Raw genomic sequence first — 138,120 nt, forward strand, 5'->3', positions numbered from 1 at the left:
ACAGTTTCTATAGCTGTCCAAAAATTGTAAAACTAGTCAACGTAACCCGGTCTAACACCATGAGTATAACGATTATGATGGAGTTTCTTACGTGCGTGGGTGCGTCGGATTGAAGACATCTCTCTCCATCGGCGCTTCTCTCTCATCTTCGGACACGTCGGGAATGTCATCCCCAGTATATTCATCAGTCTCATGAAATTTGCCCGCTCCAGGATGCCTTGTTCTTCTTTCACCCCTGTTCAAATCACATACATCCATATGGTCACGTCATATCCCATGCGAGACAGAGACAACAGTCTTGAAAAGACTGAAAGGCCACGCTCTTCTGTTTGGCTTTATGATGGAATTGAGATTAAAGGTTGTTAGCTATAAGAGGAATCATAAGTTTATAAGCCTACTCCCTAGTCGCCTTTAACGACATCCATGGTAAAGAGATGGAGTGGTCTTATTCCTTCTTCTATTGGTGAATATGTATATTTAAATCCTATTAAATAAAAAAAAGAAAACAAAAAAGAAATACCATCTACGGCCAGATTTGATCTTCAAAATACTTTTTGTTACACCAAAACGCATTCGTCTGAATTTTTTCCGTCTGTTTCTCCTTGGGTCCCACCGATTCGCTCTAGTTCTTGTTGGTTGAAATCTAAACTTCACAAGAAATCTTGTCTTTGCTTCTTTTTTTTGTGGCGTTATTGAATCTTGGAATATTTCTTTGGTAGTATTATCAACATTCCTGTTACTTCTTATAAAGGTAATTCTTGAATAATTTTTTTCAGTGTTTAAGTTAGAATTGCGTCGGTTTGCTAATAAACAGTTTGAGGGAACCCCTGTCACGTGGATGCTTAATGTCACTGTAACAACCACTCTGCATTATTTCTTATCACTCTTATGAAGATTCTCCGTTTAACATCATGCCAGACTGCTTAATAATGCTATTAGCATTAAGCCCGCTAAGTGTACTATGGAGTAATCTGCATGCAGATATGCTATGCAGTATTCTACCACTGACGCGCTAATGTGCGTCAGTGGTAGAATCGGTAAGGTGTCCGATTAAAATGCGTATGGCGTAAAAAGGTACTCGCTCGAATACCACCTCGGGCATGTAGCAATAAATATTTTCAAAGTTATGTACATTAGTGCCGTGTGGTTCCCGGTACCAATAAAAAAAAGAATAGGACCACTCCATCACGTTCTCATGGATGTCGTAAGGCGACTAAGGGATAGGTTTATATAATTACTTGGGATACTTCTTTTAGGCGATGAGCTAGCAACCTGTCACTATTTGAATCTCAATTCCACCATAAAGCCAAACAGCTGAACGTAGCCAATTAGTCTTTTCAAGACTGTTGGCTCGGTCTACCCCGCAAGGGATATAGACGTGATTATATGTATTTATGTACATTAGTTTGTACCTACACATAGTGCATGTGTGCGCACAAATATAGACTTGACTATATGTATATATGTGTGTAACTTATAAGTACAATACTTACCAATAAAAATAACCACTATTTGCATTGTATGATATATTGTTTTTTAAAGAATATAATGTTAGCTCGACTACAACATAGGTATTTCAATGCACAAAGGTATTATTGAGCTTGAGTAGGTGTACTTTATGACATCTTGGTAACTAAAAAATCAAATTATTCATTTGTAAAAACATAAGTGTTTTATTTAATAGAATACAGATTTGAGGTTAAACGTCAAATTTCCAAGAGATAAAAATACAAGGTGCAAGTGAGTAAGAGATGAAGATTGTATCCTATATAGCACTAGAAATCTCATGTCGACTGTACACAACAAAATGAGTAAAAATAAAAAGGATAGAGGGATAATGGTAAGAGCAAAAGGGAATTATCTTTTACGCACAAATGGCTGATAATTTCTTTAGAATGAACATTAATTAAACAGTATGTCGTATAAAAGTTTTGTAAAGAAACATTATGTCACAATAGAGATGACGACTGAATGAAAATAAAGTCTAGTACAGACAATTAGCAAATGCAATTTTTCAGTTAAGGCGATGGGCTAGCAACCGGTCCCTATTATAGAATCTAAAGAGCGTCAATGGTAGAATTGTTATGGTGACTGGTTAAAATGCGTGATGCGCAGAAAGGCACAGGTACAAATCCCACTTCGGCCATGTACCACACAGATGTGGCCTTTCAGTCTTTACGAGACAGTTGATTCTGTCTACCCCGTAAGGAATAAAGACGTGATTATATGTATATATGACAAACACTAACTGTTATATATGTAAGGCCCGTTTGGTTCCCGGCACCAATAGAAAAAAGAGTAGGATTTCTTAGTCTCTTTCCCATGGATGTCGTAAGAGGCGACTAAGTGATTGGCTTATTCAAATTCAAAATTCAAAAAATTCAAAATTTTTATTCATTATTATAGGATATTATTATATCGCTTAATAATTGTCGTATGGTTTAACAACTTGGTTGACGTCAAATAAATTACTTAAAAACTAAGTTTACTGCCGCTTCCAAGGCGTCAGTGCAGAAGAAGCGGTAACAATTATATACTTTATAAACTATAAATTATAAACTTGGTACTCTTCTTTTAGGCGATAGGCCAGCCACCTGTCACTATTTGAATGTCAATTACATAGTAAGCCATACAGCTGTGGCCTTACAGTCTTTACGAGACAGTTGGCTCTGTCTACCCCGTAAGGGATAAAGACGTAATTTATATGTATGTATGTTCAAAAATTGCGGTTTACTGTGAACATCGCCTTTATATTTAGTTAAATCAATTTCAGTGATGCACGAAATTAAATGTTTAACTACTAAGACACTTACTCTCGTATACTCAAGAAACAGGAAAATAATAATTTCATTATTCAATTTCCATTTAAATAACAAAACTGAAAAGATAAACTAGGCAAAAGGAATAATCTCAAGTTCAATAATTTGTCTCATTATTGACCTTTGCCAAGTTGCATACATACATATAATCACGTCTATATCCCTTGCGGGGTGGACAGAGCCAACAGTCTTGAAAAGGCAGAAAGGCCACTTTCAGCTGTTCGGCTCAATGATCGAATTGAGATTTACCAAGTTGTGAAGCAAAAGAACTCTTCAACCTCGTCACACCTAAATTGAAACACATTGTTCTTGTTTCATGTATTACAAATTCAAATGGTTGACTGGTAGAGAATGCTTCTAGAATTAAGTCCGCCAATTGTGCTATATATTTGTATTTTGAGATATGATAGATAGATAAAAAGTTTTGTTCGTTATCACGTGCCTCATCACACACGGACAAGTGCCGTGTGGTTCCCGGCACAATAGGACCACTCTATTTCGTTCCCATGGATGTCGGAAAAGGCGACTAATGGATATGCTTATCAACTGGGGATTCTTTTAGGCGACGGGATAGCAACTACTCTTTTTGAATCTCAATTCTATCATTAAGCCAAACAGCTGATCGTGGTCTATCAGTCCTTTCAAGGCTATTGGCTCTGTCTACCCCGCAAGGGATAAAGACGTGATTATATATATGTATGTTTATTCCGATTTATGTGATGGAAACTATGAATATTTTTTAATATAGATAATGTGTATTCGTCCATGATTTAGATTTAAGAGATCTATATTTGTAAATTGACGTCAGATGAAAATGCTGCAGTGTAGTTTGTTCCGCCGCTTCTTCTAAACATGCGCTTTGTATTATAATAAAACAGTGAACGATGTTATTATTTCTTTATTTTTTAAAGTTCTTAAGCTAATATCGTGCGTTTCATTTAGAACTATTAACTAACAGAATTAGACGATCTTTTGTTGCGTAGAAATTTACGTGGAAGAAGTCGCTGGTAAGTAGTCACACAATAGCCGGCTCAGCCAAATCCTGATATAAGAAGTGAGCTGGTGCATAAGAATACCCTGAAAAAAAAATTGAATATCAATTCATGAAGCGAAGGAAATATGCAGAGATCGTGGCAAGTGGAAAGAGGTAGTCTCTGCCTACCCCTCCGGGAAAGAGGCGTGATTTTATGTTCATGTATCAATTCCCTGGTGCCGTGTGGTTCTCGCCACTTAAAAATAGGATCATTCTTAACAAATAAATAAATATATACGGGACAGATTACACAGATTGAGTTAGCCTCGAAGTAAGTTCGAAACTTGCGTTACGAGATACTAACTCAACAAGACTATATGTATTTTACAATAAATACTTATACAGATAAACATACAAGACCCAGGCCAATCAGAGAAAGTTCGTTTCTCATCATGCCCTGGCCGGGATTCGAACCCGGGACCTCTGGTGTCACAGATAAGCGCACTACCGCTGCGCCATGGAGCCGTAATTCTTCCCACAGATGTTTTATAAGGTGACTAAGGGATGCACGTATTTGTTTAGCGCTGGAAGTCATAGTATGTGCCATCAGTTGCTTCTCTCCTTGCAAATTGTAAAAGTCAATCACGGGAAAGGCCAATAAACTTGGAATTCGGTTTAAGGCGATAAGCTAGCTAGCTGTTACTATTTTAATCTTAATTCCACCTTTAAGGCATTCATGTCGTAAAGGCGACTAAGGGATAGGCTTACAAACTTGGGATTCCTTTTTTAGGCGATGTGTTAGCAACCTGTCACTATTTGAATCTCAATTCTATCATTAAGCTAAATAGCTGAACGTGGCAATTCAGTCTGTTCAAGACTGTTGGCTCTGTCTACCCCACAAGCGATATAGACGTGACCATATGTATGCATGTCCATCTTTAAGCCACACAGCTGAACGTGGCCTTTGTGAGAGTGATACCATATAGCTGAACTTTTTTAAGTCTGTGAGACTGTCGGCTCTGTCTACCCCGTAAGTATGTATTGCTATACTTACAATTGTAGTCGGAATATTTATCATGCTTGAAACATGGACCCATATGAATTATGTGCCAAACTGAAACACGAAATTGTGTTATATTAATGACATTAGGACCACTCCATATCATTCCGTGGATGTCGTCAAAGGCAACTGAGGGAGCAGACATTCTGGTATGATAGCGAAGAAAAAACTTAGTGTGTACCAACTGCTTCTCTTTCTTAGCAGATTTCAAAAGTCTATTAAAGGAAATAGAATAGAATAGAATAGATTTATTTTCAAAATTGGATACAAGGTATCACTTATTGACGTCACATAACTTTAATTGTTACTACTACCGCTTCCAAAGCGCATGTGTAGAAGAAGAAGAAGAAATGTTTATACACTTGTGATTCTTCTTTTAGGAGATGGTTTTAGTTAACTATTTCTTACTTTAGTCCCGGTTGCATCCTCACCTCTCTGGAGAGGAGCCTGGGGCATGCCTTTGACTATAGATCCTGGATTGGATGAGTCGGGTTTTAACATGAAGCGACTCCCATCTGACCTCCGCAACTTTTGCAGGTAAACCTAATTATTGGATACATGGTTACACATCCAGTTGCCTGAATGTGCAGGTTTCCTCACGATGTTTTCCCTCACCGTAAGAGCATCGGTTAGTATTCAAACTAATGTACATAACTTTGAAAATAGTCATTGGTACATGGCTGAGATGGGATTTGAACCTGTGCCTTTCTGCGCATCACACATTTTAACCGGGCACCTTACCGTATCGACCACCGGCGCTCTGATGGGCTTAGCAACCTGTCACTACTTTAATCTCAATTCTATCATGCTGAGCCTTTCAGTCTTTTTAAGATTCTTGGCTTTGTCTACCCCGTAAGCGATAAAGATGTGATTATATGTACGTAGTCGTGCCCGTAACTCCGCTCACGTAATACTAAAAATCACCCGATAATTCCCGTTCGCTAATAATTTCTTTAAAAAATTCCCCTATAACTTTTGTTAGTTGGAATCCTAATAAAAAGCTATAAATGAGTAATTATTTCTTCTTAATTACCAGTCGTGCCGTGTGGTTCCCGGCAACAATACAAAAAAGAATAGGACCACTCCATCTCTTTCCCATGGATGTCGTAAAAGGCGACTAAGGGATAGGCTTACAAACTAGGGATTCTTATTTAGGCGATGGGCCAGCAACCTGTCACTATTTGAATCTCAATTCTATCATTAAGCCAAATAGCTGAACATGGCCATTCAGTCTTTTCAAAGACTGTTGGCTCTGTCTACCCCGCAAGGGATATAGACGTGACCATACGTATGTATGTAGGTATTTAATTACCAGTCCATCTTTCCATGCAGTTAATATAGTCCATTTCACAGTAATTATTGAAACTCATGTAATTCCAGTATGGAGTTCTGGCGCATACTCGGCCAGTGCTGAAAACAATCATATGTAATTATGTGTAAATTTTAGTTTTTATCCTATCACTAAATTCGTACTTCACATAATCACGTCCACATCCCTTGCCGGGTAGACAGAGCAAACAGTCTTGAAAAGACTTATAATAATACATATCAGTCTTGAAAAGACTTATAATAAGACTTATAATAGTTTGTAAGCCTATCCCTTAGTCGCCTTTTACGACATCCATGGGAAAGAGATGAAATGGTCCTATTCTTTTTTGGTATTGGTTCCGGGAACCACACGGCACCAATACCAACATTTTCATTCCTCTTTTGATTATTTGAAACTCAATTAGGTCATACAGCTGAACGTGACCTTTGGGTCTTAGAAACTGTTGGCCCTGTCTACATCGCAAGGGATATAGACGTGATAATATGAAGAAGAAGAAGAATACATACACATATGCTTTCATACAATAATATATATTGTAGTCACAAGTGTCGTGCATAGAAATCCTTATTGGAGTAGTTCGCACCCATTTCGTGTGTGGTTTAGTCCTGAATCTGTTGAAATATATATTCTATATATCTTATACTAACACTAGCTGTGCCCGCGACTTCATCCGCGTAGAATAGTTATGTAGGATGAATAATTTCCCCCATTTTTTTCTCATTTTCCATTATTTCTTCGCTCCTTATAGTTGCAGCGTGATGTTATATAGCCTAAAGCCTTCCTCGATAAATGGTATATTCAACACAAAAATAATTTTTCATTTCGAACCAGTAGTTCCTGAGATAAGCCCGTTCAAACAAGCAAACAAAAAAACTCTTTAGATTTATAATATTAGTATAGACTAGCTGTGCCTGCGACTTCGTCCGCGTGGAATAGTTATTTTGGGCATCATTGAAGCCCTCAAGGATGCTCCTTCCACGATTTTTTTCACATTTTCCATTATTTCTTCGCTCCTAATAGTTTAATAGTTGCATCTAGACGTTATATAGCCTAAAGCCTTCCTCGATAAATGGTCTATTCAATACAAAAATAATCTTTCAAATCGAACCAGTAGTTCTTGAGCACTTTATTAGCACATTAAAAAAAACAAACAAACTCTTCAGTTTTATAATATTAGTATAGATAAATCTAAGTGCCTATTTAAACTAAAAAAAATATTCTAATAGAATTATAACCAAAAATATGTACCTACAACTTACAAAAGAAAAAGAAATGAAAATAAAGTTGAAACGCCTGTGCAATACTGTCTTGCCGTCGTCGGGTCTTCCCATACTCCCTTAGTAGAGTCTGAGTAGATTGGTGAAGGCTTTTGGCCCTCTTCAATGGCATCATCGCTGCCTACGACTGTAGGCAGGTCGATGGGGCGGCTGTGACGGCCTGGGTCTTCACGTCTTCATACACTGGGACTTCCCATCAGCGGCGGCGTCGTCACTGGTCGACGACGTCAGCCGCAAGGCAGCGAGGGGAGGGTTTCACCCGACGGCCCGGAGGGAGCGGAGTGGAGCGGCGCGATGCCGCGTAGGTGGCTGTGTGATGACGCGTCCGCCTTCTCGAATATCTAGGTTCTCCCACTTCAAGTCCCTGAGCATCGTCGAGTTCCTCACGTAGCGCGGGGCTCCGACGACTGCTCTGAGACTTTGGTTCTCTTGGGCTCTGAGTCTTCTCCTGTTGGTCTCAGAGCAGAATGCGTACCACGCCGAGGCCGCGAACGTGAGGCGGGATCTGACGTACGTTTGGTAGATCCCGAGCTTCGTCCTCAGGGGGAGGCTGGAAGAGAGAACTGCGTGAAGTCTCCCCCTGGCTGCCTTGGTCATGCCGCGTCGAGCGCGGCAACCGTTACGCAAAAATAATCCTTATAGCATGATTCAGTATTTCTTTTTTTATTGAATAAGTACTTATATATTTTTTTTAAGAATTATGAATGAGTGTGAGTGTTATTGGTATTATAAACATCAGAGTAAAGAAATATAATCAGAAATCTCCGAACTACTAAGCTATTAGGAATTACACGTGTTATTGTGAGTCAACCATAAAAGATAGACTTATGCTGTCTTGGGATATTTTTTTAATAATTTTATGTAGAATATTTCCGTTATACATGGTTTTGCTGTATCTTTAACCATTAAGGCTGCACACGCGACGGAAGCCTAAAAAATCAAGTAACTTCTCCCGTTTTCCCAACATTTCCTTTCACTGCTCTTCTCCTAGTGATTGTAGCGTAATGAAAAGTATACTATAACCTGCTCAGGAGTATGAAGAATAACTGTACCAAGTTTCATTAAAATCCGTCAAGTAGTTTTTGTTTCTATAAAGAACATACAGACAGACAGACAGACAGACAGACAGACAGACAGACAAAAATTTTACTGATTGCATTTTTGGCATCAGTATCGATCACTAATCACCCCCTGATAGTTATTTTGAAAATATATTCCATGTACAGAATTGACCTCTCTACAGATTTATTATAAGTATAGATTAACTACCTCCTGGCTTTAGTCCTGGTTGCATCCTCACCTCTCTGGAGATGAGTTCGGGATATGCCTTTGACCATGGATCCCGGATTGGGTGAATCAGGTTTTTACACGAAGCGTGTTCCATCTGACCTCCGCAACCTTTGTAAGTAAACCTAACCCGTATTGGGTACATGGTTACGCATCCAGTTACCTGAATGTGCAGATTCCCTCACGATGTTTTCTCTCACCGTAAGAGCATCGGTTGGTATTCAAACTAATGTACAAAACTTTGAAATTGGTCATTGGTAGGAACCACACGGCTATATGGCACATCCATGAGAAAGATACAGAGTGGCAAGATACACATGGCAATTAATTCCTATGACTGTTGGCTCTGTCTACCCCGCAGGGGATATAGACGTGATTATATGTATGGATGGATGTGTGTATGGATGTATGTATGTAAGGATGTATTTATGTACGGATGTATGTATGTACGGATGTATGTATGGATGTATGTACGGATGTGTGTACGGATGTATGTATGTATGGAAGTAAGGATGTATTTATGTACGGATGTATGTATGTACGGATGTATGTATGGATGTATGTTTGGATATATGTACGGATGTATGTACGGATGTATGTATGAATGTATGTATGTATGGATGTATGTATGGATGGTGGGAGAGAGAAGTATGATTGACTGACTAACCTGTGACGCTTGTTGCCGGTCTCGTTATTTGCGGTCGTAAACGCTCTTGGTTCTGTTTCCGGTCTGAACGCTCTACGCAGGACAAGAGGTTTCCTTGAGGGCCTGTGAAAAATATATCCGTACGGGGTGAACAGAGCTTTTTAGGCAAAGGAAGTGCCGTGTGGTACATACATACATACATAAAATCCCGGAGGGTTAGGCAGAGACTACATCTTTCCATTGTGGTCCTCGGAACTTATAGAAAAAGAGTACGACTACTCCATTTCTTTTCCATGGATGTCATAAAAGTCGATTAAGGGATAGGCTTATAGTGAGGTTCTTCTTTTAGGCGATGCGTTAACAACCTGTTACTATTTGAATCTCAATTATGTTATCATTAAGCCAAACCAAGTTCAAAGTTCCAAGTTTGTTAGCCTATCCCTAAGTCGCCTTTTACGACATCCATAGGAAAGAGATGGAGCGGTCCTATTTCTTTTTGTATTGGTGGCGGGAACCACACGGCACTTAAAAGCTGCAGTTAAAAGCTGACAAATAACATAAAATTCTTACTTGACACGCCTAAATCGCTTATAAAAGCCGGCTTTCGTATGTTTAACTCTTATCACGTTTGTTTTAACATCAAAATACATACTTTTTGTTGTATTTCTGTCATCATCGTGTCTTTTCTTCGCGTGATTTTTTAACGTACTCTTAATTCTGTTACGTTGATGGAATTTAACATCTTTGCCGTGGAATTTCATGTCAATTTCTCTCATTGACATTGTAACATGAAGTTTGAGCTTATTCTTAAAGCTTTCGATATTTCCTTTGAAATCATTTTCAGGGTGATTATTTCCAGTAATTTTAATTCTCCTACCATTATTGATTATGTAATAAACTGATTCTGCCTTAACTTGTATGATAGCTGAAATATAAGTAGATAAAAAATTATACATACAAATACACATACCATCACGCCTGTTTCTCATTGGGGTAGGCAGAGACTATGGATTTCCACTTGCTACGATCCTTACAGACCTCTCCCGCTTTCTACACACTCATTACTCTTTTCATGCATATTCGACGATTACGAGTACTCCTAAAAAATTATATAGATGAACTAATTAAAAACCATATTAGACCGATTTTGGTGAAATTGAACGCTAAATAGACCAGCCACCCGAGTATGGCACGAGCGAATTTATAATAATTATTTGCCTAATTTATTAGCCTTATACCAAACAGTTACAGAATATTGAATGGTGTAATAAAGTGCATAAGAAAAACATATTTAAAATGTATATTTTAAGTTTTTGTTACCTGGTCAAGAGTACCCGAAACAGAGGGAGTTATGAGAAAGATGTAGTCTCAGCCTACACGCGCCAGGCCGTTTTTATCGCGCGAAAAATCCCTGCTTCGCTTTTTATTGTAACGTGTAATTCTCAATTCTATCTTAAAGCCAAATAGATGAACGTGGCCTTTCAGTCTTTACAAGACTGTTAGCTCTGTCTACCCCGCAAGGGATATAGACGTGATTATAGGTATGTATGTATGTGTAACAGGACAGCGATAGTTATAGCGCGATTTAAACGGCGTGGCGAGTGCTACATGGGCTGGAATATATACATGCATAAAATTACTCCTCTTTTTGGAGGGGTAAGCAGAGACTACATCTTTCCACATTCATAACTCTGTAGCGGGAGCGATGATTCGGCTCGACCGCCACCAAAGGGAAGATCTTCCGCCAGGCTGGTGTGATGCCTGGGGAACCGCGCGACAGACGATATTGTGTCGGAGGTTGTATATAGCTAAAATCCGTGAAATCTTTGCTTGCGCGATTTAGGTTTTTCGCTGTTTTTGACTGATAGCGTCGCGTGATTCTATTTCTTTTTGTGCCTTGTGTCGTATAGATTTCCACTCATTATTCTGTAACTGTTTGGTATAATGCTAATAAATTAAGGCTAGTGGAAATAAGTAGGTACCTATGAGTCTCTGCCTACCCCACTGGGAAAAAAGCGTGATCATTTTATGTTTGTGAGGTGCAGTCACAGGCAATGGTTTTGGTAAAATAAATTAGGAGCCGAGTTTCAAACTATTACTTACGTACTAAAGTAATGATAAGGGAATACATTATTTAGTTATCTCGATATGTGTCTGAATATCATGTTTGTTAAAAAACTTTTCATTTAAGCCACAGCTAAGTATTCATAAATTAAATTAAAAAAAAAAACGATTATACAAGGTAACAATTCATTGGAAAATTTTATGCAAAATGGATGGAACGGCATAACATAAGGGCATGTTTGCACCAGCTTCAAAATAAATAATTTTTTTTGGATATTCAAGTTTACATATAGACACGTCTATATCCCTTGCGGTATAGACAGAGCCAACAGTCTTAAAAAGACTGATAGGCTAAGTTCAGCTTTTTGGCTTAATCATAGAATTGAGATTCAAATAGTGACAGGTTGCCTAAAAGAAGAATCAGGTTCAGAAAGAAAACCTCTGATTCTTGATTCAGAATCTGAATCAAGAATCAGAGGTTGCTAACCTGTCACTATTTGAATCTCAATTCTATCACTAAGCCAAACAGCTATCGTGGCCTATCAGTCTTATCAAGACTGGTGGCTCTGTCTACCCTAGGGATATAGACGTGATCATATGTATTTATGTATGTATATCCATATCTTACTCTATAGGATAGATTTCTTTACCATACACAATAAATATATGTAAGTGGGCATCTAGTATATTTGTGAGGCAGTCGAACAAACTAGATTTAACGCATCGGTTGTGTTATAATAACACCAAACAACAGCTGAACGTGGCCTATCAGTCTTTTCGGCTGTTGGCTCTGTCTACCCCGCAAGGGGTATATACGTGACTATATGTATGTATGTATGTACGTCCAATTATATATATTTACAGATTATTGGACGTATGTATGTAACTTACTGCACATATGTACCTAATTCAAATGCATTTCACGAGTATATAAGTAAATGAATGAGAAAATAATTTCATTACTTTTTTTACATGAGTTTATAAATAACTCTAAAACAACTCTGCAATAATAATTTATATTGTAGACCGCTTGTAAATTGAGTTACGCTTGTTTTGGTCCCCGGGGCTCCATAAATTGGCAGTGTGTCCATAAAATATGGCATGCGTGTCTCTGTCCTATCTAGAATTCTGCTCACACATGTCACGTCTTTCTTCTTTACGGGAAGACAATGCCAAAAGTTACATAGCTAAAAAGCCACCTTCAAATGGAAATGGTCGTATTTCATTTAATCGATATCAATGAGCCTCTGTGGCGCAGCGGTAGTGCATCTGTCTCAGTAGATCCCGCGTTCGAATCCCGGCCAGGGCATGAGAAATGAACTACGGGGAATGACGGGGTGGTTAGAGTACAGCAGAAAGCATTCTACAACAAATTTGCCAAACGTTCGTTGTAAGTGTGAACACTTCTTTACGTTTTCTTTCAATGAAGTCAAATAAGCAGAAAAATTAAAACGATCATAATGCGATGTGAGTAAATTTTATTACAATACTAGCTGTGCCCGCGACTTCGTCCGCGTAAAATAGTTATTTTGGGCATCATTGAAGACCTCAAGGATGAGTAGTTTTAACATTATTTAAACATTTTCCATTATTTCTTCGCTCCTAATAGCTGCAGCGTGATATTATATAGCCTTCCTCGATAAAATCTATTCAACACAAAAAGAATTTTTCAATTAGAACCAATTTTTCAATTATAATTAGTTCCTGAGATTAGCGCGTTCAAACAAACAAAAAAACTGTTCAGCTTTATAATACTCGTATTAGTATAGATGTGGACAACCTTTAAATTAAACATAAAAAAAATCTTCTAAAAACAATAAGTGACTAAGTAATCTATCAAGTCTTGTGACTATTACTTCTGTCTTCAAGGTAAGAGAAAAACCTTATACTTATTGTATGTGTGTGTGGTTCCACGTTACCCTGATCCTGGCTTCAAGTTAATTTATTATTTTTCTTCAACTACCTCTTCTTCTTCAACTACCTCCTCTTCTTCAAAATTTTCATAGCAGACATTGTTAACTCCGGCTAAAGAATCAGATCGTTTTGTGAACTCACGCGCAAGTGACGACAAAGCGTTCTGATTCTAAAGACGGAGAGAACTTCTTAGTATCTTCTTACTTCATCATCATCTGTGGCGTCATCATCATTAGTCCCGGTTTCGTTCTCCGCCTGTCTGGAGAAGAGCTTGGAATCTGTCTATGATCCTGGAATTGGGTAAGTCAGGTTTTTACATAAATGGACTCTCGTCTGTCCTTTAAAGACTTATAGCCGAATTGAAGTAATATTGGATCTTGTATTCAGGTTTCCTTGCGATATTTTTTTCCTTCGTCTTCTGCTTAGATTTAAGAGATCCATATTTGTCAATTGACGTCCGGTGAAAATGCTGCAGTGTTGTTTGTTCCGCCGCTTCTTCTACACATCCGCTTTGGAAGCGGTAGTAGTTACAATTAAAGTGATGCGACGTCAATAAGTGATACCTTGTATCAAATTTTGAAAATAAATCTATTTTATTTTATTTTTCAGTATCAATTTTTGTGACTTCTTCATGTCACTAAATGTGTTCCTTTTTTATTTTATTTTTATGTGCTTTCGCGCTGGTATAATGGCGAAAAAACAAAGTATGTGCCATTTGTCAAGTTAATCACTGGAAAGGCCTTTTTTACTTGACATTTTACAGCTGTTTGGCTTAATGATAAAATTGAGATTCAAATAGTGACGGGTTGCTAGCCTTTCGCCTAAAAGAAGAATCCCAAGTTTAAAAGCCTTTCCCTGAGTCGCCTTTTACGATATCCACGGGATATTGATTCCGGGGACCACACGGCACTTTGATAAATTATTAAAATTAAAATAATTTCCTTTTGAAGGAAGAGGAAAAAACAAATGAACTTGTATTAATTCGCAATTTTTTTTTACCGTTTTGTCATCAGAAATATTAGTTGGCACATTCTTAGATCGAAACTTGGTGAAATAATAGCTAGTAAACCAACAAACGAACCGTTGTCAAAACAAAATCGTTACCGAACTAATAGAAAATGCAAAACGATCGAAGTTCAGTTTCGTTACGACTCAACTTTTAGAAACAACTTTTTGAAAGTTGCTAGATTCAAATAAATGAAAATAAAACTTCTTTTTCCTTCTGGTTTTAGTCCCGGTTGCATCCTCACCACTCTGGAAAGGAGCCCGGGGTGTGCTTTTAACCATGGATCCTGGATTGGGTGAGTCAGGTTTGTAAAAAAGCGATTCCAGTCTGATCTCCGTAACCTTTTCAGGTAAACCTAACCCGTATTGTATCATATGGTAACAAATCCAGTTGTCTAAATACGCAGGTTACCTCTTGATGGTTTTCCTCACTGTAAGAGCATTGGTTGGTAATCAAACTAATGTACTTACATAACTTCGAAAATAGTCATTGGTAGATGGCCGAAGGAACAATGTATTCTGTCGTCCACATTTCTATTCTAAGTTTGGATTGTTGTGAAGTTGACGTGGTTGAAGAAAATGCTGCAGTGCAGTTTGTTACCGCTTCTTCTGCACTGACGCCATGGAAGCGGCAGTAACTTTCAAGTAATTTATTTGACGTCAACCAATGTTGTGAAACCAAAAGATTTGACAATGATTAAGCGATATGAAGTATCCCATAATAATGAATAGTAAATTTGAATTCGAACTTGTGCCCTTTTTGCGCACACGCATTACAACCTTACCGATTCGACCACCGACGCCCTTCAAAATAAAACAAAACAAGTAATTATGATAAATTGGTCTTTATTTAACTAGGAACAGATCGGTTTTTTTTATACAGCATAAAATGGGTATAATTTCTGAAGATATTTATTAAGACAATGCATGGAACAATACTCTAAAGTATTCAAGCACATTACAGTCGGATAATAATTATTTAAAACTTAATCTTTAAAAACGATTTACTCAAATTATGACCAGAGTGTGAATGAAATCAAGTTACATGAATGAATCAAGTTACATTGATTAAATATTTATATAAAATAAACAAGAGAAACTATTAAAACTCTATTATCATTTTTTACTAGGAAAAAATCTATTAATAAAATAATAATATATGTATGTATTATCTAATTATTATTTTGAAAAGATTATAATATTAAATAAAATTGTGTTAAAATTATTTAAAAAGGAAAAATAAATAAAACATATTCATTATTAAAATTTCAAAATGTTGCACTCATTGCCTTAATCAATTATTATTGAACTTAAACTATTTTCCACGTAACAATGCATTCGTATATTTTTAGATAAAGGAAACGTGATATTTTAAAACTACAGTTAAACGGTTGATTTGTGGAAATGCAAGTACAAATATTCGTAGGAATTTCATTAAAACTAGATCATATTATTGACACCACATCTTCAGTGTAATATTTTCGTGATGATGACGTAATATTAGCAACACAAACGTTCATTCGATATTTAATTATTATTGAATTAAAAAAATAAAAGCACAGAAATGTAATTTAATTAATATTTTTATCCCAAAAGTTGCCTTTATTGAAATCATTCCTCCGTAGGATATATTATTTTTGTAATACATATCTACTATATCAAGAAAAAAAGTGTTTTTAATATTGAATATTATGTATTATGTTGATTTTCGGGTTTTTCTTCTGTTATTATTACTTTGATTTCTATACTAATATTATAATCTAATTATTATAGTATAATTATTTTATAAATTTATTGTAATTTAGAATATTTCAGCATTTAATGTTCGTACGTGATAAATTATTATAAAGCGTTATTTTGAGTAGTGACGTGCTTAATTATGTTTCAGAAAAATATGTTACTTGTAAGATTTATATATATGTGCTCACTCAGAAAGATTTATAGCAAACACATATTTTTTTCGGTTTTTTTAATAGGCATTTTCATCTTACAAACATCAATATCTTCTTGACACTTCTTGACATTTTACATCCTCTTTTTTCTAAAATAAAAGTTGCCAGTGCTAACAATAACTAAAAATAACAAAAACGACAGAAATAAAAAACATTCACAACCGACATATACATATAATTTAATATCGTTATAACACACAGCTATAATGAAATATCGTTAAGTTAAAAATCTTCCTCGTCTTTGTCCCAAAATTATGTCATCTCCGCAAGCGTCTTTAACTTTTGTTTATTAATTTATCGTATGTTCCTAACTTTTTGACGAGCTTTCTGACTTACCTTTTACCAACAAACAACTTTTAAAGCTCAAAGTTTCAACATAAATAATACAACTACCATTCTTGAATTTCTACTTAACATTGTAAAAGTAATAATTAATATTAATAATTAAACTTTTTATAATTATTATAACTATAAATTTTTTTTATAATAATTATTAAAAGTCAAATCATGAATTTAATAAATAAATCCCGCTAAATGTGATCCTCGAATCTTGTAACACTGTATATCCAAACTAGCGCACTCTTTTTGACATTTTACAAAAAAAAATGTTATTTTAATATAACATGGAGATACATAAACATGTCCGCCAAGGAGAACGAGCAACAAATCTTAGTGAACGCGTACGAGACGAAGAAATAATTCAGACGAATCGCAGGCTTAGAAAATAAGCGCTTAATATATTCCCCATCGCTTACAAGGCTCTTTTTCTCAAGGGGATTTCGTACGGGACTTGTTTAAGTAGTACACTCGTGTGCATAATTTGTACACACTTTTTTTAACCACTGCAATATATTTTATTTATTCATCGTGATTTTTTTTATTAAGTTGATCGAAATGTGAGTACTAGTGAATATTGGATTTTTTTATGTAACACATTTTTCTGAAACTGCCTGGATCTATATATCTATAACTTATTAATTATTTGGTGACAATGTAATGAACAATCGAGGAGTTTTTTTTTTAATAAATAACATTTTCTGAGATAACATTTTTATCATACAAATTAACTAAACAATTTTATATAATGATAAAAAAAAATATTTTAAAGTTCTCCAAACTGTAAATACATTCTACTTAAAAATAAACTATATAAAACAAAATTTAATTAGGTACTATGTTTTTGTGTCGATGAGATGAATCGATAAAGTCTATCTAAAATTCTTACACTAGACTATTTCATAGAATCAACAGTGACTTTTAATAAAGCGTAAATTGTGAATGATATCATTAATTCTATTTACATAATAAGTATATTAGCTAGACAAATTGTAGTTTTAGACCAAATTTTTGAGTCAAATATTTTGACTATCAAAAAATTTACTGTCAACTATCATTACTCCTGTGGTTTAGTATATTTTCTTTGGTATAATTATGCATTTTATTATTAGTGATTTTGAAACTGTCAAAAAGTCCACTGAATTTTATATATTGTTACATATGGCTCAAGCTGTATTATTTAACAAGCAGGGCACAATGGCGAACTGGCATTTCGATCTTAAGAACAAAAAATCATTTTACGCCAATGCAATTATAGGAAGATTGGGAATATATACTGTAGAAGACAGAAGAAGAACAGAGAGAAGAAAAATAATCTAATGAAAAACACTATATTTCTGGAAATCAAATACAAAAATATTTCACAATGAAAATCTGATGTTTTTTGCTCACCAGAACAAGTCATGCAACCGTTGTTTTAGCATACGTATGCATATGTATGCCAGCCGGTTCTGCCTGTTAACATGTATTTACAATAAATAATCAAAAATGTTGCATACACTATAAAAGAAACTATAATATGTTCATGTTGACCAAAGCCTTACATTGACATACATATGGCGACCCAAATGACTAACTAGAACTAAAAGCTGCAATGGAACTTGGTCTTCGATTAGGAGTTAGCCATTAAGCTCAGCTTAAGCTCTGCAGCAACCAAGTTGTGTTTTCAGATTCATAATAATGTCTAGAGCTAAGCTGCTAAAGTTCTGACTTAATCTCCTTAGTCAAACAAAATGCGGTAACATTATATTTTTCAAAGCCCGTACTCTAATTTTAAAAATAAAAAGCAAATAGACAAAAGAAATAACATATTGGAAGTGTCTAGTCCGCCACCAGCGGCCATTTAACAAATCGAATTACTAAGCCGCTAGTGGTAAAATAAGAAATTAAATAATTCTGCCACAAGTATTGTGGTATTCAAATTTGTTCCTTTAGTCAAACTAATAAAGTCTAATTTTAAAATACACTAGGGCAGCGTAGTGAAGTTGTTCCTATTGCGGCAGACTAATATAAAATGCTATTCCGCCACAAGTTATTAGTTATTGGAATATGTTCTTTATAACTTGTATATTAAGCATATATTTCATTATGTTAAAGTATCGTACCGAAGTTAGCAATGTGACAAAAACAAAAACATAACCCTTTCGTGTTTTGTTTTTGTAGTTTATGAGGAAGTTTTAAACTTTTTTCATTGTTTGTATTACTGTAAATTATAATTAACGATAAAACCCAGAAAAAGCACTTAGAGTGCTTTTTCTGTGTACCGCAAAAATACAAAACAGCTATGTTAAAATAATAAAGGCCATAAAACAATAACAGTACTTAATCAAAAGGAAGAGACCAAAAAAATACAACATTTAGAAATAAACGACGAAGAAATAGAAAATGATGACAGAAATAAAGATGAAAATACGTTTAAAAGAACAAGTAACATAGAAATTAACAATAACACTACAGAGGTTTTAGAAACAGAGCAAATTGGATTTGCTAAAAATATAGTAATAATACATAATGAACAAAAAGAAAGCAATAAAATAAACTTATACATATTGAACCAGAAACAGAAAAGGAAGACACAAAATACTATGAAAATGTAACGATAAAAACAAATAAGGCACATACATATAATCGACCATACTGCAGAAGATTTAGAGATAGTAAATAAAGAATATGCAGAGAGACAACTTATAATACATAATAAACAGGATGAGAATGAAATAAATCTACATATAGAGAAACCTGTTGAACAGAAACAAAATCTAGAAAAGGCTGAGAAACATGTAAAAACTGAAGATAGAAATGACAAAAATATGCCTGACAAAAGTATGCACAGACCTGTAATGCTCTTGTTAATCAAACAATAAGATTACCAGCTGTCCGAAAACGCAGAGGTCGACCCAAAGGACATGATCTAACAGTAGTAGGAGTTAAGAAAAAAAAAGAACAATATCTAAATAAACGTTGTTATGTACTCGTACATGAAAAATAAATATATTTCTTAGAAATTGTGTATCATTTACTACTTTTTGATAAGTATATCAATTGCCGCAAAAAGCTTGCCTCGGCTTTGGTGGCTGTTTATTTTTGGTAGGTATGCTGCCTCTAACTAGCGGTAGAATATTTTGTTGGTTTGACTTGCCACTTGTGGCAGAATAGCCTTATTTGTTATTGTGCCTATAGCGGCAGAATAATATAATTTTTTATCTAACCACGAGTGGCAGTATATTTATTTTTATTAAATGACCACTGGTGGCAGACTAGACACTTCCTAACATATTTTCCTTTTAAATTTTAATGCGGCGAAAACTTCATCAGATTTTAAGACAGTTTTTTTTAATTTTCGTTAAATAATATAAAGCATTTTTGAACCACAATTTGTTTATGGAAGCAAATTCAGTGCACTAAGTGGTAAAGATAATCACATTATATAGAAAAAATTAAATAAATTTTCAGTAGAACGGCACTGCGGTATTTATTTTAGTGTTATTAATTATTTTCATCAACTTAAAAATATGTTACCAAATAGCCGAACGTGGCCATTCAGTCTTTTCAAGACTGTTGGCTCTGTCTACCTCGCAAGGGATATAGACGTAACCATATGTATGTATGTATGTAAAAATATGTTTAGTATAAACACCTAATAACGCAGTGCGATTTTACCGCACATGATTAATTTAAAAAATAAAAATAAAGACAATGGAATTAATTTAAAATATAGTAAGTACAATGTAGTATAGAAATCTGATCCCTATGTATATCGACTATCGATTTAAGGAGGTCACATTTAAATATTGCTCACTGTACACAAAATTATGAAAAAGATTTTTATTTGCTTTAAAATTGCATGTTTTTAAATAAAAATAGTTGTATAGGATCGGCACGCATAAATATTAAGCATAAAAGTAAAAATGCAATGAAATTATAATAAATTTGAAAACAATAGATACACTTTGTTTTCATTTTAGACTAGATATGTGCGCCAACCTTAGAAAGTTAAATTTATAAAGATTTTAAACACCAGACTAAAAATTCAAGAAATTAACAATTGTCTACAGAATAAAAGATGGATCATACATCTTTTAGATAATAAATAAAAAAAAAATTAAGATTAAAAACTAATGATGCTGAACTGAACCTCCAGATGCCTTAACCGAAATCCACTTGCATAAGGCATTATCTGTGAAAATTAAACTTGCATAAAATCTGAAATTGAAATAAGTATGTAATGTATCTAATAGTAATTTTATTTTTATCCTTGTTTAATAGCAAGCCGAGCCGTGTGGTTCCCGGCACCAATACAAAAAAGAATGGTACCACTCCATCTCTTTCCCATGGATGTCGTAAAAAGCGACTAAGGGATAGGCTTACAAACTTGGGATTCTTTTTAAGGCGATGGGCTAGCAACCTGTCACTATTTGAATAACAATTCTATCATTAAGCCAAATAGCTGAGCGTGGCCATTCGGTCTTTTAGAGACTGTTGGCTCTGTCTACCCCGCAAGAAATATAGAGTGACCATATGTATGTTAATAGCAAATACGTGCTTATTTTTAGGTTTGTGTTCTGCTTTAGAAAAGGTCTAATTTTAATTTCTATATTCAAAGTAATTAATTTAATTTTCGACATTTTTACCTGCATAAACAAAGGTGTGTTCACACGAGCGGTCAGCGCGCGAGCAGCGCTAACGTCGCAATGAGCACCGCCGCCGGAGTCCGTGTGAACGCGGCGTTACATTCGTCCGTATTACAACAGAATGTGCGCGCGCCCCACCATTCTAGAATAATAATTAAAATAATTATTTTATTTTATGTTGACAATTATTAAGTGGAGAGTGTGGAGGGAAAGGTCGGAGTGGGAAGACCTAGACGAACGTATCTTGATAAAATTAAGGACGTCCTGGTAAAGGGTCAGGTCAAAAGTACCCGAAACCGCCGAGCTTGCATGAAGAGAGGTATGAATGTGGATGAAGCGAAGGAAGTATGCAGAGATCGTGGCAAGTGGAAAGAGGTAGTCTCTGCCTACCCCTCCGGGAAAGAGGCGTGATTTTATGTATGTAATTATTAAATATTTTATATAATGTTGAGAGATTAAAGAAGTATTCAGAAGTGGACAAAGCATTAAATTATATCAAAAATTATTGTAGTAGTAATAAAACTATTTTTAGTACGTACATACATTGAATCACGTCCATATCTGTTGCGGGGTTGACAGAGCCAACAGTCTTGAAAAGACGGAAAGGCCAACAGCTTAAACTTAAGCCAAACAGCTGAACGTGACCGTTCCGCTGTTTGACTTTATGATAGAATTGAGATTCAAATAGTGACAGGTTGCTAGCCCATCGCCTAAAAGAGGAATCCCAAGTTTATAAGTCTATCCCTAAGTTGTCTTTTTCGACATCCATAGGAACGAGATGGAGTGGCCCTATTCTTTTTAAAATCTTTTATTTAGTTTGATTCTTATAGGTGTCGGGAACCATACGGCACATTTTATCTAATGTCTTTGCAAAGGGCCAGGTCAGGATTACTTTAAATCCATGGGCAATGAATGTGGATGCAGCGAAAGAATATTTAGGTAAGTGGAAATTAATCTGCCTTCCGAAAAGAGGTGTGTTTTATTTAAGTAAGAATTTGTTGAAAGTTGAATCGAGCGCATCAACTACATTCTGAAAAGGCGTCATTTGTTTCAAGTTGAAAAATACGTTCAATTTTATAAACAGACAGCCACTTTGTACGTCTAGAATCTGATGGATCTGTGGAGCAGCATCTGTGTCGAGGTACGTACCGTAAGGGCACTCACATAAATCGGAATTATTCAGATATTCAGATCTGAATTCAGACATTCAGGTGTCTGAATTCAGATCTGAACGTAGCATTTGTTACATACCTACATACATATACACACATAAAATTTACACACAGTGCCGTGTGGTTCCCGGCACCAATACAGAAAAGAATAGGACCACTCCATCTCTTTCCCATGGATGTCGTAAAAGGCGACTAAGGGATAGGCTTACAAACTTGGGATCCCTTTTTAGGCGACTGGCTAGCAACCTGTCACTATTTGAATCTTAATTCTATCATTAAGCCAAATAGCTGAACGTGGCCTTTCAGTCTTTTCAAGACTGTTGGCTCTGTCTACCCCGTAAGGGATATAGACGTGATGATATGTATGTATGTAAAATTTACACAGACTACATCTTTCCACTTGTCACGATCCCTGCATACTTCTTTCGCTTTATATTATACAAATTTGTTACCATCTCTATATGTTCAAGTCAATTTCTTCTATATTTTAAAAGACGACATTGTGAATGTCTGATTGTATCATCTATACTAATATTATAAAGCTGAAGAGTTTGTTTGTTTGAATACGCTAATCTTAGGAACTACTTGTTCGAATTGAAAAATTCTTTTTGTGTTGAATAGACCATTTATCGAGGACGGCTTTAGGCTATATAACATCACGCTGCAACTATAAGCAACAAAAAAATAATGGAAAATGTGAAAAAAAACACGGGGATATTTATTCATCCTTGAGGGCTTCAATGTTGCTCAAAATATCTATTCCACGCGGATGAAGTCGCGGGCACAGCTAGTAATTTTTATATATAGCCCAAATTGCTGGATCTAGAAATGTGTTATTTGCCATAATTCCATTTAACTTCCCAATGTAACGGAAAAACAAAATGGAGTCCAGTTTACTAGCCGTAAAATGCTGAGCACTACATTAATCGTGTCTACAAGGACATCATCCATTGAATAAAAAATGCGTGAAGCGCATAAAAAGGCACAGGTTTAAAATCCACCTCAGCTAATTTTATGTACCAACGAATTTAATTTAAGTGATGCACATAGAAAAGTGGAAAGAGGTAGTCTCTGCCTACCCCTCCGGGAAAGAGGCGTGATTTTATGTATGTATGTATGTAATTGTGTAACCATGATCCAATATGAGTTACGTTTACCTGCAAAGCTTGCGGAGTTCAGATGGGAGTCGCTTCGTGTAGAAACCTGACTCACCCAATCCTGGATCCATGGTCGGGGGCAAACTCCGGGCTCCTCTCTCCGGAGTCGTGAGGAATCGGGACTAACGTGAGGAGGAAAAAGAAGAGAGTTACCTTAATGTGCAGGTTTCCTCACGATGTTTTCCCTCACCGTAAGAGCATCGGTTAGTTATCAAACTAATGTACATAGCTTCAAAAATATGTAGTTTAATACAAGGCGTTTTGACCAGGCACCTTACAGATTTGACAATCAACGTTTTTGAAAATGAAACTGAAAATATCGTAAAGAAGCTAAGCTTTCTCAAATATAATTTACTAGCTGTGCCCGCTACTTCGTCCGCGTGGAATACTTATTTTGGGCTGCTAAGTAATAAAACGCGGGTTGGAGTCTAACTGAATATATTTCATACTACCTCCAGTGTACAATATAAAATCCTGTATTTATGTTTAATACCTTACACATCCCACCACCAAAACTATAATATCTATTTATTAAAGTAAATACAAGAACATGAAAGTTTAAATAAGAATATTGTTCAGTTATTAAAGTTCACGTTATTTATTGTTAACATCTTTATTCATCGCCCTTCTGTAAGCTCTCATGGCTCGATCTGAGACAACCGGCAATAGGGAGGGCCTCGACTCGGATCGCACTCCCGTAGCTTCTACCGCGTCTTCGAATTCATCTTCGGAATTTATTAAAACCTCCGGTTCGACCCCGACCGGGCCCTCACACATACCGTTCCCCCCCGACACAAACTCGGGCTGCACATCCTTACCATCAGACCCCTGGGTCTCATCCTTTGACGTACTGGCACGAGAGAGAGAGTATCGATTTTTCGTAGTAAGCGGAACGATTTGATTGTGGTGTCTACGCCATTCGGTGGATTCCCCAACTTTTACTTTGCAAGAGACAGGCCCGGTAACTTCAGAGATGCGCCCTTTAGTCCATTTATGCCCCGTTTTGGAATAGTCTCGTGCGAGTACATCATCACCCAGCGAGAAACGTGCACGCCGGCCGGGCGCGGCGGCCGCCTGTTTGTCCTGCGCGTCGCGCACCACGGCCGCGCCGCCGGGCCGCAGCGCGTCCAGCCGGCCCCGCAGCCGGCGCCCGAGCAGCGCCACCGCGGGCGAGACACCGGTCGTCGCGTGTTCGCAATTGCGATATTGAAATAAAAATTTATAAAGGGCAGCAAACATGTCTTCTTTTTCGAACAATGCACGTTTTAAAACCTTTTTTACCGTTTTGACAGCATTCTCTGCCTCGCCGTTACCCTGGGGCCTGTATGGTGCAGATGTAGAATGTCTTATTTTATTTGTATCACAATATTGCTTAAATTCGGTAGAAAAAAATGGCGGGCCGTTATCGGATACTAATTGTGATGGTATGCCAAATCTAGCGAAAATAGATCTTAAAACCGTTATCGTCGCACTCGCCGAAGTACCCGCCATAGCAATGGTCTCTATCCACTTTGAATGTGCGTCAACCAAAATCAAAAACCGCTTACCAGCGCAATCGAAAAAGTCTACATGTAGTCTTTGCCAAGGGTGCAGCGGGTACTCCCACGGGTGGAGCGGCGCTCGCGCCGGCGCGTCGTGTACGGACCGGCACGCCTCGCAAGCGCGACACATTTCTTCTATGTCTTTGTCAATGTTTGGCCAATAAACATAATTCCTAGCGATATTCTTCATTTTATTCATACCTAGATGACCACTATGAACTTCTTTTAAAACTTGAGATCGTAACTTAAATGGAATTACTACCCTATATTTATAAATAATACAACCGCGGTCCGCAAACAAGTCTTGCTTTCTAGCAAAGAATACTTTCTCTTCGTCACAAGTAGGCGATGACGGCCAACCAAACATCAAGTAACCTAACACTTTACAAAGCAAAGTGTATTTTTGAGTCTCTTTAGCGACGTCTATAAAATCAATAGGCAACGTCTCTTCAACAAAATGTAAATAATCAATATGAGGAACAAACGCTCGCTCATGTGACAGTGGCAACCGTGATAATGTATCAGCCGGACCATTATCCGCTGATCTAACAAATTCTATTTTAAAATCATAGCCTGCTAGCCGCGCCGCCCAGCGCTGTAGTCGACTAGCCGCGGTCTGAGGGATACCTCTTTTTTCACCAAAAATGTACGTGAGGGGCTTATGATCAGAACGCAGTGTGAAATGCCTTCCATATAAAAACTGATGATGTTTCAAAATGCCATAGTAAATAGCTAACGCTTCTTTATCAAGTTGACTGTAGTTACGTTCAGCTTGGTTTAATGTGCGCGAGGCACAGCTGACGGGACGCTCGCTGCCGCCCGGGTAGCGGTGCGCCAGGACGGCGCCTATGCCGTAAGCGCTACTGTCCACCGACAACACGAGCGGCCGCCCCTCCTCATAATGGGCCAACACTTTGTCGCTCAGCAAAGATTTCTTTGCATTATCAAAAGCTATAGCGCAACTTGGGTTCCAATCCCACTGATTGTCTTTTTTTAAAAGATTATGTAAGGGGTTCAGTATTGAACTTAGGTTTGGTATAAATTTACCGTAGTAATTAAGTAACCCGAGAAAACTTTTCAACTGAGTGACATCCGTGGGTACAGGTATTTTAGCAATCGCATCTAGTTTCTCCGGGTCGGGGCGAAGCCCATTCTTATCAATAATAAAGCCCAGATACTTCACACTTTTCTGTAAAAAACTACATTTCTCCAATTTTATAGTGAGACCCATTTGACGGAGTCGGCCGAGTACAGCTCGCAGATTACGCATGTGTGAGGCTCTGTCTACCCCGGTGATACAAACGTCGTCTAAAAATACGACCGTGCCTGGAATACCGCGTAACGTCTCCTCCATTAGTTTTTGAAACTGTTCCGGTACACACGACAAGCCATACGGTGTCCTGCGGTATGCGAACGTTCCGACGTGTGTTGTGATCGTCGTAAATTTTTGTGACGCGGGATCTAATAAAACCTGTTCGTACGCATGTCGTAAGTCAATTTTTGTAAATTCATCCCCATTACTCAAATTGGCCAACAACTCCTCTATGCGCGGGAGTGGGTAATGATCGCGTTTCAGCTTGGGGTTGATCGTTATTTTATAGTCCCCGCATATCCTAATTTCACCGTTACTTTTGACCACGGGTACAATAGGAGTCCCGAAGTCCGAGTGTTCCACTCTGTATATGGAGCCGTCGCGTTGTAAACGTTCGAGTTCGCGCTCGATGCGCTCGCGCAGCGCTAGCGGCACGGGCCGCGCTCGGTAGTACACACCGGCGTAGTCTGTGAGCTGTAGTCGTAATGTTTTTTTACATGTACCTAATTTAACAGAAAAAACTTCAGGAAATTCTCTACATAACTGGCTCACTAATTGGTCCTCTTCAATTAATTTATTCACGGTAATTTGTGTGATTTTTAATGCCTTTAACCAATCACGACCGAGTAGGGGCGGCCCACCCCTTTCTATCACATACAAACGGACATTGTTTGCCGTGACGTCTTTGAATTTAATGTCAACCAGGATGTATCCGAGAGGTTCAATTTTTGAGCCAGAATAGCTTCGTAATATCAAATTATCCGAATGCATTTTACTGTTCCTAAACAATAACTCGTAGTCATTATTATTTATTGCCGATATACGACTACCCGTGTCTATTTCGCACTGCAAAATCTCAGAATTCACTCGGATTTTAACAAAATAAGGATCGTTACCTCGACACGACGATACCACCAAATTGAAGAAATCATCCTCTTCCGAACACTCGTGCACATAATTTTGCCGCGACTCACTATTAACCGCTACACGATCACCGACTTTACCGCACATCACACGTAAATGGCCCCGCTTATTGCAGTTATCACAATTGTAATTAGCGTAGCGGCATCTGTCCGCCGAATGACTCTTGCCGCACCGCCAGCAGCGGGCGCCGCCGGCCCGCGCGCCCGGCCCGGCCGCGGCCGCGCCGGCGCCGCGCCGGGCTCGCACCGCGTGCAGCCCCTCGCCGGCCGCTCCTCCGCCCGTGCTCCCGGCCGCGTGCTGTCCGCCCACGCCGCTCGTCTCGGCGTGCCGGTCTGCCGCTTCCAGAGCCAGAGCTAGCTCCACCGCTTTCTTATAATCTATCGTTCTCTCGGCAAAAATCCGAGATCTCAGTAGCTCGCTCGCTAGACCCGACACGAACTGGTCTCTGAGGTCCTCCTCGAGTCGGTTGCCGAAGTTACAGGTGACGGCGAGATGTTTGAGCGCCTGGAGGTACTCGGTCAGAGATTCCCCTACTCGCTGTCTCCTCTGTCGAAAAATATGTCTTTCGGCTATTTCTGACCGTTGCGGCTCGAGATGAACTTTGACCAGCTCCACGAGTTCTGTATAGGTCTTATCTTCCGGGTTGGCCGGCGCACACAAATCACACATTAAGCTATATGTCGCCTCGCCTACTACCGTTATTAACATCGACACTTTTAATTCCGGTTTGATTTCGTTAAGCAGAATGAATTGATCAACACGTCTTACATAAGCCGGCCATTGTTTAGATGTTAGATCGAAAGGTTCAATTTTACCGATCGGCATGGTATTTTTTTTTATAATTAAAAAAAAAATTACACCAGAGATATAATTAAATCGATTTAACCCGAAATACGCGTAGGATTTTTATTTAATTCGAAATAATAAGCATCCTCGTCGCCAGTGCTAAGTAATAAAACGCGGGTTGGAGTCTAACTGAATATATTTCATACTACCTCCAGTGTACAATATAAAATCCTGTATTTATGTTTAATACCTTACATGGGCATCATTGAAGCCCTCAAGGACGAATAATTTTGCCCGTTTGTTTTCTTATAGTTGCAGCGTGATGTTATATAGCCTAAAGCTTTCCTCAATAAATGGTCTATTCAACGCAAAAATAATTTTTCAATTCGAACCAGTAGTTCCTGAGATTAGCGCGTTCAAACAAACAAACTCTTCAGCTTTATAATATTAGTATAACGCGAAACTAGACCATTCATATATCGACGTAGCGTAGCCTGTAATATTTATCAGTGCTGTGGAGCTGTGGCTTTAAAATCGACACTAAAATTTACATAAAAATGGGATTGGAACAAATAAAAAAGGTGGATGAACGCCGTTCTGAGTTTATGAATGGCGGTGAGGATTGATGGTACTTTTAAATCTATGCTAATATAATAAATTTCTGTAAAAAGGTTTCAGAGTTTTTGTCTAAAATCATAGACTTTGTTTAAATAACAGTGCCTCACTACTAAGTAACAAAAATCTTCACCAATTTCTCCCAAACAAATGTCTTTTACGACTTTCTTTATCAAATGATCTGAAACGCAAAGTCATCGTAACTGACAAGTGCGTATTGTGTCATGCGTCACTCAGAATACAGGAGTTTTTTCTGTGTTCTCTGCATAATTAAGCGGATGCTCTAAAGGTGCGTACAATATGTACATACATACATATAATCACGTCTATATCCCTTGCGGGGTAGACAGAGCCAACAATATTGTAAAGACTGATAGGCCACGTTCAGCTATTTGGCTTTAAGATATAATTGAGATTCAAATAGTGACAGGTTGCTAGCCCATCGCCTAAAAGAGAATCATTGTTTTACAACATACAACAATACTGTACATATAAGAATAACAATGTGATATAACATTTGAAAGTAACAAAAAAGCCACGTTTGACTTACTGATAGAATTGACATGCATATAGGTACAGTAATAGGTTGCTAGCCCGTCGCCTAAGAAAAGAAGAATCCCAAGTTTATAAGCCTATTCCCTAGTCGCCTTTAACGATATCCATGAAAAAGAGATGGTGTGGTCCTAATCTTTTTTCTATTGGTGTTGGAAATCGCACGGCATTAATCCAGTGAAACTGAAACTTATCCAGTGAGATTTAAATTATAAGACGCAAGAAAAGCTTAACTTTGAAATTACACCATTGTTCTCCATGTATTTTATGTCATGGAGAACAATGGTGGAATTTACTATCGATGTTTCAAGTTACTATCGATATTAAAGACAATTTCGGTCTTTAATATCGATAGTAATTCAATGAAAAATTTAAGTAGTGCACCACAAATTTTGCTAACTTACGGAAAGTTGCCAGCTTGAAACGGCTTAATTAAACTAATATAGTGCAACTCAATAATAGTTTTTACTGCAGAGTATAAACGTCTACCGGCGGTTGGACGGACATATCCTTTATCATATTTCTGTCATTCTTCTCATATGTTTTCCCTAACGTTATTAATAGTCCTAACGTTTGCCATACTACCGTTCATTTGTTACTTCATTTCCACATACGATCACTTTATCCATTTCTAACACTTTATATATACGATCATCAAAATAAATTGTTATAGAATTAATTTAACTTTTCCAAACGATTTGTAAATCTTTAGGAATATATCCACATTTAACAATGAAAACTATCCTAAAATCCGTTGCGTCAATAGTAAGAACATGCAATAGACAAATAGAAATAGACAAAGCCAGAGGCGTTTATGTTATATTCAATGGTTATTTCGAATCATTATGTAAGCATTTCACAACGCGAAAAACTTACTTTTTTCTTAGTAAATTTTGTGTTATTTAGTCCTTAATTATTTATATGACATTTACCGGAACCTAATTTCAAAAGGAATTCTAGGAATTCTTGAACCGACATAGCTGTGAAGCTGTTCTTTTTTAAGGGTTCTTTATATAGGATTTTTAAAAAGTTATTTAATGTTAAATGTTACATCAAATAGGTATTTATTGTCCCTTCTGTTCAAGATTTTTTTTACAATACTGAGAAAAATATGATTAATCGTATGACAAGCATGTTCATCCTTCTATCCATACATATAAATGTGAAACTGTGTGTATTTGTCCTTTTTTCACGTCAAAACCACTGGACCGATCAATTAAAAATATAATTTTGAATACATCGTAAAGTGTGGAGTGAGCAGAAGGTAATTTTGTTCAATAAGCCATCTACCTAGGCATAGCAGCGCGAAATTATTATAAAGAGAGTAAAAAGTTATATTAGATAAGGATAAGAGTGAAACTAATATTCGTTGTGGATCATTTTTCTTGTGAAGTCGAGCAGAAACAACATCAGTTTCGTAGCATCAAATACCAGTAACTTTATTTATAGGTTGTATAAATCTAATAGGGTTGGGTGCCCGATGGAAGCCGAAGGGTCTGACCTAATGAAGTGAAGGGAACTCGATTGGGAGCTGGAAATAAATACATAGGTAAGTTCGGGTCTCGTAGGCAATTTTGTTGAGCATTTATATTACCGTCACAGAATTAGTAATGAAGCTCATGGCTTTGATGTTGTTCAGTTTGATATACATATTTTTATAATACCTTTGATAATAACAAAATTTTATAATTCAGGATTGGACGCATCAGTTACATCTTTTGTATTTATAATTCTTGGTGAACTTATTCTACCTAATTTACAATTACTGCTTGAGGTGAAATAAAGTAAAATTTAAATATTGCTTGCGCTACTTCAAAATTATAAAGCATAAGCAATTTTTTATCATATTTAAAAGATTTTTTCAAACAGATTTTTCAAATTGACAAAAGTACTTTTGTACAATTTACGATTAAGCCATCTAAATTTTAATTGAATTTTTACACTTAACTGAAGCTCGTTTCTGATTGTTTAATTGTATTTTTTTTGTGGATATATTTTAAGTTTATTATTTAAGCGCTTTATCATTGTTACATGGCCAATCAAAAATTTAACTGAGAGGTATTAAAAACTTAACTGAGACATTTAATGATAAATCAACGTTAAACCTCAGTGCAGCGCAAAACAAAATGCTTCTGATAGCAACATTTCCAGTTTATGATAATAGCGTTCTGTTTTATGCCGAGATTTAACGTTACGTTTAGTAGTTTTGGAGTTTTATTGCGAATCCAGACAGATTTACTTGAGTTTAAGAGCAGAAATATAGCGAAACAACGAAATGTTTACTGCCAATTATATGGACGATTGTGTAGTGACGGTCAGTGAACATTAGAAACAAAGTATTTCTAGAGTTCTTCTTGTGTTTTTTATTTATATAAAAATAGATTTATAATCTGTTTTGAATTTGTTACGGAAAGAAAAATATCATCCAAACACAATGACATAAATTCAAAATATGATACCATGTTTAAATGATATGATTAGAGTACACTTATTGGATGGAATAAAGACCATTGAAACATAAAAATTTGCAATTCAAGACAAGACTTAAAATACATACATTGTGCATACATACATATATATAATCATGTATTTATCTCTTGCTAGATATACAGAGCCAACAGTCTTCAAAGACTGATAGACAACGTTCAGCTGTTTGACTTAATCATAGAATTGAGATTCAAATAGTAACAAGTTGTTAGCCCATTATCTAAAAGAAGAATCCCAAATTCATTAACTTATCCTTCAGTCGCCTTTTACGACATTCATGGGAATAAAGTGAAGTGGTTCTATTTTTATTTACTGTTCTTTAAAAATATTAATATTTCTGGATCGTCGACTTCCAAACTCCAGATTCAACCTTTGACTTACACTCAGTGATGGGTAAATTAAAAAGATGTAATAACATTCCGATGTTTTAATAAAGAGAAGAAAATCGAGCCAATTGGGATATCTTTTCTTATTGTTCACTTACACTACCCAAGAAACAAAAATGCCAAAATTTAGCTTTCTATGTCCAGTATTTTCGGCTGCATATTGAGTCCAGTTAGTAGTTTAAGAGCATTATAATAGCTAAGAATCATAAGTACCGGCTCTTACAAATATGATTGTAGGTTAACAAGTTAGGTAGAGGTAGTCTCTGCCTACCCCTCCGGGAAAGAGGCGTGATTTTATGTATGTATGTATGTTAACAAGTTAAGAATAAAAACGGATAAAAATTTACAAAAACAAATGAAGAGCTGTCCCAATGACTTTATCTTTTTATCATTATCCGTATTGCATTATTATTTTCGAATCGTTGCAGCTTACTTTTACGTAGTAAGCTCTTAAAACAATCCGGCTGTTGACCCATTTGGAGCGAAACAATCGTCATTAAAAGCATCGTAACTCCGAAAATATTGCTCGAGCTTTACCGTGTAAGCTTAGACACGATAATGAGATTTTGTGTTCTTTAAAAATTACGACTTGAATTTTTGACAGAGACAAAAGTCATGAGATAAGCATTAGCACAATCATGGAACATATCACTTCTATATCTCAAAGAGCAAATGAAAGGCCACATTAAGATGTATGGCTTAATAACGATGAATTAATTAATGATTCAAATAGTGACAGGTTACTAGCGAATCGACTAAAAGAAGTATTCCAAGGGTTTAAGCCTATTCTTGATTGACTTTTACAAACTGCACGGCAAGAGAAGCAGGTGGCATAAACTATGTTTTTTCTTTGATAAACGAAGCACTGCCTATTCTTTATTACAACATTTATGAATGTCGTAAAAGGCGACTAAATGATAGGCTTACAAACTTGGGATTCTTTTTTAGGCGGTGGGCTAGCAACCTGTCTCTATTTAAATCTCAATTATATCATTAAGCTAAATAGCTGAACGTGGCCATTCAGTCTTTTCAAGTCTGTTGGCTCTGTCTACTCCGCAAGTGATATCCCTTGTAGACGTGACCATATGTACCTGTCTCTTTCTCCCAAACGTAGCTTTCATTGTATTGTGACTATTAAACATATTATCTACCCTGTCTTCTTCCTCCTGGCTTTTGTCCCGCTTGCATCCTCACCACTCTGGAGAGGAGCTTGGGGTATGCCTTTGACCATGGAACCTGGATTGGGTGAGTCAGGTTTTTACACGAAGCGACTCCCATCTGACCTCCGCACACTTTACAGACAAACCTAACCCGTTTTCGATCGATCATGGTTACACCATACAGGTGCCTGAAATGTGCAGGTTTCCTCAAGATATTTTACTCACCGTACGTAAGAGCATCGGTTAGTACTTAAACTAATGTACAAAACTTTGAAATAGTCATTGGTACATGGCCTAGATGAGGATTCGAACCTGTGTTCCTTTTCTGCGTATCACGCATTATAATTTGTTTGGTTCTACATTCATTCATGTTTTTGACAATGTGCATTCGTCCACGATGTAGTTTTAAGAGATCTATATTTGTAAATTGACGCCCGATGAAAATGCTGATGTGATGTGATGTCAATAAGTGATATCTTGTGTCCAATTTTGAAAATAAATCTATTCTATTCTAACCGGGTATCTTACCGATTCGACGCTCGATATACATACATATGTATATACAGTGTTGTTAATTAATTCAATCAAATGCTCAAGGCAATCTGTAATTAATTTAACCAATGGCTTATCGCGAACTGATAGTGTTTGTATGTTTGTGTTAAATTTACTGCGAAAATTGATTATTTGGTGGACTGTTCATTCGACCGACGACATATTATGACGTCAGATGTAAATAAAACTATAGAGAATAAGAAAAAAATATAAGCTTGACCGTGTGGTTCCCGGCACCAGTACAAAAAAAAAACAGGACCACTCCATCTCTTTCCTATGGATGTCGTAAAAGGCGACTAACGGATAGGCTTACAAACTTGGGATTCTTTTTAAAGGCGATGGTTTAGCAACCTGTCTCTATTTTAATCTCAATTTTATCATTAAGCCAAATAGCTGAGCGAGCCCTATCAGTCTTTTTAAGACTGTTGGCTCTGTCCACCCCACAAGGGATATAGACGTGACCATATGTATATATATGTATTTCAAGTAACGTTCCCAAAGTACAGATAGCATTAATAAATAAATAAATATATTATATACCGGACATATAGCACAGATTGAGTAAGCCTCATGTTATTCAGTTGTATAAAATCCATAAACAGAACTCACCTTTTTCGCTGCATGTCGGCACGCAGTCTCTGACCACCGTAAGCTCGCTGACGTATTTCTGTAACAAAATCATAATTTATTGTAAAAAAAATTAAAAATTAAAAAAAAGTCTAATAATTACCTATATAATAAAATCCTAGACAACCTTCTTCTGAAGGGACATGATATCTAGAGAAAATATAAGCCAGAACCATTTTAAGTAGGTACCTACATACATATAGTCACGTCCAAATTCCTTGCGGGGTAGACAGAGGAAAAAGTCTTAAAATTATGGACACGTTCTATGTTGTAAGGTTGTTTGGCTTCATGATAGATTTGAGATTCAAATAGTGACAGGTCGGTAGTCCATCGCCTAAAAGAGGAATCCCTAGTTTATAAGCCTATCCCTTAGTCGTCTTTTACGAAAAAAAAAAAAAGAAAATATTATTTGATCAGAAAATAATAATTTGATACAGGAAGTAAGTAATAAAATAAACTCATATAAACTTTCAAATGATTATTGTTAAACCAAGTTTCCCGCCATACATATATAACTTTTGGTCTGTATGTAAGCAGATATCGTGTGTAGATCATTACGGCAATTATACCACACGTCTTGCCAAAAGCTATGTCGTTAGCTGCAGCTGTGGCATAAGGAGATCATTAAGATTGTGTGGTAGACATATATGAGATACTATATTATGTTAGCGAAGGTGGACGAATTGGTAAGGTGTTTGGTTAAAATGCGTGATGCGCAGACAGGCACAGGTTCGAATCTCACTTTGGCCATGTACCATTGACCGATGCTTTTACGGTGAGGGAAAACATCGTGAGGAAACCTGTACGTTCAGGCAACTGGATGTGCAATCATGATCCATCCAAGACGAGTTAGGTTCCCCTGCAAAGGTTGCGGAGGTCAGACGGGAATTGCTTCGTGTAAAAACTTGTCTCACCAAACCCAAGATCCATGGTCAGAGGCATACTCCGGGTTACTTTCCAGAGTGATGGGTATGCAACCGGGAACAAAACCGGGAGAACTAAAAGCCAGGAAGTCGATGTATCTGCATACACCTCTTTCCCAGAGGGGAAGTCAGGTTAGTGTGAATGGGAACGTTGGAGATAGACGTACCAAAAAAACCGATGATCTCATGAAGAGAGTAATGAATGTGGATGAAGCGAAAGAAGTTTGCAGGGATCTTGGCAAGATGAAAATATGTAGTCTCTTTTTTTTTATATATACGGGCCAAATTATAGAGATTGAGTTAGCCTCGAAGTGAGTTCGAGACTTGTGTTACGAGATACTAACTCAACGATACTATATTTTATAATAAATACTTATATAGATAAACATCCAAGATCCATGCCAATCAGAGAAAATTCGTTTCTCATTTTGCCGATGGTCCGGCAAGGAGATGTAGTGAAACACGTAATGGTTTTAAGTGTGTCTATTTTACATATATCGGTTGCTTATATACTAATAAAGGACGTGCGTTTTGCTATCTAACTTAATCTCTAAACTTTATCTTATAGTGTGCCTTATCTGGTTATGTGTTGATTGTATGTTGTGACGAGTGGCGTAGAGATGTCGCCACAGTACTCCCCCCCAAGACCGGAGGTCTGAAGTCTTGATCTTGCTGTGCAATCTGTGCTTCAGTTGTAGCTTGCAAGTGCCAGTTGTCTTCCAGTGAGTCGGAAGTTGCTCGAAGTCCTAGTGAGTCAGGAGTGAGCCGTTGCGTTGCTCGTAGTCTGCGGTGAGTCGAGACAGTAGAGAGCGAAGTCGACTTGTTGGCGCCGGGAGAAATCGTGCAGAGCTGCCACGCTGGAGAGAAGAGCGGCCGTCGAAGAGATCCAGGCGTGGGCTGCGGTAGAAGCGTCGGTCGCCGAAGTCGATGAGAGTGAGTGCGGGTGGAGACAGGACCAGGAAGCTCGGTGAGTCGGCTGCGATGGACCTGCTACGATACCCAGTTGCTGGCTTGCTGTGAGACTGCTTGCAGAGTGAGGAGTGATGCTGAGGATTGGAGTTGATGATGATGGAGAAGGTTGCTTCCAATCACGTCGGTCAAAGGTGTCTTCTTTCCCGACTGTTTGTTCTTGGTCTTGACCTTAATGGATAATGCTGACGATTGTAATAATCTTGACCGCTGCGTCGATGACCTTGCTGAATTGCATTCAGTTCTACTCGCATATTTGCTAATTGCGCTAATATGCACGTCATTGTGTCGTCATTTGTTTTGTTTTGATTCACGGCTGATACTTCTGTAATCTGTGAGTTTGCTAATATTTTGTCGGCGATCTCGCTCATTTTGTTGACGTCCATGTTTTCTGTGACAGCCAGGACCGTGGTTACGGATGGCGGTAAAAGCCTCAACCATAGGAGTTTTATGGTGTCGTCGCCGATTTTTTCCTTACTCAGCACTCGCATCTTACGTAGAAGGTGTGAAGGTTTCTTGTGCGTTGTTGCTTGATTTGCAGGGTGATTGTGCCGAGGTGTACATTTTGTTTTGACGAATTTTCTTCTTGGTCAGTTGCTTGCTGTTCGTCGGGGTCACCAATTTGCCGATGGTCCGGCAAGGAGATGTAGTGAAACACGTAATGGTTTTAAGTGTGTCTATTTTACATATATCGGTTGCTTATATACTAATAAAGGACGTGCGTTTTGCTATCTAACTTAATCTCTAAACTTTATCTTATAGTGTGCCTTATCTGGTTATGTGTTGATTGTATGTTGTGACGAGTGGCGTAGAGATGTCGCCACACTCATCATGCCCTGGCCGGGATTCGAACCCGGGAACCCCGGTGTCACAGGCAAGCGTACTACCGCTGCGCCAAAAAGGCTGACAAAAAAAAATCTGGTAAAAAAAATCTCTTTGGCTGCCAAACCAACGTTTGCCTTTTTAAGTTGTAAAAGATTTCAATTAATAAATGGATTAGTTAAGGAAAAACCTCTTAAAACATGCTCACATAGAAGCGGGCACAATTTTAGTAATGGCAAATTAATTATATAAATTAAGGATCTGAGTTTGGCCGAAGTTGTTCAATCAATATGTGTGTTTAATTACAGCAATGAGTTTTACACTGAAGGAAACTTTACAGAGATGACAATGGCAATTAAATTTAAAAAATACGCATGTAAGTAGGCACAATATGAACCCTGTTGGGCATCGCAATTTTAAGGCGGATTATATTATATCGGCTATTATGATGAAAATAACAATAATATTTTTTGTTGTCGTATTTATCTTTGGAGTTAATATTTACGTATCATAGATGTAATTAATAAATGAAATGATTTGTAGCAATAAAAATAAATGTAGATGTCAAAATTTCTCCCTTTCGTTTAAAAACTCGTTCAATTTATAGTGGCATTTATCAATCAAAAATAGTTTAAAATTTTTAAGTTTTTAATAAATAAGTTCTCATTTGCTTTTTTTCGCATGCAGTCAGCTGGGCATCATAGATTTTTATAGGCTACTAGTTGTCTCGGAAAAAGTTGTTTTGCCATATAAATATTTTTTAAGAAATTTCTAGTTAAAAAAAATGTTAAGGGTGCGCAACCCTTATCACTAAGGTGTATGAAAAATAGATGTTGGCCGATTTTCAGACCTACTCAATATACTCACAAAATTTCATGAGAATCGGTCAAGCCGTTTCGGAGGAGTACGGAAACGAACACTTTGACACGAGAATTTTATATATAAGATAAAATGCTAATAGGTGAACGTGGCCATTCAGTCTTTTCAAGACTGTTGACTCTGTCTACCCCGCAAGGGATATAGACGTGACCATATGTATGTATGTATACAATGCTAATGAACCGGATTATCGCTCGTGTCCACTCTAAATATAACAACTCAGTGGTACACAAAATGCGTTCGTAAATTACTCGGCCCTGGGTGACTGAGCCTTGTATTTGAATAGTCCTAATGGATCTTATTGAAATAGAAGGTACCTTCTATAAAGTCGAAACTGTGAAAATTGTCTTCGTCATCCTCTTGATATTTTTTTAGTCAATATTAACTTGAACCTTAGGAGGATATGATAGCTTAAGACTTCGATCCAGCCGACGTAGCACGGCACGCGCGACGCCGTTATTATCGCGCGTAAAATCATCGCTGGCCCGTTTCACGTCACAATAAAAGATAGTGTGGTTCCCGGCACCAATACAAAAAAGAATAGGACCACTCCATCTCCTTCCCATGGATGTCGTAAAAGGCGACTAAGGGATAGTCTTTAAAACTTGGGTTTCTTCTTTTAGGCGATGGGCTAGCAACCTGTCACTATTTGAATCTCAATTCTATCATTAAGCCAAATAGCTGAACGTGGCCATTCAGTCTTTTCAAGACTGTTGGCTCTGTCTACCGTGCAAGGGATATAGACGTGACCATATGTATGTATGTATGTATAAAAGATAGATACAGCGATCGTTTCTCGCGCGATAAAAACGTAATCGCGCGCACCTTGTTCCAATTCAAATTCTAAATTTTTATTCATTATTATAGGACACTTCATATCACTTAATAATTGTCATATCTTTTGGTTTCGCAACATTGTTTGACGTCAAATTATTTGAAACTAACTTTACTGCCGCTTCCAAAGTGTCAGTGCACAAGAAGCGGTAACAAACTGCACTGCAGCATTTTCTTCGGGTTTCGTATACAATGTCTTATTTTTCTAATACCATAACCTTTCGACCACCATAGCTCTAGTACTATAGACACCCCCGTATCACAACGAGGGGCGGCAATCGACTCGCTTCAAAGGCCCTCAATCAAGGGATTTGCCCGCCAGTGAATTTGCTTTGACACCCTATCACGTGACTGATTAGGCCGGTTGCACAATGACGCCGGCGAGACGCGTCTTTGGCCAGCGCTTTATACACGCGCTCTTGAGTGGCGGAGGTCTGTTAGTGTGAAACGGGTATATTACCCTATATAGTTTGATTTTTGGTACAACACCCGTGTACTTAATTATACATACATACATATGGTCACGTCTTTATCCCTTGCGGGGTAGACAGAGCCAACAGTCCTGAAAAGACTGAATGGCCACGTTCAGCTATTTGGTTTAACGATGGAATAGAGATTCAACTAGTGACAGGTTGCTACCCATCGCCTAAAAAAATTCCAAGTTTGCAAGCCTATCCCTTAGTCGCCTTTTACGACATCCATGGGAAAGAGATGGAGTGGTCCTATTCTTTTTTGTATTGGTGCCGGGAGCCACACGGCACAGCCACTTAATTATCTTAATAAAAATTATCAAACTCTGCTCTGAACTCGTAACTCTGAAACTAGCCTTAAAAGAATTATTTCAAATTGACATGCCTAGCCAAACCTTTATTATTTGGAACTCATTCCCCGTTTGTTTTTTTGCATAAACACATCCTGTGGGATATGACCCAGATCTGTTTCTACTATTTCTTTTTTATCTTATTATTTTGTTATGTCTAATAATAATAAATAAATAAATAATTAATATGTTGGGCTTACCACTGCAGTCTGATTATGTGCATACATACATTCATGTGGGGTAGACAGAGCCAACAGTCTCGAAAAGACTGATAGGCCACGTTCAGCTGTTTGTTTGGCTAAATGAAATATACATACATACACATGGTCACGTCTATATCTCTTGCCGGGTAGACAGAAAATAAATGATAGAGTTGAGATTTAAATAAAGACAGGTTGCTAGTCTGTCGCCTAATATAAACAACCAAAGTGTATAAGCCTTATATCTATTATTATGCCTTAGTCACCTTTTACGACATCAACGGAAAAGAGATGGAATGGTCCTATTCTTTTTTTCTATTGATGCCGGGAACGACACAGATACGCGAACAAAATTGAGAATCTCCTCTTTTTTTATAGTCGGTTAAAACGGCTAAAGCCACATCCTAATTTCTCCAAAATTTCCTAAAAAGAAGAAACTACTAGCATTTCTTTTGAACGAAATTTTGCAGTATTTTCTTTAAGAAATGGGCAATTTTGGTCGGAGGGTCTCTGATAACGACACTTTTAGTCGATTAAGGTTAATTTTTCCGCACTGTTTAATACTAAGTTAAACTTTATTTACTTTTATTTAAAAGATGGTATCTTAAGGCCATGTTATTCCTAGCAGAGCAGATTTTTAGACCACGTATTATTTAATTCGGAAATTTAAGAAGACGACTGAAAATTATTTCAAAAACTTCACCTCACTTTCATACTTTTTTTATCAAACGCCTTTTTTATGTCAATTGAGAGTTATCCCATACAGTTTTTTTTGGAAACATTGAAATTTCTGAAAAAGGTATTTTTTCCATACATACATCGTATCAGGTCACGCCTATATCCCTTGCGGGGTAGACAGAGCCAACAGTCTTGAAAAGACTGAATGGCCACGTTCAGCTTATTGTCTTAATGATAGAATTGAGATTCAAATAGTGACAGGTTGCTAACCCATCGCCTAAAAAAGAATGCCAAGTTTGTAAGCCTGACCCTTAGTCGCCTTTTACGTCATCCATGGGAAAGAGATGAAGTGGTCCTATTCCTTTTTTGTATTGGTGCCGGGAACCACACGGTTTCCAACTTGCAACAATATATCGTGTTTTAAAAACAGGCTATCATAATAATTATTTCGAGACACGTAACGCCGTAAAAACGTCAATACTTACTCATATAATATGTAAAACGGGTCATTATAAGATATAACTGCAAACGCGATCGCATGCATTATGAAAACAATATGACATTTTACAGAAACGCAATACCTACAAACATACATATATAAAATCACGCTTCTTCCTCGGAGGGGTAGGCAGAGGCTACCTCCTTCCACTTGCCACGATCTCTGCATACTTCCTTCGCTTCATCCACATTCATAACTCTCTTCATGCAAGCTCGGCGGTTTCGGGTACTTTTGACCCGACCCTTTACCAGAACGTCCTTAATTTGATCAAGATACGTTCGTCTAGGTCTTCCCACTCCGACCTTTCCCTCCACACTCTCCTTGTATATCTGCTTAGTGTTACATTTGTGTCTCCATGTTCCAATATTCAAGAACCTTGGACCCCTCTAAATCCGGCCATCGTAAATGCCACTGAAATTATCCAATTAAGCCTTGTTTACAGCGCGTCTTTACCTTCGTTAACGTTATGGTCTTCTGGTACCTTCGTCAAATGTTGTACGCTGACATATTTTAACTGCTGGATAAGCTTTATTGTTTATGTACATATATACATACATATAGTCACGTCTATATCCCTTGAGGGGTAGACAGAGCCAACAGTCTGAATGGCCACGTTCAGATATTTAACTTAACGATAGAATTGAGATTTAACTAGTGACAGGTTGCTAGCCCATCGCCTAAAAAGAATCCCAAGTTTGTAAGCCTATCTTTTAGTCGACTTTTACGACATCCATGGAAAAGAGATGGAGTGGTCCTATTCCTTTTTTGTATAGGTGCCGGGAACCACACGGCAATTTATGTACTTTAATAAAAGTCAACAATATTACTTACTACGTCTTCTTATCGAAAAGTACCGTGGTAAGTGGAAAGTTAGATGGCTGTCTTTTCCATTTTTTTTGTATATTTCCACACTTAGAACACAAAGGGACCCTGGAATAATTCCAGAACGAACAACTGACTCAAACTCCAGGCTAATCATAGCAAAATCCTAGATTTCAAAGACTCGTCAACAAACAAACTCTTGAAAACAATGTTATCGTGTTAAACCATGCATTTCGTCTTCAAACTTTTAATCCGTTCTTGTAAAAATATCTATTAATTCCCTGGAAATTCCGGACTGCAAAATAAGCTGGAAACTGGAAACTTTTTCCGTATTGTTTAACGTGAATTCCGCGTCCGATAAAGTTGTTCTATTCTGTTGTCGGGTTAAATTTTTATGGGAAATAGGTACGAAATAGCCGATAATTTCTCACTGAGATAACATACAAAGATAAAGTCACGCCTGATCTCGGAGGAATAGGCAGGGACTACATCTTTCCACTGCCACGATCCCTGCATACTTCTTTCACTTCATTGACATGTATAACTTTTTTCATGTGCCGTGAGGTTCCCGGCTGTGCCGTGTGGTTCCCGGCACCAATAGAATAAAGAAGGGGACCACTCCATCTCTCTCGCATGGATGTCGTTAAAGGCGACTAAAGGGTAAGCTTATAAACTTGGGATTCTTCTTTTAGGCGATGGTCTAGCAACCTGCCACTATTTGGATCTCAATTCTATCTTATAGCCAAATAGCTGAACGTGGCCTATCAATCTTTAAGACTATTGGCTCTGTCTACCTTGCAAGGGATTTAGACGTGATTATATGTATGTATGTATGTAACTCTTTTCAATCATGCAAGCTCATCAGTTTCAGTCCTGATCTGACCTTTTCCAGGTCGTCCTCGATTTGATCAAGGTACGTAAGGTGACTAGACATTCATACATATAATCACGTCTATATCCCTTGCAAGGTAGACAGAGCCAACAGTATTGAAAAGACTAACAGGCCCCATTCAGCTGTTTGATTTAGTGATATAACTGACAGACAGGTTGCTAGCCTAAAAAAAAGGAATTCCAAGTTAAAAAGTCTATCCCTTACTCGCCTTTTACGACATCCATGGGAACGTGATGGACTGGTCCTATTCTTTTTTTTTATTGGTGCCGATAACCACACGACTAGATCAATATGCTAATTCATTTAAATGAATAAATAATGATAAAAATGGGTAGGTACCATTTCTACCCAGCAATATGCACAGATTATTGTGCCTCGCTGACTCAACGTTTTGAACAGACAGAAAACGGGTCAATGATGAAATCTGAACAAACAGTGGATCACCGGTTTTATTAATTTTTCAGAGGCAATACTGAAAGGGAACGCTTAGAATCAAAGGATGGTGTTAAGCCAGATGATTTTCTCATATCAGTAATCATAAACATGCCAACCGCAAAGAATAAAAAAGATATAGAAAGATTTTTAGGATTTATTGACAACTAGAGGCCGCCCGCGACTTCGTCTTATTTATTCACTAGCGACCCGCCCCGGCTTCGCACGGGTGCAAAATTCGGAAAAAATTATACATAAAAACCTTCCTCTTGGATCACTCTGCCTGTTACAAAAATCCGCATCAAAATCCGTTGCGTAATTTTAAAGATTTAAGCATACAGACAAACTGACTAAAATAGCGACTTTGTTTTATACTATGTAGTGATTTGTAAAAATTTATAGAAATTTAAAGCAAACGGAGTCGCAGACGACAGCTAGTTTTTCAACATACGTATAATCACGTCTATATCCCTTGCGGGGTAAACAGAGCCAACAGTCTTGTAAAGACTGATAGGCCACGTTCATCTCTTTGGCTTAATGATAAAATTGAGATTCAAATAGTGACAGGTTGCCAGCCCATCGCATACAAGAAGAGTCCCAAGTTTAATCTTTCAAGCAGAATCTTAAATTTATAAGCGTATCCCTTAGTCGCCTTTTACGACATCCATGGGAAAGAGATGAAGTAGTCCTATTCTTCTTTCTGATGGTGCCGGGAACCAAACATCAAATAGTTTTCAATAAGAAAAAAATAACAAAATTTAAATTTACTTACCAAAATAAATTAAACGTAGGAAACAGAGCTGACAGTCCGATAGTAATAGTTAGAATGGCACACATGTTTTGGTTAGACCGCTCCGCTAATTAAAACTTTCCAGCGGATTAAGCGATAATGATTTGACTAGGTAGGTGATTTTGAAACTAGACGTGTCCAGTTTATATTTCAGACCTCTATTCATACTAAGTGCAAGTCGAAATACTTCGAGTTAATAAATAAAAATAATATAAATAAATTCTTTTTTTTATTGGTGCCGGGAACTACACGGCATATTCAACAACCACTACCTCTCATTCCCAAGGATGACGTGAAAGGCGACTAAGGGATAGAATAGAATAGAATAGAATAGAATAGAATAGAATAGATTTATTTTCAAAATTGGATACAAGGTATCACTTATTGACGTCACATAACTTAAATCTAATTATAACTACTACCGCTTCCAAAGCGCATGTGTAGAAGAAGCGGCGGAACAAACTACACTGCAGCATTTTCATAGGACGTCAATTTACAAATATAGATCTCTTAAATCTAAATCGTGGACGAATGCACATTGTCTACATTAAAAAACATGTATGAATGTATGCCGTGTGGTTCCCGGCACCATTACAAAAGAATAGGACCACTCCATCTCTTTCCCACGGATGTCGTAAGAGCCGACTAAGGGATAGACTTGGGATTCCTCTTTAATGTAAATCCCTGCCAATCTAAGGTCTGCCGCGCCGATGGATGCATGGCTAGGGGCGAGCCTAGTCTCGAGCGTGCCACTTCCGCCATGGGGTTGGGCGACCCCCAGGTAATGGCTAGCCTTACCCTGGCATGCGGGGCTCTGCTGGGGCGGACAAAATTTTTCCCTAGCGTCTCGTGGGAATCGCATTATGAACCTTAAAAAGCATATAAATGGCGGCGATGGTGTCCGCACCCCATCACGTCTCGTTCCCGGCGGGAGCGGTATGCGGTCTGCTGAAAGCCGCTTTGCGACGATGAATGTAAGAGGAGGAATGAAGGATAAGATTGAGGAAGTATGCCAGATGATGGATGAAAGACGTTTGGATGTGTTGTGCGTGAATGAAACGAAGCGGAAAGGATGCGACGCGACGCAGCACGGCCCTTACACGGCGTATTGGTCTGGAATTTCCAGTACCAGCCGAGGCTGTCAAGGGGTCGGTCTAATTCCTTCTGCACGAATGGCTGAGTGCGTGAATGAGTATGAGTGTGTCAGCCCTCGTCTTCTATGGATTAGGCTGAAAGTTGGAATCACTCGGATCTTCGTTCTAGGTGTTTATGCACCTTGGGATGTGGGTTCGAGGGGTACAACATCAGCAAAAAGCGAAAACGAGGAGTTCTGGAATAGTGTAAGAGAAGTATTGAAAGTTACCAAGCCAAATGAGAAGATTATTATGTTAGGTGATTTTAATGGATGGGTGGGTGTAAAGCGTGATGGATATATAAAAGGTGCTTGGTGCGTTTGGTGACGAAAAGGTGAATGATAATGGAAGAAGTGTATTAGAAATTTGTCTAGAGTGGGATCTTTTTGTGTCGAACTCAATGTTTCAACATAAAGAGATCCACACCTACACAAGAGTGGAAGGTATTTTAAAAAGTATGATAGACTTTGTGATTGTAGATGAAAGATTGAAGAACAAAGTGCTGGATACCCGTGCATATCGCGGTGCTGGCATTGACTCGGACCATTTACTGGTGATATCCCGGATAAGGGGTATCTTCAATCGCTGGCGGCACAGGGTAAGGGAGCAAACCAGCGCTTTGGAAAGAGTAAAAGTAGAAAATTTGCAAGATATGGATGTAGGTAAGAAGTATATTAATAGACTGAAGGATGAATTTGAAGATTTAGAGGAAATGAGCGATATTGAAGATGGATGGAAGGAATTTAAAGAAAGAATTGTGAAAGTAGCTGTTGAAGTGTGTGGTGTAAGTAGAAGAAGGAGAGGAAAAAATCACAAAAATGCGTGGATGAGTAAAGATGTGCAAGAACTTGTGCGATTAAAGAAGAAAGCATGGCTGGATTTGTTAGCAGCAAAAGCTAACTTAAGAATGCAAGAGGTTATAGATGAAGATGTGAATGAAGCACGTAAGGAATATAAGAAAATGAAAGATTTGGTTAAGAAAGCTGTGATTAGAAAGAAAGAAGAGTATAAAGAGGATTTTGATAAAAGGCTATCAGAAGACTTTCAGTCAAATCTGAAAGTATTCTGGAAATCCGTAAGGTCAGCCCGAGGAAATACTATAACCAGAGAGCTGACTAGGATCAGATGCCAGGATGGTAGCGTTGTGAAAGGAGAAGAATGTGTACTAAAGATATGGAAGGACTATTTTGAAAGTTTATTTGAAAAAAAGGAAAGAAATAAGAAAGATTTCTGCTATAGCGAAGAAAAAGAGAATGAGATGGAAGGCGAAATTGAAATGTTCGAAATTGTGGAAGCACTTAAGAGTATGAAAGCGGGAAAGGCTGCTGGGTGTGATAGAGTGTCGGTCGAGATGCTTAAAGCAGGAAAAGGAGTAGTAGCTAGTCAGTTGTACTGCCTTTTCAATTTGTGTTGGAGAAGCGGCCGAGTACCAAAAGATTGGTGTAAGGCTGTTATCGTGCCACTTTACAAAGGAAAAGGGTCACAGCTGGACTGCAAAAATTATCGTGGTATAAGCCTGCTTAGCGTCGTCGGCAAATTGTATGCTAAGGTATTGATTAATAGAGTCAGGAATGAAACTGATGACAAAATATGGGATGCTCAAGCGGGATTTCGAAAGGGAATGGGATGTACTGATCAGGTCTTTTCCTTGCGGTGCATAGCCGAAAAGTTTTTGGCCAAGAGTCAAAAAGTCTATTGCACATTCGTAGATCTGGAAAAGGCCTATGACAGAGTTGAGAGGAATGAATTGTGGTCAGCACTTTCTATGCATGGGGTGAGCAGTCTCTTAATACGAGCACTGAAATCCTTATATGAGGATTCGAGTGCTTGTGTCAGGATAAACGGAGCGCACACTGAGTGGTTTAAGATTGAGAAAGGCGTTAGGCAAGGATGTGTTGCGTCACCGTGGCTGTTCAACCTATTTATGGATAGCTGTTTGACAGATTTGAAAGAGTCTAAAAGTGGATTAAGGATGAATGAGTTACTCGTCAAATGTCTGCTCTATGCCGACGATCAGGTTATACTGGCGTCATCAGCGGAGGAGTTACAGGAGATGGTAAACTGTATGCATGAAGCTTTAAAAGAGAAAGGAATGAAAGTGAACGTAAGTAAAACTAAAACACTGGTTTTTGAAATGGAGAAAGAAATGACAGCATGTAATATTTTGATTGGAGGAGAAAAAGTGGAGCAAGTGAAAGAGTTTGTATATCTAGGATCAAAGTTTACATCAGATGGCAAGTATGATAGTGATATTGAAAGGAGAGTGAACGCGGGGAACATGGTGAATGGAGCTTTGCATGCCTTTATGAGCAGTCAGAAACTATCCAAAAAGGCTCGACTGGCTGTGCACAGGAGCGTGTTGGTCCCGACATTAATGTATGGGAGTGAAAGTTGGGTATGGCAAAAGAAGCATGAAAGCAGAATAAATGCAGTGGAAATGAGAGCGTTAAGGAGTATGATGGGTGTGAAATTGAGTGACAGGATAAGGAAGAGCGTGATAAGGGAATGTTGTGATGTGAAAGAAGATGTAGTTACAGGAATAGAAAAGGGTATGTTAAGATGGTTCGGTCATGTGGAGAGGATGAATGAAAGCAGGTTGACTAAGCAGATATACAAGGAGAGTGTGGAGGGAAAGGTCGGAGTGGGAAGACCTAGACGAACGTATCTTGATCAAATTAAGGACGTCCTGGTAAAGGGTCAGGTCAAAAGTACCCGAAACCGCCGAGCTTGTATGAAGAGAGTTATGAATGTGGACGAAGCGAAAGAAGTATGCAGAGATCGTGGCAAGTGGAAAGAGGTAGTCTCTGCCTACCCCTCCGGGAAAGAGGCGTGATTTTATGTATGTATGTATGTATGAATGTAGAACTGATTATGTCAATACGAATATTTCGTCAAATAAAATAAATATAAAATAAAATATGTACAGTACATACTGTACAAATTATGTCAAGATCATGTCAAAAATACACAAGCATTTAAGAGGCCATTATGTCCAGCTCGGGCCACACATGTTTATCATTAATATAATCATCCGTGCTGTTATTAGGCTTTCCTACAAAGCTCAACTTTAATATACTGTTTGAATTTTCTATCATTCATTTCAAGAACACTTTTTGGTAATTTATTATAAAATCTTATACAATTAATCAGAAAAGATTTCCCTACCTTAGCCAGCCGATGTGCTGGGATCGACAACTTGTAATTGTTCCGCAGTGATCTACTAGTACATTCACCTACTTTTTTGAAAGAGTCTAAGTTTTTCCTAACATGCATGATGTTATCGAATATGTATTGGGAGGGCAAAGTTAAAATATTTAGGTTTTTGAAAAAATCTCTAAGGGAATCTCTTTGTTTAAGACCGTAGATATATCGAATTGCCCTTTTTTGTAAAATAAAAATAGTTTGTATGTCTGCTGCTGATCCCCAAAGCAGTAGACCATATGACATTAAACTATGAAAATAACTAAAATATACTAGCTTAGCAGTTGCCACATCCGTCAAATGCCTAATACGACGAATAGCGTATGCTGCAGAACTAAGCCTTTTAGAAAGTTTTAAAATGTGAGCATGCCATTTCAAATTTGAATCTAATGTTATTCCTAAGAAAGTAGTACTATCAACAAAATCTAATCTTTTACTACTTATACTAATATCCACATTTGCCTGCCGCACATTGGGAAGTGTAAACTTAATGCATTGGGTCTTATTTGCATTTAACAGTAAGTTGTTGATTGTAAACCAGTTAGAGATGGCGGCTAAAGTGCTATTCACATCATCACAGATTTCGCTACGGCGGTTCATTTTAAAAATTAGTGACGTATCATCTGCAAACAACACGATGCCAGTCTGTTTCTCAATCATGCAAGGCAGGTCGTTGATATATATCAGAAAGAGAAAAGGTCCCAAAATGGAACCTTGCGGTACCCCAATTTTTACCGTCGCTCCTTTCGATTTTGTGTTATTTAAATCTACCGTCTGTAATCTATCACTAAGATATGATTTAATTAGTTCAACAGCAGTATCGAACCCGTAATGAGCGAGCTTGAGCAGAAGAGTTCTATGATCTACGCAATCAAATGCTTTGGTCAGATCGCAAAACACTCCGATGGCATCCTGTGAGTCTTCCCATGCATTGAGAATATGAGTGACAAGAGCCACACCTGCATCTGTTGTACATTTCCCCTCAGTAAAGCCGTATTGCTGACTATGAAATAATTTATTAGACTTAAAGTAACGCTGCATTTGATTAAGCATGATTCTCTCGAACACCTTGCTCAAAATTGGTAAAATTGAGATTGGTCTATAATTACCAGGATCTGATTTTTCACCTTTCTTGAATAATGGAATTAGTTTACTATACTTCATTAAATTTGGAAATATCCCTTGGTCAACACAATTATTGAATATATAAGCTAAGTCCCCAGCTATAATATTTATAATATGACATATCACAACAGCCGACATACCCCAATAATCCTCAGACTTTTTCAGATTAAGTTCTTTAAAGGTATTAATAATGTCAGTAGGCTCAATATTTAAGAATTTAAATTTGGAACTGCAAATGCTGACATTATTTTTAAGTAGTATTTCAGCTTCATTAGGGCATGAGTCAATATTAGAAGTTAATTCCAACGGTATATTTGTAAAAAAATGTTCAAATAAATTTACTATTTCTGTTGTAGAGGTAATTTTCCTATCATTAAATATAATTTCATTAATATTTTCTATAAAATTACTTCTACCAGTTTCCTTGTTTATAACACTCCAGGTATCCTTTGTTTTGTTAGGAGCATTACTTATTTTGTTTTTAATGAACAAAGATTTTGCATGTAGACATACTTTTTTGAAAATTTTTGAATAATTCCTAACATGATCTACGAAGCCGCTTTCAAATCGATACTGTTTTTGGGCATATAAATCGTACAAAGTCTTTCTACTTTTGTAGATGCCAACAGTAGCCCACAGTAGTAGTAGATAGGCTTATAAACTTGAGATTCCTCTTTTAGGCGATGGGCTATCAACCTGTCACTATTTGAATCTCAATTCTACCAATAAGCCAAACAGCTGAACGTGGCCAATCATTCTTTTTATGACTGTTGGCTCTGTCTTCCCCGCATGGGATATAGACAATGATAGAATTGAGATTCAAATAGTGACAGGTTGCTAGTTCATCGCTACTTTGTCCTTAAATCATGGAGATCGTTTCATGAAAGAGAAGAGACAGACGTTATGTCGTAAAAGACGAAAAAACAAACATACTACCAGATCTACAATATAAGTATGGATAGATACTAAGACAAATACGGTACAGGATATGTGATTTCAGATTTCCGATAGTTTAACGGTTATGTAGCTCCATAATATTGCCCCAAAATGGGTTAGATATCGGATCCTAGGATCCGCAAAATCTGAATTCATGTCGGTATAACATTTGACTTAATCTATTTTCTCTAAGATTAGGTAGCTAGTAATAGACTTGTGAGATGGTCTAAAGGCTTGAACTTCTACACTGCATCAAGTCTTTAAACACTGTTTAGTTATATATTTAAATATGATTTCAAACCGAAATATAATAACTTGAAAAATAATTTAAAATTACATAGGTTACAATAAAATTTGAGAAATTTAAGAAATTGATTTACAAACATTAGCTTCAGTAAAATTGTATAAAATCATATTATCATTTCCCTTGATTAACTTTCACTGCTTATCTGCACAGGAAGAAATTTATACATATTATTTGGGTAAAGTAAAAAATATATATATATTAATAAGTATCACATCCATGTATACCAAATTACGTTTACGACTGTACCTCCGACATTATAAAAAAAAAGAAAAGCATTTTGTCTCTGGCCAAATTTATTATACGTAGGGCTTTAGCTTGATTGATAGCGGTCTTAAGATGTTTGATAACTGAAAAAGAATTGCTTGGTCATTTAGGATTTCGCACGATAGAGAATATTGTTTTTTCTTAATCTAAGGCACAAAGCTTTAAATTTTATAAAAAGCCTTCATCTTTTTCTGACCCTTTGGAAGCGGCAGTAGATATAGTTTTAAGTAAATTATTTGACGTCAACCAATGTTGTGAAACCAAAAGATAGTTAAGTTGAAATGTCTCATAATAATGAATAATAGTTTTGATTTTGAATTGAATCTTCCTCCTGGCAATAATCCCTGTTATATCCTCACCACCCCAGGAGAGGAGCCCGGGGTACATCCTTACCCTGGACATGACAGAGTCAGGTTTTTATATGGAGCGATTCCCATCTGACCTCCACAATCATTACGTGTAATAATTGGAATCGAAGGGGAAATCATTTTTTACGGACAACCCCCCGGGTCTTCACCCGGGAGAGCGTGGGACTCCTGGCAGCTAATGTACCAGCCTACCCACTAAAACCCCTCCGTGCGCCCTTCTTGCCATTTTGAGGGCATCATGGGATCGCAGGCATTTCACCACAATGCCCTCTGGAATCATAACGACCTAACCTAACCTAACCCGCATTGGATATTTATTAAATTGCGAATAAAACCCATTGCTAAACAAATAAAATAGGAAAAAAATCCGCGTTGGATCATGGTTACACATCCAGTTGCCTGAATGTGCAGGTTTCCTCACGATGTTTTCTTTCACCGTAAGAGTATTTACGGTTGCTAGCTCATCGCATAAAAAAAAACCCAAGTTGGTAAGCCTATCCCTTAGTCGCCTTTTACAACATCCATGGGAAAGAGATGGAGTGGTCCTATTCTTTTTTGTGTTGGTGCCGGGAACCACACGGAGTGAAGCGTCATGAGACAATTTATTTATTTAGCAAGCGAAAAATAAACTCTCACAGAAATCTTAAGTCAATCTTTCTCGTGAAAATTTTAACAATAAATAAAATAAGTTTAATTTAACAGACGCCCATGAAACATCTTGATTAACATATTTATCAAAGTTAATAATTCACTAAGTAAAGTTTTTTGTTTAAATAAATTTATTTCTTTGTTTTTTATCTCTTCGCGCGTTATCTGCTAAACTAATCTTGAAATTTTGCGTACCTATTTATGATTAGGAGTCTGGAGAAGGACATAGCGTATTTTTTAAACCCTAACAAACAACAACTACAGTTTCCATGGGATTTGCAAAACATCAATATTCTTTTGAAGGTGGCGCTAAATTCGCGTGTGTAGGTGACGCTAAATTCGCGCAAGTGAAGCTGCGGACAGAACCTTGTGTTTTATACTTCTTTACTGCCTCTAAGAAATTTAACGCCGGACGTTAAATTTCTCAATATTTATTGGCGTGCTCAATTAAGTTTTATCTGGTCACTACAAGAAATATATGATTAATGGAATTAAGGCAAAAACGATATTGAAAATTGATGAGAATGTTTGATAACAGAGGTTTGACTATCAAATGAGTTTTCTTCTTTCTATATCTCGATAAGAGAGATAAGAAGTTTTTTTTTCTGTATTAATTTTTATAAAATTTGGAATTTATAAAAGATTTATTATCTGTGGTCTTGATTTTGCCGAATTTTTGTTCGTTTATTGTTCACTGTTCGTTGTTCACTTCAGAATAGTACTTAGAATAGTAATCACTCCATATCTTTCCCATGGATGTCGTAAGAGGCGACTAAGGGAAAGGCTTATAAATTTGGGATTCCTCATGTAGGCGATGGACTAGCAGCCAGCTGATAGACGTGACTTTATGTAAGTATGTATGTAATTTTAAAAAATAATTCTCAATTTTAAAAATAATTAACATAGCGCATTCACTTTATTTCCAGACAAAATTAAATATTAGCATAATATTCACGTCGTCCTAAGCCTTGTTTACATTCATTAAATAATGTTTTGGGCCTTAATTTATTTACTCTTACCCTTAGTGAATTATGTTTGTAGGTAAAAGAATATTAAATTAAATATTCCAGCGGGAATCTCATTCATTTTTGTTCAAAATAAATAAATTAAGACAGGAAAAGGGAATCTTAATTGTAATTAGCTCAACCTGATTTAAAACGTACATAGACCTTCTAAATTCACAGACAGAATTATTATTTTCGTGAGAACTTACCTGAGTTATCCAATTTTAAATGGTAGTCATGGTATGTCTAGAATTATTATATAGTTTGTAATCATCGTCGCGTCTTAAGGAAATTTTTTCGTAGGAGGAATTTAACCAGTAACTTTTTAAACGGTAAAATTAAAATATTTTGCCAAAAGTACATATTTCTTGTAAAATATTCTTAAAATTAATAATTATAACTTTTGCTAATTCACTATTTTAATCATTTATTTTCGGACTAGCTGTGCCCGCGACTTCGTCCGCGTGGAATAGTTATTTTGTGCATCATTGAAGCCCTCAAGGAGGAATAATTTTCCCCGTTTTTTTCTCATTTTTCATTATTTCTTCGCTCCTAATAGTTGCAGCCTGAAAATAAATAGCCTAAAGCCTTCCTCGATAAATGGTCTATTAGACACAAAAAGAATTTTTAAATTCGAACCAGTAATTCCTGAGATTAGCGCGTTCAAACAAACAAACAAATTCTTCAGTATTGTGAGGGCAATGTTAAAATATTATGGGTTTTGAAAAAATCTCTAAGTGAATCTATTTGTTTTAAGCCGTAGATAGCTCGAATGGCCCTTTTTTTGTAAACTATAATAATACTTTTAATTCTCATGTGGCGCCATCTAGTATCGGGTAGTCAAAAAATAAATATCTAAACCACGGGAACTAAATCAATGGTGAAACGGTAAGTACTGGCGTTACTACATTGTGTGTTATTCCTGCTAATCTTGAGCGAAGCATTGTCGCCGATGCGGGGCGCGTCAAACTACCTACATAAAAAAAAATCTTCTCAAAGATGTGGTGAAACGGTAAGTACTGGCGAAACTAAATCAATGAAAAAAAGAATTTCTAATAAATTGAAAATTTTGCCAGCGGCTACAATCGTGTTATTTCTTAAATTCTCATGAGGCGCCATCTCGTATCGGGTGGGAAAAAAAATAAATATCTAAACCACGGGAACTTAATCAAAAAACAAAGCATAATGAATTAAATCAATAAAATGCTATTTTTTTAATCATCTCATCATTATAAATATGATAATTAATTATTTATAGCTTTTTATATCGATTCAAAAATGACGAAGTTCCATACAAACTTGCACCCCCTATTTCATCCCCTTGGGATAGAATTTCAGGATAAAAAGTAGCCTATATTCTAATCCAGGTTAATAGCTATATGTGTGCCGAATTTCGTTCAAATCCGTTCGGTAGATTTTGCGTGATGCGCGTACAAACATACAGACAGACAGACGGACAGACAGACAGACAAAAATTCTAAAAAAAATTGTTTTGGCTTCTATTGACCCTAAAAAGACCCCTTATAATTTTTTTTCTTAAATATCTTCAATGTACAGACAAAGTTCAGTTACAGTTTTATTATATGTATGGATTATTATTTTCGATTCATAATTTATTTATGACAAACAATTAGTATTATATTTAATGTTAAACATGTATATGTATAAACGTGCATTTGTTTTATAAATGTTTTGCCGTATCTACACGATCGTTATATCTATGACCGAGTGTTGCAAATTAACGCTTTTGATTCTGAGCAAAGCTGTCTTGGCAACAGACCTAAAAAGGAATTGCTGAAATTTAGTTCTCACCCAAGCGAAAATTTCCGACTTGGCTTTATAAACACTCACATAATTATTATATGTATGTGTATTAGCTGTGCCCGCGTTTGCTTGTTTGAAAGCTGATTTATAAGAATTACTGGCTCGAATTAAAAAAATATTTTTGTGTTGAATAGTCCATTTATTGAGAAGGCTATATAACATCACGCTGCAACTATTAGAAGCAAAGAAATAATGGAAAATGTGAAAAAAAACGGGGAACATTCTTGAGGGTTTCAATGATGCCCAAATTAACTATTCCACGTGGAGCTTGATGTACTTACACATGTAATTATGTTAGTAGGTCACCTACACTCTTATCCTCTTGTCAAAATGGCTCCCATTTCTCGCCCAGCTTATCAAAAAGGGTATCACGGAATTATCGTGAACTAGACGATATCTAACGCGAGGGAATCGCTTGCCATTGGGAAACAAAGACGATTTGAACGGAATTGGTTCCTGATATCTTTACCGCCTTATATCCTGAACTTTCAGGATTTTCAGAGATCAATACAATATAAAAAAACATAAAAAAGTCACTTCATCTCATTCCCATGGATGTCGTAAAAGGCGACTAAGGGGCTTACAAACTTGTGATTCTTTTTTGGGCGATGGGCTAGCAACCTGTCACTATTTGAATCTCAATTCTATAATTAAGCCAAATAGTTGAACGTGGCCGATCAGTCTTTTCAAGACTGTTGGCTCTGTCTACCCCGCAAGGGATATAGACGTGATCATATGTATGTATGTATAAAAAAGTCATTTTTAAAATGATTGCAATTGAAGAGGAGGTACTCAATTCGTTTGTGGGTTAGTTAAAAATGATTGTGAGTTACTTAGTTAGTTAAAACCAAGGTTGTTTGATGTTTGTTATGTTTAGATGTAAAGTGCGGTTAAACTGCGTACTGCGCTGAAAGGCACAGGTTCAAATCCCACCTCGGCCATGTACCAATGACTATTTTCAAAGGTATTTAGGTACATTAGTTTTAATACTAACCGATACTCTCTACATTGTGAGGAAACCTGCACATTCAGGCAATTGGAAGTGTAATCATGAATCCGATATGGGTAAGGTTTACCTGCAAAGGTTGCTGAGGACAGATGGGAGTCGCTTCGTGTAAAAACCTGATTCACCCAGTTCATGACTCATGGTCAAAGGCGTATCCCGGGCTCCTCTCCAGAGAGGCGAGGATGCAACCGGGACTAAAGCCAGGAGGAATATGGTTTAAAAAGAATATAATTTTTACTAGTGCCGTGTGGTTCCCGGCACCAATGAAAAAGAATAGGACCACTCTATCTCTTTCCCATGGATGTCGTAAAAGGCGACTAAGGGATAGGCTTACAAAATTGGGATTCATTTTTTAGGCGATGGGCTAGCAACCTGTCACTATTTGAATCTCAATTCTATCATAAAGCCAAATAGCTGAGCGTGGCCATTCAGTCTTTTCAAGACTGTTGGCTCTGTCTACCCCGCAAGGGATATAGACGTGACCATATGTATGTATGTTTGTATGTTTGTATGTTTGTATGTTTGTATGTTTGTATGTTTGTATGTTTGTATGTTTGTATGTTTGTATGTTTGTATGTTTGTATGTTTGTATGTTTGTATGTTTGTATGTTTGTATGTTTGTATGTTTGTATGTTTGTATGTTTGTATGTTTGTATGTTTGTATGTTTGTATGTTTGTATGTTTGTATGTTTGCATGTTTGTATGTTTGTATGTTTGTATGTATGTATGCACTCACGATACAATATCTGGCGTTGCTCGGGCACTCCTCCAACTTGGCTGCAGTGCGGTTGTTGCAGGGCGTGATGGAACCCACTCCGTCGCTGTACTGGCCGCATTGCCAGCACCTGATGCTGTTGCCTACTCCCACCAGGGATAGAAAGAGACACGCGGCCAGGAGTTTCGGACTTGACATTGTCTGGAAAGATGAGAAAATTGTTTTAGAGAATGGTAGTCTAAACATGATGTGTTGTGTGGTTCCCGGCACCAATTGAAAAAAGAATAGGCTTAGATAGATAGGTTCATTTATATGATTTGCTACACACAATTTACAATTTCTTGTTTTTTTTTTTTTTTAATTGTAATGTGACTTGCAACAATACAAAAAGGTCACAACTCAACGAATTTATTGCTATAGATAGAGCAATACGCTTTTCAGTTATGAACTAGGTGCTAGTGCAGTGCACTCCATCTCTTACCCATAGATGTCATAAAACGTGATTAAATATATAGCGAAGAATAGACGTAGTGTATACCAGCTACTTATCTTAAGATTTAGACATAACATAGCAGTTTGTTACCGCTTCTTCTGCACTGACGCCTTGGAAGCGGCAGTAAACTTAGTTTTTAAGTAATTTATTTGACGTCAACCAAGTTGTTAAACCATACGACAATTATTAAGCGATATAATAGTATCCTATAATAATGAATAAAAATTTTGAATTTTGAATTTTTTTTTTGAATTTTGAACATATAATCACGTCAGCTGAACGTGGCCATTCAGTCTTTTCAAGCCTGTTGGCTCTGTCTACCCCGCAAGGGATATAGACGTGACCATATGTATGTACGTATAATCACGTCTATATCCCCTGCAGGATTTGCTGACTGTTTGATCCGTTTTCCCAGATCAAAACAGTCATGAAAACCTGATAGGTTTTCACGTTCAGCTGTTTAACTTTATGATAAAATTGAGATTCAAATAGGTAGTGAAAGGTTGCTAGCCAATCGCCTAAAAGAGATTTTGATTTAAAAAATGAGATTCTTCTCTAAGACCACAGGCTGTGATAACTTGTTAAGTGATATAGAAAAAGGTTTGCTCAGTAAATTTTTACTTAACTTAAAAACACAGAAACTAAGTACTTGTAAACACATTCTTAAAGTGTGTCGCTGTAGGGGCCACTTAGAGCGTCTCCGGCGAAACAAACAAATGTTTTGTTTTGTTTTGTTTTGCTTCTCCTGAGACACACCTATTTGTCGCTAGGGGTAACGAAACGCTTGCTCCATATATGAGTGAATACAAAACGCATTTAAGTTTAACATACATATGGTCACGTCTTTATCCCTTGCGGGGTAGACAGAGTCAACAGTCTTGAAAAGACTGAATGGGTACGTTGAGCTATTTGGCTTAATGATAGAATTGAGATTCAAATAGTGACAGGTTGCTAGCCCATCGCCTAGAAAAGAATCCCAAGTTTGTAAGCCTATCCCTTAGTCGCATTTTACGACATCCATGGGAAAGAGATGGAGTGGTCCTATTCTTTTTGTATTGGTGCCGGAACCACACGGCACATTTAAGTTTAACACGAATAATAATAAGTTTAAAACGTATTATATAAGTAATAATAATATCACATGACACAGTTAAAGTGAGTAACATATTTCCTAAAGGTCAGGTCAAGAGTGCCCGAATCCGCCGAGCTTGCATGAAGAGAGTTATGAATGTGGATGAAGCGAAGGAAGTATGCAGAGATCGTGGCAAGTGGAAAGATGTAGTCTCTGCCTACCCCTCCGGGAAAAATGCGTGATTTTATGTATGTATGTACATATGTATATATTTCCTAAATATATTCTCGAACATGCCATAATATATTTATTTTGCGTTCACATAGAATTCATCCTAGTTATTTCTTCAAACCAGACATCTGTCAACCGATTCGGGCCTACCCAAAACAGTGTAGCCTCAAACCCTTTGCAGCCAATCACGCGCGTCGCTTACCATTCTAAATTAAGATAATGCTGTACATTATTTATACGAAGGACGAATCCCTTGGGAATTGTTTGCGAAATTAATGATGCCGCTACTTTTAATCACATATATGTACCTTGCGGGGTAGACAGAGCCAACAGTCTTGGAAAGACTGTAAGGCCACGGTCAGTACGTACTTATTTCTTACTAGTATTATTTAATTAAATATATACAGGACAAATTACACATATTGAGTTAGCCTCGATGTAAGTTCGAGACTTGTGTTACGAGATACTAACACAACGATAATATATTTTATAATATATACTTATATAGATAAACATCCAAGACCCAGACCAATTATAAAAAGATCTTTTCTCATCATGCCCTGGCCGGGATTCGAACCCGGGACCTCCGGTGTCACAGACATGCGTACTACCGCTGCGCCACAGAGGCCGTCAACAACAGTATTACAAACGTGAAAGTTTATAAGGGTGTAAGTACCTATATGTGTGCAAAAACTATTAACCGGTTTTTATTTAACTTCACAGACCGCCACAAAGGGAAGATCTTCCGCCAGGCTGGTGTGACGCCTGGGGAACCGCGCGACAGACGATGTTGTGTCGGAGGTTGTATACTATATATATGTAGCTCCAGTCCGCGATTTAGGTTATTCGCTGTTTTCGACTGATAGCGTCGCGTGATTTAATTTTTATTATTTTTGTGACTTGTGGCATATAGTTGTTGCAATAATTACCTAGTCAAAATTTATAGTTTTGAAGCGGACAGAGTCGCAGGCAACAGCTAGTAAAGAATGAACGAATAAAATAAATGTATGAATCCCTCACACACTTGCCATTTCGCCCACTGTACATTACTGGAATAGTGTATTTAATCAAAGTGAATGCGGGCAATTGGACGCGATCAACGTAAAGTGACTGCCACTCAGATAAGCGGGCCCCGCCTATAAAACGATATACATACATATGGTCACGTCTATATCCCTTGCGGGGTAGACAGAGCCAACGGTCTTGAAAAGACTGAATGGCCACGTTCAGCTATTTGGCTTAATGATAGAATTGAGATTCAAATAGTGACAGGTTGCTAGCCCATCGCCTAAAAAAAGAATAGGTACCAAGTTTGTGTAAGCCCATTCCTTAGTCGCCTTTTACGACATCCATGGGAAAGAGATGGAGTGGTCCTATTCTTTTTTCATTGGTGTCGGGAACCACACGGCACGTATAAAACGACTCTTTTAATTTACTATAGCAGCTAGATTTTTAGACGGGCTCGGCTCCCGGTGGGTTTTCAGGTAGACAAATAGCCTGTAAATAAATATATGTGGGTACAATAGAGCTAGCCACAAACTTAGGTCTAAAATTATGTGTTCAAAAAGTTAATTTTTTAAGTAAGCTCTGTCTACCCCGCTAGGGATATAGACGTGATTTTATGTTTGTTTTCTATAGTTTACAATCCTGTTTTGGGTCAGATTTTTACACGTAGAGACTCCCGTCTGACCTCCGCAACCTTTACAGGGGAATCTTACCCATATTTATTCATCAAGTTGCCAACATTTACAATTCTATGTTTTCCCTCACCGTAACAGCATTAAATTATCTTGTTACTTCATTTTGCAATATTTTTGCGAAACTGAAAATCCTTCTCTGAAAAAGTTACATAAAATATGACTATGATACAACACTTTTCGGTTTGACATTCTCATGATCGGTACAGTTTGTGTTTTTTTCCATTTATAATTCAAGATCTGGGTCTCAGAAGACAACGTTACAAGATTAGATATTTCTCTACGCTTTTTGGACAAATTGTTAAGACGTGTCTCATCTGCAAGTTCATAAAAAAATCTCCAATAACAAGGAAATATCTAAAAAAAACTTAACATCGTTTTGTTTTTGGTAATTCCTTTTTTTTTCAAGTAGAATTCAAATTCAAATTAAAAGTATTTGTGTTAAACTACCTTTGAACCATTAATCGAACAGCATCATACATACAGTCACGTCTATATCCCTTGCGGGGTAGACAGAATCTTGAATAGACTGATCATCATCTTTGTCCTAAAGGCAACCGAGGGAATGGCTAATAAACTTGGGATTCTTCTTTTAGGCGGTGACCGACCTAATCCAGCATCAGGTCAAAGGCATACCCCGGGCTCCTCTCCAGAGAGGTGAGGATACAGCCGGGCCTAAAGCTTGGAGGAAGAAGAGGTCATGTGCATCGATGCAGAAACCTTTGACCTAACTTTAATTAAAACTGTCTTTATCTCAACGACACGGCCTAGTCTGTCTAATGACAAAGTGGATGGCTTTGATGAAAGCCTTTAGCTTCTCGGCCTTTGGCGCTAGATTGTTTTCATTACAAAATACCTTTCTAGTTTCTTTATATATAGGTGCCGTGTGGTTCCCGGCACAAATATTAAAAAAATAAATACCTACAAATAAATATATACAGGGCAAATTACACAGATTGAGATAGCCTCGAAGTAAGTTCGAGACTTGTGTTACTAGATACTAACACAACGATACTATATTTTATAATAAATACAAATACATGTTGAAGTGTCCCATAATCTATATCTATATACTTATAATAAATCTGTAGAGAGGTCAATTCTGTACATTGAATATATTTTCAAAATAACTATCAGGGGGTGATTAGTGATCGATACTGATGCCAAAAATGCAATCAGTAAAATTTTTGTCTGTCTGTCTGTCTGTCTGTATGTTCTTTATAGAAACAAAAACTACTTGACGGATTTCAACGAAACTTGGTACAGTTATTCTTCATACTCCTGAGCAGGTTATAGTATACTTTTCATTACGCTACAATCAGTAGGAGCAGAGCAGTGAAAGTAAATGTTGGGAAAACGGGAGAAGTTACTTGATTTTTTAAGCTTCCGTCGCGTGTGCAGCCTTAATGGTTAAAGCTACAGCGAAACCATGTATTACGGAAATATCTATACATATAATAAAATTGTAGAAAAGTGCTGTCTGTACATTGAAAATAAAAATAAAAAAAATAGCAGGGGTTATTGTTATGTCGATGTCGAACCCAAAAACGTAATTAACTTTTTTTTTGTCTGTTTGTCGGTTTGTCTGTTTGTCGGTTTGTCTGTTTGTCTGTTCACGCTAATCTCAGAAACGGCTGAACCGAGTTGGATGCGGTTTTCACGAATATATTGTGGTATGCTTCAGTTATGCTTTAGTGTTTGTTTCATGTCAATCGGTTCATAAATAAAAAAGTTATGTCAAATTAAAGAATCACGTCGAACACTATTCTATGCTTATACATAGGCACCATTAATCTCCGCAACTATTTGACGGATTTGGTTGAAATTTTGTACCGACATATTTTAGAGCCTGGCGCAACATAAAGACTACTTTTTACCGCGGGAAAACATCCGTTTCCCATGGGAATCGGTAGTATATTGTTTTTTTAACGCCTGTTCCGGTCAACGAACGACGTCGATCATTGTTACTAGATAGGTAAATTACATCTATCTATACATATAATAAAATTGTAGAAAAGTGCTGTCTGTACATTGAAAATAAAAATATACATATAATAAAATTGTAGAAAAGTGCTGTCTGTACATTGAAAATAAAAATAAAAAAAATAGCAGGGGTTATTGTTATGTCGATGTCGAACCCAAAAACGTAATTAACTTTTTTTTTGTCTGTTTGTCGGTTTGTCTGTTTGTCAGTTTGTCTGTTTGTCTGTTCACGCTAATCTCAGAAACGGCTGAACCGAGTTGGATGCGGTTTTCACGAATATATTGTGTTATGCTTCAGTTATGCTTTAGTGTTTGTTTCATGTCAATCGGTTCATAAATAAAAAAGTTATGTCAAATTAAAGAATCACGTCGAACACTATTCTATGCTTATACATAGGCACCATTAATCTCCGCAACTTTTTGACGGATTTGATTGAAATTTTGTACCGACATATTTTAGAGCCTGGCGCAACATAAAGACTACTTTTTACCGCGGGAAAACATCCGTTTCCCATGGGAATCGGTAGTATATTGTTTTTTTTAACGCCTGTTCCGGTCAACGAACGACGTCGATCATTGTTACTAGATAGGTAAATTACAATCTTCTATACATATAATAACATACATACATACATAAAATCACGCCTCTTTCCCGGAGGGGTAGGCAGAGACTACCTCTTTCCACTTGCCACGATCTCTGCATACTTCTTTCGCTTCGTCCACATTCATAACTCTCTTCATACAAGCTCGGCGGTTTCGGGTACTTTTGACCTGACCCTTTACCAGGACGTCCTTAATTTGATCAAGATACGTTCGTCTAGGTCTTCCCACTCCGACCTTTCCCTCCACACTCTCCTTGTATATCTGCTTAGTCAACCTGCTTTCATTCATCCTCTCCACATGACCGAACCATCTTAACATACCCTTTTCTATTCCTGTAACTACATCTTCTTTCACATCACAACATTCCCTTATCACGCTGTTCCTTATCCTGTCACTCAATTTCACACCCATCATACTCCTTAACGCTCTCATTTCCACTGCATTTATTCTGCTTTCATGCTTCTTTTGCCATACCCAACTTTCACTCCCATACATTAATGTCGGGACCAACACGCCCCTGTGCACAGCCAGTCGAGCCTTTTTGGATAGTTTCTGACTGCTCATAAAGGCATGCAAAGCTCCATTCACCATACATATAATAAAATTGTAGAAAAGTGCTGTCTGTACATTGAAAATAAAAATAAAAAAAATAGCAGGGCTTATTGTTATGTCGATGTCGAACCCAAAAACGTAATTAACTTTTTTTTTGTCTGTTTGTCGGTTTGTCTGTTTGTCGGTTTGTCTGTTTGTCTGTTCACGCTAATCTCAGAAACGGCTGAACCGAGTTGGATGCAATTTTCACGAATATATTGTGGTATGCTTCAGTTATGCTTTAGTGTTTGTTTCATGTCAATCGGTTCATAAATAAAAAAGTTATGTCAAATTAAAGAATCACGTCGAACACTATTCTATGCTTATACATAGGCACCATTAATCTCCGCAACTATTTGACGGATTTGGTTGAAATTTTGTACCGACATATTTTAGAGCCTGGCGCAACATAAAGACTACTTTTTACCGCGGGAAAACATCCGTTTCCCATGGGAATCGGTAGTATATTGTTTTTTTAACGCCTGTTCCGGTCAACGAACGACGTCGATCATTGTTACTAGATAGGTAAATTACAATCATTAAAAGAATATGTTATAGTTACTTATTACCTTGGAATTGACTGGATTACCATGGGAAAAAAATTAAAAGGGCTCATCTAAATTCTTTCTACTTAAGTTAGTTTAGGCTGATATCATAAACTATAAGAATAATTTACCGAGGGAAATCATAGTACTCCCATGGGAATGAAAAAACATTGTTCTTTTACGGCTGAAGGTAGTTTGTAAGCTGTTGAATTTTAAGAATAATGTCGAACAGATTCCTTCCAGTTTCCCGTGGGTCTGAGATGTTATCCCGCGGTAAAAAGTAACATAAGTGTTGTTATTTCCAAGCCTAAACTAACTGTTTGCCAAATTTCATCCATATCTGTTCAGTAGTTTTTGCGAGAAAGACTAACAAATATGCGTCTATACAAAGTTTCGCGTTTATATTATTAGTAAGAGTTAATTCTATTACGAATAACTACTTTTTTTCTCTGTTAGTAGAATTTACTGAAACTTTATAATAATTTTTATTTTCTATACATATAATAAAATTGTAGAAAAGTGCTGTCTGTACATTGAAAATAAAAATAAAAAAAATAGCAGGGGTTATTGTTATGTCGATGTCGAACCCAAAAACGTAATTAACTTTTTTTTTGTCTGTTTGTCGGTTTGTCTGTTTGTCGGTTTGTCTGTTTGTCTGTTCACGCTAATCTCAGAAACGGCTGAACCGAGTTGGATGCGGTTTTCACGAATATATTGTGGTATGCTTCAGTTATGCTTTAGTGTTTGTTTCATGTCAATCGGTTCATAAATAAAAAAGTTATGTCAAATTAAAGAATCACGTCGAACACTATTCTATGCTTATACATAGGCACCATTAATCTCCGCAACTATTTGACGGATTTGGTTGAAATTTTGTACCGACATATTTTAGAGCCTGGCGCAACATAAAGACTACTTTTTACCGCGGGAAAACATCCGTTTCCCATGGGAATCGGTAGTATATTGTTTTTTTAACGCCTGTTCCGGTCAACGAACGACGTCGATCATTGTTACTAGATAGGTAAATTACATCTATCTATACATATAATAAAATTGTAGAAAAGTGCTGTCTGTACATTGAAAATAAAAATATACATATAATAAAATTGTAGAAAAGTGCTGTCTGTACATTGAAAATAAAAATAAAAAAAATAGCAGGGGTTATTGTTATGTCGATGTCGAACCCAAAAACGTAATTAACTTTTTTTTTGTCTGTTTGTCGGTTTGTCTGTTTGTCAGTTTGTCTGTTTGTCTGTTCACGCTAATCTCAGAAACGGCTGAACCGAGTTGGATGCGGTTTTCACGAATATATTGTGTTATGCTTCAGTTATGCTTTAGTGTTTGTTTCATGTCAATCGGTTCATAAATAAAAAAGTTATGTCAAATTAAAGAATCACGTCGAACACTATTCTATGCTTATACATAGGCACCATTAATCTCCGCAACTTTTTGACGGATTTGATTGAAATTTTGTACCGACATATTTTAGAGCCTGGCGCAACATAAAGACTACTTTTTACCGCGGGAAAACATCCGTTTCCCATGGGAATCGGTAGTATATTGTTTTTTTTAACGCCTGTTCCGGTCAACGAACGACGTCGATCATTGTTACTAGATAGGTAAATTACAATCTTCTATACATATAATAACATACATACATACATAAAATCACGCCTCTTTCCCGGAGGGGTAGGCAGAGACTACCTCTTTCCACTTGCCACGATCTCTGCATACTTCTTTCGCTTCGTCCACATTCATAACTCTCTTCATACAAGCTCGGCGGTTTCGGGTACTTTTGACCTGACCCTTTACCAGGACGTCCTTAATTTGATCAAGATACGTTCGTCTAGGTCTTCCCACTCCGACCTTTCCCTCCACACTCTCCTTGTATATCTGCTTAGTCAACCTGCTTTCATTCATCCTCTCCACATGACCGAACCATCTTAACATACCCTTTTCTATTCCTGTAACTACATCTTCTTTCACATCACAACATTCCCTTATCACGCTGTTCCTTATCCTGTCACTCAATTTCACACCCATCATACTCCTTAACGCTCTCATTTCCACTGCATTTATTCTGCTTTCATGCTTCTTTTGCCATACCCAACTTTCACTCCCATACATTAATGTCGGGACCAACACGCCCCTGTGCACAGCCAGTCGAGCCTTTTTGGATAGTTTCTGACTGCTCATAAAGGCATGCAAAGCTCCATTCACCATACATATAATAAAATTGTAGAAAAGTGCTGTCTGTACATTGAAAATAAAAATAAAAAAAATAGCAGGGCTTATTGTTATGTCGATGTCGAACCCAAAAACGTAATTAACTTTTTTTTTGTCTGTTTGTCGGTTTGTCTGTTTGTCGGTTTGTCTGTTTGTCTGTTCACGCTAATCTCAGAAACGGCTGAACCGAGTTGGATGCAATTTTCACGAATATATTGTGGTATGCTTCAGTTATGCTTTAGTGTTTGTTTCATGTCAATCGGTTCATAAATAAAAAAGTTATGTCAAATTAAAGAATCACGTCGAACACTATTCTATGCTTATACATAGGCACCATTAATCTCCGCAACTATTTGACGGATTTGGTTGAAATTTTGTACCGACATATTTTAGAGCCTGGCGCAACATAAAGACTACTTTTTACCGCGGGAAAACATCCGTTTCCCATGGGAATCGGTAGTATATTGTTTTTTTAACGCCTGTTCCGGTCAACGAACGACGTCGATCATTGTTACTAGATAGGTAAATTACAATCATTAAAAGAATATGTTATAGTTACTTATTACCTTGGAATTGACTGGATTACCATGGGAAAAAAATTAAAAGGGCTCATCTAAATTCTTTCTACTTAAGTTAGTTTAGGCTGATATCATAAACTATAAGAATAATTTACCGAGGGAAATCATAGTACTCCCATGGGAATGAAAAAACATTGTTCTTTTACGGCTGAAGGTAGTTTGTAAGCTGTTGAATTTTAAGAATAATGTCGAACAGATTCCTTCCAGTTTCCCGTGGGTCTGAGATGTTATCCCGCGGTAAAAAGTAACATAAGTGTTGTTATTTCCAAGCCTAAACTAACTGTTTGCCAAATTTCATCCATATCTGTTCAGTAGTTTTTGCGAGAAAGACTAACAAATATGCGTCTATACAAAGTTTCGCGTTTATATTATTAGTAAGAGTTAATTCTATTACGAATAACTACTTTTTTTCTCTGTTAGTAGAATTTACTGAAACTTTATAATAATTTTTATTTATAATAAATATCTTTATAGAGAAGTTAAATAAAAATTATCGGTTTAGGAATCGCGGTTCAGCTTAGGATGGACGTTTGTCGGTTGCATACGACGACTGCGCGCGCGGGTAGGTATATAAAGCGCGCCGAGAACCGCGCCGCGCCATTAAAGTAGGTTTTTTAGCTACCCAAAATGACTGTGATTATGATCCAAAATAAAAATAAGTATATATTTAAAAAAAAACGCTGCTCATAGTCACTATTCCACGCGAACGAAGTCGCGGGCACAGCTAGTTCTAAATAAAATTATTAAAAAAATATCCCAAGACAGCATAAGTCTATGTTTTATGGTTGACTCACAATAACACGTGTAATTCCTAATAGCTTAGCAGTTCGAAGATTTCTGATTATATTTCTTTACTCTGACGTTTATAATACCAATAACACTTACACTCATTCGTAATTCTTAAAAATTCATATAAATACCTATTTAATAAAAAAAAATAATCGAAATCGGTATAGAAACACCAAACTTATCTATACATGAAATGAAATACGCAAACAAGTCATCGCGCGTAAATACTGAATCTTGCTACAAGGATTATTTTTGCGTAACGGTTGCCGCGCTCGACGCGTCTCGCGGCGGCAGGGTATAAAAGGGGCGGGTGTAAGCTTCATGACCAAGGCAGCCAGGGAAAGACTTCACGCAGTTCTCTCCTTCAGCCTCCCCCTGAGTACGAAGCTCGGGATCTACCAAACGTACGTCAGATCCCGCCTCACGTACGCGGCCCCGGCGTGGTACGCATACTGCTCTGAGACCAACAGGAGAAGACTCAGAGCCCAAGAGAACCAAAGTCTCAGAGCAGTCGTCGGAAACAACCCTGCGCTACGTGAGGAACTCGACGATCCTCAGGGACCTGAAGTGGGAGAACCTAGGTGTTCGAGAGGGCGGACGCGTCATCACACAGCCACCTGCGCGGCATCTCGCCGCTCCACGCCTGCCCTCCGGACCGTCAGGTGAAACCCTCCCCTCGCTGCTTTGCGGCAGACGTCGTCGACCTGCCTACAGTCGTAGGCAGCGATGATGCCATTGAAGAGGGCCAAAAGCCCTGACCAATCTACTCCGACTCCCCTAAGGGAGTGTGGGAAGACCCGACGACGGCAAGATTATATTGCACAGGCGTTACTTTATTTTCATTTCTTTTTCTTTTGTAAGTTGTAGGTACATATTTCTGGTTATAATTCTATTAGAATATTTTTTTTAGTTTAAATAGGCACTTAGATTAATCTATACTAATATTATAAAACTAAAGAGTTTGTTTGTTAGTTTAAATGCGCTAATCTCAAGAACTACTGGTTCGAATTGAAAAATTATTTTTGTGTTGAATAGACCATTTATCGAGGAAGGCTTTAGGCTATATAACGTCTAGCTGCAACTATTAGGAGCGAAGAAGTAATGAAAAATGTGAAAAAAATCGCGGAAGGAGCATCCTTAAGGGGTTCAATGATGCCCAAAATAACTATTCCACGTGGACGAAGTCGCAGGCACAGCTAGTAATGAATAAAAGTTTTGTATTCAAATTTGAGCATTTAACGATGAATCCTGGATTGGGCAAGTCAAGTTTTTACACGAAACGACGCTCGTCTGACCTCCGCAACCTTCGAAACCTAACCTAATTGAATTATCGTATCATTCCATCACAACAACTTTAATATTTTTCATATGTAGCGGGAGCGATGATTCGGCTCGACCGCCACCAAAGGGAAGATCTTCCGCCAGGCTGGTGTGACGCCTGGGGAACCGCGCGACAGACGACGACGAGGGGTCTTCCCAAACTCCTGTGCAGGAGTTGGAGCGAGTGGTCAGGGTCTTTTTACCCTCTTCACTGGTTTCATGCGACAGACGATGTTGTGTCGGAGGTTGTATATATGCTCCAATCTGTGAAATCATTGCTCGCGCGATTTGGAATATTCGCTGTTTTTGACTGATAGCTTCGCGTGATTGGTTGTTGTGACTTGTGTCGAAGAGATACATACATACATATCCCTTGCGGGGTAGACAGAGCCAACAGTCTTGAAAAGACTAAATGAAATTTTTGTATTGGTGCTGGGAACCACACGGAACTATAGTGTCGAAGAGATGTCTCAGTACTTCTACCTCCCAAGACCAGAGGACTGAAATCTTGGTTTTCTGTGCAATCTGTACGTTAGCTCAATTATTTTCAAATGGAGCAAACACAACAAAGAAATGCAACTTCACCACAGTTTCAGTGTAGCTAAAGCATCTGAAGGCAAAAAAAACCGATAAAATCATTTTCAAAAAGTCACAATTGTCAACCCGTATAGTTGAACAAAAGTTGGTATTTCTTTATACACAGAGGAAATATCCACTGGAGAGCGCACGGAGGACATACACCAACTGTGAATTTTAGTCTCCGACAAAAAGTATAAAAAAATCCTACCAAAAAAGTTAAGTCATGATTTTTATTGGTCAATTTAAGAATATAATAAATTTATTTTAAGTATATAGAAAACTCCTGCCCTCGAAGCATGACACGCGTGACGTCTTTCTAATCGCGCATAAAGCTGTCGCCGTCCCGTTTCACGTCATAATATATTTATTTACATACATACATAACATCACCCCTCTTTCCCGGAGGGGTAGGCAGAGACTACCTCTTTCCACTTGCCACGATCTCGGCATACTTCCTTCGCTTCATCCACATTCATAACTCGCTTCATGCAAGCTCGGCGGTTTCGGATACTTTTGACCTGACCCTTTACTAGGACGTCCTTAATTTGATCAAGATACAGCGATATTTTAATGCGCGATAAAAACGGTTTCGCGCGTGCCACGTTACGGAGGCTGGTTTATTTATTTGTTTACTCACACACATAATATTACGCGAATTATTTAAACAAATATAAATCGCGCCTCTTCCCAAAAACGGAATAGGCCTGGGTAGGTAGAGACTACATGTTTTCACTTGCCATAATCCCTGCATCCTTAAACTATAGATAAATATTCGAACTATACAAGTGAAATAATAATCGCAGTTGCATCCACCCACCTCTAAATAATAAACAATTAATTCATTATTCATACAAAATTGTCAGCAAAATTGCCTCTCATGCGTTCTCCATTAGGTATATACTCCTTGGGCCGATACAACAATAATTGTTAGAAACATTTAACTCTCAAAGTTCCGATACGAAGTTGGGCCGATGCCGGCCGGACTGGATTCACTCAGTTTTGCTGTTAATCCAGTTTTCCTGGAAGTTTTCATCTGAAATACAGTAATATCACTGCAATTAAGTCCATTTTGAAACGACAACAAAAGGACTTCTGGTTTAAAAAAAAAATTTTGCGTTTTACGTCATCCTACCGATGATAAACAAGATGAGATCTCAGCTGATACACGCCAGCATAAATTCCTGTTTTAGAATCTAAAATCTTAGCTGCAACGAAAAAATATAGAAAAAAAAGTTAGTATGTCGAATTCGCATAACTTAATTTTTTTTCATACATACATATAATCATATCTATATCCCTTCCGGGGTAGACAGAGCCAATAGTCTTCAGAAAACTGATAGGCTACGTTCAGCTGTTTGGCTTAATGATAAAATTGAGATCCAAACAGTGACAGGTTGCTAGCCCATCGCCTAAAAGAAAAATCCCAAGATTTTTCATCATACTCAAAATTTAGATTGAGATTATAATCTACAATCTCTCTCTCACCATTATGTTAATGGATATTTAGACTCTTCCGTTGACAATTACCAGGATAAAGGCTATAGATACACTGCTAACCTTATGTCGAAATTTGTCAAAAAACTGCATTCTTTATATTAAAGAAGAGGACAAGTCTCTGCCTATCTTTGGGAACTTGTAATCATAATGTAAATATTTAATTAATAAGGTAAATATTCTATTAAAAAAAAATACAAATCTTTACCCTTTATATTGGCATGAAAGTATTGATGGTGACTACGTTAGTATTCCAAAAATTTGTCACCAACACCAAACATTGGATCCAACATTAATCAATGTCCAACCGTAGATATCCGACAAAGAGCTTACTATAAGAGAGCAATCACTTTAAATTGTTAAAAAAATGTCTGAACAACAGACACTCATCACTATGACATAACACTTAAGGTTTAAAATCGATTGTAAACTCGTCTGGCGCTGAGCCAAACCCGAGTAATGTTACTGGGCTAAATTTAATGCGTTTCAGAACTTCGTAAAGGCTTTTTGGGAGTTTCAAGGTGTTCAATAATGAAGAAGTCTGGAAACAGGTTGGCAGGTTGTCGATACTGCATAGAATAGAATAGAATAGAATAGATTTATTTTCAAAATTGGATACAAGGTATCACTTATTGACGTCACATAACTTAAATCTAATTATAACTACTACCGCTTCCAAAGCGCATGTGTAGAAGAAGCGGCGGAACAAACTACACTGCAGCATTTTCATAGGACGTCAATTTACAAATATAGATCTCTTAAATCAAAATCGTGGACGAATGCACATTGTCTACATTAAAAAACATGTATGAATGTAGAACTGATTATGTCAATACGAATATTTCGTCAAATAAAATAAATATAAAATAAAATATGTACATACTGTACAAATTATGTCAAGATCATGTCAAAATACACAAGAATTAAGAGGCTATTATGTCCAGCTCGGGCCACACATGTATATCATTAATATAATCATCCGTGCTGTAATAGGCTTTCCTACAAAGCTCAACTTTAATATACTGTTTGAATTTTCTATCATTCATTTCAAGAACACTTTTTGGTAATTTATTATAAAATCTTATACAATTAATCAGAAATGATTTCCCTACCTTAGCCAGCCGATGTGCTGGGATCGACAACTTGTAATTGTTCCGCAGTGATCTACTAGTACATTCACCTACTTTTTTGAAAGAGTCTAAGTTTTTCCTAACATGCATGATGTTATCGAATATGTATTGGGAGGGCAAAGTTAAAATATTTAGGTTTTTGAAAAAATCTCTAAGGGAATCTCTTTGTTTAAGACCCTAGATATATCGAATTGCCCTTTTTTGTAAAATGAAAATAGTTTGTATGTCTGCTGCTGATCCCCAAAGCAGTAGACCATATGACATTAAACTATGAAAATAACTAAAATATACTAGCTTAGCAGTTGCCACATCCGTCAAATGCCTAATACGACGAATAGCGTATGCTGCATGCATACTGATTATATTAGTTACTAGCTGTGCCCGCGACTTCGTCCGCGTGGAATAGTTATTTTGGACATCATTGAAGCCCTCAAGGATGAATAATTTTCGCCGTTTTTTCACATATTACATTATTTCTTTGCTCCATAAAGTTGCAGCGTCATGTTATATAGCCTAAAGCCTTCCTCAATAAATTGTGTATTAAACACAAAAAGATTTTTTTAAATTCGAACCAGTACTACCTGAGATTAGCGCGTTCAAACAAACAAACAAACAAATTAAAATATTAGTATAGTTACATGTTTTTTTCTAAGGCACAGGTTCAAATCCCTCCTCGGCCATGAACCAATCACTATTTTCGTAGTTATGTACATTAGTTTGAATACTAACCATTGCTCTTACGATTAGGGAATGGTGAGAAAACTTCCCACATTCAGGCAACTGGATGCGTAACCATGATCTATCCAATACGGGTTAGGTTTACCTGCAAAAGTTGTGCAGTTCAAATTTGAGTCGCTTCGTGTAAAACCCTAATTTGCTCAATCTAGGATCCATGGTCAAAGGCATACCCCGGATTCCTCTCCAGAGAGATGAGGATGCGACCGGGACTAAAGCCAGGAGGAAGAAGAAGATCATACATACATACATATAATCACGTCTATATCCCTTGCGGGGTAGACAGAGCCAACAGTCTTGATAAATTAAGAAGAAGATAGTATAATTTTTTGTTTTTTTTAAGAAGAGAAAGGAAGGAAAGTATATATATATGCAGTATCATTACCTTCCCTCGCCTTGTAGCATGGCACGCGCGACGCCGTTTTTATAGCGCGTAGATCTATCGCTTTTAAACGGCGATAGTTTTCCGGCGCGATAAATAGCAACTTAAATGTGGGCTTATACAGACTGATAGGCCACGTTCAGCTGTTTGGCTTAGTGATAGAATTGAGATTCAAATAGTGACAGTGACAGTGCTAGTCCATCGCTTGAAAGAAGAATCGCAAGTTTTTAAGCCTATCCCTTAGTCGTCTTTTACGACATCCATGGGAATGAGAGGGAGTGTGATCCTATTCTATTTTATTGGTGCCGGGAACCACACGGCACTCTGGTCCCTACCAAAAGCGTGCCTCCAGCAGAACTATAATCTTTATCGTTATACAATGATGGGACTGTCCCAGATCATTTGGTCCGCCGGATGTAGAACCCGGGTATTGGTAATCTGTGGCGGAGAAATATCGGAAAACTAGGGGAAAACCCGGTTTTTATCATATAACCGACATATTATCATTTATATTAGTATCTTACAAAGCCGAGTTACATGAATGAAATATTTATCGCTTACAAAATAATGAGTTAGAAGGCACAGATCTATTTATAAACTTGAGATCTTTTTTTTCGGTGATAGTCTAGCAACCTGTCACTATTTTTGAATCACAATTATACTATTGAGCCAAACAGCTGAACGTGGCCAACCAAACTTTTTAAGACTAGTGGCCCTGTCTACCCAGCATGGGATATAGACGTGAATATATGTATGTATGTATATAGATATAAGACTGTATAGATAGCTCCAATCGAAATATTATTTGATTATATAAATCACTGTCAAAGAAACTTTGTTTCGAGAAGATTATCCGTTTGTCTTTGCTGAAATTTGATCAATACAAAATGGATTCTTTTTCTTTGTGTTATTGTTATGTTACATACATAAATACATATAATTACGTCAATATCCCTTGCGGGGTAGACAGAGACAACAGTCTTAAAAAGACTGATAGGCCACGTTCAGCTGTTTATCTTAATCATATAATTGAGATTCAAATAGTGACAGGTTGCTAGCTACTCGCCCAATAGAAGAATCCCAAGTTTATAAGCCTTTCCCTCAGTCGCATTATAGGACATCCATGGGGAAGAGATGGAGTGGTCCTATTCTTTTTTCTATTGGTACCGGGAATATTTTCAATTATAAAGATGGAGTGTGGAGGGAAAGGTCGGAGTGGGAAGACCTAGACGAACGTATCTTGATCAAATTAAGGACGTCCTGGTAAAGTGTCAGGTCAAAAGTACCCGAAACCGCCGAGCTTGCATGAAGAGAGTTATGAATGTGGATGAAGCGAAGGAAGTATGTAGAGGTCGTGGCAAGTGGAAAGAGGTAGTCTCTGCCTACCCCTCCGGGAAAGAGGCGTGATTTTATGTATGTATGTATAAAGATGTGACTATATATTGACTGGGCTTTATAAACTTGTTTACACCATCGACTGTAGGTACTCATATCACAGAAACTATTGACGAAACAGGAAAATAAAGCATTTTCCGCTGAATCTGTTCCGAAAATAACACAAAATGTAACCGCTGCGACCAATCCCAATTAGTGAGGCAAAAATAAGGCAAAACACTAGTTCATTAGTTCCCTTTCCCACCCTTTTTCCGTACAAAAAGGTCTGATTTACATTGAAATAATTGAGTAGAGATGATATCGTACGAATTACATAAAATCACGTCTGAGGTATAGGAAGAGATAGATAGATAAAACTTTTTATTGCACCATAAGAGTAAAACGTACAAAACACAAGAGTAAAAGAGACAACATTACTCTCTCTCTCTCTCTCTCTCATCTGTGCTCATCCCCAGTTGCACCCTCCATCATAGTGCTTCGGGCCCTGGGTTCGCTCTCCCACATTAATCTTTCCACATTCATCATTATTACGACATCCATGGGAAAGAGGTGGAGTGGTCCTATTGAATTGAATAGTATAGTATAGTATTCTATTCAATACAAAAAAGAGTAATCTATTCTATTGAATAGATTTATTTTAAAATTGGATACAAGGTATCACTTTTTGACGTCACATCACTTAAATCTAATTATAAATACTACCGCTTCCAAAGCGCATGTGAAGAAGAAGCGACGGAACAAACTACACTGCAGCATTTTCATCGGACGTCAATGTACAAATATAGATCTCTTAAATCTAAATCATGGACGAATGCACATTGTCTATATTAAAAAAAACATGATGAATGTAGAACTAGTTGTAACTATTGGTGCCGGGAACCACACGGAACAACTCGATCGAGATGTGTCTAAACTCTTGACTGTACCTATGTTCATATATCAGTACGGGAACGTCCTGGTGAAACCTGGTCAAAGGAATTCCCAAAAAACGAGATTGCATGAACAGAGTTTTATGATTGTGTGTATAAAATTTATACAACGACTGTGTGCTGTGTGTCATTTGACGAAATATTCGTATTGACATAATCAGTTCTACATTCATACATGTTTTTTAATGTAGACAATGTGCATTCGTCCACGATTTAGATTTAAGAGATCTATATTTGTAAATTGACGTCCTATGAAAATGCTGCAGTGTAGTTTGTTCCGCCGCTTCTTCTACACATGCGCTTTGGAAGCGGTAGTAGTTATAATTAGATTTAAGTTATGTGACGTCAATAAGTGATACCTTGTATCCAATTTTGAAAATAAATCTATTCTATTCTATTCTATTCTATTCTGTGCCTGCCTACCCCTATGGGAAAGAGGCTGATTGTATTTGTACATACATACATACATATAATCACGCCTCTTTCCCGGAGGAGTAGGCAGAGACTACCTCTTTCTACTTACCACGATCTCTGCACACTTCCTTCGCTTCATCCACATTCATAACTCTCTGTATTACATACATACATATAATCACGTCTATATCCCTTGCGGGGTAGACAGAGCCAACAGTCTTGTAAAGTCTGATAGGCCACGTTCAGCTATTTGGCTTTAAGATAGAATTGAGATTCAAATAGTGACAGGTTGCTAGCTCATCGCCTAAAAAAGAATCCCAAGTATGTAAGCCTATCCCTTAGTCGCCTTTTACGACATCCATGGGAAAGAGATGCGAGTGGTCCCATTCCTTTTTTGTAATGGTGCCGGGAACCACACGGCACTCTATATTTGTATATCTATCTCTCTCTATACTCTCTGTATTTGTATATTATTATTATATATATATATATATATAGGTATATTATTATTAAAATCTGAAGCACCTGTCATCGAGATGCGGTGGCCTGATTACTTTATTGCGAACGCTCGGTTTCACGAAATAAAAAATGCGGCGAACATTTTAATTTGTGTTATCGAACTGTTTATAAGTGTTATTAAAATTATGCCGTGTGGTTCCCGGCACCAATACAAAAAAGAATAGGACCACTCTATCTCTTTTCCATGGATGTTGTAAAAGGCGACTAAGTGATAGGTTTTCAAACTTGGGATTCTTTTTTGGGCGATGGGCTAGCAACCTGTCACTATTTGAATCTCAATTCTATCATAAAGCCAAATAGCTGAACGTGGCCATTTAGTCTTTTCAAGACTGTTGTCTCTGTCTACCCCGCAAGGGATATAGACGTGACCATATGTATGTACTAGCTGTGCCCGCGACTTCGTCTGCGTGGAATAGTTATTTTGGGCATCATATTTATTTTTCGGTCAGGCGGTCACGCGTATTAGAAAGAACGCTGGTTCGCCGTATTAAATGTTTCGCTGCAAATTGCTTATAACGACTAGGTATATCTCAAAACCTATTCGTCTGATTAATGTAATGTATTGCATCAATAAATGACAATCGTTGTGGTGTGACGTAAGCAAGTGGAGCGGCAGCACGTTCTGTCACTTTACGGCGTATGCCAGACTAGAGCGGGTGTGTGCACAAATCAAGTTGTTGTAAATTTCAACAAATATTATTGTACGACAGTACATTTGGCGACCCTGCAAGAGGTAAAAAGCCTAAAGGCAAGTACCTAAATTATTTTTTTAGTACCTATAAAAAAATACTTAAATCAACAACGGAAAAATCACCTACACATTTGAAACCTTTTGCCCTAACAGTGAAACATTACAAAGGTGTGAAGAATTACAAAAGTATTAAACACCTACACATAATATTTTTGTTGTTTTTCATTGGTGCAATGTTTATCTAAAAATAATAAATTATTATGTATTTGTTATTTTCCCGTTTCATATATTTTTGTTTTACTTTATTTTTGCAAAGATGGTTGCTAGGCAACGAAAATTGTGTTTTTTTTATGTCATTTGAAACCATTGACAAATAAGTCTCTGACGTGAAAATGTAAAAGAAGGTATAAATATGTATACATAATCTAAGTTTAAATCGGTAAACAAAAAGAAGTAAGGTAAGGTAACATCTTAATAAAATAATGAAACTTATTTAATTGTTTTGTTTAATGCACGTGCATAGATACCACTGTTTAGTTGTATTATTTCTTACTATTGCGGGTAAATAATTGGGTGTAAATTTAATACAATATGTGATCCTGTGATTGACAATAATAAATAAATAGTTCTAATATAAAAAAAATATAATCCTAATGTTTTCCTGTTAGAGGTAAAGAGGTTATATAAACCAGAGGTAATTTGATACTTCGATATCAAATGGTACCTATAAATTCGTGTTGATTAGAGGTAGTTTGGCAGAAAGCTAAACGGTACCTACAATAGCGATTGTTTTAACTGGTAGTTCAGTAAAACTGAACGGTACCATTACCACAAAATGTAGCAATCGCAGCATAAGAGGTAATTCGACCCCAGTCGAATGGTACCTACAATGGAAATATTTATTTTCCAGATATCCCTCAATATGTCGCAATTACTGCCATTAGAGTCATTAGACTGCGATGGAGATCCTTCGTCCGTTGGTCTACGATGGGAAAAGTGGAAAATAGCGCTCGAACTATATCTAACGGCAACAAATATAAAATCGCCGGAAACAAAAAGAGCAATACTCCTACACATGGGTGGGCTTTCTCTACAGGAGATATACTATAATATACCAGGTGCCCATGTAGATAAAGCCCCAGAAGACAATAGTGGGGATATTTACACTATTGCGTTAGCAAAGTTAGACGAATACTTTTCTCCAAAGCAAAGCCGTGTTTATGAACGCCATTTGTTTAGACTTATTAAACAAGAAGCGGAAGAAAAATTTGAGAAGTTTCTCGTTCGTCTTCGGAATCAAAGCGCTAAATGTAAATTTCAAGTTGTAGAGGAACATTTGATAGATCAAATCACTGAAAAGTGTGAATCGGTAGAATTACGAAAGAAGATCTTGACTTTAGGGGATGATGTAACATTGGACAAAATTATTTCGGAAGCTAATGCTTTGGAAGCAGTTCAGCGGCAATTAAAAGGTTTTGATGCAAGTAAAGTTCAACTTGCAGTCAATTATGTAAACAAATCTTTTTCAAAAAAAGAAACTCCTGATCCTTGCTGTCGTTGTGGTGGGAACCACCCAAGCAATGAAAAGTCTTGTCCAGCACTCCTAAAAAAATGTCTGAAATGTGGTTATGTCCGTCATTTTCGTCGTTATTGCAAAACCAGTAAAAAGAAGCGTAAATTTAACGACATTACTTCCGGAACAACAACTGTCGCTGAATCATCAACTAAAAAAATTAAAACGTCTAAACCTGCAGAAGATGTACATTACATTTTTCAGATTGATGGTGATGACACCATCGTATGCACATTAGGAGGGGTGAACATTGATATGCTTATTGATTCCGGCAGCAAGTGTAACATAATTAATGATGCTACTTGGGAAAATCTTAAATCCTTGAACATTATAGTGAAAAATCAGGTCAAATCTCCACAGAAAAACTTTGTGGCTTACGGAAGCCAAAATCCCCTCACTGTTTTGGGAGCATTTGATTCTTCTATCGTCATTTCAAACGGATGTAAATTAGATGAAGAAACTTTTTATGTGGTGAAAGGTGGTACAAAAAACTTGCTCGGGAAAGACACCGCTATCAAACTAGGAGTATTGAGGGTAGGTTTAGGAATTAATATGGTCAATACAAAATTTCCGAAATTCAAAGACGTAAAAATCACTATCCCTATCGATGAGACAATTAAACCAGTTTCTCAACCTTGTCGTAGAATCCCCGTTCCCCTTGAGTCCAAAATAAATGATAAAATTCAAGAACTGTTAGATGCTGATATCATTGAACCTGTTAACGGTCCATCAGACTGGGTAAGCCCTTTGATCCCAGTTCTCAAGGAGAATGGAGATGCTCGCGTGTGCCTGGACATGAGGCAAGCCAACAAAGCAATTATTAGAGAAAAGCATCCCTTACCAACTATGGAACAGCTCCTCCCTAAGTTCAGAAATGCGAAGATGTTTTCTAAATTAGATATTAAAAATGCATTCCATCAAATTGAACTTAGCGAGGACTGCAGATATATAACAACATTTATTTGCAACAGAGGATTGTTTAGATATAAGCGCCTCATGTTTGGCATATCGTGCGCTCCTGAAATTTTCCAGAAAACGCTTGAGAAAATACTTTTGCCTTGTGAAGGCGTCGTCAATTTTATTGATGATATCGTTGTTTTTGGAAGCGACTCCGAACATGGAGAGAGACTAAAAAAACTTTTACAGGTTTTGAAGGATAATAACGTCATTCTAAATGAAGGAAAATGTACTTTCAGTGTTAGACAGATACAGTTCCTTGGACATCAATTATCGTGTAATGGGGTGAAACCTCTGGACAAATATGTCAGTCTGATTCAGTCATTTAGAGAACCTAAGGTAATAGAGGAAGTTCAGAGCTTCTTGGGTCTCGTAAATTATGTAGGAAAATGGATTCCCCATTTGGCTACGTTGACTGATCCACTGCGAGAGCTCTTGCGATTAAAATTGTCTAAAGGTGCTAACATCTCATCTCATTGGCAGAGCAAGCAGTCTAAAGCATTCGCGATGCTGAAAAAGGCACTTAACAATATTCACACTTTAGGGTACTACAATCCACAAGATAGAACACAAGTATTTGCTGATGCTAGTCCAGTAGGTTTAGGCGCCGTTCTAGTTCAACATGGTGTTCAGGGACCACGTATTATTGCATATGGTAATAAAAGTTTGAGTGATCGAGAAAAACGATATTGCCAAACAGAAAAAGAAGCTTTAGCTTTAGTATGGTCTGTTGAGCACTTTAATATGTATTTATTTGGTAAAGACCAATTTGAACTAATAACCGACCATAAATCATTAGAGGTAATATTTGGACCAAATTCTAAACCATGCGCACGAATCGAACGCTGGGTTTTGCGTTTACAATCGTATAAATTTAAAATCGTATATATTCCTGGTAAAAATAATATTGCCGACCCACTTTCACGAATGTGTATGCAAAACTCAGCACCACAACCATTTGATGACGATAACTATCTGAATTTGGTTATAGATCAATCTTGTCCCACAGCAATCACTTTAACCGAATTATCACTGGCATCTGAAGCAGATACAGAGTTACAGTTAGTTAAAAAGGGTGTTTTCAACAGTAATTGGGATCAAAGTGTGACCAATTACAAAATTTTCGAACATGAACTGTGTTTCCAAGATAATATACTTTTGCGGCAAAATAAGATTGTAATACCAACGAGCTTGAGATTAAAAGTGCTGGCATCGGCTCATGAAGGTCATCCAGGTATTGTTGCGATGAAAACTCGATTGCGATCTAAAGTTTGGTGGCCGAAGGTAGACAAAGACGCGGAACATTATGTAAGATCGTGTAAGGGTTGCACTTTGGTCTCGGCTCCAAATCCTCCTAATCCCATGCATAGACGTAAACTTCCCTCCCAGCCATGGGTAGATGTAGCAATAGACTATCTGGGCCCGTTACCAAGTGGTCACTATATCCTCGTGATTATCGATTATTACAGTCGATACAAGGAGGTAAAGATCACTAAAATAACAGATTCAGCTCAAGCGATAAAAATACTCAAAGAAATATTTTCTCGATTAGGTACACCAGTAAGCATTACTGCAGATAACGGTCCCCAGTTTATTAGCGCAGACTTTAAATCTTTTTGTGAGGAATATGGTATAAGATTATTTCATAGTATCCCTTATTGGCCTCAACAAAACGGCGAGGTTGAGAGGCAGAATCGGGATATATTAAAAAGATTGCGCATTAGCCAAAGCCAGAAATCTAACTGGCAAGACGATTTACTCAAGTATTTAACAATGTATAATAGTACACCCCATTCTACTACAGGTAGGACTCCCGCAGAACTGTTTTTTAGACGACAATTTCGTGACAAGCTGCCTTCCCTCTTAGATGTTGAGTTCGCAGATTGCGACCAAGAAACCAGAGATAGAGATACAGAAATGAAATCAAAAGGTAAAGAATATGCTGACAAGAAGAGACAAGCTAAGGAAACAGACATTCAAATCGGGGAAAAGGTTTATACAAAGAATTTAATAAAAGAAAATAAATTGTCTACAACATTTAACAATGTACCTTATACAGTAACAAAACAGAAAGGAAACGACATGGAAATAGAAAATGAAGAAACGGGACAGCGATTGCGTAGAAATGTGGTACATTTAAAAAGAGTTGAAGGAAAATGGGAAGTATGTAATGACGGAAATGAAGAACATAAAAATTATTCCGACAGCGAAAACATCTCAGTCGATAATAATTAAGATTTGTAAACTCTGGTTGAATGTCACTTAAATAATTCATGATTTCATTGTTATTAGAAAATGTTGTTTTGTTTATTTCAATTTTTGTAAAAGGTAGATGTAATGTATTGCATCAATAAATGACAATCGTTGTGGTGTGACGTAAGCAAGTGGAGGGGCAGCACGGGTTGTTCTGTCACTTTACGGCGTATGCCAGACTAGAGCGGGTGTGTGCACAAATCAAGTTGTTGTAAATTTCAACAAATATTATTGTACGACAGTACAATTAATATACTGTAAATGGCAATTTTAGTCTACATGAAAAGCCGAAAGTAATAAACATATTTATTTGGATAAGGATTATACTGAATTAAAGAAAATTGGTTTCAAAATAACTTATGTTTATAATGAAAAAATAATCTTAAAAATTAAACATAAAAATGGTTATTGTAAGTAAACCTTAAGAGATAGATATATGCTCTCGCGGACTTTTTTGTGGCAAAAAATGAGTACTTCACATCTTTAGTACGTTGTTTTACTATATCTTTGTTGGTTTGCGCAGCGTTCGCGTGGAAAGCTCGCAGATGGCCGACTCATTCAACTTTCACCTGCATTGTTGACGTTTCCCGTAGGAGATCCGGGATAAAATGTAGCCTTCCTCGATAAATAGACTATCTAACAGTGAAAGAATTATTCAAATCGGTTCAGTAGTTTCTGAGATTAGCGCGTTTAAACAAACAAACAAACAAACAAACAAACAAACAAACAAACAAAACAAACTCTTCAGCTTTATAATATTAGTATAGATGTATGCATTAAAATTAGTTGCTACCATGACGCAAGCTCTTGCGTGATGTATGTTTATTTTGCGTATTTTTTTCGTACCTTTGCACCTACATATATAAAATCACGACTCTTTCCTAGAGGGGTAAACGGAGAATACATCTTTCCACTTGTAACGATCTCTGCATGCTTCCTTCGCTTCGTCCACATTCATAACTCTCTTCATGCAATCTCGGCGGCTTGGGGGTACTCTTGAAATGAGCATTACATCACATTAAAAATAATTCGACTTCTTATGGATGAAATGAAATTTAAGAAAAACCATTAATCATAACTGAATGATTTCTATTTCTTGCCCCTTTAGAAATTAAACTCGGCCTGTCTAGATTTCAAAATATATAGCTTTTGAACAAATGTTTGTCGGAAGCTTTGCGGAAAGCTTTCACAACTTGTTTCTGAAGTTTTTTTTTAGAGTAAGAATAAAGCTTTTTAGCGATACAAAATAATATCCCTTCTAGTCCTTACTTCTTTACTACAAAACTATTAATGCGAATAAGTAACTCTGTCTGTCTGTCTGTTACATTTTCACGCTTAAACAGATTTTGATGAAAGATTAATGTAATAATTAATAATTTAATGAAATGAACCCTGAGGAAGAATAAAGGCTATTTATTGCAAAAAAGAAGGGATTAAAGAGGGTGATGAAAGATTATCCGTGAACAAAGTCGCGGGCAATAGTTCATATAAATTAATCTGGACATTTTTATCTACCATTTCTATCTTGTTCATGGTTACACATCCAGTCGCCTGAATTTTCAAGTTTTTATCACGATTATTTTCCTCTTCATAAGAGCATCGGTTAGTTTTCAAACTAATGTAATCATAACACAACAACATAATCATGGAAAATATTCATTGGTACATGGCCGAGGTGTGGATTTGAACCTGTGCCCATTTATGCGCATCACGCATTTTAACCGGGCACCTTACCGACTCGACCACCGACGTTCACTACCACATTAGTACAATTCAGTGTAGTTTGTTCCGCCGCTTCTTCTACACATGCGCTTCGGTAGCAGTAGTAGTTATAATTAGATTTAAGTTATGTGACGTCAATAAGTGATACCTTGTATCCAATTTTGAAAGTAAATCTATTCTATTCTATTAAATTAATTTCACCATAACAAGAGAAAAATAAGAATTCTAGATCCACACAGGCGGAACTGCGGGCTTAATCTAGTTGTTCATAAGACAAAATCTCCCTAAGAACTTAATACAGATGACTCGAAAAACTTTTAGTTGAAAAGCTCTCAAAGAAATCGCATTATATTCATTGGCTTTTAAACCGATTCATCGGATCGGCTCCGAAAGAACGATTTAATCGATACCAATCGAACTAAGCGCTCCCGTGGGGGACACTTTTGTTTTTTACCGATTCTGAAATGTACCCAAAAATACCAAATCGTCAAGTAAGGGGCGTGGTGGTAAATAGGTCAGGTCAAAAATATTCGTAATCGACGTGCTTACATACATAAATATAGTCACGTTTATATCCCTTGCGGGGTAAACAGAGCCAACAAACTTAAAGACTGATAAGTCACATTTAGCGGTATGGATTAATGATAGAAAAGTGACAGGTTGTGAGCCCATCGCCTAAGAGAAGAATCCGAAGTTTACGAGGCTATCCCTTCGTCGTCTTTAACGTCATCCATGGGAAATAGATCGAGTGGTCCACCCAACAGCTCTGTTTACCCCGCAAGGGATATTAGACGTGATTTGCCATTAGGTGATTTCAGGATACAAAAATGTAAAATTTGATCACCCAGGTGTCCACAGTCGAATAATATAATTGTTTCCCATCGACTATGACGTGTGGTTCCCGGCACCAATAGAAAAAAGAATAGGACTAGTCCATATCATTCCCGTGGATGTCGTAAAAGCTACTAAAGGATAGGCTGACAATCTCGGGATTTTTCTTTTAGTCGATGGGCTAGCAACCTGTCACTATGAATCTCAATTCTATCATTATGCCAAACAGCTGAACGTGGCCTATCAGTCTTTTCAAGGCAGTTGGCTCTGACTACCCCGCAAGGGATATAGACGCGATAATATGTATGCTACCAATCGAGCAAAGCTGCAGGCGGAACCAGTAAGTATGGAGAACAAATAAAAAATGTTAGCTTGTATTTTTATTATACGAATCGAGAACCTCCTATTTATTTGAGGTCGGTTGATGAGAGTGAAAAATAAATACATATACGTTACATACTATGCGTGTGTGCTATATCTACACGATATATGGACAAAAGATAATTTGATATCCAATCGAACTGGTAGCTCCCTTGGCCTCTGATGGAATCGTTTATTTTTTTCTCTATTTTTTTTAGAACATATTTAGAAATCAACAAACTTGTTACTTTTTATCCATATGAACATACATATAATCACGTCTTTATTCCTTGCGGGGTAGACAGAGCTAACAGTCTTGTAAAGACTGATAGGCCACGTTCAGCTATTTGGCTTTGAGATAGAATGGAGATTCAAATAGTGACCGGTTGCTAGCCCATCGCCTAAAAGAAGAATCCCAAGTTTATAAGCCTACCCCTTAGTCGCCTTTTACGAAATCCAGTGGAGAGTGATGGAGTGGACCTATTTTTTTCCTATTGGTGCCGGGAACCACACGGCACTTACTCTTTATATCGAGCGAGTTGTGACCTTATTTGCAATGTAGCTGCCAAAATTAAAATATAAACAAAAGTCTTCCTCCTCCTGGCTTTAGTCCCGGTTGCATCCTCACCTCTCTGGAGAGGAGCCCGGGGTATGCCTTTGACCATGGATCCTGGATTGAGTGAGTCAGGTTTTTACACGAAGCGACTCCCGTCTGACCTCCGCAACCTTTGCAAGTTAACCTAACCCGTATTGGACCCATGTTTACACATCCAGTTGCCTGAATGTGCAGGTTTCATAACGATGTTTTTCCTAACCGTTCCTCATTGGTTACTATTCAAACTAATGTAAACTTTGAAAAGAGTCATTGGTACATGGCCGTGGTGAGATTTGAACCTGTGCCTTTCTGCGCATCACGCATTTTAACCGGGCACCTTACCGACTACACCACCGACGCTTACCTTAATTAAAAACAAAAATATCGAGTACAAAAAATTTATCCATCTCTTTCCCATGGATGTTGTAAAAGGCGACTAAGGGATAGGCTTATAAAATTGCAATCCTTTTTTAAGGCGATGGGCTAGCAACCTGTCGCTATTCGGATCTCAATTCCATAATCAAGCCGAGCAGCTGAACGTGGCCGTTCAGTCTTCTCGGGACTGCTGGCTCTGTCTACCCCGTGAGGGATATAGACGTGACTATATGTATGTATGTACAAAAATGTCTCAAAATAATTTTTATTCAAACTTTTTCTCATAAACACCATATCTATCTTCATATTATATCACGATCCCGAGGTCGCGGTCACCAGCGGATAAGTCGATATGATATATTGTCCTCAGTTAAATTGAAAAAACTGTGTCAGTGTAGGCTTTTGTCTCTGTCCAAGGTTTTTGGAGAAATTGTAATGGAAAGCTAACACTACACTATAAACATACATATAATGAAGTGAATGAAACTTGTATTTTAATTATCTTTTTGCCTTTGAACGTGGATTTGGGATTGGGTGAGTCAGGTTTTTACACGAAGCGACTTCCATCTGACCTCCGCAACCTTTGCAGGTAAACCTAACCCGTATTGGATCCATGGTTACACAACCAGTTATCTAAATGGGTTTTTCCTCACCGTAAGAGTATCGGTTAGTATAGAATAGAATATAATAGATTTACTTTCAAAATTGGATACAAGGTATCACTTATTGACGTCACATCACTTAAATCTAATTATAACTACTACCGCTTCCAAGGCGCATGTGTAGAAGAAGCGGCGGAACAAACTACACTGCAGCAAGTAGGTAGTAGTAATCAAACTATTGTTATTTCATTTTTCATTTCTATCATTAAGCCGAGCAGCTGAACGTGGCCATTCAGTCTGTTCGGGACTATTGGCTCTGTCTACCCCGTAAGGGATATAGACGTGACTATATGAATGTATGTATGTTATTTCAAAAAAAGAATTTTTATTGACTTCTCATTCAACCAGTCAGCATTTTTTGTTAGATATTATGAGATCTTGAGATAGTATGCAAATACTGAAGGAGTGCAAAACCATTTGTTCCCCTAGGATTCGAACCAGCGGAATATTTGCATTGAAATTACTCGGAAAAACTCTACTTCACTTAGGATATTTTCTTAGAATCAAATATAACTATTCTTCGTCTTCCTGCTTGCTTTTAGTTCTAGTATAACAAACTAACAATCAAACAAGAAGTTCATAATGATCTACGACGATTTCTACGAAAAATCCCAATTGAAAATTTCATATTTCTTCTCCTGGCTTTAGTCCCGGTTGCATCCTCACCACTCTTCATACGAGCCCGGGATATTCCTATGACCATAGATCTTGAATTGGGTGATTCAGAGTCTTACATGAAGCGACTCCCATCTTGAATTTCAATTTAGATCTACTCCTATACAAAATATCTACGTTTTCCTGAAACGTCAATACTGATTTGACAGCAGAGGTTTATTTATTTATTTATTCTTTCTTGTAACAATTACAATTTGTAAAGTACAATAGGCGGACTTAGTGCTGATAGCATTATCTAACAGTCTACCATTGGGTTAAGCGGAGAACCTTGGTGTGGGTGATAATAAAAATGTATAATAAACATACTTACTATACGATATATACTAAAAACCTATACATAATATATACCTATATACTACACTAAACATACATACATATTGCCTCTTTGATAATGGATTTTCCTTTTTATTTTGGTTGACTCGAAGAAATCCCGATTGGGATAAGTCCGCCATTGTACATATTCTTCTATATCCAATGACTGTTTTATTTTTGTTATATTTATTTTATGTGCAATAAAGAGTTTACAAACAAACAAACATATATATACTTGCAGCAAATTTGAGGAGAGAGAGAAAGAGGTGGGTTTATATTCATTTTCTAATCTTCTGGAGGGGAATATGAAACGTTGGACTTATCCCGGGCTAAAAGCTCGGGCGACGAGATCTTTTAATGCATTCCGCACTTGTGTCTCCTTTTATCCCGGAAAAAATAATGCTATATAATATTTTTCGATTTGGTTTACACCATTTACTACTTAAACGATACAGCGGAACGTGACCATTCAGTCTTTTCAAAACTGTTGGCTCTGTTTACCCACAAAGGGATATAGACGTGACTATATGTATGTATGTATGTATGTAGATTTTGTAGGTATATGTATGTATTTATTACTTAGAACTTATCTCTTAGGCGATGGGCTAGAAACATGTCACTATTTCAACCTGAATTCTATTATGTAGCCAGTTTAACGTGGCCTATCGTGTTTTTGAGACTGTTGGCTCTGTCTACCCTGCAAGGGATATAGACGTGACTTACTAGCTGCGCCTGTTAAAAGAAATCTGACAATCTAATTAAAAAAATAAAATCAGTAGGTTCTGATTTTAAACTCTCGAGGCTCTTAAGATTTTAAATATGGCATCGTGTAGGTTTTTTATGTGGTCTAAGACTGATTTATAACAAAAGGAAGAAGGTTAAATAAAATACCAACTTATCAAGATTTACATACATACATAAACCACGCCTCTTTCCCTGAGGGATAGGCAGGGACTCCATCTTTCCATTCTTTCGCATTTAAAACTTAGTTGCAATATTGCCTTTTTAAATGTTAAGGGATGATTTGAGATTGACCGAATGACTCGCTAGGTGACCACGGATCATTGTAACATGATTCGAAATATCCGAAATAAAATAAAGATATGTTAAATGCACATTTAATACCAGTATATATATAAATAGTATGAATGTTAATAGAACGTTGCCGTGTGGTTCCCGGCACCAATACAAAAAAGAATAGGACCACTCCATCTCTTTCCCATGGATGTCGTAAAAGGCGTCTAAGGGATAGGCTTATACACTTGGGATTCTTCTTTCAGCCGATTGGCTAGCAACCTGTCACTATTTGAATCTCAATTCTATCATCAAGCCAAAATGCTGAACGTGGCCTATCAGACTTTTTAAGAATGTTGGCTTTGACTACCCCCCAAGGGATATATATACACGTGACTATATGTATGTATGCATGAATGTTAACATAACACCTCTAGTTTGCGCAGGTGCGTAAAAAAACACTTAAACGCAATTGGCTCCAATCTCATTTCATATCTATATTGACAAATAACGTTCTGTTTGTTCGTTCGTTCTTATTTCGGGGTATCAAACGAAATGTGGGGCGGGCACTTGGAGGTGGGGGAAGTAGATTTATTCAGACGAAATGATGAATGAAAGAGTGAATACATTTTTTTCAGCATCAAAAAAGATAGAATCATGCAATAAATTTTTTTTTTATCAAAAATGTGTTTTGTTTTTTTTTTATAGAAGTACCATTTTGATAAGGCTAGTCTCGACTTGAAAAGACTAAAAGGCCACGTTCAGCTGTTAGGCTTAAAGATGGAATTGTGATTAAAGTAGGGATTTGAACCGGTGCCTTTATGCGCATTACGCGTTATAACCAACTTACCAATTCGACCACTTACGCTCCAGCTCTTTGCAAAGCACAAAACAATGAGGTCTAAACCTAGGATTTGATTCATGAAACTAGACAAGACATTCCTCTTATTTTGTCTCTTATTGGTTAACCTTTGAGTTAGAAAAAGAGGGAAGATTTCATTTATGATAATGATTGTAATAAAAGCTATTATTATTCTCAAATCGCTTCAAATACAAACAGAAAAAAAAATCATAAGAATATACCGATTTAAATCGGACCAAGTTATTACTGTTCATTTCGACGAAATCTTGATTCATTACGCCAACAAAAGATGATATTAAATTTAGGAAATAATATTTCAAATCTTTTGAGGCGATGCGTTATTCAAACCACATACATGTTTGTTTGTGATGTCTTTATTGGACAGAAAACTAGTTCTTTATGAAAGAAATAAATCATTTGCAATGGCGGTCTTGTCCCATGGAAGGATCTCTTCCAGTCAACCGGGAAACAATAAAGGAACTCAATAATTGAAAAAAAAATATGTCTCAGTATATCATAACATATAATCACGTAAACGCGGGTACCCTTGCGCGGTAGACAGAGCCAACTTAGGCTTTATGATAGAATTGAGATTCAAATAGTGACAGGTTGCTAGCCCATCGCCTTAAAGAAGAATCCCAAGTTTAAAATATTAAGTATGGATGGATTTATAGGACTTTTAAGTATGCATGCTATTTTTCAAAGAATCAAATAAGTACAGCAAAAATAATCGAGTACAGAAGACTAGGATTCATCCGCAGCTTCGTCTGCGCGAATTAAAGACAACTTTAACATAAATAATATAAATAAATATATACGGGACAAATTAAGTACACTGATTGAGTTAGCCTCGAAGTAAGTTCGAAACTTGTGTTACGAGATACTAACTCAACGATACTATATTTTATAATAAATACTTATATAGATAAACATCCAAGACCCAGGACAATCAGAAAAAGTTCTTTTCTCATCATGCCCTGACCGGGATTCGAACCCGGGACCTCCGGTGTCACAGACAAGCGTACTACCGCTGAGCCACAGAGGCCGTTAAAAAGATTACTAACATGGTCCAGCCTTGTTAGTAATCTTTCTTAACCTATGTTAGTACTTATTTTCCCAAACGTTTAACAAGATGGCCGAATGATGTTTAATTTCGGGAGCTTTAATACGTTCTGTTACGCGGACAGCGTTGAATGCCTTTTTAAAAAAAAGATTATTTAAAGAAACTTAATTTTATTCACTGGATAAAAGTACATGAACTTATTTTACTTATTGGATAGATTTATAACGTTATGGAGGCAACCGCTCTGCAAGAGGTTCTAATGTGGACTGACTATGAGAGCAACGCTCAGGACTGAGGCGTTGTGAGGGGGTGATGAGCAAGCCTGAAGGGTTTGCTCCGTCAGCGCTATCACTAACATTAGCGGGATGTAACACCTCCCCCTTTAAGAGGAGACTTTGGGGTAGTTTCAAAGTATCCGTTTAAATTCTAGTTCTAAGAGGGGCAACAGGGTTGATTGTCTCAGGTCCAGGGTCATGTCTGTCGGTAAGTTCTACGGTTTCGGGGGTCGTTTGAGATTTTACTTTCTTTAAATTGAGATTGAATTTAACAGGGCGGTTGCTGCCAGATTTACAGAAATTTTTGATAATAATAAAACTTAAAAATACTATGAACATAATTGCTAATATTATAGTAACAATAGAATAGTGTGTCCCATATTTTATAATATGTGGGCTTTGCTGATTTTCCAAAGCTTCTAGGTCGCTTAGAAGGGACTTGACCATGTTATTGCCACGTTGGCCGAAATCATCTAAGTCTACATTACTTAAGTGTACAGGGGGTGTATCAAATGCTAGTCTATTTAATTTTATATAATTACAACATGAATCGTTAATTAGGTTGAAATCCGGGAAATTGTTTATAGGTGAAGTTATATTAAAAATATTATATTTAGGTGTTAGTGTAGTACTTTTACAATACCCAACACAGTTCTTAGGTAATGTGAGTATTCCCGTTCCTAGAATTGTGGTCTCATACAATTGAGCGTTAAGACAGTCTATTGTTATTCTAATGGGTTCCGTCTGAACAAATATCCATTTATTGTTTGTAAGGGGTTTCCAAATGTCTAGTGTTCCGATGATCACTTTAGTTTCACACTGTAATGGTTTTACACTATTTATTTTTGTTAACAATTCACTTTCACATATAGGCTTTACGTCGGTTGAATATATACTTCCAATATCACATATATAGGATCCGGGATTCACTAGCTTGCAGGGTTTTAAATCATCGAGGATGCAGTAGTAAGCCTTGTCTTTGGTCATTGCTATGTATTTATTGGCCGGAGAAATTAGGCTAAAACTATTCGGTTCACGAGGGTCATATGGTACAGGTAATGCTATGTTATGGAATAACACATATTCTTTAGTGTTCACAAGTGGTACTTGTAAAACAAATACTATCTTATTACTAACATAATAACATACTAATTTTGATATACTTAAAATTAAGTGTATAGAATTAATATCTAGTGTTACAGGCAGCTCAAGGTCACTAGGCAAATGTCTATAGTTATTGGCAAGCTCTTGATGTAATTGAATGGGTGTTATGATAGCAGGATGTAGAATATCCTGGCTACTAAATAAAATGCTATTAGTTATATCTTCTAATTGGAAGGACAATGTTAGTATTGATGTTTCAAGTGAATCAAATATTCTGTTAATATCGGTAAGTATTTGTAGTTCGTTGGTAGCGTCGGATATATTTTTTATAAAAAGAGAGAGCTTGTCAATAGCTTCGTATAATTTTATTTCATTTTCTTTAATTGTAGCTATTGTTTTATTATATTGTTCCAGTACAGAAGTGGTGACCAAAATATTTTCTTTCATGAGTTTAGTTAGGCGTTTTTCATCATTCTGTAAAGTGGCTATTGCTTCTTCATATTGAATGCCGTCATTTTCATCTAATGTGCCAAAAATATATTTAAATACTGTACCTATACCTCCTATCCATGCACTACGCTTAGCTCTATTATCTATTAGATGCGAGATAGAATCATATTCTCTATTCATGTCCTTGAATCGCACTATCAGTGGTTGTAACCAACTGTTACATTCGGCAATAATTTGTTCAGCCTGTGTTGCTTTGCATAATAGTCTGGTGTTTTCTAAAGCTATTTTAATATTCTGTATATGAGGTTGGAAATGCGAGATATCCACTGGAATTATAATTTTCAGTTCATTGTTTTTAATCTTAAGAGTTCCCAGGTAGTCATAGTAGAGGCCCGAACTGAAGGTGATTGGTTGGATGTAATCTCCGTGAGATTGCCCTCGAGCTGAACTGTAAGTAACATTACTTATTAATATAAGACTACTAAGGTAAGTATTTTTTTTTGTTATTTATTTTTTATTTATTATTGTTATTATTATTTTTTTTATTTATTATTTATATATCTATGTTTACTACTAATATTTACTTTACTCATTTGCAGGTTTTACCTGGTCATAATGATGGGTGACGTGACGTCGGTTTATTAACAAGGTAAGTGTATTGTTACCGTTAATCTTAACTACTTTATAAGGTCCTTTCCAGAGGGGTGAGAGCGCTTTCCGCATTCTCAAATGATTCTTTAAATACACATAATCACCTATTTTATATTTAGATGGGCGAGTGTGCGAGTCATAGTAAGTTTTGGATGACTCTTTTGATCTCCTAATGAGGTCCAGAGCCTTTTCACGTGAATACCTTAATCTGTTCTGGAGCATGCGGACATAATCTGGGTATGTTGCCGCAGAAGAGTCTTCATAGATGGAACTCGGGAGTGTCGGTTTATTACCAAACATTAATTCATATGGAGTGAAGTTTGTTGTGGAATGAACTGTGGTATTGTATGTGAGCATAGCTGTATATACGTAACGAGGCCAATTAGTTTGTTCTTCATCAGTAAAAGACCTAAGGTACTCTTTAAGAGTCGAATGGCTTCTCTCAAGAGCACCTTGGGTTTGTGGATGGTAGGGAGAAGACCACAAATTCTTTATTTTAAGGAACTCACAGGTTTTCCTGAAGAGTTCAGAAGTGAAGTTTGTACCCTGATCCGTGAGGATGGTTTTAGGTATACCAAAGATAGATATGTAGTGAAGCAGGCATTCACTGGTTTCCTCAGCAGTAGTGCTGAGGATTGGGTATGCGGAGGAGAATTTTGTAAGATCATCTTGTATTGTTAGTATATATCTTAATTTGGCAGGTCCGGCTTCAGGTAGAGGCCCGACTATATCAAGGGATACGCGCTGACAAGGTTCAGTAGAGGTGCTTGTGATTTGCATAGGGGCGCGATTAATCTGTCTCAGGGCTTTATTAGTTTGGCATTGTGGGCATTTCTTTACAAAATTTTCGATATCACTGCGCATATTTTTCCAATAAAAGATTTCTTGGATTCTTTTTACCATACGATTCATGCCCAGATGACCGGCTATTGGGATATCGTGGTTTTCTCTAAGGATTTTGGGAATTTCAGAAAGTGAAGGGTATATTATTTTATCTTTATATATATGTACATTAATATTTGTATTATTAAAAAGGTAAAGTATCATATTATATATTTTGATAAATTGATGGGTATCGAAAGGATTTTTGAAATCAGTTATGGCAATATCAGGGATAGAGTCAAAGTTAATTACGAATTCATTTCTGAGTGCTTTTAGGCTTTCATATAGGTCTTTGTAACTGGCTTTGTCAAAGTGATATACTTTAAAAAAGAGAAGGTATATTGTTTTATTACCTAGATTGAACGATATGAAGGAATTTAAGGTTCTTTCTTTTCCTAAAATTTCAGAATTGTCAGGTATATTTTCAAGATAGGTTTGAACATAGGGGTTTGATTCATCTAGATCGATAGAGGTAGGGAGAATAATGACTTTATGTTCCGTTTTAGTGATTTCTTGGTTATGTTCTATTATTTTAGTATTAAAAGGTTTATTTTTATTCATTATTTCTTTTAGGAAGGTGGAGTAATCATCATTAGGTAAATCCAGGTTAACAGTGGAGGGGGCAGCAGTTTCTCTTGTTGTGATTTCAGGAGATAAGGAGTTTTCGGGGCCTTGTGTAGGCGTACCGCTGGGTGTAAGGACTTCAGGATTATCAGGTAAGTTAATAGTTTCATTATTTTGAATATTAGGCAGAGACTCAGTTTCGGGTAAAAGAAGAGTGTTATTATCGATTGGATCAGGATGATTGGAAGTAGGTAAGTTAATCTCGGGAAAGGAAGGATCGATGTCACCCAAGTCGAGGGGTTCCACTGATGTTGGTCCTAATTCTTCTGGATCGAAGGAGGCAGGAGATATTAATAAATCCATTAGATCTCTATCTATGGTTGTTGGAGATTGAGAGGACGCTTCTTTTGAAGAATCAGGAGCAGGATCATCATTATGTTGGACAGGATTGACGGGGTACCGAGAGAGGGCATCAGCGTTAGTATTAATTTTCCCTTTTTTATATTTAATGTCATATTCGAATTCTTCTAATTTTAGGCGCCATCTAATAAGGCGCGACCCTGGGTCTTTGCATTTGAACAACCATTCTAAGGGTTTATGATCTGTGACGACTGTGAATCTGTGACCATATAAGTAGGGTCTGAAAGTTTTAGTACCGAAAATGACTGCCAGGCATTCCTTCTCGGTGACACTATAATTGCATTCCGCTTTATTGAGGGTACGAGAAGCATATGCAATAGGGCGGTCCTGCCCTATTGGACCTTGAGATAGGATAGCGGATATTGCATAGTTAGAGGCATCACACGTTAAAAGAAATGGTTGTGTGAAATCAGGATAAGCAAGGATTGGGGCAGTAACGAGTTTATTTTTCAAGGATTCAAAGGCTAGTTGTTGTTCGTTCTGCCAATTGAAAGGAATGTCCTTTTTTAAGAGGGATGTGAGAGGCTTGGCGAGTTTGGCAAATTCTGGTATGAACCTTCGGTAATAAGATACGAGACCTAAAAAGGATTTTATATCCTTGGGAGATTGAGGGATAGGAAATTCGGATACTGCTTTTGTTTTTTCAGGATTTGGTTTTACTCCGATTTCACTTATGACGTGGCCTAAATATGCTACTTCTTTTCGTAGAAATTCGCATTTTTCTGGTTGAAGTTTCAGGTTGAACTTACGGATTCTGTCAAAGACAGCTCTTATATTTTCAATATGTGAGGGAAGATCGTAGCTATAGATAACGATGTCATCAAGGTAGACGAAACAGCGTGTACCCTGAAGACCGGAAAGACAATTATTCATAAGTTTTTGGAAGGTAGATGGGGCATTTTTCAGTCCGAATGGCATACGGTTAAATTGGAATTGGCCTTGAGGCACACAAAACGATGTTTTAGGTGCATCTTCAGGAGATATTAAGATTTGGTGAAAACCAGAAGATAAATCGAGTGTGGTGAAGTATTTGCTGTTTCCTAATTGGTCTAAAATCTCAGATATTTGTGGTATAGGGTAGACTTCACCGATAGTGATGTCATTTAATTTTCGGTAGTCTATTACGATGCGCCATTTGCGCTGGCCTTGGGAATCTAATTTTTTCGGAACTATCCATATCGGTGAGCTCCAGGGAGAAGAAGAAGGTTCTATGATGTTTTGTTCGAGCATTTTGTCGATTTGTTTTTCTACTTCCTTTTTATGACATTCCGGAAATCGGTAAGATTTGGTATGAATTGGGATATCGGAAGTAGTTTTGATTTGATGTTGGATTGCAGGGGTATGAGTGAGTTGGTCGTTAGGTAGGTGAAAGATGTCAGAATACCAAGAGCAGAGCTCTACGAGGGCATCCCTCTCTTCTAGATTTAAGTGATTTAACCTTAATGAATTTATTACATCCTTAGTTCTTGTAGATGTACTTTGGGAATTAGTATTGACGGGATAAGATTCAGAGAATAATGGTTGTACATTAAGTTTTAAATTTGTTTTGACATTAACGTAGTTTTCGGAAATATTAGCTACAGTAAGATTTATGCGATTATTATCTTTGATTTTCACAATACAATTGGATACTAATATATTATTAGAAATATGTTGGTCTACAATGATGCCTTCCTTGAGGTCTGTGTCCTGGACAGAGCATTCAACGACAGCCTCTGTCCGAGGTGGAATAATATAAAATGGCTCTGAGAAATGTAATTTAACATTTAAAGGTCCTATTTTTAATATATCATGAGTATAGTCGATTTTGCAACCAAAAGCTGTTAAAAGATCGGTACCAATAATACCGTCGTAAGGTAGGTTAATATTTTTTACAACATGAAATTTATAAGAGATGGATTTTCTTTTATCTAATTTTAGTTTGAGTTGAAAGTGTCCTTCGGTTTGGGTTGGATCATCACCGGGGTCAATGCCTTTGAGTTTGATTGATTCTTTAACTAAATTCATTTTATTTTGGATACTGGATTCCTTAATTAAACATATGCTAGATCCTGAGTCGACTAGTAGTGATAATGGAATATCCGATATTTGGGATTCTAATAAGACATGAGGCAATAGCCTTTTGGTTGTATCTATGTTGATTTCATAAATGCGTTTGTTGCAGGAAGAGGAGTTCGATTTTGGAATATGGGTGCTAGCTTGGGGCTGGTTACCCGTGTTGTGACCCTTGGATACAGAGTTATGGGCGCTGGCTTGGGGCTGGTTACCCGTGTTGTGGCCCTTGGATACGGAGATATGGGCGTTAGCTTGGGGCTGGTTACCCGTGTCGTAGCCCTTGGATACAGAGGTATGGGCGTTAGTTTGGGGCTGGTTACCCGTGTCGTAGCCCTTGGATACAGAGGTATGGGCGTTAGTTTGGGGCTGGTTACCCGTGTCGTAGCCCTTGGATACAGAGGTATGGGCGTTAGTTTGGGGCTGGTTACCCGTGTCGTAGCCCTTGGATACAGAGATGGTGTCTTGAAAGGTATTAGTGCTAGGTAATGATTTGGATTTGGGACTCGCGAGACACCGCCGCGAGCCCATTAGTCGTTTAAATCATTATTAGGTTGGAGGTCTACTTCATCGTGACCTTCTTCCTCATCAGGTTGTTCGAGGAAGTTCACACGTGGGGGTGGCCTAAATGATCCATGATTAGAATGAGGATTTTGATTCACTTTGTATCGGTTATTATTAAATTCCCGTTTTTTGCAATTTAATAGATCGTGCCCAAATAATTTACAGTAACGGCAAAATAGGCTAGAGGAGGTCCCTTGCGTCATTGTATTGGAGGTTCTTGGTTGCGGTTGGTTTGAGTAATAGGATTGTTTTTGAGAATTATTAGGCTTAAATTTATTGCTTTGTTGATTATTAGAGTTGGATTTAGTATCAGGTTGGGAACGTTTATATATTGTTTGCTGGATACGTTCTTCCGAAATCGCAAAGTTAATGGCTTCATTGAGGGTTTTGGGAGATTTGCATCTAACGATGTTGGATATACGGGGATGGAGCCCCATTACGAAGTGGTGAAGTGCCAGGTCTTCCATGGCTGCGGTGCGACCAGGGAGCTCTTTGGGTTTAGAGGTAGAAAGTGATATTTCGGTAAGTAATTGAGAGAGATATGTTTCCGTTCTCAGAGCATAAACATTAACTGTTTCTTGGGGACCTTGTTTATTTTCTTGAAGGTCGGTTAAAAGATGTGAGTAATGTTTACGCTCACTGAACTGGGTTTTTAAGAATTCTTTTAGTTGTTCCCAGGATAGAAATTCTTTTATAGAACATGCTACTTCGGCTTTGCCATTTAACTGACTTAAGATGAATTTGAATAAAATGGGTTTCTGAATTTCGGTAGCTAAATTTAGGGCATTATCGCAATTAACTAAGAATGAATTAAGGGTCTCCCGACTACCATCGTATGATTTAATAAATTTGAAAAGAACATTTAATTCTAGAGTAGACATCGCGAGAGCGGCTGTGGTTCTTCTTGTGATACGAGGAGAGCCGGGGGCGGATTTTGATTTTTCTTCCGTATCGCTAGCGGTTAGATCAGGGATATTAAGAGATAGCTCGCCTTCCTCAACCTTAGGCACTTTTGGCATTATAAGATAATACTATTATGATACAATAATTCTTTTGGTTCACAAAAAATAAAGTCTAACAGAACCCTAAGGTAACAAGCAATAAAATGTTATGTCTAGACTAAACAAAGCAATGACCAAGACTCACTACTCACAGGATGTGGGCGACTGATAAGAACGCGACGGCGGCGGCCGGGAACATTCCGATGTAGTTCAGCTTACTGTTTCTTGTTTCTTTCAGGATAATAGCGTGATTTGGATTTGAGCAAGGATGTCTTCTAGGATGAATGTCTTCTCGAGGTGTAATGTTGGTAGCGAAACAGGCTGCAGACTATGAGGAGTAGAGGATGTAATAGGTCCCTTTGTCTTCTTCGCGACACCGGGTTGAACAGGGCAAAGGGCTGGATACGGGCACCCTTCGCTTAAGGGTAGGGGGTTGCGGCTAGTGATGCAACCACGGGATAGAAAGATCACTTGCAAGATCTCTCTCAACAGGATATTTTCTTTCACAGTAGCACTTTACACTCACTGCACTGGATTATTTATTTTATTTTGGATTTATTTAGGATTTTACGGGATCCGGGGGTGAGTCCACGAGCGGGCCTGGTTTACGATGTCGGATCCCACCGCTTTGCCACCAAAATGTTACGCGGACAGCGTTGAATGCCTTTTTAAAAAAAAGATTATTTAAAGAAACTTAATTTTATTCACTGGATAAAAGTACATGAACTTATTTTACTTATTGGATAGATTTATAACGTTATGGAGGCAACCGCTCTGCAAGAGGTTCTAATGTGGACTGACTATGAGAGCAACGCTCAGGACTGAGGCGTTGTGAGGGGGTGATGAGCAAGCCTGAAGGGTTTGCTCCGTCAGCGCTATCACTAACATTAGCGGGATGTAACAGTTCCCAAACGTTAAAATTCAAAAAAATTCAAAATTCAAAATTTTTATTCATTATTATAGGATACCTCCATATCGCTTAATAATTGTCGTATGGTTTAACAACTTGGTTGACGTCAAATAAATTACTTAAAAACTAAGTTTACTGCCGCTTCCAAGGCGTCAGTGCAGAAGAAGCGGTAACAAACTGCACTGCAGCATTTTCTTCAACAACGTCAACTTCACAATATTAAATTATACTTAGAATAGAATGTGGACGGGAGAATACATTGTTCACGGGAGATTTATATATTTATGAGATTTAATATTGAAAAAAGAAAAATATATATATATATTTTATGGATTGCCAATTTTAAAAAGATTTATGTACAGAGTGTACTGAAATTTTGATTTAAGTTCAAATTAAACTACAATTAATTACGAGGTTCCTGAGCCAAGCTCGAGCCAGATGTAATGTAATAAAAGGATTCCCAAGAATGATGGGGGTCTCCCTGTATTTGTCCTGATTACTCCCTGGGGAAGACCCAGGCTGGAAAGGTCAAGTAATTATAGTTACATACATACTTAACAAGCGAGCGCCGGTGGTCGAATCCGTAAGGTACATACATACATACATATGGTCACGTCTATATCCCTTGCGGGGTAGACAGAGCCAACAGTCTTGAAAAGACTGAATGGCCACATTCAGCTATTTGGCTTAATGATAGAACTGAGATACAAATAGTGACAGGTTGCTAGCCCATCGCCTAAAAGAGGAATCCTAAGTTTATAAGCCTATCCCTTAGTCGCCTTTTACGACATCCATGGGAAAGAGAAGGAGTGGTCCTATTCTTTTTTGTAATGGTGCCGGAAACCACACGGCAGAGTAAGGTGGGGCATCAGTAAGGTGCCCGGTTAAAATGCATGAATAAAGGCACAGGTTCGAATCCCACCTGGACCATGTACTGATGACTATACAAGTTATGTACATTAGTTTAAATACTAACCGATGCTGTAAGGGTAAGAAAAAATCGTGAGGAAACCTACACATTCAGGCACCTGAGCTAGCAGTCTTGAAAGACTGATAGGTAACGTTCAGCTGTTCAAAATTTAATTCATGAAACCTCAAGAAATTGATTAAGAATACAGAAGCCGCGAGACAAACTACACTGTAGCATTTTCATCAATATAATGTACATAAATATTTATTACATTACTAGCTTCCCCCCGCGACTCCGTCCGCGCGGATGTCGGTCTTCGCGTGGATGGTTTATTTCTCCATTTTGAGTAACTCTGACAATGACATCTTATAAATATCTATTGGACCCAATTACGGCTAGGCCTATAATACTTAAGGAGATCCCTCTTTTAAGCTACTGCTGTTGAGTTCGCGTTCTGTAGTAAGTAGTCCGGTCAACTTAGAACAAAAAATAACAATGAAGCTACATTAATTCCCATCAAGCTGAAAATGAGTATAATTGTTTAAAACACAATCAAAAGCATTATTTCAAATTTCCCCATGATTCCGGTTTAAGGAAAAAAATTACCTAAGGTCAATAGTTAAAAAAATGGGTTTTTCACGATTTTCTTCAAAACGGTAAGTTTTCTCGGAAAATTACCTCAGACATAGATTGTAGCTCATAAAGTTATCTATAAAAGGGAATGAATATTTTTTTTCAATAAAGCTACCGTTTCTGAGATATAACGATGCAAAAAGTTGCAAGCATCATAATATGCATAAGCACGTCTCGTATATACTCTGTGTAGCAGTAATATAAGTAAAAATATTGTTCTGTCGGTAATTTTAACTTGAATTCAAAATATAAAATATACATACATATGTAAGTATACTGAAACCCAGTCCCTTCATTTATACTGTAGTGAAACCTTGAGACAACTTCTGTCTCTCTGTTTAATTGTGTACGTGGCTAGGGTCGTATACCTGCTTTATCTCAGAATGCTCAACACATGAAATACCGTTAGTCTTTAATAACAGTAGTCCTTGCGGGGATACCGTTGACGGCTATGGACACCACGGCCTCTCATGCCCTAGGAGTGCCGGCCGTTTAGAGCGCCATGCCGCCCTAAATGATATAATCCTCCGTGCTCTTGCCACCATCCATGTTCCAGCCGTTCTAGAACCAAACGGGCTGGCTCGGGATGATGGCAAGAGACCGGATGGTATGACTTTGGTACCCTGGAGATTGGGGCGGCCTTTGGTGTGGGATGCTACTTGTGTCGACACACTTGCGCTGTCTCATCTTCAGGTTACTAAATCTAAGGCCGGTTCTGCTTCAAATGAGGCAAAAAACCTCAAAAGGCGCAAATATGTAGGTATCGGTAATACCTATACTTTTGAACCTTTTGGGGTAGAAACTCTGGGACCGGAGCGCCTATCTCCCCATCAGCTTTTCCGAAAATTGTCGAAAAAGCTGATTGAGGTATTTCTTGACCGAAGGGGTGGAAATTATCTGGCTCAGAGAATCAGCATTGCCATTCAAATTGGCAATGCTGCCAGGCTTCTGGGCACACTCCCGCAAGTTGATACTATGCAGGGACTGTAAAATTTATAAATTTAATTTTAGTTTGTAGTCATCTTTTTTCTTTCTTTTTATAAGTAGTTTTAGTTTTAATTTGATTTAATTGTAATCTCTATTATTGGCCTAAGATGATTTTCTTCACTTAGGGTAATTCTAATTTTTTTAAATAATAAATGAGAAAATTAGTCTCGAGTGTCACTGCGTAGTGAAAACACGTGTTTATTCTAACCTATTTCAGACTTTTTCAAGTTTAATAATAAAAATGTTAAAAAAACCTCGCTTATAGTACACTACCTCAGAGGTGGCGTGGAAACGTGAGCATATTATGACGCTTGCAACTTTTTGCATCGTTATATCTCAGAAACGGTAGCTTTATTGAATAAAGTTATTGATACCTTTTTTTATAGATAACTTTATGATCTACAATTTATGTCTGAGATAATTTTCCAATTTGAAAAACTTACCGTTTTGAAGAAAATCGCGAAACACCCATTTTTTACCTTTGACCTTGGGTAATTTTTTTCCTTAAACCGGAATCATAGGAAATTTATAAATAATGCTTTTGATTGTGTTTTAAACAATCATACTCATTTTCAGCTTGATGGGATTTAATGTAGCTTCGAATGTCTAGATTGACCGGACTAAAGTATTTTTTTCATAGTAAAATCAGTTCAAGCTAAATCCGACTTTCGGCGCTACAGGTTACGGCGCTGAATCCACTGCGGGTAACGTGTGTTCGCGGTTCTACAGAACATCGTCTATGGATAAACCGAAAAATTAAGATTTTTTTTCTTCGTATTTTTTCAGGATAAAAAAGTATCCTATTTTATGCCCAGGACAATAAGGTATAATTATACCAAGTTTCATCAAAATCGAACCGTTAGTTTTCACGTGATGCCTGAACATACCAGACAGACAGACAAAAATTTTTTTAATCACATATTTTTGTTTGGTATCGATCCAGTAACAGCCCCTGCTATTTATTTTTTCAATATTTTCAATGTACAGAATTGACCCTGCTACAGATTTATTATATGTATAGATACATTTCTTTTTTTGAAACACATTTACCATTATTTCTTACCAACGTTCAATAAATACTGAATCCTGGAACGATATTTGTCAATTTCTGTTAGGTTATAATAACGAATGATTGATGGCTCGCTCCACTTTGAGAACCATTTGTTAACCGCTGACGAAAATGAGGGGTGATGCTGGAAATGTTTATGTGAGGAAGGTTATTAAAATTGACAGGCGTATTTTTATTTATACAATATGAATCAAGATTTTTGTGTTACAGCTCAGAAAAAGAAATAAAATAAAAAAATAATACATACTCGTATATACGGGTCATATTACACGGATTGAGTTAGCCTCGAAGTAAGTTCGAAACTCAACGATAAACTATATTTGATAATAAATACTTATATAGCTAAACATCCATGATCCAGGCGAATCAGAAAAAGTGAAAAAACTGTAAATAAATTTTGTTTTTAAATAAAAAGGAATAGGCTTACAAACTTAGGAATCTTTTTTTAGCGATGGGCTAGCAACCTGTCACTATTTGAATCTCAATTCTATCATTAAGCTAAACAGCTGAACGTGGCCATTCAGTCTTTTCATGACTGTTAACTCAGTCTACCCCGCAAGGGATATACACGTGACCATATGTTTGTATGTTTTAATGAAAATAATTTAAAAAAATAATTCGAAATAACATATAAATATTTAAACTGTTACCGACTTGCGGTAAATAAGATTCAGTTAAGGCGACGCGCGGCGAAATTGAAAATGAAATTGAATACTCAAATGTAGTAAAATGTGGACTTGTGTGATGCTGAATATTTCTAGAAATATAACTGTTGAAATACTGATATTTCTATATCAGTATGGAAAGGCTGATAATATAAGTTAAGCACTTACAGTTCGCTCTGTAAGGACGGCGCTCCGTGGGTCCTTTTTAAAAAAAAAACACAAACATACTGTTAAGAAAAGAAAATGATTTATTCACTACACACACACGTTGTTATAATGAAAATTGATAAAATACACTGACCGATTTAAAGGGAGGTTTGCAGCTGATTCATACATACATACATACATATGGTCACATCTATGTCCCTTGCGGGGTAGACAGAACCAACAGTCTTGAAAAGACTGAATGGCCGCGTTCAGCTATTTGGCTTAATGATAGAATTGAGATTCAAATAGCGACAGGTTGCTAGCCCATCGCCTAAAAAAGAATCCCAAGTTTGTAAACCTATCCTCTAAAGGAGGATGGTGAAAATATGAATATACTAGAGGCCGCCCGCGACTTTTTCCGGGATAAAAAGTAGCCTATGCGTTATTCTGGGTCTTCAGCTACCTACATACCAAATTTAATCGTAATCGGTTCAGTAGTTTTTGAGTAGAGTAACAAACATCCATACTGACATCCTGACATACTCACAAACTTTCGCATTTATATTATTAGTAGAATGAGTAAGAAAATTTAAAATTGGCTATACTTAAGAACTATTAGCAATTTCAGAGTGGACTTCACAAAATACTGCAGGTACGGAATAAAAAAAAAACATATGTTATACAGACAAAATAAGAAGTACATAAAAATTAAAACGTTTCTACCTTGTATTAACATATTTTTTTACAGACAATAAGAAGTACATAAAAATTAAAACGTATCTTGATTTAGTACGAGTATAAAGACCCTTAGAATTCCCAATTCGCACCCAGAACTCCACTTCTGAGAGGTGATGACGTAACCAGATCTAATGGCAATAAGAAGAAGTCAAAAGTCAGGCAATTTATCTTACTTTATGTATGTTTACATACATACATACATATAGTCACGTCTATATCCCTTACGGGGTAGACAGAGCCACCAGTCCTGAAAAGACTGAATGGCCACGTTCAGCTATTTGGCTTAATGATAGAACTGATATTCAAATTTACTAAACTTTTTCCTCAGAAATCTCCTTTGAATAATCAACAGTTTAATTATAGAAATTTTATAAGTCACCGAACTAACTTTATACATATAATCACGTCTATATCCCTTGCTGAGTAGACAGAGTCAACAGTCTTGAAAAGCTGTATGACTCAATGATGAAATTGAGATTCAAATAGTGACAGGTTGCTAGCCCATCGCCTAAAAGAGAAATCCCTAAGTTTATAAACCTATCAAAGTTTATTTATTAATAAGATTATACATATATATGTATGTTTATTTAGTGGATAGGTATATGTCTATTATCTGTATTTCTGTTAGTATATTATTATATTGTTGCTAATAACACAGTGACTTGCCGCTTTTTACTGAATTATCTATTTCCTTTATTGTTTGCCGGTTGAGTAGAAGAGATCTCTTCGTGGGATAAGTCCGCCATTGCAAGTGATTTGTTTCTTTTATAACTATGTACTTACTATTTTCTTGTTAATGTGTAAATTTCTATGCAATAAAGATATAACAAACAAACAAACAAGAAGTATTCCCAAAAGGTATATTTTAATAAGTTTATATTTATAGTGTGCCGTGTGGTTCCCGGCACCAATAAAAAAAAGAATAGGACCACTCCATCTCGTTCCCATGGATGTCGTAAAAGGCGACTAAGGGATAGGCTTATAAACTTGGGATTCTTCTTTTAGGCGATGGGCTAGCAACCCGTCACTATTTGAATCTCAATTCTATCATTACCTAAGTCAAACAGCTGAACGTGGCCTATCAGTCTCTTCAAGACTGTTGGCTCTGTCTACCCCGTAAGGGATAAAGACGTGATCATATGTATGTATGTTATATTTATAGTATTTATAATATATTTATGTAGGTATATTGACCATAGGCTAGAAGTTAACTCAGCGCTAATCTTTCTCTGGGTGAAGTTTAATACACAATTGACAGGTTATCGCTTTTAGTGATAAGATCGCCTTTTGCTGCTTTGTTTTAATACATTATTGTGAATTTGCTGTAATATCTTGTAGTGCAATAGAGTTGTTGTATTGTTTTATATATAAGAAATTTTAACAAATTATATGAGACCTTGAAAGTACCCGAAACCGAACTTGCATGTAGAGAGTTATGAATGTGGATGAAGCGAAGGAAGTATGCAGAGATCGTGGCAAGGGTGATTTTATGTAATGTATGTACGAATGATATGTAATTTTCCATTTATTTTCGTGCTCGTGAAAATATTCAGGCAAAAATTAAAGTACTCATTAAAGTGAATATACATAATATGTATTTATGTTTATGACGGCCTCTGTGGCGCAGCGATAGTACGCTTGTCTGTGACATCGGAGGTCCCGGGTTCGAATCCCGACTAGGGCATGATGAGAAAATATTTTTTCTTATTGGCCTGGGTCTTGGATGTTTATCTATATAAGTATTTATTAAAAAATATAGTATCGTTGAGTTAGTATCTCGTAACACAAGTCTCGAACTTACTTCGAGGCTGACTCAATCAGTGTAATTTGTCCCGTATATATTTATTTATTTTATTTATGTTTAAGAAGAGTAGCGCCATAGTAATGCTGAAATATTTATTCCTTAAGAGATAAAATATGTACAAGGGACCTTTTTCACGGACACAAAATTTGTGGGCCACTTTTGGTAAAACCCTTTTAGGTTTGCCGCGCGATCCTGTGAATTATAGGTATGTAGTTTTTTTTTAAGGGAGCCTTTCCTGGCTTTAGTACCGGTTGCATCCTCACCACTCTGGAGAGGAGCCCGGGGTAAGCCCTTGACCATGGATATTGTTTCCACTTATATATTTTTTTATGGAAAGATGGTGAGAAAGGTTTATGAGATTTTTTAAGCGATGTCATTCCGATGAATGTGGAGTGAAGAAAAATGTATTTTTTTATTAGTACGAGTACTTAAACGTTTAACTTAAGTTTTACATGCATTTGCATTGCACATTGCACATTTTTTGGTATTAACTTCATAATTAATATTTTATATCTTTATTATTATTTTATTTGAAATAAAAAAAAGAGAAATAAAATAAATTTGATTATGACAATAAAGTCCCAACTAAGTATTCAGAGACATTTTATTTTTTACTAGGTACTACAAATTTAAATTTCGAAATAAAACTACATAATACTAATTATTTCTAACTCACCAGTAATTTTCACCAAACTTTGACTGAAACGTTCTCGTACAATCACACACAAAAGTTAGCACATAAACCTTGCAGTACAGTCGTGCACACAGCGCCGCGGAATTCGCCAAACTGAAGTGGGAACGCTAGTACGGAAACCTATATCCGAGGTCCAGTATAACCTGGCCTCTATTAACAGGATTTTGGTTTTAAATTTGAGGTAGCAAAGAAAGAAAGAGGGGTCACGGTTATTTGGACAGTCTGTTAGTTTTGCTGTTCGAAATTTAAATTAAATAGTTCTGATTTTTGAATTGTTTGTTGTGATTTTGAATCTGTCTTTTAGGTTAGTATTTTAGGCGGGAATAATGGTATTTTAGGAAAATGTTGTTTTAAATCCGCATGACTTAAGACAATATAAATGTCATGTTTAACTTGAGACTAAACAAATGATAATTTTTTAACGGTATTTTGCGCAGTTATAGAAGCTGTCAAATGAATCTCAGAAAAGAGATAATATAACACAAGAACTCTAGATTATTCAACCAGCGTGACACTCACTACACCAAAGGCCGTAAATAAGTTGAAAGTGATATTTCTCTAAGTCACTTGTAATTTTTATTTTGTGCCGTGTGGTTCCCGGCACCAATACAAAAAAGAATAGGACCACTCCATCTCTTTCCCATGGATGTCGTAAAAGTCGACTAAGAGATAGGCATATAAACTTGGAATTCTTTTTGTAGGCGATGGGCTAGCAACCTGTCACTTTTTGAATCTCAATTCTATCATTAAGCCAAACAGCTGAACGTGGCCTGTCAGTCTTTTCGGCTGTTGGCTCTGTCTACCCCGCAAGGGATGTAGACGTGACTATATTATGTATGCAATATGTACACTTGTAATTTTTTTGATACGTTTTGGTACATAGCATCCTTATTACATCTTGCTAGACGTTTTCCCGTGTTTTTGCTTCCGTGGGAGTTCCTAAGAAAACAAACATATTTCTTCTTTTGAAATTCATTAATCTCCGTGTCTCCGTGTCGCTTGGGCTATCATTGGTGCATTAACATAATCACGACTATATCCTTTGCGGGGCAGACTGAACAGTTTTAAAAACTCTGATACGCCACGTTCAGCTGTTTGCTCAATGATGTATTGAGATGCATAATAATAAAAACTTTATACATAGACATTCCTTTTGCACTCGAGTAAAGACTTCCATTGGACATACAGTAGCCCAAAACACTCAATCATTCCTCACTATCCTGACGTTTGGCTCCTGACATTCGGCTGAATGTCTAGAATATAAATCAGGTATCCAGACTTGAGAGGAATGCCTGACCATATATCACTTTTGGCAGTTTTTATCTACTATATAAAATCTATCTGTCTATCTGTAAGTTGCGATTTTTAGCGTTAAAGAGTTATCTACGTAGTGGGTATCTGTATATTGTTTGTTTGTTCACAGTTATATAGTATGTAGATATATATGGTTCCCGGCACCGATACAAAAAAGTATGGGACCACTCTAGCGACTAAAAGATAGGCTTATTAACTTGGGATTCTTTTTTTAGGCGATGGGCTAGCAACCTATCACCATTTGAATCTCAATTCTAACATTAAGCCAAATAGCGGAACGTAACCTATTAGTCTTTTCAAGACTAATAGGTACGTAACCGCTCTGTCTACCCCGCAAGGGATATAGACGTGACTATATGTATGTTTATACAAAGTATAGTGTATCGTATAACGCTTTGGTTCCCTGTTTCAACATAGCGAAATGCTGAAAATAAAAAAATCTCGCCCTATGAGCGCGGATCATTGTAACATGATTCAAAATGTCTGAAATAAAATAAAGGTACGTTACATGCGCGTTTAATACCTGCATTATTTATTAATAAATAAATATATACAGGACAAATTACACAGATTGATTTAGCCTCGAAGTAAGTTCGAGACTTGTGTTACAAGATACTAACTCAACGATACTATATTTTATAATAAATACTTATATAGATAAACATCCAAGACCCAGGCCAATCTGAAAAGTTATTTTATCATCAAGCCCTGGCCGGGATTCGAACCCGGGACCTCCGGTGTCACAGACAAGCGTGCTACCGCTGCGCCACAGAGGCCGTCAATTAATAGTATAACATACATAGGTACATACATAAAATCACGCCTCTTTCCCGGAGGGGTAGGCAGAGACTACCTCTTTCCACTTGCCACGATCTCTGCATACTTCTTAATAGTATAATGCGACGCGAAAGTTTAAAATCAGTCGAAAATAATGAGAGGGAGAGATGTATAAATCATTTATACATACCCATACCTTCATACTACTCAATATTAATTATTTTCCAGGCGTGGTCACAACCTCGCCCCTTTGAAAATGAGCCTATAACCACGACCATGGATTGGGTGAGTCAGTCAGTCAGTTTACACGAAGCGACTCCCGTCTGACCTCCGTAAAATTTGTAGGGTAACCTGACGTGTATTGGATCATTGTTACACAACTATTTGCCTGAATGTGCAGATTTCCTCACGATTTTTTTTCGTTTCTGTTAACAATTGAATGTTTACTTTTTCAGTCTTGCCCTTTTTCTATTTATTTTATTATTCGTTACGTAAGTAAGTACTTAATTAACTTATTTTTATATTTATATAAGTTTCTCACTTTGTTATAATATATGAAGCATGTTGCTGATACAAACATACATAATCACATCTATACCCCCTAGTGGATTAGTCAGAGCCAACAGTCTTGAAAAGACTGATCGGCGACTTTCAGCTTTTTGGCTTATATAGTGACAGGTTGCTAGCTGGCGCCTTAAAGAAGAATCCCTTAGTCTCCTTTTACGACATCCATAGGAGGAGGAGATGGAGTAATCGTATTTTTTATTTATTTGTGTCGGGAACCACACGGCACATAGCATGTTGGTGATAACTGCTTTTTTATAAAGTTATTTGCAATTGAATATATTCCGTCAAAATGTTTCTCTTTCCTTACTAGCCGTGTGTAGTCTCAAAACGTCATCTACCGAAACATCTAATTTCCGCCACCCTCATTTATATAACGTTAGAGAGACAGTATTAAGGTACCTATCCATTACTGTGCTAATAAGTTATAATAATTTAAATATGTTACTGGTTTGCTAAAAATTTAAGTAATGAAGTTCACTTATTCCAATCACAATGAACAATCACAAAATAAACGTATTATGTTGTGATTTTTCAAATTCTAAATTCAAAATACAAATTCAAAATTTTTATCCATTATTATAGGATACTTCATATAGCTTAATAATTGTCAAATCTATATATACATAAAAAATATTTTGAAGAAACGAAGAATTCAATAGAATAGAATAGATTATTTTCAAAATTGGATACAAGGTATCACTTATTGACGTCACATCACTATAATCTAATTATAACTACTACCGCTTCCAAAGCGCATGTTTAGAAGAAGCGGCGGAACAAACTACACTGCAGCATTTTCATCGGACGTCAATTTACAAATATAGATCTCTTAAAACTACATCGTGGACGAATGCACATTGTCTACATTGAAAACCATTAATGAATGTAGTACTTATTATGTATATCAATACGAATATTTCGTCAAATAAATAAAGATAAAGATAAAGATAAGATAATAAGATAAAATATAATATGCACACACTGTACAAATTACGTCAACACCATGTCAAAAATGCACAAGCATTTATGAGGCTATTATGTTAAGCTCGGGCCACATATAATTTCATTGAAGTTAGGACTATTATTTGGTTATTTTTATGAATTTTTTCCATCTATTCATTATTAACTGTGGTCACGGAATTGCGCCTTAACAGTTCATGTAACATAGCAATTCGTAGTATCCTTCCAAAAAGGTCTATCCATAAAAGGTAATTGTCAGTATGTCTGTTAGACTGGTAACTCTATTACACTTGTCCTGTTAAGTTTTTTACTATGTTTTATTATAGGTATACATTATGTAATGAATGGATGAATGAACAAATGTGCTGGTAAAATGCGCCGTGTGATTCCCGGCACCAATAAAATAAAATAATGAATAGGACCACGCCATCTCGTTCCCATGGATGTCGTAAAAGGCGACTAAGGGATAGGCTTATAAACTTGGACTTCTTCTTTTAGGCGACGGGTTAGCAACCTGTCACTATTTAAATCTCAATTCTATCATTAAGCCAAATAGCTCAATGTATGGCCTACCAGTCTTCTCAAAACTGTTGGCTCTGTCTACCCCGCAAGGGATATAGACGTGATTATATGTATGTATGTATGGAACCACATGACTCCTTTAAAGCTTCAATCATTTACACGTACGGCCTGTTTATGTAAGTAATGTAAACAAAAAGTGAATGAGTAACAGCTGCGGCCATTAAGCTTAGGGTTGCGGAGATACGTGCCTGAGGATGCCATGAATGTAATACAAAAGCCATGTATGGATGCGGCATTAAGATTGTTCATATTCTTTCAGGCATTTTACGACTAGGACCATTTTATTTCCCACGATGTTTTAGAAAGTGTCTAAAGGTGAATTCATGTTGCTTTTAACATTATCCAATGCGGTTTAGGTTGTGGAGGTCAGATGGCAGTCGTTTCGTGTAAAAACATGTGTAATGTATGTAACATCGTGTAATGTATGTAGGTTTTTACCAGTGGCGTAACTATACCATTCGTGGCCCGTGGCAAATTCATCGGATAGGTACGTTCTAAAACTGGGTTACAACCCTTTTTTACAAAAGCTTTGAATTTTTAATATTTTTTTTTTACTTGTGTAGGAAACTGAGTAGGTAATAAAAATAAATCAAAGACTAAAACTTTTTTTTACTAAACGTGTATGATAAATAAGAAATGTTGGGAGTTGGGATTCTCCTCTGACCGGGGGCCCCTTCCGGCTGGGGGCCCGTGGCATTTTGCCGACTTGCCACCCTGTAGTTACGCCACTGGTTTTTACACACATATATATATCCCGGGATCGGTAAGGATTTATCTGGGTTTTACGTCAGAAGGCAGAAAAATATTGGAGAAATAGCCAAGAAAATTTTGATGTCACACATATCACACTTCAATCCAGGGTAGTCAGAGCCAAAAGTCTGGAAAGCACTAAAAAGTCACGTTCAGCTGGTAGGCTTAAGGATATAATTGAGATTCAGATTATTTATATTCCGTTGTAATCATTGACGGCCTCTGTGGCGCAGCGGTAGTGCACTTGTCTGTGTCCCGGGTTCGAATCCCGGCCAGGGCATGATGAGAAACGAACTTTCTCTAATTGGCCTGGATCTTGGATGTTTATCTATATAATTATTTATTCTAAAATATAGTATCGTTGAGTTAGTATCTCGTAACACAAGTTTCGAACTTACTTCGAGGCTAACTCAATCTGTGTAATTTGTCCCGTATATATTTATAATTTATTTAATCATATCTCTCAATCGAATTTTACAATCTGAGCAGTACGAGACTGTTATTATGCTGGAACACACTATGTTTTCATAACAGCAGTTGCTAGCCATCACTCATAAGAAATATCACTGACGTCAAGAAAATACCTTTAGCTATCTATTAGAAAAAATTTAAATACTACAGTATACAGCTCGAAAATTGCACAAAATTTCAGTTTGCACATTCAGGAAGTTATTATAGGATCTACTTATTTGCCGAGTGCTATAAGTTTCATGAGTAAATGCCACATCCGATGATTATAATTCTGCACATTACTTTAATTACAGGAATGAGACGGCTTTCAAAGTAAGCGTTTCAGTGTAGTGTAGAGGAAACAGTTACGTACACTTTATTTTATCATTTACTAAAAATCCAGTAATTTGCCTTCTCGCGGGAATTTCGGGAAATCGTATAGTGCAGATAAATAGAGGCTAGATAGTATAGATAGATAGTACGGCCTAGACCGTATAGAACTTAGATGCCAAATTTCAGTCGTGTACATTATTTTAATTGCTTACTGATTTTGTATTGTCTATATTATTTTATGTTCAATGTGCTTTACCTTTGGTTAATTTTTTTTTCATTTCGTTTAAAACTAGTTTTTCATTTAATTATAATAAGTAAGTATACTTAGTAATTTTACGTACAAACATACTCTTACGGAAAAGCAAAGCGTTGAGCGTTAGTTAGTTGTTTAAGTGATTCCTAATATAAAATATACATTTAAAAATCTTCATCAAAATCAGTGCAATTCAATAATAAAAATGCTTTTTTAACGTATGTAGTTTTTTAGGAAAATGCAATACGAAGGAACAAACAAACATACATACGAGGCGATTACAGTACACGTCTTTTTTGGAATGAGTTAATGAGATCATTCAAAGCTTTGTACTCGGTACGTTTGAGCATTTGAAAATATGTCCACTTTGATTTCCCCTTGCAAATCAACGCGCGTGATCGGCTTCTACGTGAAAATGTGAAGTGAATGACGCGAGTAGGTAGGTACACTCGTGAACAAGAAAGAGTGTACATAAAGAAGTCTGTTTTCCTGGATTAATAGGCAGAAACCTAATGCTTCTACTAACAGAGATGCATACATACATATAGTCACGTCTTTATCCTTTGCGACTGACTATACTACTATGACAGACTGATAGGCCACGTTCAGCTGTTTGGCTTTATGATAGAATTGAGATTCAAATAGTGACAGGTTGCTAGCCTATCGCCTAAAATAGAATCCCTAGTTTGCAAGCCTATCCCTTAGTCGCCTTTTACGACATCCATGGGATAGAGATGGAATGGTCCTATTATTTTTTCTTTTGGTTCCTGTTGCCGGAAACCACACGGCACTTACAGGGATCGTGCTGTATTCTTATTTTTCTTAATTCAGTTGTAGATTTTTTTTCAGTAAGTTAATCCTAAAGATAGACGCTTCATCATTAATACTTATTATGAAGTCTCTGTAGGTATGTATGCGCTAATATCAGACAATTGAACTGATTTTGTTTCCGTATGAAATGTTGCGAAGAGAGTTTTCTGATGAAGGTTTTTGTCTATAAATGATACCCGCGTGAAGCCGGGGCGGGTCGCTAGTTGATAATAAAATTGAGATTATTTCCCCCACATTCCTTAAAAAATCTTGCTCTTGCACCTACGGATACTGCCATGCGGACATGCCATGAAATTTTTGTAATTGTTGAGAATCAGGGTCCTTATTTTATCAACACTTAACAAAATGTAATTAATATTCTAACTATATATTTATGTACAACTAAAGTGATCGGTGAAGCATATGGAAGAAACATTTTTTTGTTAAGAATAACAATTCAATAACCACCACGCAATAGTAATTTCTATACATTTATACGAAATACAAGAAAATTCACAAAAAGATACAAAAACGGTTTTTTGCTAGCGCCATCTCTTATCAAAAAGTTTAACTAAGAAAGCCAGACACATGGTTCTTTCCCCAAATTTAAAAGTAACCGTAACATTTAAATACTTAAGCGCCATCTCGTAGAGAAAGGCAGTACTAAGAAGTGAAGTTTGTATACCTAAAATAATAAAAGATGGCGCTGTACCTAATTCCCATTTTTTGTTTGTTTGTTTAATTCACCTAATAATAGATGGCGTGATAGATAATTTCGTAAATATTTGAGTAAAATGAAGATAGCTTACTATTATTGTTAATGATTTAATAATTCAACAGATGCTTGCGTATCCACTGTTCATTTCATTAACTGTCTTTAATGATTTGCACGAAAAGTTAAGCAGTTGTTGCACACAATGTTTTTTCGAACTTAAGATACTACAAAGAGACGGATATTTCCATGCCATAGAAATTAGAGTACCTACCTAATAGGATTCAATTATTTCCATTTCTGAGTACAGTAATTTTCCTAGCATCACAGTGTACGTCTATATCTATGGAAAATGACACACATTGTCCAGCTTCGTCTGTGATGTGTGGTCTTTTCACACCACATTACACAAAGAAGGTGGCAGGCAATCGATCCCGCATACATTGGTATTAAAGTGCTTTGTAGGATTCTTTGATACACTAAAATAGTTGTTTTTTACTTTAAATTTTTGTCAATTTATTTTTACCTTAATGTGGATGAAACAAAACAAAACCATAATCGGTTCATTGGTTTTTGAGCTACGATGACACAGGCAGACAGCGATTTCTTTTTTGAACTCAGAAATTTAATTCTAAGGGTCTAACCATTTCTCTGTAAATGAAAACAAGAAAAATGATTATTAAGGGTATCATAAATCGATGATTTTACAAGCAAAAGTAATAAATCTGCATGGGTTGAGATATATAAGGATCTAATGTGGCAATTGGTTAGAAAAAATATATGTTTATTTTATTTTACTCCACAACAAATTGACCTAGAACTAAACTATGAAATATATCTATGGAATTCATTCCCGTCCATAAATAAACAGTATTTGAATAAAAGTATATGGAAGATTGATAAGGTTTAGTAAGACAACAATTATAAAAGTTGAAAAAATTTAAAAACCTATAGTACTTGTAGACAAAAAAGTTAAAGAAATTAATATTTTTTTTACCTCCTCATAATAATCTATGACCACCTCATTCTCTAAAAACGGAAAAAGATAGGTATTAAATTGAATAAGTGTAACAATATTGTCAGATTTCTAAAACAATGAAAGTAGGTAATATGATATCAAAAGCGATTCCATATTTTCGAGTTTATTCGTTGAAAACATACAAAAACAAAATCTTTATTGTTATTATTATGGATGTTTATCTCTATAAGTAATTGTTATAAAATATAGTTGTTACGTTAAGTTAGTATTAAACTACTCGAACTTAGTACAAGACTAACAATCTGTGTAATTTGCCCCGTATATAAGTATTTATTTGTGAACTAGCTGTGCCCGCGACTTCGTCCGCGTGGAATAGTTATTTTGTGCATCATTGAAGCCCTCAAGGAGGAATAATTTTCCCCGTTTTTTTTCACATTTTTCATTATTTCTTCGCTCTTAATAGTTGCAGCGTGATAATAAATAGCCTTAAGCCTTCCTCGATAAATGGTCTATTAAACACAAAAAGAATTTTTAAATTCGAACCAGTAATTCCTGAGATTAGCGCGTTCAAACAAACAAATTCTTCAGCTTTATAATATTAGTATAGATTATGCAAAAAAATTGATGTACCTACGTGAGTGCGTGTTTGAGGATGCTATTCAATCACGAAAATTCTACTGGATGGATTTTGATGAAACTTACGTACACGGGAAGAATAATGCCTGGAATAGAACATAGTTTATTTTTCTTACAAAAGCAAAGTCCCGGGGGCGCAGCTGTTAAAAAACAAATAAATTCTAAAGACAAAAAAAGGAAATTATAATAATGGAAAGTTAAAGTATCTCTTTGTATACAACATTAGCTGTCTTGCCCATTGGAGACATCACAAAAAAACTGTCACAGCTGGTGACCCGCGGAAAGCGACGTAGAGCTGTCCGTGTGAGAAGCAATTCGTCCTGAGGTCGACTCCGGCTGCTCCAAGCGTTTGACCTTGCAATTTGTTAATTGTCATCGCGAAACATATAGCCACTGGAAACTGAACACGCTTAAATTGAAATGGAAAGTTGTTGGGAATGAGGGGAATGCGTGGTATAAAAACAATTTCACCAGCTGCACAACCAGTAAGAATTTTAGCTTCTATAATATTGTTATGAAGCGAAAATGTATTGTGAGGGCAATGTTAAAATATTAAGGGTTTTGAAAAAATCTCTAAGTGAATCTATTTGTTTTAAGCCGTAGATAGCTCGAATTGCCCTTTTTTTTGTAAACTATAATAATACTTTTAATTCTCATGTGGCGCCATCTCGTATCGGGTAGTCAAAAAATAAATATCTAAACCACGGGAACTAAATCAATGGTGAAACGGTAAGTACTGGCGTTACTACATTGTGTGTTATTCCTGCTAATCTTGAGCGAAGCATTGTCGCCGATGCGGGGCGCGTCAAACTACCTACATAAAAAAAAACTTCTCAAAGATGTGGTGAAACGGTAAGTACTGGCGAAACTAAATAAATGAAAAAAAGAATTTCTAATAAATTGAAAATTTTGCCAGCGGCTACAATCGTGTTATTTCTTAAATTCTCTTGAGGCGCCATCTCGTATCGGGTGGGGAAAAAAATAAATATCTAAACCACGGGAACTTAATCAAAAAACAAAGCATAATGAATTAAATCAATAAAATGCTATTTTTTTAATCATTATTATAAATATGATAATTAATTATTTATAGCTTTTTATATCGATTCAAAAATGACGAAGTTCCATACAAACTTGCAGCCCCTATTTCATCCCCTTGGGATAGAATTTCAGGATAAAAAGTAGCCTATATTCTAATCCAGGTTAATAGCTATATCTGTGACGAATTTCGTTCAAATTCGTTCGGTAGATTTTGCGTGATGCGCGTACAAACATACAGACAGACAGACGGACAGACAGACAGACAAAAATTCTAAAAAAAATTGTTTTGGCTTCTATTGACCCTAAAAAGACCCCTTATAATTTTTTTTTTTAAATATCTTCAATGTACAGACAAAGTTCAGTTACAGTTTTATTATATGTATGGATGTAGACTTTCACTTCTAACAGGCAATTGAATTTCAAACAAAAGTATTATAATTTAAAGGAAATTTGTTTTACTTACTTTTATCAACTGTAATAGAAAATTAAAGAACTTGAAGCTCAAGATATAAGAGTATTTCCTTCGATACTTAACCAAATTTGCTCATAAACTGAGGATATGTCACACTATTTAATTCTCTCTTCTTTTTCCTGATGAAAATCGCGGTAACATTCTCTTTGGAGAGGAGTCCAGGGTGCGTCTTTTGACCACGAGCCAGGAATGGGCAAGATAGGTGTTTCTCTTATTTTCTTAAGTCCAAAACCCATTGTGGCAACATCTCTGACGTCACACGTCTTCAGCCAATCACAGCGATAACAAGTCGCGCTCAGCCAATCACACGCAGTCACACACAGCAAATATAACGACGCGCTCAGCCAATAGCAGCGAAGAGTCTGCGGCGACATCTCAAACGTCACACGCCACTATCCTATCACAGCGTGTTACTAAAGATTTCACCGATTGGAGCATAAATAGAAAACGACTCCGACTCGAAAAAGTCTGTCGTGTGGTTCCACAGACATGACATCTAGCCTGGGGGAAGACGTTCCTTTAGTGACTTTCTTCTTCCTCCTAGCTTTAGTCCCGGTTGTATCCTCACCATTCTAGAGAGGAGCCCGGGGTATGCCTTTGACCACGGATCCTAGATTGGGTGAGTCAGATTTTAGTGACTGTCGAGTCATAATCGTCGCCCCCACTACACCATAATTAATCCCCTCCACCCTGACCCCGTTCAATGCCACGAAAAACTATAATTTGCTTCACTTTTTATTATGACGTAAAACGATCAAGCGATAGTTTTTAGCGCGATAAAAACGGCGTAGCGTGTGTTTTCTTACGAGGGCAGCTATACGGAAGAAGTCTTGCGACTTGTGTCTAGTTCGTGGGTTAAATGAATTTCAAGTTAAAGAAAAAAGGACGTACTGTATATTATTAGTAATTTTACATGGTTTTTTCGTTGTATATCTGGAAACATAATAAATTAGTCATTACAAGTACAATGTCATTATTCCTCCTCTATGGCACAGCGATAGTGTTGCTGCCTCTAAAACATTGTCGGTTCGAATCCCGGCATGTAAAAAGACATGTTGAAAAATGAATTTCAGATTGGTATTGGAAGCTTATTCAATATACATACATATGATCACGTCTATATCCCTAGCGGGGTAGACAGAGCCACCAGTCGTGAAAAGACTGATAGGCCACGCTCAGCTGTTTGGCTTTGTGATAGAATTGAGATTCAAATAGTGACAGGTTGCTAGCCCACCGACTAAAAGAGGAATCCCAAGTTTAAAAGCCTATCCCTTAGTCGCCTTTTACGTCATCCGTAGGAAAGAGTTGAAGTGGTCCTATTCTTTTTTGTAATGGTGCCGGAAACCACACGGCACTTATTCAATATTTATTAGTTAATTTCAGCGACCCGAGGCTTGACTCCTTACACACGTGTGATTTATTGATACGTGATATTTATTACCTCTTTTAGGCGACGGGCTAGCAACCTGTCACTATTTGAATCTCAATTCTATCATTAAGCTAAACAGCTGAACGTGGCCTTTCAGTCTTTTGATGACTGTTGGCTCTGTCTACCCTGCAAGGGATATAGACGTGATATATGTTATGTTATTAACTATAAAAATAATAAGTACTATAAATATATCTAATTATAAATCTAATTAAATCAAACTAATATAATAATTATAAATATAGGTCATGACATATTGGTTAGCATTATTTTATTCGTATTTAATGCATTTATCATATTTTTCTTCACTATTATACGTCGCGTGTAGCTCTGGTCTCAAAAAAGAATTTATACCTTTTCACAATCCTACATTTTGTGGTAACATACCTTTAATAATTATATCTAAATCACTTTGTATATGGTCACTTCCCTTGTCTTTTATAAATCTTGGGACCATTGCTTGTAGATCCCTATACCATCTGGGTTTATCTAAAAAATTGAACATAAATAAAAGTGCTCAGAAAGATGTAGTCTTTTCAACCTCGAAGGAAAGAGGCGTGATTATATGAATTAAATAAAGGCGTAATAATAGTAACAGCCTTTAATTGGCTAAAAGGCTACTATTATTACGCCTTTAGGCCCGAAGCAATGTGGCAGAGAGTGCAAATGGGAACACGCAAAGATGCGAAAAAATAGAGTTATAGTGCACCAGTGTTTAGTTTTGGTGCCCGAAATGTATGTATATCAGTATTTCTAATTAAAGAAATCGCAGTCTTTCTATGACACAGGTCGTATGACCAGAAGTCTGGTGGAGTTATTTATTTATTTATTTAAACTTTATGTTAGTGCCGTTTGGTTTCCGGGAATTTAGAGTAGAACCACTTCACATCTTTCCCATAGATGTCGTAAAAGGCGACTAAAGGATAGGTTTATAAACTTAGGATTCCTCTTGTAGGTGATGGGCAAGCAACCTGTCACTGTTTGAAGCTCAATTCCATCACGAAACCATACAACTGAACGTAGCTCTTTCAGTCTTTTCGAGACTGTTGGCACTGTTTACTACGCCAGGCATATAGACGTGACTATATGTATGTCGAACTTTCAAAGACCAAATGTCTTGAAAAAGGGAGATGTTAGAAGTACCCGTAATCGTCGAATATGAAAGGAGTAATGAGTGTGGAGGTGTTTTACAGACGAAATGAAAAATACCGTTAATTCCCGTTGCCAAATACATGATTATATGTATGTCTGTATGTAAGAATACCTGTGATATTTAACCGCTTCTTTTGCTCGGCCAGTTCCTTCAAATACTCGTACCTTTGCCTTCTAAAACCATTTGGATATATGACTAATACCCTTTTATCTGTTACAAAAAAAGACATATTAAATGAAAAGGAATTTTCTTACATAAAAAATATTTTCCAAATTTAGTATGGTTTCCGGCACTTCGGAATAGGACCACTCTATCACTTTGGATTTCGTAAAAGGCGATTAAGGGATTAGTCACATTCATTTAGTGCACGCTTCCATGCTGGTCTGGTAGCAAAAAAATACAGTGTAGGCCAGCTGCTTGTCTTCCTATGCAGATCGTAAAAGACGATTAAGGCAGGGGCTGAAACGATCGGCTAACAACCTTTCATATTGAGCAATCCAGTTGAAAAAGGACTTTTGATTTCTTTCAAAACTGGCTTTGTTTTCCCCGTAAATGATAAAGACGCGATATAAACACATAATACTTATTTACTTAAATAACAATGATACAGATGAACATGACTTTATAATCTTTTCTATACTGTTGGCTCTGTCTACTCCGTAAGGGATAAAGACGTCATTACATGTAAATCTATATGTTAAAATCATGATAGGCACTTACTAGAGGTTTTATCTATCAGATCATTATCAGTGTGGAAATGACTCTTGACAAAATTTGCCAGATCTTCTAAATCCTCCTGCAAACTGCTTGAATAGTTGGCGCCGTAAGGAAAATGATCTGAAATCTTATGTTCTTAATGTTCGTTGCCGTACTCGTCCGGCTTGACCGATTCTCATGTGTTTGTGAGCATATTGAGTCGGTCTGAGAATCGGCCAAAATCTATTTTTCATACCCATAAGTGATAAGGATTGTCCACCCTTAACATTTTTTTTAACAAGAAATTACTTAATAATTATTTTAGTATCAAAACAAAGTTTGCCGGGACAGCTAGTACGTTATGAAATGTACGAAGTGTGGCGATATGACTGACGTCACACGACATCAGTCAATCACAGCAAAGATAACGACGCGCTCAGCCAATAGCAGCGTAGAATCTGTGGCGACATCTCGTACGTCATAAGCCAACAGCCTATCACAGCGCGTATGCTAAATATCAAAGACTAGCTGTGCCCGCGGCTTCGTCCGCGTGGAATAGTTATTTTGGGCATCATTGAAGCCCTCAAAGATGAATAATTTTCCCCGTTTTTTTTCACATTTTCCATTATTTCTTTGCTGCTTATAGTTGCAGCGTGATGTTATATAGCCTAAAGCCTTCCTCGATAAATGGTCTATTCAACATATTTTTTTTTACGAACTAGTTGTTGTAACACAAACAAACAAACCTCCAACTCAACATCGTTGGAAAAATCTTCCCTTTGTGGCTATCGAGCCAGCATCATCACCCCAGGTTCAAATCCTACCCTTGTACCAAGTTGACTTCTTCTTCCTGGCCTGGCGTTTTCTCAATCACGTCCTCACTTCTCAGGAGAAGAGCCCGAGTTGGACCTTGACCTTGTGCATGATATGTATGTACAAATGACTCTTTTCTGAGTTATTTTAGAACGTGCATTAAGCTGAAGTTATGCTCTTACGATGAGGAAAAACGTCGTGAAGAAACTACATGTATATCGTTAGCTTGATTTTTAAGTCAGGGTTAGGTTACCCTGCAGAGGTTGCGGAGATCAGACTGGAGTCGCTTCTTGTAAAAACTTGACTCACCCAATCCAGAATTACGGTTATAGGCGCATCCCAGGCTTCTCTTCCTTTGTACCTGTGTTTTTTTTTTTTTTTTTTTTTTTTTCTGTTTTTCTTTTTCTTATCTATACTAATATTATAAAGCCGAAGAGTTTGTTTGTTTGAACGCGCTAATCTCAGGAACTTCTGGTTCGAATTGAAAAATTATTTTTGTATTAAATAGACCATTTATCGAGGAAGGCTATACTCGTATAATATCAGGCTGCAATTTTTAGAAATAATGGAAAATGTGAAAAAAAAAACGGGAATAATTATTCATACTTGAGGCTTCAATGATGCCCAAAATAACTATTCCACGCGGGCGAAGTCGCGGGCACAGATAGTGGTGCAATAAAGAGTCTATCTATCTATGTATCTCTTCAGAGAGACAATGATAGAATTAGGACTTAGAAGAATGAGGATTTATATATTTTTTTCTACTTACGCATAAGTGACACGGTTTTAACAGGAAAATCGTGATAGTGCGATCCAATGTGAGACAGCGGTGATAAATTTGTATCAAACATATTATTGTGAAAGGCCAAAATTTGCTGAAACAGGTCATAATTATAGGTAGGTAGGTACTTAAGGTAGCTATTGTTCAGCCCGTAACATAGCACGCGCGACGCCGTTTTTATCGCGCGAGAAACTATCGCTGTTTCGCTTCTTATTAGGTCGTGAAACGGGACAGCGATAGTACATACATACATATGGTCACGTCTATATCCCTTGAGGGGTAGACAGAGCCAACACTCTCGAAAACACTGATCGGCCACGTTCAGCTATTTGGCTTAATGATAGATAGAATTGAGATTCAAATAGTGATAGGTTGCTGGCTCATCGGCTAAAAAAGAATCCCAAGTTTAGTTATACAACTTACCCAATAATAAGCAAGTAATACAAAAAACGACAAAAACATTTCGAAAATCATACAATGTTTTTAATTAACAGAGAAATAAGTAAAATTTAAATCGAGTGAGCACTTAAAAGACATAACAACATAAATGATGATTGTGTAACTCTTTCTTTACTTTTTATTTATTTTCTTGATTTTCAATAAAGTATGAAGAAGTAAGGAAAATGTTTCTGCCTAGCGAAATTAAAACACCAAAGATATTTTCCAAATCAATTATGTGTCGTCTTTAAAGCAGTAATAATTAATTATTACAGATAGTTATTTTTTCAATTTCACCGATTACAATTCCTTTAGCCAACTGCCGAGAAACTAGTGTTATGTTATTATTTACGTTGTTTGAATGTATTGCCATGTGGTTAAAAATAGGACTACTGAATCTCTTTGGCAGGATGACGTATAATGTGACTAAAGCAATATCAGTAATGAAGCTTCTATCAATTCATCTTGTTTTAAATAATACAGGCTGTCACGGCTCCCCAACATATGGAATCCATGCGATAGGCTAGCAACCTGTCACTATTTGAATCTCAATTCTATCATTAAGCCAAACAGCCGAACGTGGCCTTTTAGTCTTTCTGAGACTGTTAGCTCTGTTTACCCCACAAGAAAGATAGAATGATTAATGAATAAATGAAATATATACGGGACAAATTACACAGATTGAGTTAGCCTCGAAGTAAGTTAACACTTGTGTTACGAGATACTACGAGTAACTCAACGATAATATATTTTATAATAATAAATACTTATATAGAAAAACATTCAAGACCCAAGCCAAACAGAAAAAGTTCTTTTCTCATCATGCCCTGGCCGGGATTCGAACCCGGGACCTCCGGTGTCACAGACAAGCGTGCTACCGCTGCGCCACACAGGCAGTCATATATTTCAGTGAAATAGTATATTCTTAGTAAAACTCAATCATTTATAACGCAACATTTTATTCATAAAACTGAATTCTATGAATCCGGCGGTTTCGCCAACGCGCCTGCACCATGCCCCGGGACACTATCTGCTTCTGTGAACAATTTGTTTTACTCATCAATAAACTAATAGCTGAACGTGGCCATTCAGTTTTTTCAAGACTGGTGGCTCTGTCTACCCCGCTAGGGATATGGACGTGATTATATGTATGTATGTATGTATAAACTAGTTGCGCCTCGTGCCTTCCCATCGCCTAGGAATTTCGGGATTAAAACTATCTACTTATTATGTCATCTCAGGCTATATTCTATCTGTGTAAATTTTAGTGCCGTGTGGTTCCCGGCACCATTACAAAAAAGAATAGGACCACTACATCTCTTTCCCACGGATGTCATAAAAGGCGACTAAGGGATAGGCTTATAAATTTGGGATTCCTCTTTTAGGCGATGGACTAGCAACCTGTCACTATTTGAATCTCAATTCTATCACTAAGCCAAACAGCGAGCGTGGCCTATCAGTCTTTTCAAGACTGGTGGCTCTGTCTATCCCGCTAGGGATGTAGACGTGATCATATGTATGTATGTATGTGTAAATTTTATTACAATTCGTCCAGTAGATTAAGGACGTCCTGGAAATTAAGAACGTTCTGGCAAAAAGGTCAGGTCAATGTTTCCGGGAATAACGGCTGGAGGAAGAATAAATAAATTGTTATTATATATTGTAAATAACAAATTGTAAATGTAACATACAATAAAGAATAAAGAAAAATAAATAGTAAAAATTATTACATACGTACGTAAAAAAAGTAACTAGACGAACGTACATATCTTGATCAAATTAAGGACGTCCTGGCAAAGGGTCAATTCAACAGTACCCGAAACCGCCGAGCTTGTATGAAGAGAGTTATGAATGTGGATGAAACAAAAGAAGTATGCAGAGATCTTGGCAAGGGGAAAGATGACGTCTCTTCTGTCTACGACTCCGGGAAAGAGGCGTGATTTATGTATGTATGTTTGTATAAAATAAATAAACAAATTTATGGGACTCAAATAAAATTGGATGAAACCATACGAAGCCATTCAGTCTTTTCAAGATTGTTGGCTCTGTCTACCCCGCAAGGGATATCGACGTGACCATATGTATGTATGAAAACATACGAACCTTTTATGGGTTCCCAATTGGCACCGTGATCAGCGACCTTCTCCGCTTCTGTGGACAGAACCTAAGGTTATTTCTAACTAGATGTTAAAAACTTGGGATTCTTCTTTTAGGCGATGGGGTAGCAACCTGTCACTATTTGAATCTCAATTCTATCATCAAGCCAAATAGCTGTACGTGGCCCATCAGTCTTTTCTAGACCGTTGCCTCTGTCTACCCCGCAAGGGATATAGACGTGACTATATGTATGTAATAATACCTTTAGCTAAATCTTCTTTTCTCACGAACTGTATATGAACGTGCTCTGTAAAGCAAAAAAAAATAAGACAAACATTAGATGATATGTGTATACATATCAGGGAATATTTTCACGGTGAGGGAAAACATAGTGATTCAATCCTGCACATTCAGGCATGGATGGATGTGTAACCTTGGATCAATACGGGTAGGTTTATCTGCAAAGGTTGCGGAGGTCAGATGGAAGTCGCTTTGTGTAAAAACTTAACTCACCCAAACCAGGGTCCATGGTCAAAGGCAAATCCCGGGCTCCTCTCCAGAGTGGTGAGGATGCAACCGGGACTAAAACCCGATAGAAGAATCCATACATATATGTAGGTCCAATTAAAATTAAGAATATATTACTTAATGCATTTTGGACCGACGATTATTAAAAAAATAAATTATCAATTTAAAAAAGCTACATACATAAATAACGCCATTTTCCCGGAGGGGAAGAGAGTGACCACATCTTTCCATTTGCCACGATCCCTGCACACTTCTTTCGCTTCATCCACATTCATAACTCTCTTTATGCAAGCTCTCCTCATAATAACCTGATCGTCAGCATAGAGAACACATGTGACGAATAACTCATTCAACATTAAACCACTTTCAGACTCTTTCAAATCTGACAAATGAATAGGTTGAACAGCCACGGTGACGCAACACATCCCTGTCTAACACCATTTGTTTCTTTTATAACTATGTACTTACTATTTTCTTGTTACTGTGTAAATTTCTATGCAATAAAGATATTACAAACAAACAAACACCTTTCTCGATATTGAACCATTCAGTGTGCGTCCCGTCAATTTTAAAAAAATCTTTTCAATTTTGTATTACTTTTACTTACTGTTTTCGTCAACTGAAAATAATCATAACTTAAGAATTATAAAGTCCGCCATTTGCTTTGTCTGCATGTACGCGCTAATCTCGCAAAGTTGTGGACGGATTCTGTTCCTGTTTGAAAAATTGGAAGAAGAGTTTTCTGAAGAATATTTATATTTATAAAGTGTGAAGCCGGGGCCACTTTAAAGTACGGATTCTTCTATTAGGCCATCTGCTAACAACTAGGCCATGCTCTGTCTACCCCGCAAGGACGTCCGATGAAAATGCTGCAGTGTAATTTGTTCCGCCGCTTCTTCTACACATGCGCTTATTAGGCCATCTGCTAACAACTGGGCCATGCTCTGTCTACCCCGAAAGGACGTCCGATGAAAATGCTGCAGTGTAGTTTGTTCAGCCGCTTCTTCTTTGGAAGCGGTAGTAGTTATAATTAGATTTAAGTGATGTGACGTCAATAAGTGATACCTTGTATCCAATTTTGAAAATAAATCTATTCCATTCTTTTCTATTCTAAGGATTAGAGACGAGTTATTGTTCATGAGACCTAAAGTTAAATTTAAGCCTTCCAACTAAACATGGTCTTAAAGTCTTTCAGACTAACCGTCACATTCACATCCAGTTGTCTGAATGTGCAGATGTCTCCATGATGTTTTCTCGCTGTGAGAGCATGAAGTGTATTCCGTTTTCCTAATACCTTTTTCTACTTTGTCTATTTATAAAAATAAATTGTTTCTTTTTATAAAAACACGATGATACGATTTTGATATTACGCTTTACAGCGTAACAGGTTTTTGTCAAAAAAAAAATTTGTCAATAATAAATGTTAAGTAATATCATACTTACTCTTTATATTCGTTATGACAACTCGATAATAATTTTGCACAACTGTAATTATATAAATTGTAATATATATATATAGGCAATACAGAAAATTATTCAAAGTAATTTAAACATATGAAAGTAGCATTTCAGTCTTTTCAAGACTATTGACTCTGTCTGCCTCGTAACAAATAATAAAAATGGTATTGAGATTCAAATTGTAACAGTTGCTAGTCCATCGCCTAGAATCCCAAGTTCATTAGCCTATCACTTAGTCGCCTTTTACGACATCACATAATCACGTCTATATCCCTTTACGTTTAGCTGTTTGGCTTAATGATAAGAGTTGAGATCCAAATAATGACAGGTTGCCCGTCGCCTAAAAAAGAATCTCAATTTGAGAAGCCTATTCCTCAGTCGCCTTTTACGACATTCATGGGAAAGTGGTTCTACTCTTTTTTTCTATTGGTGCCGGGAACCACACGGCACTTAAAAAATATACTTACAGTTAACCAAGTATCTTATTTCTACCCACATCTCTGGTTCTGGCATACCCTTTAATATAAAATCGCTTATTCTCTCCTTTAAATCATAATACCACCTAGGCAGTTCTAGAAAATAGAGAAATACACGAAGTTAGTTCCAAATCAAATCAAATCAAATCAAATCATTTATTTGTTAGAATACAATTTTTTACAATCAGATGGTCACGATATAATTAAGTATAATAGGTACATGCATTCTGCCTTATAATCAGGCGTACAAATATTTGGATGTCAGTTATCTAAATCCTAATTTACAATCAGCGCTTAATTAATTCTGTTACAAATAAGTTAAATAATTTAAAATGTCATCTTAATATCAATGTTAACTACAATAATATTACCGTTGGCGCCATTGGAAAAACTCATCAATAGTGTAAAAACATTTCTCTATGAGATATTTTCCAATTCAATCATAAATACATAACATAGTCACGTCTATGTCCCTTGCGGGGTAGACGAGCCGACAGCCTTGAAAAGACTGATAGGCCACGTTCATCTTTTTGGCTTGATGATAGAATTGAGATTCAAATAGTGATAGGTCGCTTGCCCGTCGCCCAATTTAATCATATGTAATTATAATGTGATTTCTTAAGGTATGGAGCGCCAAGTGTACTAATTACTCTTTCATGAATTATGTACATTAGTTTGAGTGCTAACAGATGCTTCTACGATGAAGGAAACATGTAACATGGGTAAGAATTACCTGCAAAGTTGCAGAGGTCAGATCGTGAAAAACCTAACGTACTACCCATTTCATCAAATAGATCAAAAGCGCGCCCCGGGCTCCTCTCCAGAGACGCGAGGATGCATCATGAGGAAATCCAGGAGTATGATGATGACATAGCGAAAATACTTTTTTGATCTAGACATGACTACTGAAACTCAAAGTTATTTACATTAAGCCTTACAAATCTTAATCTTACCTACATGTTCTTGAACATCCCTCATTTTCTCTTGGTCTAATGATTCTTTCGCCAGTTCTTCTGCAGAGAAAATATCAATTCAAATTTAATTTGTTTTATCACGCAGTAGTAGGAATTATTTATTTATTTTTTGTGTTTGCCCTTCCCCGCCAAGACCGATTTGATCAAGGCACGGTTTCTTTTAAACCTCCCCCTTAAAATAATCCCCCATCACACGCTCTTTTTATATTTGCTTAGTCAACCTATTTTCAATGTTATATAACAAAAACCCGACGAATGCACGCACTAATAGAAAATACATATAGTCACATCTTTATCCTTGCGGAGTAGACAGAGCCAACAGTCTTGAAGAGGCCACGTATAGCTGTTTGGCTTAATGATAGAATTGAGATTCAAATAATGACAGGTTGATAACCCGTCGCCTAAATGAAGAATCACAAGTTTATAAGCCTATCCCTTAGTCACCTTTTACGACATCCATAATTTTTATATTTGTGCCGGGAACCACACGGCACTGATAAAACCTAGAGAGACGGTTTAGAAATAGCAGTTTGTTGTGAGAATATCTTACTTGTGTTAAGTATCGTATTTTCAAGAGGAAACGAAGTGGGTTCCGGGATTCCTGTTAGGTCAGTTTCCTCAGCTTCAGTCCCTGACATACCTTCAGTCTCAACCGCTGGCAAATCCTGGCCATTGGTTGAAGATAATATACCCTGGTCATTCAAACATTGAGATTCAATTAGGGACAAGACAAGTAGGATATTTCGTAAAATAATCCGTAGTATCTAATTTAGAAGGAAAAAGAAGCAACTGGTACCAAAAGGTCAAAGGTCTGGGAAAGGTCGGAGTGGGAAGACCTAGACGAACGTATCTTGATCAAATTAAGGACGTCCTGGTAAAGTGTCAGGTCAAGAGTACCCGAAACCGCCGAGCTTCCATGAAGAGATTCATGAATGTGGATGAAGCGAAGGAAGTATGCAGAGATCTTGGCAAGTGGAAAGATGTAGTCTCTGCCTAACCCCTCCGGGAAGACAGAACATGAAAACTTGGACTAAAATGACATTTCTCAGGTTCAAATCATGATCCTGATGAGCCGATGGGCCACGTTCAGCTGTAAGGCTTAATGATAGAATTTAATTTCAAATAGTGACAGGTTGCAAGGCCATCGCCTAAAAGGAGAATCCCAAGTTTAAGTATAAGGTTATTAAAACAAAAACATGGCGGCAGATAAAATGTAAAGCTGGTCAATATCACATGAATGTATGTACTTACTGTAATAATTAACGCGAAACATAACAGCATGATTAAGAAGTCACGTTACACTTACACAGGCAAGTAAACATTGTTTTTAACAAACCATGAACAATTGATTAAAGACTTAATTATGAAATGAAAAGCTATGATCATTTCAATTGATAAAATTTATACATACATTCATACAATCAAGTCTATATCCCTTGCTGGGTAGACTGAGCCAACAGTCTTGAAAAGACTGTTAGGCCACGTTCAGCTGTTTGGTTTAATTGTAGAATTGAGATTCAAATAGTGTCAGGTTGCTAGCCCATCGCTTAAAAGGAGAATTCCAAGTTAATAAGCCTATCCATTTGATATATATATGTATGAGAAGTTTTGTTTTTATTTTTTTTAGCTGACCTCTTACTAATTTTTACGCTGGCAACATTAAGAAAGAGAATAGGGAGCATGTGGTACGATGTAAGACGTTAAAAGATGTGTTTTTAAGAAGTCTCATTAAATATGAAAATTTAAGTTATAATTCCGCACTGTTTCACTTTTAATCCCACATATATTTAAATAATTACGCCTCGTTTCCTGGAATGGGCTTTTTATGAACGCTTGTCGGTTAAGGGCACTCTTGACATGACCTTTTGTAAATTTTAAGATTAGCAAAAGGGATACCTATCTTGAATTTTAAATCATTTAATTCTATCTTCATATTAAAATTAAAGTGGTCCTGGTGGAATGATAGATCAAGACTAATATGAACGTAACTTGACCAAATCAAGGTTGTTCTTGTTAAAGGTCTGGTCAAAAGTAGGTACCCTTAAATAATAGCGATTTAACTAACCGAATTTAAAGTCATATTCGCATGAAGGAAGCTTTTTAATTTCAGCGTTTCAGGTTTTTTCGTTATAATCGATATAACTTGTATTATACTTTAATTTACTTGTAATTACTTGTTTTATACTCGTTTTTGTATGGTGCCGTGTGGTTCCCGGCACCAATACAAAAAAGAATAGGACCACTCCATCTCTTTCCCGTGGATGTCGTAAAAGGCGACTAAGGGATAGGCTAACAAACTTGGGATTCTTTTTTAGGCGAGGGGCTAGCAACCTGTCACTATTGGAATCTCGATTCTATCATTAAGCCAAATAGCTGAATGTGGCCATTCAGTCTTTTCAAGACTGTTGGCTCTGTCTACCCCGCGAGGGATATAGACGTGACCATATGTATGTATGTGTATGTATGTTTGTAAGATAATAGCGCAGGCGTCCTGCCCGTGATTTTACCCGCGTAGAGTGAAAAATCACGATTATTCGGAATTGTGAGAAATGCTCTCTTAGACCACATAAAGAACCAGACCACTTAAATAACCATCATGCCAAATTTCAAGTCTCCAGACGGTTTGGGCCATGCGTTCGTAGTTCAGTCAGTCAGTCATTCACTTTCTTCTTTTATGAAGAATATGTATTTTTTAGACAGGAGAGTTGTATTAAAGTAGTAAGATTAAAAAAAAAATACATGTTTAATTTATTTTTATTACAGCAACAAAATAAATGACAAATAAGTACGTAAATTATATCTCATACATAACTACTTAATTGTCAATTAAATTATTTAAAAAAACTAAGCCCCCATGTCGATGGACCTCATTTCAATACCGACCAAAAGATTTCCATAATTCCGGCAGTATTGCCATTATACATTTAAAAAGTACAATAAAAATAAATATATTACAAAATTTTCCATTTAAATGACATACAACGATTTGCTTAAGTACTATCTTACTCCAATTTAACATATATAAATAATTATTGTTACATGCAATTTGCTATCGAAGGCACCTACCTCATAACTCCAATTTTAAACTGGTAGGTACATCAATATTTATAACAGTGTAAGAATTACGGAAACACCCATTGAGAAACGTCTGGGTTTCCCTTGATCGGCATTTGGTTCTGGCTGGTCTTGTACGCGCTGTTCTTGTCTTCCCACATCACCACTAATTCCTCTGTAAAACATTAATAACTATTACTTATATATATTATACTTTGATCGGATTTTTTTAAAATTTAAAATACATACATACATATGGTCACGTCTATATCCCTTGAGGGGTAGACAGAGCCAACAGTCTTGAAAATACTGAATGACCACGTTCATCTATTTGGCTTAATGATAGAATTGAGATTCAAATAGTGCCAGGTTGCGAGCCCATCGCCTAAAATTTTTTTTATTAAAATCTCGTATAAATCAATTAATCTGAACAATGTATTCTCTCGTCCACATTTTTGTTCTAAGTTTGGATAGTTGCGAAGTTGACGTTGTTGAAAAAATGCTGCAGTGCAGTTTGTTTCCGCTTCTTCAGCGCTGACGCTTTGGAAGCGGCAGTAAACTTAGTTTTAAGTAATTTATTTGACGTCAACCGATGTTGTGGAAACAAAAGGCGACTAAGGGATAGGCTTTTAATTAACTAATTAAGATTAAAATAGAGACAGGTTGCTAGCCCATCGCCTAAAAATGAATCCCAAGTTTGTAAGCCTATCCCTTAGTCGCCTTTTACGACATCCATGGGAAAGAGATGGAGTGGTCCTATTCTTTTTTGTATTTTGTGCCGGGAACCACACGGCACCTGGTACAGCACTAGCTATATTTTTCAATAATAAAGATTCTGCAAAGACTAGAAAAACTAGACTAGACTAGAAAAACTGCAAAGCTCCAGGCTGCAGAATCTTTAATATTGAAATGCATCCATGATTGGGTGAGTCAGGTTTTATCTCGTACCGACTCCCATCTGACCTCCGCAACCGTTGCAGGGAAAATTAACCCTCATTTTATCATGGTAAAGCTGCATAGATAGATATGCTTTTTTTCCTTCCGACTTTTTAGTTCTTACATATAATGTAGGTTAGTGCTAAGTGATAATAACTGTTTCAATGTTTAAGAGTTCTACTCACTGTTCCGATTAACTGAAAAGTAAGTGAAAATAATAGGAATGAGCGTGCGGTTAATATTAGAAAATTAATATTTTTTTGTAAACATACATACATAGATATATCCCTTGCGGGGTAGACGAAGCCAACAGTCTTAAAAAAACTGATAGGCCATGTTCAGCTTTTTGGCTTGATGATAGAATTTTTGAAAATCCTCTCAAAAACTAAAGATATTTCGATGAGATTTGCCAATGAGATAGATAAGACATTGGAGAGTTACAAGTACTCTTTTCTTGAAATTGCAAGGGGAATGAAGCTAGTCCAAAATTAATAAAAAGAAAAGATTTGCATTTTTGTATGTTTGTCACGAATAAACTCAAAAACTACTGAACCGATTTTCACGAACTTTTGCACAGATATATGTAGAAATAGACCTTCGGGAGTGACATAGGCTACTTTAATGGTATTTCCCAAGCGAGCGAAGCCCCGCGAAAAAGCTAGTCTCTCATTAAAACATAATATGACTATAAAATGTTTTTAAGGATTTTTTTTAATTACTTACCGTATAAATATAATAAAACTCGGTAGTATTTTTCAATAACTGAAATATAAAAAAAAGAAAACTCTTTTATTGCCACGAAAGTTAACATACAAATAATTAATAATGGACCGTCGGTGGTTGAATCGGTAAGATGCAGCATTTTCTTCAACAACGTCAACTTCACAACTAATCAAACTTAGAGTGATTATTTAATAATAAAAAATTGTTTCAATTATGGATTGCCAATTTTAAATAGATTTATTTACATAGTGTACTGAATTTGATTTAGGTTCAAATCAAACTACAATTCATTACGAGGTTCCTGTGCCAAGCTCGAGCCATATGATTTTATCATTCAGATAATCATCAGTCCTATAATAAGCCTTCTCACAAAGTACTTTCTTTACATACTCATATATACATACATATGTATGATCACGTCTATATCCCTTACGGGGTAGACAGAGCCAACAGTCTTGAAAAGATTGATAGGCCACGTTCAGCTGTTTGACTTAATGATAGAATTGAGATTCAAATAGTGACAGGTTGCTAGCCCATCGCCTAAAAGAAGAATTTCAAGTTTATATGCCTATCCCTTAGTCGCCTTTAACGACATCCGTGGGAACGACATGGAGTGGTCCTGTTCTTTTTTTATTGTTGCCGGGAACCACAGGGCATTAACATACCTACTCTTTGAATCGGATCCCACCGCGGCCATGTCCGAATGACTATTTTCATTCAGGCAACTGGATTTGTAACCATGTGATCTAACACGGGTTAGATTCCAATGTATCTACACTCAGTTGATAAATAAATACAATACCAATACAAAAAAAAAGAATAGGACCACTCCAATTCTTTCCCATGAATGTCGTAAAAGGGATATGCTTACAAACTTGGGATTCTTTTTATTCGATGAGCTAGCAACCTGTCACTATTTGAATCTCAATTCTATCATTAAGCCAAATAGCTGAACGTGGCCATTCAGTCTTTTCAAGGCTGTTGACTCTGTCTACCCCGCAAGGGATATAGACGTGACCATATGTATGTACCACATAAAAAGAAAATGAAATCCTTACATATAAGCCTGGTGGCCATCATCTTTGCAATGGTCTCCACCTCGTGACCCACTGAACGCCAGAACTCGAACTGCTCCTTCAAATCATGGAGCCAAGTTGGCTCTAAGGGTATTGAATTAGTCATGTTAAAAATTACAAATAAATAGGTAGGTATATACGGGACAAATTACACAGATTGAGTTAGCCTCGAAGTAAGTTCGAGACTTGTGTTGCGAGATACTAACTCAACGATACTATATTTTATTTTATAGTAATAAATACTTAGATATATAGATAAACATCCAAGACCCAGACCAATCAGAAAAAGTTCTTTTCTCTCATCATGCCCTGGCCGGGATTCGAACCCAGGATCTTCGGTGTCACAGACAAGCCTGCTACTGCTGCGCCACAGAGGCCGTCATGATTTCTTTGAAAATGATTTCTTCTTTCCCCACGCTTTGGTCTCGGTTCAATATCACCACTCTGGAGGTGAGCCCGGGGCCCTTGACAATGGATCCTGGATTGTGTGAGTCAGGTTTTTACACGAAGCGACTTCCCCTCTGACCTCTGCAACTAGGGTTGCTACCTTGTTTTTTTACCAACTCGCCAGTTACATCCACGGTTTGCACGCCTACGAGATTATAGTGGCAAAACTCTGCTACGAGCTACGAACTACGCAGTACGAACTATGGCTGTAGTATTTCCCCGTAACTTGAGTGTAAAATTAGGGCTTATCGATTTAGGGCTGGGCATGTGGGGTTAGAAATTTGGCTCTACACGAGATCTGATTACTTTTTGACAGTGCGAGCTATATGGTCTCGTATTGGCAACATTTAACATGAAATGTTTTTGTGGGATAATATATACCACAATTGACTAAAATATAGTACGATACTATATAATATATGTAGTACGGGTGGCAACCCTATCTGCAACCTTTGCCGGGATAGGCTTATAAACTTAGGATTCTTCTTTTAGGCGATGGGCTAGCAACCTGTCACTATTTGAATCTCAATTCTATCTTAAAGCCAAATAGCTGAAAGTGGCCTATCAGTCTTTTCAAGACTGCGGACTCTGTCTACCCCGCAAGGGATTTTGCCGTTATTATTATGGGTATTACAAAAAATTGTATCGTTGAGTTAGTATCTCGTAAGACAAGTCTCAAACTTATTTTCAATACTCAATCTGCGTTATTTGTCCGATATATATTTATTTATTTGTTTACATATTTAATTTTATATTTAAACTCACCTTTGACAACTGTATATATTTGTCGTATTATCATTGGTTCAGCTGTATAACAAAATTAATGATTTGTTTATACTTTATCTTTTGGACTTTCTGATGTTTTTTCTAAATAAGAATGAACTCCATTATAAGGGAAACAGTATATGGTTTCTCAATTTGCCTGTTTCTATACGCTAATGTCTTCGGATGAGGTCTTCATATGATTACGATCGAACTTCAGTAACAGGTAAGTTCGTTTAATCATAAATTTTATGGAAATACGAGTATCTCTTTAATTCAAGTAATGTTTTATTATATATATATATATATATATATATATATGCTTAGTATACATATATACTATGCTTAGTATATATGTATACTAAGCATAGTATGCTTAAATATGCCTACCAACAGTAATGATATATTCAAAGTAAATAAATCACGTGTGGTTCCAAATAGAAGCACTCCATCTCTATCTCTTAGTCGCATTTTACGATATCCATGGGAAAGAGATGGAGTGGTCCTATTCATTTTATATTATTGCCGGGTACCACACGGCACATTATTATACATACAAACATACATAAAATAAGGCTTTTTCCCCCACAGGGGTAGGCAGAGACTACATCTTTCAACTTGCTATGACTAAACTTGTGCATACATTCGCCTAGTATCATTTCATTATTAAGTTAGCTGAACTTGGCCTTAGCTTCTCTTCGAGATTATTGGCTCTGTCTACCCTCAGGGATAAAAACGTGTTAAGTAGGAGAGATAAAGACTTAAAATTCTTACATGGATTGTCCGTATTTGCCTTTTTATGATGTTTTCCATGAATTGATGAAAATAAAATCATCTGAAATAAACATTTGTATCAACTTTTATAATAAAATATAAAAAAATAAACATTCCACTATGCCATTTAAAGCAAATAATAAGAACAACTCACAGAAACAAATATGACGAGAAATAAATTCATTGTTCAATAATTACAAATTATCCAATCAAGTAATCTCACAAAGCTATCTTAAGAAAAAAATCGATTAAAATCAATTAATGCATTTTAGCGAGTGGGCACGGCTACATGAAGATGCGATTAATTGATTTTTATTACATAATTATTGCCGTGTGATTCCCAGCACCAATAGAAATGTCGTAAAAGGCGACTAAAGGATAGGCTCATAAACTTGGGATTCTTCTTTTAGGTGATGGGCTGGCAACCTGTCACTTTATATGAATCTCAATTATATCATTAATATCTAATTTACAGCTGAACGTGGCCTATCAATCTTTTCAAGACTGTTGGATTCGTCTACCCCGCAAGAAATATAAACGTAACTAGCTCTGCCCGCGACTTCGTCCGCGTGGAATAGTAATTATGGGCATCATTGATGAATAATTTTTTCCCGTTCTTTTTCACATTTTCTATTATTACTTTGCTCCTTATATTTGCAGCGTGATGTTATAAAGCCTTTTGTCTGTGCGACGCAAAAAGAATTTTGAAAAGAAAGAAAGAAAGACCATAGATCCTGGATTGGGTGAGTAGGTTTTAACATGAAGCGACTCCCACACTTTGGTTGGGAACCCAACTCGTATTGGATTGTAGCGGGAGCGATGATTCGGCTCGACCGCCACCAAAAGGATATCTTCCGCCAGGCTGGTGTGACGCCTGGGGAACCGCGCGACAGACCATGTTGTGTCGAATGGTTGTATACATTCAGTCAGAAAAGTATCGGGAATGGATTATTTATTTATGGTTCCAAATTCAAATTTTTGTTTTTTTTTGTTGTTGTTAGATTGGCATAACTGTTTTCCATTTTGGCGCGGAGTTTGAGTTGCATCTGTTGTTTACATTAAATACAGTGCTATTTTTAGTTATATCATATCTAGTGTGTATTGCTAATTTCATAATGGATAAAAACATCGAACAAAGAGTTTGTCTTAAATTTTGCATTGCCAATGGAATATCGTGTTCGGAGTCACTGAAAATGTTACAGAAGGCTTACGGTGAATCGACTTTATCAAAAACTCGTGCTTATGAGTGGTACAAAGCGTTCAAAAGCGGTCGAGATGTGATGGAAGATTTGCCTCGCTCTGGTAGGCCATCAACGTCTGCAACTGAAGTTAACATCGCAAAAGTGAAGGAAATAGTGACTGAAAATCCTCATTCAACTTTGGGAGAGATAGCCACCGAACTTTCTGTATCTCACGAGTCGATCCGTACCATTTTAACTAATAATTTGGGTATGAAACATGTTGCCGCTCGGCTAGTCCCAAAAGACCTGAATTTTTTTCAAAAACTCAATCGCATGAGAGTCGCTGAGGACATGCTAGAACGAGTCAATTCCGACCCAACATTCATGAAACGCATTGTTACTGGTGACGAGACGTGGGTTTACGAGTTTGACATGCAAACTAGTCAACAAGCTTCGGAGTGGCGCCTTCCAACTGAACCGAAACCGAAAAAACCACGCCAAAGTCGTTCAAAAGTCAAAGTCATGTTGACTGTTTTCTTTGACTATCGCGGTGTTGTGCACTCGGAATTCTTGCCGGAAGGTCAAACGGTAAATAAGGAATATTATTTGAGTGTTATGCGGCGTTTAAGAGAGCAAATCCGACGAAAAAGGCCAGATTTGTGGAAAGAAAATTCTTGGATTTTGCACCATGATAATGCACCTTCGCACAAGGCCATCATTGTGAACGAATTTTTAACCAAACACTCAACAAATACCATCGAGCAACCACCATATTCACCAGATATGGCTCCAGCCGACTTTTTTCTTTTTCTTAAACTCAAATTACCACTTCGTGGCACCCGTTTTCAATCGGTAGAAGACA

General features: G+C 36.9%; 4 protein-coding genes across 6 annotated transcripts; all 4 read right to left on the minus strand.

Annotated features, from left to right (window-relative positions):
* Nucleotides 1-3,819: 3,819 nt before the first annotated feature.
* Nucleotides 3,820-10,627, minus strand: LOC106129285 (uncharacterized). Of its 2 annotated transcripts, XM_013327800.2 has the most exons (6): nucleotides 9,963-10,627; nucleotides 9,414-9,515; nucleotides 6,689-6,793; nucleotides 6,165-6,262; nucleotides 4,847-4,906; nucleotides 3,820-3,896 (listed from the first exon to the last, which is right to left on the minus strand). In XM_013327800.2, the coding sequence occupies exons 1-6, from the start codon at nucleotides 10,379-10,381 to the stop codon at nucleotides 3,835-3,837; spliced, it is 846 nt and encodes a 281-aa protein (XP_013183254.2). In that variant the 5' UTR covers nucleotides 10,382-10,627; the 3' UTR covers nucleotides 3,820-3,834. The 2 variants fall into 2 exon arrangements, with proteins under 2 accessions (XP_013183254.2, XP_013183255.2); XM_013327801.2 differs by lacking the exon at nucleotides 6,689-6,793.
* An 8,596-nt stretch (nucleotides 10,628-19,223) lies between these two features.
* On the minus strand, nucleotides 19,224-106,905 carry LOC106129284 (toxin S6C6). 2 transcript variants are annotated; one of them, XM_060950990.1, is made up of 5 exons: nucleotides 106,809-106,905; nucleotides 56,678-56,857; nucleotides 34,548-34,605; nucleotides 21,295-21,436; nucleotides 19,224-20,840 (listed from the first exon to the last, which is right to left on the minus strand). In XM_060950990.1, the coding sequence occupies exons 2-4, from the start codon at nucleotides 56,852-56,854 to the stop codon at nucleotides 21,327-21,329; spliced, it is 345 nt and encodes a 114-aa protein (XP_060806973.1). In that variant the 5' UTR covers nucleotides 56,855-56,857; nucleotides 106,809-106,905; the 3' UTR covers nucleotides 19,224-20,840; nucleotides 21,295-21,326. The 2 variants fall into 2 exon arrangements, with proteins under 2 accessions (XP_060806973.1, XP_060806974.1); XM_060950991.1 differs by having other exon boundaries at nucleotides 19,224-20,866.
* LOC132903244 (uncharacterized) lies at nucleotides 90,514-97,235 on the minus strand. Its single transcript, XM_060950914.1, has 2 exons — nucleotides 96,866-97,235; nucleotides 90,514-92,620 (listed from the first exon to the last, which is right to left on the minus strand). The coding sequence occupies exons 1-2, from the start codon at nucleotides 97,233-97,235 to the stop codon at nucleotides 90,726-90,728; spliced, it is 2,265 nt and encodes a 754-aa protein (XP_060806897.1). The 3' UTR covers nucleotides 90,514-90,725.
* LOC132903257 (uncharacterized) lies at nucleotides 92,506-99,047 on the minus strand. Its single transcript, XM_060951005.1, has one exon. It carries the CDS (start codon nucleotides 98,285-98,287, stop codon nucleotides 97,235-97,237), a length of 1,053 nt encoding a protein of 350 aa, XP_060806988.1. The 5' UTR covers nucleotides 98,288-99,047; the 3' UTR covers nucleotides 92,506-97,234.
* Nucleotides 106,906-138,120: the final 31,215 nt, after the last annotated feature.

The sequence above is a fragment of the Amyelois transitella genome, chromosome 23 (genome assembly GCF_032362555.1).
Source record: "Amyelois transitella isolate CPQ chromosome 23, ilAmyTran1.1, whole genome shotgun sequence".
NCBI classification, from domain to species: domain Eukaryota; kingdom Metazoa; phylum Arthropoda; class Insecta; order Lepidoptera; family Pyralidae; genus Amyelois; species Amyelois transitella.

Bases quoted from the DNA above. Each gene is read 5' to 3' on its own strand.
- LOC106129285 (XM_013327800.2), bottom strand. From the start codon at position 10,381: ATGAGAAACAGGCGTGATGGTATGTGTATTTGTATGTATAATTTTTTA. The intron at 9,516-9,962 runs GTAAGAATTTTA...TATTTTTCACAG, and splicing joins AAGCGATTTAGGCGTGTCAA to GCCCTCAAGGAAACCTCTTG. The intron at 3,897-4,846 runs GTAAGTATAGCA...TTTTTTTTTCAG, and splicing joins TAAATATTCCGACTACAATT to GGTATTCTTATGCACCAGCT.
- LOC132903257 (XM_060951005.1), bottom strand. From the start codon at position 98,287: ATGCCAAAAGTGCCTAAGGTTGAGGAAGGCGAGCTATCTCTTAATATC.
- LOC132903244 (XM_060950914.1), bottom strand. From the start codon at position 97,235: ATGGGCTCGCGGCGGTGTCTCGCGAGTCCCAAATCCAAATCATTACCT. The intron at 92,621-96,865 runs GTAACCAGCCCC...AAAATACTTACC, and splicing joins ATCCAAGGGTCACAACACGG to TTAGTAGTCTTATATTAATA.
- LOC106129284 (XM_060950990.1), bottom strand. From the start codon at position 56,854: ATGTCAAGTCCGAAACTCCTGGCCGCGTGTCTCTTTCTATCCCTGGTG. The intron at 34,606-56,677 runs GTGAGTGCATAC...ATTTTGTTACAG, and splicing joins GCAACGCCAGATATTGTATC to AAATACGTCAGCGAGCTTAC. The intron at 21,437-34,547 runs GTGAGTTCTGTT...TTATTATTCTAG, and splicing joins GCCGACATGCAGCGAAAAAG to AATGGTGGGGCGCGCGCACA.